The 113,671-nt window shown below is 33.2% G+C and overlaps 14 protein-coding genes, 1 long non-coding RNA gene and 1 pseudogene across 18 annotated transcripts; 9 read left to right on the top strand and 7 right to left on the bottom strand.

The window, feature by feature from the left end:
• The first annotated feature begins 270 nt into the window (after positions 1-270).
• LOC111024038 (ABC transporter B family member 2) lies at positions 271-9,785 on the top strand. Its single transcript, XM_022301616.2, has 12 exons — positions 271-678; positions 1,746-1,800; positions 1,885-2,060; positions 3,699-3,899; positions 4,604-4,863; positions 5,739-6,279; positions 6,570-6,946; positions 7,173-7,588; positions 7,684-7,925; positions 8,017-8,264; positions 8,381-8,793; positions 9,007-9,785. Exons 1-12 carry the CDS (start codon positions 334-336, stop codon positions 9,558-9,560), a joined length of 3,828 nt encoding a protein of 1,275 aa, XP_022157308.2. The 5' UTR covers positions 271-333; the 3' UTR covers positions 9,561-9,785.
• A 7,733-nt stretch (positions 9,786-17,518) lies between these two features.
• On the top strand, positions 17,519-21,995 carry LOC111004510 (transcription factor MYB41-like). Its single transcript, XM_022275560.2, has 3 exons — positions 17,519-18,075; positions 18,484-19,110; positions 19,411-21,995. Exons 1-3 carry the CDS (start codon positions 17,813-17,815, stop codon positions 19,421-19,423), a joined length of 903 nt encoding a protein of 300 aa, XP_022131252.1. The 5' UTR covers positions 17,519-17,812; the 3' UTR covers positions 19,424-21,995.
• LOC148211045 (uncharacterized) lies at positions 18,954-22,969 on the bottom strand. The gene is made up of 5 exons (XR_015791533.1): positions 22,950-22,969; positions 22,696-22,732; positions 22,490-22,592; positions 21,990-22,410; positions 18,954-19,092 (listed from the first exon to the last, which is right to left on the bottom strand). It is a non-coding gene; the product is annotated as an uncharacterized LOC148211045 (long non-coding RNA).
• Positions 22,970-23,500: 531 nt separating this feature from the next.
• LOC111004509 (inositol-tetrakisphosphate 1-kinase 1 pseudogene) lies at positions 23,501-25,040 on the bottom strand (annotated as a pseudogene).
• Positions 25,041-33,782: 8,742 nt separating this feature from the next.
• On the top strand, positions 33,783-36,498 carry LOC111026149 (SNARE associated Golgi protein family). The gene is made up of 4 exons (XM_022304167.2): positions 33,783-34,244; positions 35,249-35,519; positions 35,606-35,776; positions 36,027-36,498. The coding sequence occupies exons 1-4, from the start codon at positions 34,051-34,053 to the stop codon at positions 36,150-36,152; spliced, it is 762 nt and encodes a 253-aa protein (XP_022159859.1). The 5' UTR covers positions 33,783-34,050; the 3' UTR covers positions 36,153-36,498.
• A 1,572-nt stretch (positions 36,499-38,070) lies between these two features.
• Positions 38,071-39,541, bottom strand: LOC111023531 (uncharacterized). Its single transcript, XM_022300992.2, has 3 exons — positions 38,890-39,541; positions 38,621-38,793; positions 38,071-38,516 (listed from the first exon to the last, which is right to left on the bottom strand). Exons 1-3 carry the CDS (start codon positions 39,463-39,465, stop codon positions 38,384-38,386), a joined length of 882 nt encoding a protein of 293 aa, XP_022156684.1. The 5' UTR covers positions 39,466-39,541; the 3' UTR covers positions 38,071-38,383.
• Positions 39,542-41,472: 1,931 nt separating this feature from the next.
• On the bottom strand, positions 41,473-44,476 carry LOC111004507 (ER-based factor for assembly of V-ATPase). The gene is made up of 5 exons (XM_022275558.2): positions 44,065-44,476; positions 43,343-43,481; positions 42,733-42,818; positions 42,493-42,637; positions 41,473-41,757 (listed from the first exon to the last, which is right to left on the bottom strand). The coding sequence occupies exons 1-4, from the start codon at positions 44,329-44,331 to the stop codon at positions 42,509-42,511; spliced, it is 621 nt and encodes a 206-aa protein (XP_022131250.1). The 5' UTR covers positions 44,332-44,476; the 3' UTR covers positions 41,473-41,757; positions 42,493-42,508.
• A 1,118-nt stretch (positions 44,477-45,594) lies between these two features.
• Positions 45,595-47,996, top strand: LOC111004505 (dolichyl-diphosphooligosaccharide--protein glycosyltransferase subunit 4A). 3 transcript variants are annotated; one of them, XM_088125717.1, is made up of 3 exons: positions 45,595-45,756; positions 46,680-46,720; positions 47,674-47,996. In XM_088125717.1, exon 3 carries the CDS (start codon positions 47,674-47,676, stop codon positions 47,785-47,787), a length of 114 nt encoding a protein of 37 aa, XP_087981843.1. In that variant the 5' UTR covers positions 45,595-45,756; positions 46,680-46,720; the 3' UTR covers positions 47,788-47,996. The 3 variants fall into 3 exon arrangements, with proteins under 3 accessions (XP_087981843.1, XP_022131245.1, XP_087981844.1); XM_022275553.2 differs by lacking the exon at positions 46,680-46,720 and adding an exon at positions 45,861-45,941 and having other exon boundaries at positions 45,596-45,756; XM_088125718.1 differs by lacking the exon at positions 46,680-46,720 and having other exon boundaries at positions 45,748-45,756.
• Positions 47,997-48,841: 845 nt separating this feature from the next.
• On the top strand, positions 48,842-52,175 carry LOC111026094 (Zinc finger (CCCH-type) family protein). 2 transcript variants are annotated; one of them, XM_022304075.2, is made up of 3 exons: positions 48,842-49,732; positions 49,962-50,346; positions 51,543-52,175. In XM_022304075.2, the coding sequence occupies exons 1-3, from the start codon at positions 49,367-49,369 to the stop codon at positions 51,818-51,820; spliced, it is 1,029 nt and encodes a 342-aa protein (XP_022159767.1). In that variant the 5' UTR covers positions 48,842-49,366; the 3' UTR covers positions 51,821-52,175. The 2 variants fall into 2 exon arrangements, with proteins under 2 accessions (XP_022159767.1, XP_022159768.1); XM_022304076.2 differs by having other exon boundaries at positions 48,845-49,732; positions 49,965-50,346.
• A 1,323-nt stretch (positions 52,176-53,498) lies between these two features.
• On the top strand, positions 53,499-54,522 carry LOC148211044 (RING-H2 finger protein ATL29-like). The gene has a single exon (XM_088125848.1). The coding sequence runs from the start codon at positions 53,631-53,633 to the stop codon at positions 54,333-54,335; it is 705 nt and encodes a 234-aa protein (XP_087981974.1). The 5' UTR covers positions 53,499-53,630; the 3' UTR covers positions 54,336-54,522.
• Positions 54,523-58,900: 4,378 nt separating this feature from the next.
• Positions 58,901-61,284, top strand: BHLH071 (beta HLH protein 71). Its single transcript, XM_022304059.2, has 3 exons — positions 58,901-59,465; positions 60,365-60,781; positions 60,903-61,284. The coding sequence occupies exons 1-3, from the start codon at positions 59,091-59,093 to the stop codon at positions 61,002-61,004; spliced, it is 894 nt and encodes a 297-aa protein (XP_022159751.1). The 5' UTR covers positions 58,901-59,090; the 3' UTR covers positions 61,005-61,284.
• A 625-nt stretch (positions 61,285-61,909) lies between these two features.
• Positions 61,910-64,091, bottom strand: LOC111026146 (E3 ubiquitin-protein ligase Os04g0590900). Its single transcript, XM_088125708.1, has one exon. The coding sequence runs from the start codon at positions 63,308-63,310 to the stop codon at positions 62,210-62,212; it is 1,101 nt and encodes a 366-aa protein (XP_087981834.1). The 5' UTR covers positions 63,311-64,091; the 3' UTR covers positions 61,910-62,209.
• A 6,515-nt stretch (positions 64,092-70,606) lies between these two features.
• On the top strand, positions 70,607-72,608 carry TRN2 (Tetraspanin family protein). Its single transcript, XM_022303909.2, has 2 exons — positions 70,607-71,212; positions 72,162-72,608. Exons 1-2 carry the CDS (start codon positions 70,715-70,717, stop codon positions 72,480-72,482), a joined length of 819 nt encoding a protein of 272 aa, XP_022159601.1. The 5' UTR covers positions 70,607-70,714; the 3' UTR covers positions 72,483-72,608.
• Positions 72,609-76,758: 4,150 nt separating this feature from the next.
• Positions 76,759-78,735, bottom strand: LOC111026143 (protein RGF1 INDUCIBLE TRANSCRIPTION FACTOR 1). The gene is made up of 4 exons (XM_022304153.2): positions 78,455-78,735; positions 78,170-78,358; positions 77,657-77,872; positions 76,759-77,499 (listed from the first exon to the last, which is right to left on the bottom strand). Exons 1-4 carry the CDS (start codon positions 78,455-78,457, stop codon positions 77,260-77,262), a joined length of 648 nt encoding a protein of 215 aa, XP_022159845.2. The 5' UTR covers positions 78,458-78,735; the 3' UTR covers positions 76,759-77,259.
• An 11,846-nt stretch (positions 78,736-90,581) lies between these two features.
• LOC111023333 (glycine-rich protein) lies at positions 90,582-91,733 on the top strand. The gene has a single exon (XM_022300753.2). The coding sequence runs from the start codon at positions 90,612-90,614 to the stop codon at positions 91,542-91,544; it is 933 nt and encodes a 310-aa protein (XP_022156445.1). The 5' UTR covers positions 90,582-90,611; the 3' UTR covers positions 91,545-91,733.
• A 390-nt stretch (positions 91,734-92,123) lies between these two features.
• LOC111022652 (putative ADP-ribosylation factor GTPase-activating protein AGD8) lies at positions 92,124-94,766 on the bottom strand. The gene is made up of 6 exons (XM_022299839.2): positions 94,477-94,766; positions 94,257-94,375; positions 93,273-93,693; positions 92,779-93,198; positions 92,575-92,676; positions 92,124-92,500 (listed from the first exon to the last, which is right to left on the bottom strand). Exons 1-6 carry the CDS (start codon positions 94,543-94,545, stop codon positions 92,393-92,395), a joined length of 1,239 nt encoding a protein of 412 aa, XP_022155531.1. The 5' UTR covers positions 94,546-94,766; the 3' UTR covers positions 92,124-92,392.
• Between the last annotated feature and the right edge of the window lie 18,905 nt (positions 94,767-113,671).

Here is a 113,671-nt window from a genome sequence, read left to right as displayed (position 1 = left end):
TTGTCCTTTGAGAGATGAAATTAATCAATAGGTTTGAGTTTGATTCCTCAAGAAAAAGAAAAAATAAAGTGATATTTTATTTGGCTCAACTTTAATTGGGTTGGGTGGGATTGATTCGGGCAGCTGACATTTATAACAACGACCTGCCCATCACAAGACATTGGTGTGTAGAAAAATGAAGACTTCTTTTTTTTTTTTGGCATTTAACATAACCATCTAACTTCCCTCTCCCTATCCACCACCTCCCCCTTATATAATCACACTTTTCTTTTTCTCTCCCCTTCAACTCTCCTCACCCACTTTCCACAAATTTACTTTCCAGACCCTCAAAAAATGAGAAACCAAGGCTCTGTTTTTGGCAATGAGGCAGAGGATGATCATTTGAAGAACAAGAAGAAGAAGAATGTTAATAATGAAGAGGAAGAAGAAGAAGAGGAAGATGGTGAGAAGAAGAAGAAGAAGAAGAAGAAGAAGAAGGAGCAGCAAAATAAAGTTTCTTTTTTCAAACTGTTTTCTTTTGCTGATTTTTATGACTACTTACTCATGGGTGCTGGATCCATTGGAGCTTGCATCCATGGCGCCTCTGTTCCTGTCTTCTTCATCTACTTTGGAAAGCTCATTAATATCATTGGCATGGCTTACCTCTTCCCTGAGGAAGCTGCTCCCAAAGTTGCTAAGGTCATTTTCAAACTTCATTTTATCGTAATTTATCGGTTTTAAGTTTTTTTTTCTCCGTTCTTTGACATGATCAGAACTGGACATTAATTAATATTGATAATTACTCGTTGAAGCCGTATGAATTTCGTGGGGAGGGACAAAATTTTACGCTTTTAACATTTACTTTTGCATATAATTTTGGAGGAAAAGATCCTTAAAATCTCAAACTTTTTAAGCTACAAAGCGGGGTGAGATCGAGAAGGCTAGCTAACCCCCCTTTTTTTTTCTTTGGCTCTATTTTTGTCAGATCCGATGCTAATTTTCAAGTTCTCAAGTGAGGGAAGTCGTGTGAGTTAAATTTATCAACTTAGGCTTCGTTAGAAGACTTTGTTTTTCTCAACCGTGATTTTTCTTTTTACTGAATTGGAAATTGGTGGACTTTTCTTAAACCGACAAAGTTTGTCACCACTTTAGATATTTTAACAGATTGGCTTAGTACTTAGATTTTCCCGATAACATCATTTTCTAACGTTGGTAATATATAGCGGTAACCCTCTCTTCGGCGTCAAAAAAGTTTAAGAAATGATTTAAAATTCCATGATTTGAAATTCAATAAACGATTTTAATTTTCTTATCTTGCTTGGAACGAAAATGATGTGGAATGAATTAAATTAATTTTTTCTTTGTTTGATGTTGGCTAGAAATGAAAAGAAAATGAAAATTTTAATGAATTGGACTTTTAACCTAAACTTATTATTTAGAAATAAAATATTACACGGTTATTATAATTTACTTTGAAATTCTATGAAATCTTGCAAAATCCGACCATTTTGATCCGTAACATAAAAATAGGATTAGAAATCCTTCAAAATCATGCGGTGCCAAACAGTGGAATTCGTTTGAAATCTGTTGTGATTTTGAGGTACCAAAGAGGACAAAATATGATAATTTTTTGTTCGAGACCTCTTAGTATTTCTTATGATGTGGGAATTCGAATTAATTCTCGCTTACATCTATATATAGTCGTGGGGAGGGAAGAAGGGGCTATGCTAACATAATGTGTTTTTGTTGGTTTGTTTTGGTGGCAGTACTCGCTGGACTTTTTATATCTGAGTGTGGCAATACTATTTTCATCATGGGCAGGTAAGAAAAATTATGATATTGAATTGAACTGATTTAATTAAAATAAAAATTTTGTTATTAAAAAGAAAAATGGAAATTATGTAGAGGTGGCTTGTTGGATGCACAGTGGGGAGAGACAAGCAGCAAAAATGAGAATGGCATATTTGAGATCAATGTTGAATCAAGACATCAGCCTCTTTGACACTGAAGCTTCTACTGGTGAAGTCATTGCTGCCATCACCAGTGACATTGTTGTTGTTCAAGATGCCATTTCTGAAAAAGTATGAACAAAACAATCTCTCTTTCTCTCTTCTTTTTTTTTTCCTTTCATTTTTTTGAGTTAAAAGATGGCATGATGCGGGATGGGGTTCGAGTTTCTAGTCCTTAACTGATTTTAAGTTTGTCTGACTGTGAGACCGACTGGTCGAACAGAGACAAAAGTTGCCAAGAGATTTATAACGTTTTAACTAGTTGAGTTATATTTAGATAATTGTGTTTGTATTTTGTTTTTTGGTTTTGAAAATTAAACTTATTTATTCACATATTTTTTTTTTCTTTCTATGTAATGTTTTCATTTCTCTTCAAAATACATTTGAATTTCTAACCCAATTTAAAAAATAAAAACTAGGTTTTGAAATTTTTTTTTTTTCAATTTTCAAAATGTTTTGAGAAAGTAGAAATGAAAATAAAGAATACTTTTGTTTACAGTTTAATTTTCAAAAACAGAAAATTAAAACTTAAATGAAATGAAGCATTAATTTATTTGTTGTTTTCTGTTTTTTTTTTTAAAAGAAATTGAACAGCTTTATTTTTTAATTTTATCCTATATATTATATATTTAAAATATAGTGAGAAAGTCAGTATAGTTAAAAAAAAAAAAAAATCGAAAGGTCCGAACAAAAGTAAACTTTTTGTTCATAAAGACGAAATTCTACACCAACCTATAACTTTTCTTATTCCCCAAAAGAAAAAAATCCGAAATTTTGCTGTCTTTTGGATTAAATGAGATTTTGCTGCACCTATACTTCTATTAAACTGAATATATAAACAGAAATAAAAGAAATATAAAATAAAATTATTAGATGGAAATTAAAATTTTAATTTATTTTGAGAGGGAAGGGACGAACATTTATAAAAATTGAATGCAATTACAGATGGAGGGGGGCAGTATTTATAATTTGACATAAAAGAAAGTAGTGTTGAATCTGACATTTCCTTTTTATTATGCTTTGAGAAACCACTAAGGAATAAATGCAATGGTTGGGAACATTTAATATTTCGCCGCTGAGTTGTGTTGTGTTGGTAAGGCTACTTAATAGCCGTTTTCCATCTGGGTTTTATTTATCTCACTTCACAATAATTAAATTATGCAAAAAAAAAAAAAAAGTTCCATAAATTTTACTTTTTTACACCTATTTCTAATCTAAACCCCTTTTGAAAGAGTTGTTTTGCACCAATTTGACCAAAAAAGTTCAAGTTTTTTTAGTTACCCGCATGCAAATTTTTTTTTCTTCCCAATTTTACTTCCAAATTGATTTGTTCAGGAATCTTGTTCGCGCATTCATTTTTCTAAAATTATTGCTATAACTAACCCATTAATGCTGGGCCTTCATTGCTTATTATGTGCTTCCTCATCCTCCCCATCCCAACAGTCTATTTCATAAAGCCAACTTGGATTTTGGCGTGCAGAAAGTGGAGCTGACTGAGTCTAATGCTAGTTTTTTAATTGTTACTTTTCCATGACTCATATGTGAAAATTGGCATTGTTTTAGAGTGAATTCTTCATGAAATTAAAGAAGATAACGTATGGAATTGTTTTAATCTTGTTTCTCCATTTTTTTGGATCTTGTTCGATTGAGTTGCGGTTAAGATGTTTGATGAAATGCCTGAGAAGTTAAAGTTGGTGTGGGTGGGTGCAGGTAGGGAATTTCATGCACTATATAAGCCGGTTTATATCAGGGTTTATCATTGGATTTATGAGGGTATGGCAAATTAGTCTTGTCACGTTATCAATCGTCCCATTAATTGCACTTGCTGGTGGTCTCTATGCTTTTGTGACAATTGGTCTTATTGCCAAAGTTCGAAAATCCTATGTCAAGGCTGGTGAGATTGCTGAAGAGGTTAGCGTTTTCCCTTTTTATCTTTTTCATCTCATCGTTTTTTCTTAATTAATTGCACCCTTACCTATTCACTTAAGCTTTTGAATTTAGTGGTAACTTGACATGTAGCTTTTGAATTTAGTAGTAACTTGAAATGGTACCACAGTTGGAGTTCTTAAGTTCAAACTCCACAATGTATAGTTTCATTTCTGTTTCATGTTATATTCTATGGGCGAGTCTTGTGTTAATATCTGAATCACATCACGCATGGAGAATGTTGAGAATGTATATAAAAGCTTTGGGATTTACCACTAATTTATCACGTAGTAATAAGATGTTCATAATTGTCCTTTTCATATATCAATGAAAAGTTGTTTCTTGTTTAAAAAAAAATTCATAATTGAAGTCAACCACTTTTCATATGCAATCTAGCCTCTATTTTGGATAGCATGTTGGAGTCTAACTCATTTTGTAAATGTTGAGAATATATATAGAAAAGCGAATATATTAAACTTTTGAAGTCTAGTGATCGTTTAACCTGATATCAGAGTAAAAGGATTTGAGTTCAATCCCCATTGTGTTACTTCCAACCCAATTGATATTTTGAAACATGATTTTATATGTTTTATTTCAATCAGGAAAGTAAATGTATTATAACTGTCTTAAAAAAGTGGTTCTAATCTCTCCCTCCCTTCATCCTTTCCTTTCTGTTTTTGACCTCTCAGATTCTCGGAAATGTAAGAACAGTTCAAGCATTTTCTGGGGAAGAAAGGGCAGTTAATTTATACAAAGGGGCCCTCAAGAATACCTACAAGTATGGGAGAAAAGCAGGCCTGGCTAAGGGCCTGGGCTTGGGCTCTATGCATTGTGTCCTTTTCTTATCATGGGCTCTCCTTGTTTGGTTCACCAGCATTGTTGTTCACAAGAACATTGCCAATGGTGGAGACTCCTTCACCACAATGCTTAATGTTGTCATTTCTGGCCTGTAAGTCTTTCACCTGATCTTATTGTTTGCTTTCTCTGTTAATTACATTCCATTCCCATTATTGTGCAACACTTTATAGAATTTCCCCGCACATGAAGGAATGAATGCTCGAAGACAGTATGTTATCCGGGTCTATTTTATGTAATGTGGGCTGCTTAGTTTTTGTTTGAGATGTGACAATAATTAGTCAACATGATTAAACATTGGAGAACGGTATTCAAAATCTCCAAGGTCTTTAATTCCCTTGTGCAAAGTCAAGAATTTGATAGGAACTACATCGGGGTAGTTAGGAATATTATTAGGATAGTAAAGGCATATTAGTAATTAGCCAAAGAGTTGGTTCAAAATATAGGAAATAGAGGGGGTGAAGATAGGCAATACTCAATAGTTTAGTAGTTTAAGTTTGAATAAGAATACTCAAGAGTAGGAGGCTCCAAGTGCCCCGAATGGGAGGTTTTTGTATTCATTTACCCTTTTATCTTTCAATATGATTCTAGTTATTTGGTTTCTACCAAAATTGCCCACTAATGAAAGTGGTAAATTCATATGAGAAAGTACAACATATCAAGCTTTCCACGGTATTGTCATCATTTAGCTGATAATGTACATCAAGCTGACTAAATGAAATCTATAAATGACTTGGATTTGAATACCTTCAAATTTTAAACCACTTTTGTTGTAAAATATGGCTCGGTTTATCCACACAATTATTTTCCAAGACAACTCCTGGTGGGAGGTATCGATTCAATGAGTGTCATCTTAATTCTAATGTTCTGGTAATCCAAGCTTCCTGTTAATGGTCACATTGTCTCAGATCATTTCTTCTAATGTCTTTGTAATCCAAAGGTTCCTCATTAATGGTTAAATTACATCAGGTCGCTGGGGCAGGCTGCACCGGACATTTCTGCCTTTATTCGAGCAAAGGCAGCAGCCTATCCCATTTTTCAGATGATAGAGAGAAACACAGCCAGCAAAATCAGCTCCAAAACTGGCCAGAAACTAGACAAGCTTGATGGTCATATCCAATTCAAGGATGTTAATTTCAGCTACCCATCTCGTCCGGAAGTTATTATATTTAACAAGTTATCTCTTGACATTCCTGCTGGCAAGATTGTAGCTCTTGTGGGAGGGAGCGGGTCGGGAAAGAGCACAGTTATATCTTTGATCGAACGATTCTATGAACCACTTTCTGGAGAGATTCTATTAGATGGTAATAACATAAAGGAGCTGGACCTCAAGTGGCTTAGGCAGCAAATTGGTTTGGTCAATCAAGAGCCTGCCCTTTTTGCTACTACCATTAGGGAGAACATTCTATATGGAAAAGATGATGCTACCCTTGAAGACATCACACGGGCAGCGAAACTATCTGAGGCTTTATCATTTATAAATAACCTCCCTGAAAGATTTGAAACTCAGGTACTATTATCTATCTCTTCAAACGATAAAGTCATTGAATGATCCATCATGAAGGCAAAATTAACTTTCTTTTTAAGAATGGGTTCTCTAGGAAATTACTTAAATAGTTACTAAATAGTTACCATCAGTTCTGATGACTATGGCAACTGCTGAAGAATCCCTAGACTTTCTTTGTTTCTTTTGTTTGAGGGGAAAATCTTAGTAGTACTATAGCCATAGTAGAAAATAATAACAGTAGGGATAAAGGGAAATATGCCATCCAAATGGTGATATTAAATGTGTTGTTTTAGGTTGGTGAGAGAGGGGTCCAGTTATCTGGGGGACAAAAACAAAGGATTGCAATATCTCGTGCAATTGTTAAAAATCCATCAATCCTATTGTTGGATGAAGCAACAAGTGCACTCGATGCGGAATCTGAGAAGAGTGTTCAAGAAGCACTTGATCGTGTCATGGTTGGCCGAACGACTGTTGTGGTGGCTCATCGCCTATCTACCATAAGGAATGCAGATGTGATTGCTGTCGTTCAAGAGGGGAAGATAGTTGAAACTGGAAGCCACGATGAGCTCATTTCAAAGCCAGATAGTGTCTATGCATCACTTGTCCAGTTCCAAGAGTCAGCATCTCTGCAACGCCATCCCTCAATCGGACAGTTGGGTCGACCACCGAGGTATTTCATTCTCATTTTAGCTCACCATACAACTATAATATGCAAATTTAAGTTTATTTCTCCTTTTTACACGAACCGATGAGTTTTTCAAATGCTAGAACTGGTCAATAATAATAATATGCGTAAACACTGTTAGATGCTACATTATTTGAGTTGTGAGAGAAACATTTTGGTTAAAGAATCAGTTCACTTCTTGTTTAACTGTTCCTATTTGGCTAACTTGTAGTATAAAGTATTCCCGAGAATTATCTCGTACTACAACAAGCTTTGGTGCGAGCTTTCGCTCTGAAAAAGAATCTCTTGGACGGATTGGAGTCAATGGAATGGAAATTGAGAAATCAAAGCATGTTTCAGCAAGAAGACTTTACTCCATGGTTGGACCGGACTGGATGTATGGAGTCGTTGGCATCATTGGAGCATTTGTTACTGGATCCCAGATGCCCCTTTTTGCTCTTGGGGTCTCTCAAGCTCTTGTTGCTTTTTATATGGACTGGGATACAACTTGCCATGAGATAAAGAGAATAGCTTTGCTTTTCTGTCTTGGTGCGGTTTTAACCATCACCTTTCATGCTGTTGAGCATCTCTGCTTTGGAATTATGGGAGAGCGACTCACCCTTCGAGTTCGGGAAATGATGTTTCATGGTACATTGCAATCTGAGCACCTTTATGCCCTGTTTTTTTTCTTTTTTTTTTCATGACACTTTTTTTTTCTCTGAGCAACTTTTGCTTGATTGCAGCTCTTTTGAGAAACGAGATAGGATGGTTTGATGATATGAACAACACAAGTGCTATGCTTTCATCACGTCTAGAAACCGATGCAACTTTGTTACGAACTATAGTTGTTGATCGCTCTACCATTCTTCTGCAGAATTTAGCGATGGTCGTTACATCGTTCATCATTGCTTTCATATTAAATTGGAGAATCTCTCTAGTTGTCCTGGCCACTTATCCATTGATAATTAGTGGTCACATTAGCGAGGTTTACTATCAAAACTTCTCTAAGTTGCTTATTTTCTTTCCCGGAATCCAAACATTTTCTCACGAAAAATGCCTTTTCCATTGTGTTTTAGAAACTTTTTATGAAAGGCTACGGTGGAAACTTGAGCAAAGCATACCTGAAAGCCAACACGCTGGCAGGCGAGGCAGTTGGCAACATTAGAACTGTTGCTGCATTTTGTTCAGAGGAGAAGGTCCTTGATCTGTATGCTAAAGAGCTCGTTGAACCGTCGAAACGTTCGTTTAAACGCGGACAGATTGCTGGAATATTCTATGGTGTCTCCCAGTTCTTCATCTTTTCATCTTATGGCCTGGCCTTGTGGTATGTGATTTAAGAACCTACTCTACACTAGTGGTCACAAGTATTAGAATAGCACATAGAATGAATCAGAATTCATTTAACTGTTGTTTTGACTAACTTAAGCATACATTATGCAGGTACGGTTCGGTTTTGATGGGACAGGGGCTTGCTAGCTTCAAATCCATTATGAAATCGTTTATGGTTCTGATAGTAACTGCACTGGCAATGGGTGAGACTTTGGCACTGGCCCCTGACCTTTTGAAAGGAAACCAAATGGTGGCATCTGTGTTTGAGGTGATGGATCGACAGACAGAGGTGTCTGGTGATGTCGGTGAAGAGCCAAATGTTGTGGAGGGTACCATTGAGCTGAGGAGTGTTGAGTTCAGCTATCCCTCAAGACCAGATGTTTTGATCTTCAGAGACTTCAATCTTAAAGTGAGAGCAGGCAAGAGTATAGCCTTGGTTGGGCAAAGTGGTTCGGGTAAAAGCTCGGTCCTATCTCTTATACTGCGATTTTATGATCCAATAGCTGGGAAGGTGATGATCGATGGTAAGTTTTCTCGATGAAACAATCAGCTTGCTTCTGAAAATCTTAGTTGTGAATCTTGTTAGCTTAGAGAAACGAACAAGTTAGTTTTAGCAATTTACTTCTCAAGATTTTATCCGCATTTACAGCATTTTCTTTTGCATTTTCTAGCAAAACTGATATGTATAAGTATACCAAGTAAAATCTCGACCAACAAAGTTTCTTTATATCTTGCAGGAAAAGATATAAAGAAACTCAAGCTCAAATCTCTCAGGAAGCACATTGGCCTCGTCCAACAGGAACCAGCTCTTTTCGCCACATCGATTTACGAGAACATTCTCTACGGGAAAGAAGGAGCTTCAGAAGCGGAAGTATTCGAAGCAGCAAGGCTCGCCAATGCACACAACTTCATCAGCGCTCTCCCGGAAGGCTACTCGACCAAAGTAGGCGAAAGAGGGATCCAACTCTCGGGCGGGCAACGACAAAGGATAGCGATCGCCAGAGCAGTCCTGAAGAACCCGGAAATCCTACTACTTGACGAGGCCACGAGTGCTCTCGATGTTGAATCGGAACGCGTGGTTCAGCAAGCCTTAGACAGACTGATGAAGAACAGAACAACAGTGGTGGTGGCACACAGGCTTTCCACTATTAAAAATTGTGACCAAATCTCAGTGATCCAAAATGGAAAGATAGTGGAACAAGGGACTCATTCAAGCCTTTCTGAGAACAAGAATGGAGCTTATTACAAGTTAATCAACATCCAACAACAGCAACAAAACACACTCAAGTGAAGTGAAGCCATGGTGTTACATTACATAGGGACAAAGCCAACTCTTATATTAAAGATTTTCTATTGGGTGCTCTTAATATATATGTGTTCCCTCTCTGATTTTTCACCCTCATATTTATTTATTTATTGACATTTATGTAGCTTTTATGTAAATTTAAGTGGTTGTTTAACTCTCATAATAAAGGATAATACATAATAGAGAATGGGTTGAAACACCATACTTAAAGATTTGGTTTTCCATTTTTCTTTTGAATAATGCAAATGTTTAAATACTATTTTTGTTCTCTGGTTCATTTTAATCATGTAATTTCAAAATTTCTATTTTTATATTTTAAACTTTGGTTCATTCTGGTCTCTATCCCATCTGTTTTTGTCCCTGTATTCTTAAAAGGAGAAATTTTATTCTTTATTTGTAAAATTTTAACATAAATTTTATATATAATTGAAACACTCTAACTAAAATTTATGAATACATTTCAAAATTTTTGTCAACAAAGTATCATACTAAAATTGTGAGAACTAAAATGAATAAAAATTGATAAGAATAGACGTTTTAAAACTATAAACTACACGAACCAAAATAATATTTAAACTAAATGAAGATTGTCCAATTTTCTACGGGACCTTGTACTTTGGAAAGTTTGAATCATTACTTTACTTTTTGGTACGCTTTCAAAAGGCTTCATATTCTTTTCACATGGCCCTTTCTGCATATATTATTTCTTTTTGTTTAATATATTAATTTTGGGCTGTTTTGGACTATAATAGATAATGTAGGGTGGATTTTTTTTTTATTCTTTTCTAAGTGCAACCATTAATAACTTCATAATTAAGTTGGATTTTTTTTGGTTATTTGTTGATAAACGATAGAAATGTTTTATAAATTTTAGTGAACCATTGGGACACACCAATTAAACTATAAGAACTAAATTAAAAACTAAACTTAAAATATAGAAAAAAAAGTGAAATTTAATTTTTTAATTTTTTTTTGTGATATCCATTTTATTTGTAAATTATTTTTTATATATTTTGGTACTATATCATAACGATTTCGTTTTTTAATTTTATGTTTTCAAAATTTATGCTTGTTTGCTCACAATTTCTTTAGTCTGTTTTCACATTTAATTTTTAACTTAATTTAAAAAAAAAAGAAAAAGAAGAAAAGAAGAAAAGAAAAACTTTTTTAAAACAATTTTTTTATTTTTCAAAATTTACCTAGAATTTTGAAAGCCTTCTTAGAAATAGATAGCAAAATTGATGAAAGGTGGTAGTTTATAAACTTAATTTTTGAAAAATAAAAAATAAAAAATAAAATAATTTTAACAAATGGAGTGTATAAGAGTGAAGTTATACTACTTTTCAACTTTTCATCTTGCAATACAAAGAAACCTAAACTCTTAAGAACTATTATTTTATATAGCGATTTATGATTTATGATTATTATTATTTTATGCTATATTTGTTGCTTTTATAAAAATAATCATTAGTAAATACTTGAAAAATGATACAACTCATTTAAAAATTCCTTTAAAATTTATATAGTTAGATTTTATGATCTAGAATTTTCCACATTTTAACCGATAAACAAAAGACCCATTTAGAATGGCACCAATACCACAAACTAAAACATTGTTTAAAAAAAATTAATATTGTTTTGGTTCGTCAAATTTTGTCTTTGGTTCATTTTGGTCATGTTGTTTTAAAACGTCTATTTTGGTTTCTGTACTTTTAAAAATTGATCAATTTAATCTACATTTACAAAATTTTAACACAAATTTATACACAATGAAAACCCTTCAATACAATTTATGACTATATTTCAAAAAAATTGATGAGTAAAGTGTAAGGCTAAAATTATAATAGAAAGAAATTTAATAAAAATGAAAATGAAGGTTTTGAAAGTATATAAATTAAAATGAACAAAATTTAAAATAACAGAGACCAAGTAAAAAATAAAAATGGTATTTAAACCAAAAACCCGACATTAAAACTATAATTCATGTTTTAAAAGGAAATAGCTGATATTTTCATCTATATTTTTAAAAAGTGAATTTGAACCTAGCTCATAATCAAACTGAAAGATGAAAGGTTCGAACACTCGTATTATTGATCTAGAATAATACCTAAGCGTATGTGGCCTGTTTTTTTTAATAATATTTTTAATTAAACTTATTTTTAAAATAATGTTGATTGATTAGAAAAAATGCAACTTTGAAAATTTATTCCAAAAATATTGCTGTTGAAAAAAAAATGGGTTTAGTCGTCTCCAAAACCCCATTTTTTACGACAATAATATTTTTGGAATAAGTTTCCAAAATTGTATTTTTTCTATTTTTTCTAATAACTCAATATTATTTTAAAAATAAGTTAATTAAAAACAATATTAAAAAAAAATCCGTGTGGCCCTTTCACTTTTTTTTTTTTTTTGGTTCTTTTCATTTTTAATTTTACTCGGCCGACAGAAAGAGACAAAATTATAATAAGTCAAAATCAAGATAAAACAATCATTCAGTATTAGACTTTCCAAATAATTATATCTTACGGAAAAAACACGATCAACGACACGTAATTTCCGGGCATTTTCTTTTCTTTTATTTTTATTTTCTTAGAATATCGTTTTCCTTTTTTCCCCTCTCTCTTCAAACGCTTCGTTAAGAAGATAAATAAATAAAATATAGTTTTCTTCTCTAAACTTTATTCTTTTTTTTTTAAACAGAGATTTATTCTCATTATTAATTTACTACTTGAAGTGTAATCAATTTTATTATGATCTCTTTTTTTTTTCTTTTTAGTACAGCATGTGAGGATAGGTGATCGGACTCACAACTTCTTAACGTGAGATATATGTTAATAGGCTCGTTTTGACAATTTTATTATAATCTCTTCGGTTTCAAATTTAGTGTTTAAGATTAAAATATTTAATAAAAAAGTGGCATAATTTATTTTATTATTATAATTAAACATATAATTTGAGATGTTTAAAATAAGAAGTTGAAAAGCTTAAGAATGAAAAAAAAACAAATTCAGCGATTAAAACTGCATTTAAACTTTAGAAGAATGAGGAAAGTTAGTACTCTTTTATTTCTTAAAGATAAAACAGCTATCAAATTAGTACTAAAAATATTGTAAAATAAGGTATTCATATTTATCAAATTAGTGTAAGGGTGTCTCCGAAAATGGTGGAGAAATGAATGATTTTGAAAATTTTTTTTAAGTATAATTGATTTTTCAAAATCATCATCAAAATGTTACCTTAAAAATCAATTTAAAGTGATTTTAAACTTTTCTAAAATCAATTTTTTAATTTGTTAAATATAATTTATGGAAAGAGGAGTAATTTTGAAAAAAATGACAAGAGTGATTTTAGTCCCAAACACAATTAAAAATAAATAAATAAATTTAATCTGAACATATAGTTTAAAAACTAAGACATATATTACAGGATCCTAAAATTGTAAGGTTTTCTCCTTGTCTCCTGTGACATGAGAGCTTCCCCTCTCTCAAGTTCGTCTCAGTCTTCATGGCAAGCTTGAGTCTTTTCTTGCCCTTTTTTCTTTTCAAACATATGTCTTCATTTGGCATTCCTCTAATGGTTGCGGACGATTTGTTCCAAGAGTAGGAAAATTTCAATTAAGTTAACCATTAAAGAAGATAGAAGTTATTATTGCCATTGATGTTTCGACTATTGCTAGAACTAGAAAATGTCTTGGTGTACGCCTAGTAGGCAAGCTTCTCCTCTTTCCCAACGCTAGAAATATCTTCTTCTGTCTTCCTTCTAGAGAAAAGGATTGGTACTTTCTCTGAGATAGAATTTGTTGGGGCAGAAATTTGAGGTTTGTGTTTCAATTGATGGAACTAAAGTTAACTTCAATAATCTAATGGGGAGCCGTTGGATTGTTGGATTTCTGATACCATTGTGGCTAGGTGGGTCATACTATATAAAGGATTGCGAGGATGTTTATGACCGTCCTAAACCTTGGTTTTCTTATCAGAAAGACATCAGTCAGATAAATAGGATGACACAAGTTAGAATGGAAGAAGAGATGTATCAAGGGAAGGAAAACTTGCCGGAATCAGCAGCTAGAGTAGTAGTTCCGTCTTCGGATATGACAGTTGCGGTTTTTTCTCAGGGAGTAGACTTGGTGGCGGATTTTAGAGGTATTAATGTGCTAGCTTCAATCTATTTCGAGGGAGAAAATAATTCTGCTACTTCCTTACCTATCATGGTGGAGAGCGTAAGGCAACTGTGGGGGAAATTATTTCCCTTCCAATCCTGGATAGTGGTGCCATAAAAGACAAGCTAGATTCCTTCATTTAATTGAGGAAACTACCTTGATAACATTGAATAAGATTGAAGATGTCATGACTTTGGAAAGATGTTCTGTGGACTAAATTTTGTTCATAATATTTTATTGGCCAAGTGTGTTATTTCTATGGTTTATCTATTTAGATAGCTATTTTCCTTTGTGAATTCTGAATGTGTTGCGACCATTTTTTTTTAATGTAACTCTTAGGTTTATTTCTTATTAATTCACAGTTTTTCTTCCATAGAAATAAATAAATAAGACATGTATTACATTTAAAAAATAAAAGTCAAAGCAGATAGTTTTTAACTGTTACTAATTCCAAGAATTAACCCAATTTTCACTCTTTTCACACTAGTTGGCCGTTTGTCAAAGTTTTATAAATTTAATCAACCAAAATCCAAAGTCTAACAAGGAAGTCATGTAACTTGGGTAAAAATCCACCTAACAATTAATCTTCTCCATTAAAAAAAAAAAGAATAAATAAATTAATTAATATCTCCACTCTTTATTCATTTTAATTTGGCTAAGATTTACCAAATTCTCAATGGGTAATGGAATAAGATAGTCAAGGAAGGCATTGATGTAAGAAAGGTTGAAAAATTTTCTGTCATTTTTCTCACTGTCTCTATATGTGTTGCTTCCTTGCTTCAACCAAATCAGGTATATAAACAAATAAAAACTATATATTATAAAATAAAACAAACATTGGTGCTCACCCTCCATGACCTGCATACAAGAGCTTTAGCTAACTATCTATAAATTATTAAGTCAATACCAACTGAGATTATGTCAAAGATTTAAGGAGGTTTCCCAAACATATGCTATAATTTTATTAAGTAAATTTCTCTAGGCTTTACTATATACACACACAATTTTCTCTTTTTAATTTAGGGTAAAAAAAGTTATCTCTCAAAAATTATATCGCGTTTGCATGAAATTTAAAAAACATTAATTAAGATTATTTACTGTGTTAAAAGGCTAACTAAATAAGTTGGAAAGCTTAATTAAGCATAGAACGAAACCTAAATCTAACTAACTTTTAGGTTGAATCTAACTATTCAATATATATTCTAGAAGTTTTCAATCAGAAGAGAATTTGGAAGACACTTAAATATTTAGCTATTGGAATAATTTGACTTTGTATATGGTGTAAATTACAATAATTAACCTCGAAGAAGAAGAACATAATTGATTTGGGTGGTGTGTGATGGATAAAATGAGGCATATTTTTGGTTTGTTTTATTGTGTGTGATGGGCAGTTGGGAGTTTGAAATTGAAGTACAAATGGGTGTGCTTATAACTTCAATTCTACACAGTTTGGTAAGTGTTTGGTGTATAAGAGAGATTTAAATGACAAACTAAAGTTGACAAGTAATTATTAATGTGATATATATGGTCTAGGCATAGCCCTATCTGATATATATTGTGGACATATTTTCAACCACATTTTGAATAAAATTATAACTGTTTGAACAAGCAACCTTGAGAAGAAATTAAACTCATCAAACAGTTCCATTAGGGGTTTTTTAGGGCAGGTTAGAGGATGAATAATATACAATATAATGGATTTTAAAGTTGATTTTGGAATTTGGACATGGATTTTCTTTCTTGATGGCTTAATGAGGATAATCACAACATGACAAGCTTGATGACTTTTGCAATGAGGCATTTATGATATAACTTTTATGAAAAAAATAGATCAAATATTAACATTAACGGCATTGTTCTAACTAGTCAAGATATGTATTCTCGAGTGAAAGGTCGGGTGGTAGAATCTCCATTTCATATATTGTTAACTTAAAAAAAATAATCTCAAATGGGTGTTCATTGACGTTTTTAAAATTTAGCTAGCTTACCGTAATAATTTTCTTTTTTGTTAATTAGGTAATAAATTACCATTCAAAAATCAAAATAACTAGATTTTAGGAACTAAAAGAAAATGGAGACATTGGGTAACATTCTTTTTCCTTTGTTTTTAACTGAAAAGTTAAGTTTGTTTAGGGCTAAAAGATCACACGTTGAAAATATAAGAGAATTAACAAAGATTTTATAATAGGCATTGACTCCTTCTCTCATTGTCAATTAATGTTGAGATATCTCATTAATTAACATTCCCATTTCTAATTTTATTTGGTACATTTTACGACTATTTATATATACCTATTGTTTCTAATTTCTTAAAACCAAAAACAAAAGCATTACGAGCCCTAATTTAGGAAGAGGAATTGTCACTGTAGCATCAAGTGACATTCATTAATTCAAATCCTTTTTTTCCTAGAAAAAAAAGGAGTTAAATTTTTTAAAAAATAGAAATTAAAATAAAATTTTAATTAAATGGACCTTAAATAATCGAAATTCGATAGAAGAGGGCTAGTTTAAATAATTTGCATCCACTTTATAAAAATACTTATTTAAAAGATTGTCAAATCCTATTTGTTTTGTGTTCCTAAACCAGTCAAAATCTACTGTAGAAACATTGATGGTTAAAATAGCTGATTTCCTGTCCCAAAATCTGCCTACACAACCTTTTTTTTTTTCTCCTCGGTTAAATAAAAAAATCATTGCACATGTAGGTGTCCAAAAGTTATTGCTAAAATCTTTTTTATTTAATTTTTTTTAACAGTAGAGAAAGATGTTTATTGGGAATTAGAAATATATTTGGACTTTATTGTGACAAAAATAAATGATGTATAACATTTTTAAATTTCAAGTCATAATTTTAGAGAATTCATGCAAGTGAAGCATTATTTATATGTTTTTTTTTTCCTCTTTGATCAATAGTACATAATTTGAGAACTTTGTGCAATGATTCTTAATTAGATAGGAACTCAAATTAGGTAAAGTTTTGACAATAAATGATTTATTGCATAAATTTTGATTTTGTGACCTTTTTTGTTCTTACTTAAAATTAATTAACACATTTTAATGGTTAATTATACATATATGTAGGTTTCTTTCTCTAAAGAAATTCAATCATTTACACTCAAATATATTTAATACGGGTCGAATTATACGTTTATTTGAGTTGGTTTAGGGTTCAAACAATTAACATAGTTAAAATAATTGACCAAACAAACTAAACCCAAAACCGAACCTAAAATCCTAAAATCTAATGCTAATGCCACACATCCATTAGATTAACCTTTTATTCCATAATTTTGATTAGCTGTAAAATATCTGAAAACCGAACCCAAAATCCTAGAATCTATATTCCTTTGTCCACATCATATGCATTAAGCTATCTTCCTCCAAAAAGGGAAAAAAAAAACACTAAAGCCTTTATTCAACTTTTTTTTACCATATTTACAATTACATTTCCAAGTTTTTTATTCTTAGTGAAGATTCAAACCCTTCGATTTCTGGGTCGAAAATAGATATCTTAATCAGTTGAACCATGCTTCGTTTAACTATGTCTTGTCATTTTGACCTAATATTGAATTCTTATTTTATTTTTGCAATCAACCCTAATAACTATATTAGTTGATACGATTATTCAACACGGTATAATATATGTTATTGTCGTTCAAATACAATTGTTATTAGAACAAATAGCGAAAGTTCAAATGAACACACCATTGAAATTGAGGAAAGGGGAAAGGAAAATTGTTCATTATTGATGGAAAAAAAAAAACTACACCTAATCCACAACAATTTGGTGCCATTCGTTTGTTAGTGTGCTAAAATCTTCTGCAAAAAGAGAGAAAAAAAAAAAAAAGTTGGCATTTCATTTCCTTCCCCTTCCACTGCCGTGCATTTAGAAGGCAAACATATATTAAAACTTGAGTCTCTCCCACAGCCACCATGATCTCACCATTTTGACAAAAAAACCTCATCTTTTCCCATTTCCTCTATAAAACCAGCTCCAACTTCTCTCTCTCTCCTTCAAAACAGAAACCCAAAAATAAAATTCGTTGCTTTTCTTTGAATATTTGTTTTGTGAACTAAGATGGGTCGGTCCCCTTGCTGTGATGAAAATGGTGTGAAGAAAGGGCCATGGACGGCTGAGGAAGACGAGAAGTTGATTGATTACGTCGCTAACAACGGCCATGGAAGCTGGAGAGCTCTCCCCAAGCTTGCTGGGTTGAATAGGTGTGGCAAGAGTTGTAGGTTAAGATGGACTAACTATCTTAGACCCGATATTAAGAGAGGCAAATTCTCGCCTGAGGAAGAAGCCTCCATTATTAAACTTCATTCCTTTCTCGGGAACAGGTATGGGGAGGACTCCTTTCGTAAACATGTCTGTTTCTTGTTTTGTCAGAAGTACTTCTACTTTTAGTAGTTGTTGTGTTTGAAAAATTAGAATCAGAGGGAAAGAAAAGAAAGGAAATTTGATTTCATTGTTTGAAAATTGAAGTTTTCTTAGTGGATTCTTAGAAATGAATATAGAATTGAAATAATTTAGGGCAAATTTAATATTTTATTTATACTCTTTTGAAAATCAAGCACCACCGAGTAGTGGTTATCAATACAAATTGGAGAGGAAATTAATGGATAAAAAAGAGTTTGAATAGATGCCTCCATTATCCTACGTTAAATTATCCTTCAATATCTAAAATCAGTTTTAATTGAAAGGCTATAGTAAATGACAAGTTTAATCTTTTATTCATATTCTCGCAGGTGGTCGAGAATCGCGAGTCATCTTCCCGGAAGAACGGATAACGAAATCAAGAACTTTTGGAACACCCATTTGAGGAAGAAGCTTCTACAAATGGGAATTGATCCGAACACCCACAAGCCAAGAACAGACCTAAATCCATTTCTCAACATTTCTCAGTTGTTTAATGGGATAACAAGTCCTTTAAACAGCGATCACCTCAAGTTGCAAGCTGAGATAGCCAAGCTCCAATTACTGCAGAATCTGTGCCAACTTCTAAACACACCCACCATTATTCCTTATGTTGCAAACTCCGCCATGGATGGACTTCAAAACCCTAACCCTAACCCCAACCAGTTCCAAGCTGGGTTTTCGACCGGTTTCGTGTCGGTGCCAGGGTTCGAAGACGGGCGTAAGAATAAAGCGGAGTTGGAAGAAAGATGTGATTATGTTCAAGTTGAAGAAACTGAGAATTATTATCCAGTACTTCCACCATTGATTTCAGAGTCTCCAGGTTCAGCTTCAAATGTCAACCAAATTGAGAGTGAAATTTCAAACTCACCAGCTGCAGACTCTTCAATTTTTGATAGTTTGGAGTCTCTTATGAATGATGAGGAGGCAAATGGGTCCTACTGGAATGATATTCTACGGTGAGTTTTTGATATACTAAAAGTACAACTCTGGCTATCATCACTAAATTTTTAATCTTAACATATTCCTAATTAAGAATAACTTTTCATATTTAGGGTGGGTTTGAGAAAAGTTCTAGGGTATTTGTTTAATTTGATCAATTAAATTTTTATGAATTATTTGAAACCTAAACAATTTAACACAAGAATATAAAGCCATGACATAAGATCATAACAAACTCTCTTTATTGATTACAAGTCTTTCTCTCCCTCTCTCTATAGCTGCTAAATATAATATATTATTTCCTGTTATTTTTGCAGATCAACAATTTGATTTCTCACACAGCTTTCATGGAGAGACATTCATATATATAGATATACAAGTGCATCTCATGATTTTGATTGGAAGGGTCTTGTCTTTTGTTAGATAATATTGGGGAAAAGACTGTAGCGCTGTGGTCTTATTCTTTTTTTTTTTCTTTATTGTGTTCATAATTTCAGAGCTGAATCCATATGTTACATAAATATGTCCAAATTCAATGTTTAAACTTTAAAGTTTGGGGGTTACAGGGTATAGACTATTTAGTTGATTGCATTAAATCTTTTTCTTGTATTTTGTTTTGTACCATACCATCAATAATATAATAATACTTTGAGAATTTTCTTTTACTTTCCTTAGTCCAGTGATTTTTCCCATCAACCAAACAGAAAATAAGCAGCTGCATAAACGAATCATATGAAGACAGACAAGACAAATTAGTTTTTGTAACAACGACAGGAAATTTCCACTGAGATTACGTGTTGACCTTTGACTTTTGGATTGGAAGTCAAAGTTGGGATGGAAAATATAGTTAAGGAATTAGGAGATGATTATTATTAGTATAAATTAAAGAATGAAATTATGTGTGTTGAGGGCTTATTTGAGTAAATAAAATAATGAAAAGTCAATTAATTAGTTAGTAAAGTGTTGGGTCTATTAGGTATTAAAAAAAATGTTTGCGTTTAAGACAAGTAATTTGACACCTTTCTACATTCCAGAAGCCTCCCCTTACCAACTAACAGCTAACTTTGTGCAACTTTTTTTCTCTCTCAAAAACCAATTCATCGACAGTATCTTCTCTTCTTTCCCTGCCTAAGTTTTTAGACCATTTTTCTACAACATTACATCATAAATATCTAACGATAATTTAAACCTACAATCAAATAATGAAAAAAAGTACTGTTATCCTGATTCTCTTCTTCAATCAAAATATAAAAAAATTGAGTCATATTCCTCCAGTCAGAGTCTCCACAGGCCCCTCTCAGAGAGGTGTACCAATTGTTGATAGCAATAATGACACAGATATTATTGTACATGTCTCCTAAAGCTGCATATTTAATAGCAACCATCACTAATTTCTCCTTCATTTCTTTTTCTTTTTCTCTTGAAAGAGGATAAACATTATCAGGGATACAGTCTCCTGCTATAAGTTCTCTTATTTTTATTTTTAGACTGCCACAGCCCACAACCATGATGAAAATATGGTTTCAAAGTTGGGCCTGACCCAGCCCGATGTGGACCAGTGGCTCCAGGTGTCATTCTGCCAATAGACTTTAGCAGTTCAGAATTTTGATGTTTTCTTGGTTGTATTGTATGTATATTCTTAAATTTTGTTAACTTTCAATTTCTTTTTTATTACATATTACAATTACAAAGAAAAAGTGAGACCTTTTTTCTAGGTTGAGTTCAATTTACTTAAAATTGACATGTTGTTTGTGCTTGTACTACTTTGACGTGATAGTATTTATTCTAGTTCCTAATTGTATTTATTCTAGTTCCTAATTATTGATAAGGTATACTTGAGACTTATTTCCATAAATGAGTTATTATGTTGCATCTCGTTTATGAGGCATGCAATGTTTCTTTTATTGTTCGTCTACTTTGATTACATTGTTGACTTTCTTGTTGGTGTTTTTAACAGAGACTAATTTCCATAAATGAGTTATTATGTTGCGTCTCGTTTATGAGACATACAGTCTTTCTTTTATTGTTTTTTACTTTCTTGTTGGTGTTTTTAACATATTTTGATAGATCTCTTTGTTCCATCATCTTCCAATTGTGTCACACGAAAAAAAAGGTTCAAATAGATTATCAAACATAAATATTTCCCTATAATTTTATTTGAAAAGATTCCAAAACAACTATAACTTTTAATCTAATTAAAGTTGCTTATCGGCCATTATCATCGTGTTTCTTTTTTCTCCCAAATATTCTTAGCCAGCTCTACGTAATTTATGTCCATAAGTTTTTTGTCCTTCACCTCATCTTTATTAGTGATTGAAATGAAAATTTGAAAATCTGTTATTCTAGACAAGTAGAACATTACAGTAGACCAGACTTTTTCTACACCATCCTCCATTGCTGGAGGCTGGAAGAAGATTTCTTGACCTTCAAAAGAATCTATTCGATCTGCTTATTTGAAGAAGTGACTCTCTCCCTCCACCAATCTTATTTATTTCCAATGTGATGAATATATAGATCCCACTAATCCCCCATTTGGGTACCTAAAGTTCTTTTGGATACAGCAACTAAACAGATAACCATTGACTAATTCTCAGAGGAATAGCATCATGATAACTAAGATATGGTGCAGAATTTTAAAGGGTGCTCAACCAAAATTCTCCATTACCATTCTATATTCTTTTGGCAAGTTGTCTCGGAGAATATAGCTACCTTGTCTAAAACTATCCCCAAAGCTATCAATCTATGTTTCCAATTGCTAATCAAACTTACTGAATTAAGAATTTCATGATTATATCAGAATCAGAATTCAGTAAAAGCACAATTGTACAGTTTAGTTTTAACATATTCATGGTAAATTAGTAAAATCAGAAGCAAGAGGAGAATCAGAACAGGTTACCTGCCACAAGGGGAAACAGTAATTTATTCCTCAAAGAGGGCTTCCATAGATTTGACTATCTGAGGGGTAAAAGGACAGCTATCAATTCTAAAACTGTCCTTGAGTTCTGTTGTCTGCCGTCTGCCATCCGTTGTATCCTGCAGAGGTCGACAAGCTTATCCAGCCACTTCCTTGCCTCTGCCGTCTGCCATCCATTCTATTCTGCATCAACAACCTTATCCAGCCACTTCATTGGCGTAGGTTAATACAATTGAAATATGGAATATGGTTATAATATCAAACTTCAAAACGGGATATATACAAACTGGATTCTCCATGCCAAGATAGTCGAACTCTGGTGGGCAAATCACAGATCTGTTTCTGTTTGTCACCTTCATTGTTTGGACGTAGATGCATATCCACCATGTGCTCGATTATGATCCTGCATAAGAACATGCATAGAGAACAGCAATGTTTAAGTATTGCAGAAAGCATAGAACTTTTAAGATGATGAATCATACTCTTGTGTATTTCTGCAGAAGCCATTACCCCTCTGCTAGTGCTTGGATAGTTTGAGCCAACTTATGTATCAAAATTCAGATATGGGAGAAAGTCATGTAATATCTAGAGTGCAAAATCGTCTCATTAAGATTCGTTCTAAAACTTTAGTGTAACAAACACTGGTCAAATTTTTCCAGAATCCCAAGCATCCCCTAGTAACAGTCACCTGAAGGCAAGAAAATTATCTGCAGTGTTCCTACCATCTACAATACAAATTTTATCTCTCAGTACAGCTATTAGAAGAAAGTGATCACTTAAACAACAACATCATTCCAGTGTTCAAGCTTTTTGCATAGTTTAAAACAATCTTCAACCAAACATAAGACAAGTTTCATCATAACAGAACACTAGTCAAGGAATGAAACTAGATCTTTAATCTATGATCTGATAAAACGTGCAGTTAAGTTACAACAATAATACCTAAAGAAAAACAAAGAGCTGAAAGCGCATAAAATCAGAATAGGCCATTGTAAATGAAACAACCTACAAGGACCAAATGTCGAAGATTGCTATATTCGCCAGTAGAAGTGACCCAGTAAATTCATAATGTTAAAAGGAACTCCAATTCAACTCACCTGAAGTGAGATAATTAACAGCACCCAAAAACATAATAATTATCCCCACTAGTTAATATTACAGAGAGATTCCTATTTCATCACCAGATCTTTTCGTCCCGTCTTAGTTTTTCTTCCCAATGGGCAGTACCATACTCAGGGACCCAGCACTACAAAAAGCTCTTAAATTTTTTCTTTATAAGCAATCTATTTGATAATATAGGAAAACAAACCCCAAAATAGCATGAGAAAATTAAATATATATGTCATCCAAAAATGGTACATTTCATTGAAAAAAATTCTGACAGTCCAACTAAATAGAACCCTTTTCTCTCTTTGTTTTCAAGGGAACAGCCAAACTAAACTAACTTTAGCAGAGTACTTCAGACTTCAGAGATACAGAGAAGCAATTGAATGTAGAGTCAACAATTAATAATATTATAGCATGCGATTTCCTTTTTCGCAAATTTGAGGTAAAAAGAACAGAGGAACTGCCCAGTTTGTCCATCACCATATTAAGAGCTAGAGACTACAGCTCATTTTAGAACTTGAATACAAGCAGAACATCCTGCTATTGGCAAATTCAATTGGATTAAAGGTCTAAGTCAATGGAAAAATAAATGGAAATGCAGCTTTCAAGTATCGTTCAACCTCCTCCGTCCCCATTACTGATGCAAGTAAGCATCACAACCTTTCTAGAATCATTTTCACAAGTGTGGACTTGCCTTTTATCGAAGGCAGTCGGCCCTGAGCCATCGTGCTCGAACCAAGCTTTTACCACCTCTCTGTCTTTCCTCCACATTACGTCAGAGAGGAAATCCGTTAAAATCTTCTCGTACCCTGGCATTTTGGCGAACCCCGGAAAGTAATTGATATCAACTATGAGGTACCGATTCCCGTTTATTGAATCCCGAATCATATCGAAGTTGAAGAGATTAAGCTTCATCGCATGCCGTAATCCTCTGGCTATATCAGTGACGAAACTCAATGGTGGCATCTCAGTGTCGTCCAATTGCATCATCTGATAATACTTCTCGTCAACTCTCTCGTGGTTGGTCAAATTTGACACCTGAGAGAATGACTGCAGGCCCTCGACGCTCTCCAGTTTCTCCTCAGAAACGTCCGGAAGTGACTTCCTCTTTACGCATTTTACGTGCTCTCCGGCCACATAAACCTTGAATATAACCCCGCCGTGGTTCACAAATTCTTGCAATACAATAGGAGGCTTAAGCATGTTCAAGCCGTCGTGATTAAACACGAGCGCCATTTTATGCGATTTGGCACTGCCATCGGCGACCAAGGGCTTGGCAATGACCGGGAACTTCAAGGCCTCCCAAGCCTGCGGATCCGATAGAGTCTCCTTATCGTAAATCACAATCTGCTTAGGAATCCCAAACGACTCCTCGTGGTTTTCAACCTTCAGCTCCGATACCACCTGGAGCATGGAAATCCTGTTGTGAAGCCTCAGAATCGCGTCCGGTGAGTCCAAAATCACCGCACTAGGGTTCACAACCCTAAAATTCTCCAGTTGCCTCCTCCAATCTGCACCATACAGCTTGTGGATGACGCAATCGAAGGCTCCTTGATCAACAAGGGGCCGGTCCGTGTCGATCCGCACAAGATCGATACCTCGCGATTCCGCAAGCATCACCAGCGAGTCTCGTATGAAACTACGTCGCTTCTTCGGCGCAAGGGCATACCCGACGCAGAATCTCCGTTCGGCTTCCGCCATTGACGCCGAAAACACCACCGAGAACAATAAATACAAATGACAAAACGATCATAAGAAGAGGTGCAGAAAGCTAAGACCTAAAGAACAGTTCAATCATTTCCGTGCAGAATTTGATCAGCGTTTGGCTTCGATTTTACGAAACCGCGAAAGAGAGATTCAGATAAATTGCAAGAACCGAAACAGGGAGAGAGAGAAAGAGAGGAATTCGGGGAAGAAAGAGGAGAAGCGGGTGGGTATATATAGCCTGGATATGTGTGTGTAAAAAGAGAGTGGGGGATTATGATAAACTAACTAACCATAGTTAGTGGGGGTGAAAAGACATAGTGTACACGTGGCATATTCTTTTTGCGATATGCGGATTCGCGTCGCCAGATAACACTACGGCGACGGCGATGGTCAACCGATCTTCAAACTTCAAACCAGGAAATGGATTTTTATTTTTCATTATTCAATTTTCCTTTTAACTATTTCATTTCCCTCTTAAATTTGTAAGATTATTGTTATTTTCGTCCTAAACTTAAAATATATATATATATATTATTTGAGAAAGCTTTAGGAAAAAAAAAAATCCTTTGTCTGTTGACCTCTCAATAAATTTTGTGGCTTGGATACTTATTTGCATTAACTTATTAATATGAGCGCGTAAGAAGCAAGAGTTGATTTTCGTAAAAATAAGTAAATTTTGACAGATTTTTTTCTCTTTTTAATTACTATATATTTTTGTCAAATATTAATCGTAATTGACACATATCTCTCGTTGCAAGTTCGAAGCTCAACCTCCTACTAAAAATATTATTATATATTTTTTTTAATACAATAAATATGAAAATGAATGATTGACCCTCCAATATTTAGAAAATAAGTAAAGTGTCTTATTGAGCCCAGCTTAGCTCTTTTTAATTACTACGTGAATGCAGTGAACCAAAAATATTGAAAAAAAAATAAAAATGATTGTGTTTTTAAAGTTTGAGAAATTTATTTTTGGGAAGAATCATATTATGTTTTATATGCTTTTATTTCTTGGTTAACTTTTATCTTTTTTAAGACTTCGATGCAATGTGATTTACAATCCAACATTCACTTGCCCCGTGTAATTATCCTCCTTGTCCATACTCAACATAAACCAAAATTAACTTTAGTTTCCTTTGATTTGCTACTAACAATGCTGACCCGTACTAATTTTAAAATTTAAAAGAAAAAATGTTAAAAAAAAGCAATAAATCTTGATAAAGATCTTAAAACTATTTTTAGACAGTTAAAAAAGAAAAGTAAACACTTCGTCTTAATTTTACTCATAAATTGTAAAATGTCAATAAAAAGAAGTTAATATGAGAACATAAAATTCAAGTCGTTTATAAAATATAATATTAAAACGGCATATTACCCAAATAAGTCCTAAAACTATAATATATATAAAACATATATTTTAAATTATATGTGAAAATCTTAGTACTATGTGACATATATATATACATATGCTCTGAAGGTGGCAAATAGATCCGCCATGAGGAACACATTTTTTGGTTTCATTCTCACTTTACTTTTAGTTTTTGCCATATCTATCCCTTTGGTCTTTACTTTTCCAGTTTCTAAGTAATTCAATTCTTATGTCAAATTAGATCTATTATTATTTATGATAAGACAATCTAAAAACAATACAATGCAGTGCGAAATAGGTGGATTCTAGATATTAGTTCCTAATTTAGATTAGAGACAGGGATTAAGAAATTCTAATTGTTGGTTGTCAGTGATGAAGACGTGGATTCAAATTTATTTGAATTACAATATTAAAAGAAGTTGATAAAATTTTTAACTGGAATTAATATAAATTCTAGGAGATACGGTTCAGTTAATAAATAGTATGTCATTTTTACATTCTTTATGGGTAAATAAAGAAAGAATATTTGAAGCATTCTTTATATCTAGATGAATTATTCTCCTTTCTAGGTCTACTTTATCGGAAGGTTGGCCATACTTTTATTCTTACCATAAATTTAAAAAGTAAATTGTGCATAACTTTAAACTACAATACCAATAGAATATTTATTTTTAAATTATAAAGACACTTAGAAATAACCTAGACTCTATCCCAATTCATTTTGGAACATAAATATAATTAAATGGGTTCAACTACCATGTTAATTATATTTTGTTTTCCTAAGTTTTTTTCTTCTTTTGGAATTATAACATTTTTTCAAGATACATCCAATCAGCTCTAAATTTCTTCAAAAATAAAAAAATAAAAAAGCCCTAAATCTCTTCCTGCCTTTTGTTTTTGTTTTCTTTTTTGAAAGAGCCTATCCTTTTCCAATGAAAGGTGACCAAATATATCCAAATATACCTATACATACATACATATTTAGATTTTTATATATGTACAAACATACAAAATAAGAAACTAAAGAATGCGTTCAGAATGAGAAACCAGAAAAATGAATTTATTTCTCATTAATCAAAAAATATTTTCCATAGTGATATATATACCCATCTCCACATATACACATAAATGAGATATCACTTCACAACAAATTGATCCATCTTCCTAAATGCAATTAATGTGCTCTCTTAACAATACATATGTATATAATTTATTTTGGGCAGATGTACCTACATATATGTACGGTTGTCTTTTATGTTAGCATGTGCACTATAGTCGAGTTTTGCTTAAAATTTAGAACCTACACATCGGTTTAAGAAATACCAAAAACCAAAAACCGACATCAAAATCCTTTTTTCCTTTTTTGAAAAATACTGACAAAAATAGTTTAGAAACTTCAAAATTGAATGGATCAATTATTTTTCAATTTATATATTTAAAGTCAAATTATACTTAAAAAAAAAAGAACAATCAAATTAAGTCGAGTATAACTTAACTGATTAAGGTATCTGTCTCCAACCAAAATGTCATGAGTTCGAGTGATTCTGACTCCACATATTGTACTCAAAAGGAAAGAAAAAATAGATATTCAGATCAATCAAGCTAACTCATTTCAATCTAATTTTCTAATTCAGACCGATCAAGCTAACTTGTTTCCGTCTAATTTGATACTTGTTTTTTCTTGGCTTGCACCCTATTTTGGTGATGTTGATGTTCTTTTCATTTAATAAATTAAGAAAATATTGCATTTGGTTTTGGATAAATGTTATCCCTACGGAGAATATTGGAATATCCAATACAATAATTTGATGATTAGGCGAGAGTCGCAGACCAAACAACTTCATATATATTTGTTTAAATCTATCTTTAGTTTTAGATATATCAATTCAGGTATATCAATAGCATATCAAAATATGTATATATAGATATATCACTATTTGATTTTTAACTGGACTTTACTTCCACCTGCACAGGTGAAATTACTACATTTTATTATTTTTACAAAATTTAAAAGTGGTTTTTTTATTTGTAAATTCATATTATTAATCTAACTATTCATGAGAGAGAGAGAGAGAGGAGTGAGAAAGAAAAAATGAATGAGTTGACCTAATTTGTGATATGAATTTACATGGCCCACCTGAGTGCCACAGGAAGAGGGGATAAGGATTTATCATAAAGTCTCTTTTAAGGGGATTTATAAAAGAGTTAGTGGGCCTTATTCAATCTTTCAGATAAGATTCTTGTTGTTAATTAATTAATTAATGGATTCTATTCTCACGAGCCAACCCTAACATTTCATGTATTCAAAACTTTATTTTATACTTTAATTTGCTTCCCATGTATGCTCATTTGATCTTTTGATAGTTTGGTCGAATTCGAAATATGGAAATAAAAAACAATTTCAACTTTTTTTCCAATTTTATCTCCATTTAATTAGATTACAAGGGTCATGTTAGACAATTTTACATTTTAGATTTCGTTGTTTATGAGTTTTTCAATTTAGTTTAATTCTAACCCTTAATTTTAAGTTTTAAACATTTTTTAAATTTTAGTATTGCACTGTTGGTACGTGAATATTAAAATTTAATAATAGTAAAGTTACACGGCATAATATTGGTAAACTGATAAAAATTTAGAAGGGAAAAAAATATCATATAAGAGATTGAAGTTTTCTAATTCATATTCCATATTTTTAAGAAATTGGTAGACATTTTGAGTTATCTTCTCCCGATGATAGTTTTTTCTCTTCTAAATTTAACATTTATATAAGTTCATATATGATATATTCAACATTTTCCCATCTAAGGAATATATACGGAAGATGTGCGTGTCTTTTCAATTGCCTCGACTAATCATAGATTAGCTCAATTAATCATATGATCTAAAAATCAAATTGGAATCATTACACGATTGAAATAGGAAGGGACATTAACAAAGATGCGGTCTCTTTTTTACTATAAACAATTAATTTAAAGCAAGATGGAAAAAATGTTAGTCAATTTCAAATAAAAGTAAATGGGAGGAGTACTTGTCTTTCTAACATTTTTCCTCCTCTTTTTTCCATGTTAAAGTGACTAGAATCCCATGCTTTGAGTCTTCTTTTTTAACTTTCTTTTTTGTTGACCAATTGAAATAAAAGGTTTCTAAAGTTTGATTTCCAATTTCAAAACAATGTCACTAAAAAAGTATACTTTTTTCCCCCTTTTTTTTTTGGCTAATTTAAGGGATTTGTTTGAGGTATATATTTTTTTTCTTTAACCCATTGGATTCATGTTTTTTTTTTAAATCGACGCTTGTCTCTCACCTACCCCATATTAAGATGATTTATCGTTTTAGTTACATGTTTAAAATTTATCAAAAAAAAAAAAAAGTTACATGTTTTAAATATCATTCTCTTTCTTTACTTTTTTTTTTTTTGTCCATTTTTGGTTTTAATTATTAAATTTTTAAAATTTTAATTTTGGCCATTTGAGTCTTCCTATTTCAAAATATTACAAAATCCATTATGCATATATATCTTTTTAAGAATCATTATGCATAGTTATGATATCTATTTATCACTTTTACCATAGGGATAAATTTTGGAGTTTATTGAAAGTTGAAAGTTTTAAAACTTGAACATAACAAAAAGAACAAACCTTAAATTAGAACATCAAAATTAAAAATAGATACAAAGCTTCAAATTAAATTAAATGAGTGATATGCATTTAAATTATTAGAGAGGTCCCCAACTTGAACATATAAATTAAAATATATATTGCTAACTACTCTGTGAGATAGGAAATTCGAACTTTCATTCCTGCCATTTGTAATATCATTTTAAAAGGTATGTTTAATGAGTAGCAAAAATATTTAGCATATTTGAAACCTGACAATAATTTTTTGGTTTTTCAAATATAATAACAGTTTTTTAAATTAGATTTTTGTTTTCTTTGTTATTCTAACTTTGTTCTCGTTATTGATATATACTTAGTATATCAATTTAAATAATTGTATATAAAATATATCACCAACGTAATTGATATACTTAATATGAGGTAGATCAGTCACACTAAATATATAAATAATATACATCATATCATGTGTATCACTAATAAATCTTCACTTAAGTAACATTGTAGGTTTCTTATTGATATATCAAGTATATCACTAATATATTTCATTTTAAGTATATCATTGAATATAATTGATTGAGACATTAATAATCTCTCTCCCGAGCGACGAAGTTAAAACATTTGCCTCCACTTTGAACTAGAAAAAAATAACTATTATCAAATCAATAATCAATGATTTTTTTTCTTAATTATATTTATAATTACAATTACTTTTATGAAAATAAGGGTGAGCCTAGCAAACGAACTCAAATTTCTCTACAAGTGATTGAGGTTTCTCTCTTTTGATTTGGGCTGGCCCATTTTAGTAATACCAACTTAACTAGGCCCAATGGACCATCTTAACCACATACAACAAATTCGACCTGCCCTTTCCCAAATCCATTAGGATTTTTTTTTTTTTTTTTGGTAAGAAGAATTAATTCTTAGGATTGACGCTTCATTTCATATATATTTTTTTTAATACAAAAAATTAAAAGTAGCACATTATTACATCATTAATGCTGCTATTGGTATCGTTTGAATACTTTAAAATGCCCAAACATTAATGATTGCTGAATTGGAATCAATTTTATTATATTGGTCCACAGTACCAAAATAATTGGAAAAACTGCCCAAATCTTAGAAGATTTTCGAATGTAGACCACGTGGAAATGCCAACGAACTAATAATTTGTTTTATTGTATTTCCACTATTTATTTTTTTTTAAATCCATGTCCCTATTTGGCATCTCAAAGGGTATCTTCGCATTAGATTATACTTCATGTAAATTGGAGCATGGGAATAAATTTGGAGGAAAGGAATATGCTAAAGAATGTTTGTAAATACAACGTAAATGTCCACTCTTTTGGAAACCATTTTAAAAATATTTCTCTATTTTATACCATAGAAAATTATAAATTTTTTTAATACAGCAAATCGAAGATATGATGGTTGGAATCTCCAATGTTAAGGGAAAAAACATGTATCTATTACGACTGAGATATGTTCAGGTTGACTATAAAGTTTTATTCTTTAGTCCACCTAATCTGAATATAACTCAATTCATTAGTCAATTCAAATATAACTCAAGTGCATAAAATTACTTATTATCAACTCAATAGTCAATGTTTTATTTCCCCCAACCTCACCATTGTTGAACTCGAGGAAAAAAAAGAAAAACCCTCAATTTATCCTATTGGAATTTTTATTTTTTTTTTTGAGTTCAACGAATTGGGAGTAGGGGGATTTGAAGCTTCGACCTCAAGGGAAGTAGTAGGTGTTGCTGAATAATGCTCATGTTGACTATAAAAAAAATTCCTTTAAGGCGCCTAACTTGAATATAACTCAATTCATTAGCTAATCCAAACATAACTCAAGTGCATAAAAATATTTATATTACCCGCTCATTGAACTAAAAAAAAAAAACTTCGATTATCCACTATTTATTTATTTGAAAATTATTAAGTACAATAATTTATGGCAGTAAGTAAACTTTTATAATATAATATATATAGATGGGTATTAGATTTCATTTAATTGTCTACTTTATCATACCATTTGTATGTTAAATCACGACAAGTCAATTAATATTTATCAAATTTACATGTCTCATCACTAACTAAATAAAATCATGGTATTGCAAGATACAAAGGATAGAGAACAATTGGCCTCTCTTTATTTGTTGTAATTCCAAAGAAATATTTTATGTATTTTAAAAATTCAAAATTTTAGAATTAACTAAATAGGCACTAAGTATTTTAATAAAAAATTAGTACACCAAAATGGTTTGAAAGGACATTTTAAACCCATCATCTCGGCGGAAGAAAACAAGGAGAGGAGAAAGAGACAAAGGGCAAAGAAGACATTTCGGAACTTGGGAATAAATTCGCACATGGGAGGACCGACGTTGAGGGGAATGGAGTGGAATGATTTCGGGAAGGGTAATTTAGATATTTCATAGTGGCGCCGCAACCCACTGGCTCACGTGCTTATCGTGGCCGACGTGGCTTTGTCGTCTCTCTCTCTTCAAAGTACAAACGACTTTTGTTTCATTTGAAAGTTGGGACAGCACAAAGATTCACCCACTCCATTCCTCTATTTAATTATAAATCTCTCTCTTATAAAACTTTTGTTTAATACTCTTTTAATATCAACATAATTTTTTTATATATCTACTTAATCATATGTTAATATTTTATTTAAACACAATCACACTTATTCTTTATGTTTTAGAAATAATATACTATTATTTATATTTTAAAAGTCAATAGAAATATAACTCAACTGATCAAGACATAAAAGATGTTTTACGAAGTTTGAAGTTCAAATTCTCATACTACTTAGGGTTGATAACCACAAAAAATTAGGATATATTGTTCTAATAATTTAATTCTTAACAATATAACACTAAAAATAAAATAACTATTAAATGACAGATTTTTCATAAAAAAATTAATAATGGTTTTAGAAGTTTATTTGATAAGATATCACAAGATAAAGAATATTTGTATTTAACAATGTATAATTTAAAATTTTAAAAATAACAAATCAAAAATAAAAACAAGCGATCATTTTAAGTATTACACAAATTTTAATTAAAATAGGTACTTTTTAAACTTAACTTTTATTTTAAAATTTTAGTTAGCATTTGAAAGATTTTTTTAGGATAGATTGAATGATAAAAAAAATTGTGCACATATAAGCCAAACTAAAAAAAAAGGAAAAAACCGTTTGGGCGATATATTTTAATTAAAAATAAATTAGAAGTATTCTAGTACTTTTGATACTCAGGTAAAAAAATTTTATCAAATAAATCGTAACCATACCAAACAAGACTCATGGGTCCGGACTCAATGAGGTGAAACTAAGAGCCATCCAAAATATAAATGGAATAGTCACAACTTAATCAAATATAAGGTATAAGGCTTGATGGTGTCTGCATTACACACCAACTTAACCTACATCCACTCATAATCCACAATATACTTAAAGATAAAAGAGATTTAAGCACATGAGTGGGTAAACATGGTCTATGCAACCCTAGAATGATGACCCACATCATCCATTATTATACATAAGAGATTAAAAAGAGGCAAGTATCTTGTGTGAAAAATCATTAATATTATATATGTATGTGAACCATATTATAGCACCGACTAGTAACACATTAAAAACAAAACATTTATGTCAGATATTATGATTTTGTAATTTAAAAATGAGCTTTTTTTTTTCTTTTTCTGAATTCCAATATGTGTGGTTTCAAGCTTTTTGTTTTTGTTTTTCCTAAAAAGGGTGGTGTTGTGGAAAATGGAAATACAATTTGTGGAGTAGAGCCAACGGAAAATGATAGGACGGAGGAGGAACAAGAGAACAGCCATCAAAATTCAAAGGCCTTTATTCGATTCAAATTCAAAGATCCTTTTTTTATTTATTTATTTAATTAATTGAAAAATCATTGACCCCGTAGAGTTTACATATATAAAGGCTTCCAAATCATGCCAATCTCTCTGCGATTGCGTATTGAATCATAATCCAAACGCAGCGAATATTCTCCTCTCTCTCTCTCTTTCCCTCTCCGAGGAAGGAGTAACCCTAAAGAAAAGAAGATAATTGGGTGGTGATGAAGTTGTGAAATTGATTGATTCAATTTGTTTTCCTTCTCTCTCTCTCTCTCTCCTTTCCTCTGGGTGTGTTTGTTTCCCGAGAAAACACCGGACGGGAAAAGGGGTTATTTAGTTTCAAGGGAACGGGAAATCGGGGAGAAATGGAGAAGAGAGAGGAGATGAATGTGGCCGGGAAAGCGGGCAAGTTTCCATTGAGCTATTGGGAGGTGGGTGTGGTTAGCACCGTGGTGATTGGCTTCCTTTTCGGAATTCTCTGTGTTTACCTAACCATGCCCGATTCCGATTACAGCTTCCTCAAGCTTCCCCGTAACCTTCAAGATCTTCAAATCCTCAGGTATTTCTCTATCTAATTTGATCTCGTTATGCGAAAATTTAGATTGCACTTCGATGATGAATGTGGAAATTTAAATTGGGATGTTATTGTTTTTGTGATGTTGGTCTCTGGTTTAATTCTTTTCGCACATCGGCGCCACAATTTCCTCGCATCGGTTCCCGGAAGAACTTTACCGGCTGTTTTTTGAAATCTCTTTTGACCATAATCGCTAGATTGGAAGGATTTCCCGTAATTTGGGAAATTGGCTTTGATCGAATTCTTCTTCTTCGAGTAGGAGTGGAATGAATCGTCATCCCCTTCCCCCACATTGGTCTGGTTTATGTAATTTACGAAGCTTTCAATACCTCCATTTGCCACCCCCCTCGCCATAGTTCCTCAAGTTATTTCTGTGGATTGTTCTGGTCGTTAGCTAGGGCCATTCTCCTCTGCCCATGAATTCATTTGGATCCCCTTTTCCGATCTGGCCCACTCTTTGAAAAAAAATTAATGGTATTCCTATGTACTAAGATTTTCAAGTTTTGGTTTCAGCAAATGGGAGTTGCTAGCACTTTCTTGTATAGATGAGGGATAGTTTGCCTTTTAATTCTTATTACGAGTCCTCTGAATTAGACCTTCTTGTTCTATATCTAGAAGGAGTCAATGTGGTGGATATGCTTATGTGAGAGCATGATGCAGATTTTTTAGATGTTGTTTTATCATGATAAATACCACTACATTTTGCATTAATTTAGGTGTTTATCATAGGTTTGGGAAAATATTGCTTTACTGGGGTGAAATTTGAAATTTTCTCTTATCTTTTATCTTATACTGACTGTGGATGCCAGGAATCGGAATATAATTTCTGGGTATGGATTATTATTTGATAATTTATGAGCTAAATACTCGAGCAATCGACTTTGAATCGTTAATTTATTCGGATGATAATTGATAGATATTTTTATGTCTATTCATCATTGTTAGCAGTTTGTGGAATTTTGTTTAAAGTTCTCTCCTATTTCTTTTAGAGATCACCTTGAGGAATATACAAGCGACTACACTGCACAGGTCCTGGTGGGATACTGCGTCGTCTACATCTTTATGCAGACCTTCATGATTCCAGGAACTGTTTTCATGTCACTACTTGCCGGAGCTCTCTTCGGAGTCTTCAAGGGAGTTGCTCTCGTCGTGTTCACTGCTACAGCCGGAGCTTCCTCTTGCTATTTCCTGTCGAAGATGATCGGGAAACCCCTCGTCTTTACTCTGTGGCCTGACAAGGTGAAGTTCTTTCAAGATCAGGTAAGTTTCAAATCCCCATCTCTCCTTTGCAGATGATTCTATAAGGTTATGGATTTTGAATGGCTTGTATTTCCATGCACTCTCAGGTTTCTAGGAGAAGGGAAAGGCTGTTGAACTACATGCTTTTTCTAAGATTGACTCCGACCTTGCCGAACACATTCATCAATGTTGCTTCTCCAATTGTCGACGTGCCTTACCATATCTTCTTCCTCGGAACTGTTGTTGGTCTGATTCCAGCTGCATACGTTACTGTCAGGGTACTTACTTCTCCATTGCAGTTTTCTTGTCTTTTTACTGTTTCTAACTCGTTGTCGGAGATAACTAGTTTGATCAAGCAGCACGAGGGAGGGAAGGGGAACGGCACCTTAAACTTGTTATATAATTCGATAAAATTAAAAAATCCAGAGAATGGTTGAGCTGAGTGAAGAACCAATGCTGAATTAATTGTTCCTTACCAGCTTATATACGAATGCTGACACGACACTAACATCCCGAATTCTACAACAGGCCGGATTGGCGCTTGGAGAATTGCAGTCGGTCGGCGATCTTTACGACTTCAACTCAATTGCCACACTGTTTCTGATTGGAATTGTATCAGTTACCCCAACTTTTGTTGGCAAGGGAAAATCATAGCACATTCCATGGCCAGATTCTTGAGCTTGGATATTCGATTTCGTGGGAGCCGAAGTGGCAGCCCCATATTCCCTGTACAGCACAGAGTAATCCTGTGAGGAGCCATTGAAGGTGATTGTTTGCTGTTGGATATATGTGGAAGAGTGTGGTCTGATGGAGGGCTGGAGAAGAAAAAGAGGGAGAAGAAGAAGAGGGGTCAGAGTTAGAGGTGATGTGATTGTTAATTTCGATTTGATCGTCAGTAATTGTTGAGTCTGTTAATGGATATTGTTGTATTTGATTGACCAGAAAATCATGAAATGGAAGAAAGATGGTATTCATTTGTGGATACTGTATATTCTGGATATTTCAATGCACATTTTTGCTCATACCAGTTTACAGTACTGTTTTCCAATAATATTCAGATGAAACAGCCCTGCAATTGCTCCAATTTTCGAACCCATTGTATTTGAATACCGAGGAGGATTAAATACTATTTTAGTTGTTTTGAGCTTTTGATACCTGTAATTTTAACTTTAATATTCGTTTGGATCCGTGAGGTGTAAAACTTGTTTTTAAATTTTATAAATAAGGACCAAAATGATAATTTTTAAAAAGTATAGGAATCAAAATGATACTAAAAATTAAATTAGGAGAGGGAGATATATGATCTTATCTTTAACCAAATACGAAATAAGAGTTAAATTAAGGTTGCATGTACTAAACAAAAAAACAAAAAGAAGAAAGAAAGAAAAGAAAAGAAAGAATGCTTTTTGCAGTTTTTCTAAATTTTGATGAGATTTTAAAAAGTTGGCTTGAAGTGGTTGAACAAAAGACGACTAAAAGTGGCTTAAAGTGCTTCATGGCTCTTTCAAACACACTGGTTCTTCAAGTATGTATTAATCCTTTTTTTTTTATTTAAGAGAGAAAAAAATTGTAGTACTAAGGACGTGTGTTTGATAATGTTTTTTGTTTTTCAAACGATAGCATAAACTGTAACTTCTATCTCTCTCTGTTTTTTTTTTAATTTATAAACAATAAAATCAAATTTATTGTTTCTATTCTTGCTTCCCGCTTGTTTTCAAGCATAAATAAAAGCATTATAAATATAATATAAAAAATTGAATATTCAATTAACAAAAATATTTTTCATATAAAAATTTTATTTTTTTAATTTAAAATTTTAAATAACAAGAAATAAAAAGTAGTTAATAAACATATGTTATATTTCTTTTTCTAATAAAAAATAAAAAATAATCACTAAACATAGTTTTGTTTCTTTTTAAAAATAAAAACAAAAAAGGAATATTAACAAACTGACTCAATTAATAGCAGTGTCTTTTACATTTTGAATTTTGGATTAACAAAGTATATGCCATTAATATATGATACAAACACATGGGTTGAAAATTTTAATGGAAAAATTTACTCACTAGTTAAAAAAAAAAAAAGAGAGAGTAACATCATCAAAGTTAAGGGACTCATATATTCTCGAGATCAAATGTTCGACGTATAATATGAGGATTTTCAAAGAAATTCGTGAGCTAAGTTTATAGTGATGAATATTTATATATTTAAAAATAATGTTTATGTTTACGGATACCTTAGTTAAGGTCCATTTTTGGCCCTGATTCCTTCAGACATCAATCGAGACTATTATGTTTCCAAAACTTAAATCAATACTCTTTAAAAAAAAAAAAAACCATTTTTAGTACAAATTTTATATACAACAATCTTTCATAAGTAATATTTCAAAAATTTTACTATTAAAAAAATGAGAATAAAAATATCAAAGTACTAAAATGATGAATTTTAAAAAGTATATTTGATCAAATAGATGTTTGGAGGATAAAATGGACTCAATCCAAATATACTTAAATCTAAAATAATCAGTCCATCTGAATTAATTCTGATTAAAGTAGGCAACTTCGACCAAAAGTAGACTAAAGTTTCTCATATTTTTTCTTATTATCCGGACTCATTAGGAATTGATTTACAATGATAAGTTAGAAGCAAACATCGACAAACTAATTTACACTTTTACATAAGAAAACAAAAACAATATAAAAAGTACGTCTTAATTTAATATAAAATACTGACAGACCATGCTTTTGCTTAATCTTATCTCCTCTTTCGAATGCACATGCAGAAATCACGTGCCACTTTTTGTTAGTTCTCTTCTTATTTTGGTAAAATCGTGGATCGTGAAGACGATTTCGTACCATCGTTTCGTTTGCCGGCAGCTTGATCGACTAAAATGCCGCTACGAGAGCCGCCGGGGGTACCTCTGCCTTCTCTGCTGCTGCTGCTTCTTCTTCTTCCTCCTCCTCCTCCTCATCTGCTTCAACTTCCCATAAGAAATGGGCGTACGATCCCAACACCGAACTACGCAAGATAAATTGACAAATCAGATCGATTGAGAATTGTGGAAATGCTATAATTGATAATGGTTGAAATTATTAGGGCTAGATTGAGATATCGGGAATTACCAGTCGTCAGGGGAGGCGTAGACGGCGCGATCGAAGTAAGATTTAGCTCTTTGTTCGTCTCTTTGAGTCTCCCATACCAATTTTCCGTACAGAGACAACAATTCTCCGTCTCCTGGACTCGCCAATATTGCTCTGCCATAGAATTCCTCTGCTCGTACCGCATCGTTCTCCACCTTCATATGATCGATCAAACAAATTAAAGTGTTAGAGTCGCTACATCAAATCGAACGAGGCTTTCGTCAGATGATAATCTTCTAATTCCCAATTACCTCGTGCAAGAATTTGCCATAGTTTCTCAGTAAAAGAGAATCGCTAGGGTTCAATTTCAACATCTCTTCGTAGTACGCTCCGATCTTACTGCGGTCGCTACTTCCGCCGGAAAATGTATCCGTAACAATATTGCCGCCGCTACCGATTCCGGAACCGAAGAAACCGGCGTTCTTCATCGAAATAGCGCCTCCAGAGAAATCACCGGCATAATTAGAGATGTCAAATTCATCCTCGTCCTCCTGAATTATCCACTCCTCCGCAACAGCGTCTCGACTTTCGTTCAAAAACTCATCCTCGGGAATTCCGGAAGGGAAGGACCGAGATCCGACTCCACCCAGTTGATCATATCGATTCGAAATCTGGTGCAGCGATCGCGCGATGTCACTCTCCGATGAAGCCCTTCGAATACCGCTCGATTTCGCTCCCCTGCGGTGATTGATCTCAAAATGCAGGGAGATCTTCGGGGACGAAACGTAGCTCTTGTGAAATGGCCTGTAATTGGAGAAGGAGGGAGAAGGGGCTCCGGCCGGGGAGATGACCGGAACGGAACCGGTTCTGGCGAGAGCAGATTTCATAGCTGAAATTGCAAAGTCGGTGAATGGTAACAGAGTTTCCGAAGTGAGGTTCTCGTTGAGGAGTTTGAAGGAGTCGTGGGTGGATATATATAGGCGAGTGGCGACCGTTGGATGCGATGACGGGGTTGACTCGGGAACGTGGGAGATTGAGAGACGTGTGCGAGTGCACGTGAATGGCTAACGAATAGGCAACTCCGGAGGAGTCGGCTCTTCGTCTATTTTTTATTTATTTATTTTACTTTTGGGGGAATGGGCTCTTTTTCCACGTGTCACGAGAAGGGTGTGATGGGGCGAGATTGCAACGTGGGACGATTTTAGCACTCCAGTCCATTTAAGAGAAGTACGGGCAAATTTTTTGATTAATTTACACGTTTTTTCATTCAATTTCTCAACTATATAAATGAATAAATAAATCAACATTTCGAGAGTACATCTATATTTCAATAAATAAAATATCGCTTCTTTTTTGTTCTAATTTACATAAGATTAAATAGTATGATTCTTATTTCAAACAGGTATTAAATACATCAACTATTAGATAATTTGCATCTTGAAAATTATTTAGTATTGTATGCGATATCTGTGATTCCTATCAATCTTTAGTACAATATACAAATTAATGGGCTTGAATAAGTTAGCCTATATTATCAACTATTTCAATAAAAATGATACAACAATGTCTTGAATAAGCATGCACATAGTTTCTTGACACAGTATTTCGTAAAGAAAATGGATGTGGGACTATTAATTCAAGTTTCAAAAACTCAAATTTCCTTAGAGCTAAAGATAGCCATAGAATTGACATTAAAGGACTCTCCCTAAAGAAACCGGGGAATTTGAATCTTAATCAAAGATGATGAAATATTGTGCCTACACTGGGGTAAATATCTCATCTATTTACATATTTTGCATACACTGGGGTAAATACCTCATCTATTCACAAGAAATGTTATAATCTATAGAGCTTAATAAGCGGTAAGTGCTATTAGCACATTAAACTTTAAAAAAATGTTTAATAGATTTAAATTTTTTTAATGCGTTCAAAAGACCCCTACAACTTAAAAAGTGTTAAAACAGATCCTTTAACATTAAATTCCTTTACCTTTTCAATTTTGTGTTTAATAAATTCCTAATTTATGAATAATTTTTAAAATTCAAGGATCTCACACATAAAATTAAAAGTTCAAAAATCTATTAAACATGATGTTAAAAGTCGAGGAACCTATTGGAATTTACTAGATACATCAAGTTCAAAACCAAAATTATAATTTATTTAATTTTTATTTAATTTTGCATTTTTAGATTTTTTATTTGAACTTTAGATTAGCCTTTTTCGTTAAAGTGGACCAATTGAACAAGCTGTTTATAATGTTAGCGGTAGAGATTCAATAGAAATACGACTCCAACTTTCTTTTTCTAAATTTGGAGACAAAATCAACATAATAAAGAAATATATATAAAATTCATCCGCATTAAAAAAAAATTATTTATAAAGAAAAGATATCGTAAAAAAAGGAGTGTAACATTGTATAGTACTGGAATTTTTCATAGAGAGAGAAGGTTGATTACGAAAGCAAAGTGGTCACCTTCTGAAACCTGGGGATTGGGAAACATGTGCTCCCCACGGGAGGATTTGCGCATCAACTCCCACGTGTGAGCCTCTCACATGGGAATTCTCAAGTTCTGCCATTTGGCATACTCTACTTATTTTCTCCTTCATCGCATTATTCTATTTCTAAAGCAAACTTAACTTGGCACTGGCAGATTTCTTTTCTTAGATCATCAACTAATCATCACTAATTAATTACTCTATAGTGACGACTATAATGGTAGGTTCATGAATTTACATCTCAGGAATTAAGAATTCATATGGATTGATGAAATAGTAAAGTGGAAGTGAGATATTTTATTCATTGGCTACTTTATCCATTTCATAATTATATTGTATTCCTTGAACACTAATCTTTGCCATGACTTTAGCTATAAAGATTATAAGGTACGGCCAAATTAGTTTTCAAGTCTCGAATGGACGATTAATTATGAACAAGAAACATGTTTGATTCACAGAATGAACCACATAGCTAGTTACTTGTATCTGTTTCCTACTCATCTCTTGCCCCACCAAACATCTTGTAAATGTTAAGGGAATTTGATTCTACTATAAGGTACAAGATCCCTCATTCTATTATCAATGTTTAATCACTGACCTTTTCTTTTGCTTGTAGTTGTAATCACCTGCATACTCTTTGTATCTAATGTAGAATATTGTTTCCATTTTTCCATTTGCCCAACCTGTGGTGAAAAACACTGTTAGTTCTTTGATGTTGCTGCCATAGTTTCTTTCTGGGTAACTGGTAAGAGAAGTAAAACAGAGAAATCTCTAAACCGTCAAGTAATAGTTAATAGATTTCCAAACCATTTGCAGTTTTTCCTCCGAACTTTCTTTGCAGACTCACACTTACATAGGATAGGCAAGTTTGTATCCTCTTCTTTCCTACATATTCCACATCGCTAGAACGTGCTAATATACCATAAAAGATCATAAAATTTGAGGAGATAATATGATAAACTGTACATTTCTATAACCCAAAAACGTACAATAACACTCCTCAATCGAGGGAGAACCTGCTGGGACGGTGCCAGTTCTGTACAGTCCTTGCTCTTCGTTAAAATATTTATATTAAATTCTTTCTAAAAGAATGTTAAAATTCAAGGATTTAGTTGGAGGGTGTTGAATCGAAGGTGTGAATTGTGATCGTGTTCTTATTTCTGTGGTAGTAGGATGAAGAGATTGCAAGAAATCATTTCATCTGATGATAAATATAATGACTTCTCAATGCTCTTCTTTTACGGTAATGTTCTTCACCAGACAAACATGTCTATATACAAATAAATTACAAGAAGCGCGCTCACAAGGCCCTATTACATGCTTAGCATAAAAGCACAGGGCAAAATTTAACTCAATAGGTTATATTCAAATCCAGGCAAGAATGCCATGGTTCAATTTATGTTGAGATAAAGGCAAACCTTGAGAGAAGTAACGCTATTGACTCTTCTTTATCTTGGAATGGGAAGATGAAGACCGGTCATCATAATTGGACGATCTAATAATGAAAAGAAGTGTTTCTACGAGCATGCCAAAAACCAATCCAAGGATACCTCCAGCAACACTCTGAGAAACAAAATTAATGCTCAATAAGTGACAGTACTATGAGAACTAGACATTAACGATAATGCTTACAGGTTAAACAAATATCCAATAAATACCATGACTGGATCGCGTCTAAACAATGCTCGGAACAAAGCATAGCCGACCAGGTATCCAGTAAACATTATCAACACAACATGTAAACCTGCAATAAGCTCATGACTAGTTAAATATTGTAGCGCAGAATGCAACAGAAAATCAGAAAGAACAATATGATATGGCGGATTTTGAAGTTAAAGAAAGAAGTTCAGAATTACAAGTGTTCATGTAAAACATTCATGAGGAGTATCTAGTCAGGCAATCTTGTAATACTCATACAACAAATTAACAACAAATACCTTAATTGAGTTTTCATTGATGAGAAATCACTTTTTCTCATGCATAAAAGGAAAGGAATACTATGAAATCAGATAATGCCTACAGAACTTTTTGACATTATCTGTAGCGGTAAAAATCAGTTAGAAACTCTAGATTGAAAATTCTAGACTAGCACAGAGAATAACACTTCCTACCCATTTGAAACTTTAGGAGAAAAAGACCATACATTTATGAATATACAGCAGAACCAGCATAGAACTATTAAATAATTCAGCTGGAAAGCACCCATATTTACATGTTCCATCAAAGATATATCTCGGGAAGCATGAAATGACAAGGTCACATCCATACCGAATCCCAACTGATCCTTGTATGAAGAGAAAGGCTCATCAATTGTTTTCCTAGGTGCGATATCCTTCACCAGCTCCTGATAGGCCTTCCTCTCTGCTATATCCTCAAGCTTCTTCAGTCTAGCCTTTAACTCCTCGCTCTGTATGCATATATCAATAAGTTAAACAGCTCCACAATAAAATTTAGATTATACCAAAAGTTCTGAAGTCCGGAAGTTTTCACTTTACAGCATACGAAAATTCAATCTAGTCAATAGAACTGGGCCAAACTCAATTATTTTATATAACTTTCTGAAAATTTTATCATCTTTTACGATTTCTTGCCATCCAATGTTGTTCTGAGTTTAATCCGTATTCATCTCTAGTTCCTTGGAGTAGTTAATATACCTCCAATTTGAACAATGTTTAAGAACACACCGGAATAAAAACAAACATTTCATTCATTCCCTCACCACACCCGTCTCACTTGGAGCTAAGAGGTCTTCTAAAATAACCATTTCTGCACATTAAATACACCCCAATTTCCAGAAATTTCCAAAAACTTCCAACAATCCCTTCGCTAATGTGGATTTCCTTTCTCCAGTGTTGTCATCAAATCATCACCCCGACTGATAAGAAGATGATGTTTAGGCAAAAAGTAGAAAGCAATAACAGGCAGAATCCGCTAAGATATAGAGTTTCCATAGAACTAAATGTACAGGATCCAAATTAAACTACACACACCTTCTCCCTCGGTTTGGGGCTTGTAAAGACGAACTCCGATCCGGCTAAAAGACAGAGTAAGTCCGGCCGGGTGGAGGATTCCGAAGCAACCCAGATAGCTCTTAACGGCTTATATGGAACGTTATCTTGCGAAGAGAGATCGGAAGAAATCTGCCGGAGTTGCTCAGAAAGTCGCAAATCTTTGGACGCCGAGTTCAGAAATGAGCGAATCGCTTCGGTGTAAGATATCACGAGACCAGACGGATGTGTCCGGTCGTTGGTCATCATAGAAGAGGCTTCCGGGGTTCGAGAAGAGAGATATCCCAAGCAGCGAGAACTGTGGAAGACGATAACTCGAAGCAGCGACAATGGAGAGTTCAGCGTCTTGGTTAAATCAGGAAACCAATTTTTACCGCTAAATTTATGGGTATATATCCAATTAGCCCTAAATTTTCAATTCCATCTACATCTAAATTGTCAAAAAAAAAGTGTAAAAAAAAAATACTATAGAATTAAATTACTAAAAAGAGAGAAGCTCATAGACTTTTATAATTTTTGCTTCAATATAACTTCCACTCATTCCATGGAAGTCAAAACTTTACACAAAATTGCAAACTTCTGGATCTTTTCTCTGTTTTGTATCACATGAGAGCTCTCCTCTGTCTCTGGACATTTTCATCTCAGTCTCTATATATTTTCTCTACATTTTCTCTTCTAAAAAATCTGTCTTCTTTTGACCTTCCTTCAATGGCCGCACACGATATTTTCAAAGAGTGGAAAAATTTCGAGTTAACCACCAAACCTACTATTGTCATGGATGCTTCGACTATTACTGGAACTGGAAAATGTCTAGATATTTACCTAATAGGTAAGCTTCTTTTCTCTCCCAATGTTCACTTTGAACGTTAAAAATATCTTCTCATTTCTCCCTTCTCTTGGAGAAGATAAACGGATTGACACTTCCTCCGAGATAGAATTTGTTGGTGCGGGTACTTCGAGGGTCCGTGTCTCAATTAATATCCATAAACCTCTAAGTGGAGAACAAAAGTTAATCTCGATGGTCCAACGAGAACTACTAGATACCAACACACTATGAACGATTGATATATTTTTTTTAGATAAGAAACCTGTAACGATTGATAGATTTATGCTACCATTATAGTTAGGTAGGTCATACTACAAAAGATTGTGAGGATGTTTTTGACCATCCTAAACTTAGGGGCTTCGTTATCGACAAATTAGAATGGGAGAAGAGGTGTAATGAAGGCATGAAAATTCACCAGAATACCATCGTAGTAGTTCCATCTTAGGACATGACAGTAGTTTCCTGGGGAGCCACTTTTACTATAGATTTTAAAGATAATAATGGGCCAATCTCAAAGGAGGAAATTCTACTCAATCCTTAATCTGTGACGGCGGGGAATAAGACAACTGTGTGGAAGAAATATATTTATTTCTCTATAACAAAAAATGTAATTTTCCCTTTTACTTTAACATTGGTTGAGATATACAGTCATTCAGAATTATAAATAGCGCCCCAAAATATTTGATATTTAAAAAAAGGCCCCGAGAGCTTAATTTGAGCCCCTAATTAATTTTTACTGGTCCCTTTCTTCTTCCCGAAGTAGCTCCTGCCTCCCAGAGTCGCTGACCTGACCGCTCGACGCGACTAATTTTCATCTTCTTTCGAAGGCAACTGGACGACTAATCAGAGTAATTCACTTCTTGTTTCGTATTCTATTTTTATTTACATTTTTCTCACACCTCAATCTCGAGTCCATGGATTTTTATTGCGTAATTTTGCTGAAATCAATCAGATCTATGGAGCTCACGTAGTGATTCCCTTCAGAATTCAGAGACAAAACCCTAATTCTTGTGTCTGTCGGGTTTCTGTGGATGTAATTTTTTTTAATTATTATTTCCATCTTTTTTTTTTGGAATAATTTTCCCCTTTTCTGTAGCTGCTTAGACATGATTCCTAACTGATAACCGCTGACTGTTTAGCTACGATTGGAATATGACCATTCTTATATTTTCGATTGTTGCTTATTTTGATTATTTAAGGTCTAAGGGTTATTTTGATTGGCTTTTTAGTCAGCCAATTTGTGGTATTCCAATTTCAGAGACTTTCTGGAGAAATTTGATTCTGCACACAAAATGCCATTTTGATGTACATAGCAAAATGCGGTTAGAAAACCACAATGGGTAACTTAGGTTTATCGTATTGATGTCAATTTGAACACAGTAGATAAGGCCGCTCTTACCATCTTAAAGGTCGATAATTCGATTCCACCTTGTGGAACTCAGAAAAAAAAAAAGGTTTATGCCATTGACTCTCAACTTTGGTAGTATGGTTTGCTTTAAAGAGCTTGATGTTCTGAACGACTAATCAGATGGAACACAAACTTCGTGAAGTAGATCTGTTCCATCTTGGGTATGCCAAACATGAATTGTGTCCTTTTTAGTAAAATTATAACATGAAGTGAGCTTGTTGCTGGATTGACTGGATTTTGGTGTACTCTTCTTTGAAATTACTTCATTCTTTGACATGGGAACTCTGATTTCTCCTGCTGAAAAAGGGAATGCTTATTGCAATCTGCATCATGATGAAATCTATGGTTGTTCTTTCTTTGCAGAATCGGGAATATTTTTTTAGCATTTTCATAGTAGGTACAAGGTATAACATAGCTTGTCTTATGCATTTTAGATAAGATTTACCAATGTGTCAATAATATGCTGATATTATTAAGTTCTTACATTATTTCTACACAGTATTAACTCTAGAATGGTGGTGTAGATACTTGCTTTGCGCTGTCTAGTTCCTAGATATACCTTCAGAGAGGAGAGTGCCGTGGAAGAGACTGAGTGAGGGAAGTGAAAGGGTAAGGAACTCTAGAGGAGTAAAGAACAGCCAGTAACTTCATCTATACTAGATGTTTGACATTATTTAATATATAAAACACATGGATTTTGTTATAAAGATTTTGTATACATACCTGGTTTACGGGCCACTTGGAGATTTCAGTGAATCTGAGAACTGGCTCTTCTGGGTTTAGAGTCTTAATTGCCTATAATAGCGTTTGTAGAAGGGTAAAATGGGGGGCCAATGTAAATAGCAAAAGACTTAGAAGGAATGGGTTCAAATCATGTAGCCACCTACCTAGGATTTAATATTCGACGAGTTTCCTTGTCAACTAAATGTAGTAGGGTCAGACAGTTGGCCCGTGAATAGTCGAGGTGCATGCAAGCTGGTCCCGACACACGGATATCAAAAAAAAAAAAAAGAAGGTTAAAATGGGGGGTGGAACCAATTACTGAATTGAATGGGGAGGAAAAGAAACTTGGTGGAGATTATTTCTGCTGATATTATGTTATTGTTTGAGTGCCCTAGAGATAAGAGCACATTCCATGTGTTTATGAATTTATTTTATGCGCTTGTTGTAATATCTATCTACACAATTTTAAGATGTGAAATTGGTTAGAAATCTGCTAGTTTTGGCTACATGAGTTTTTCTTTTCTGTAATAGTGGAATGCTTATTATTTTATTTGTTGATATTGCCACTGTTCTATGTCAATCTGAATTCATATTTGATCCGACCTTTATTTGAAGCTGATATTCTTTGTTACAGATGTTTGACGATCAAGATCTCGGCTTCTTTGCAAATTTTCTCGGGATCTTTATATTTGTATTGGTAATAGCATATCACTATGTGATGGCTGATCCAAAATATGAGGGTAACTAAGCGATCTCCTCCAATTTTCTACAGCATGGAGGCAACTTCCAAAAACGGGCATATCTTTTTGGACCACCACTGTTGGTTTACATTATCTACTCTTCGTTTGGTACATTCTCAAGATCAAAATGTTACTGTCTTTCATAATGTAGAATGTGTTCTCAGACCGTGAGGACATTGTTGCCTTCACCAATGAAGCCTTATTTGATATTGCTAAATGCTCAACTCTTAAGTTAGTTCCAATTGTTGCTCTTTTTGAAACTTAAAGATGGTAAGCAAATATTTCTCAAATTCCAAAGAAAAAAAGTGTGCTTTTTTATTTTTGTTGTGTATTATCTTACAAACTTTTTATGATCAAACGAAAAAGAGATCGCCCATTCAATGGGAAACAGATATAAGGAAAGATATTCTTAGAAAGTGAAGTGGGTTTGTGGTTTGTTTGATACTCATTGGTTGCATGAAGTTGCATAAATCTAATTTCTACAAATTCATGAATAACACTTCCCCTGTATAAAATTATTTAGGCTTAACCCATTTTATTTAACATCAAATATGATTTTCTCTCAACATTTTGATATATTAATCTAATAGTTTGATATAGAAATTGTTAATCTATATATTCGGGGTCACATATGTAGTAAAATCATTAAAGCATCTTACATTTCTACGAGGAACAATCTTTATACTTAATATCTCATTATATCACTATTTAAAAAGATAACATAATTTCTTACGGGTCACATAAATATAGAAAATTTAAATCAGTATTCCAAACTTAAAACTTTTTAAAGTGCAATGGTTTGTGATTTTTGTTATAGAATAATGTAAGTTAAAATACAGTGATGTTATTTATAACTTAATATTTTGTAAATTATGAATCAATTTAATGATGTCTTTTTAAATCTATTTATAATTTTCAAAATTTGATGATTACAACAGAAAATGTTACTTTTCAATTAATTTGGAGAAGGTACAAAATTTTACTGGAAAAAAAAAAAGAAAAAAAAAAACAGAGAGAGAGACAAGCGAAGTAGTTTCATTTACAAAATTATCCCTCTGATTCCGCTCTGGATTTGGAAATCCAGCTCTTCCTCATCTTTCAAGTTATCTCATCATTTTTATCGCGGTCCAAATCTACCTCTACTCTTATCTATTTTCCTTTGATTTTTAAACCCACCGGCCTTGTTTTCCGCTCGTTTGTTCTTGTAATTTTCCTTTTTTTTTTTTTTTCCTTTCTTTTGTAATATTTATGATGGTCGTAGATCTGTGCGATCTTGGTAGTAACTTCATCTTTCAGTTCCGGTCTTCGATCTGTTGTACTTGCTATTTTCATTTTTGGAGGAAGTTCTTTCATCCTATAATGGGTAGTTTCTGAGCTCAAAACTCGTACAGAACTGGTGTTCTTTCGAGGTTGAAGAAACCCATTTTAAAGTCCTGAAAAGTTTTCCGAGCTGGAGAAACTTTAGCGTTTATATGGTTTGCTGACCATGTTTTTGCAATTAGGGTTTTGTGCGTGATAATTTGGTGATTTTGTAGTTCTCTGGAAGCACGAATTTGTTGATTTTCGTGGTGGGTGAACTTATTTGGTATGGATTATAGTGGGGGAAACGTAGTCCATGTGATCCCCGGGACGAGCACCGACAATTGGCCCGGCGAAGTTTGGGCAACCGAAGACGAATACAGAGCTTGGAACAATGGCGGTGATGGGGATACGCCTTCGAATTCGAGTTATGATCAAAGGCAATCCCAAAGCCGGTCCGGAAGCGAACCCCCGAACAAGAAATCGAGAAACTCGCAGGATGTTACGTCCTCGAATCGATCAAAAGCGATAGGGAAAATGTTCTTCAAGACCAAACTCTGCTGCAAATTCCGCGCTGGAACCTGCCCTTACATCACAAATTGCAATTTCGCTCATAGCATTGAGGAGCTCAGGCGGCCGCCACCGAATTGGCAGGTATTAGGATTAGTTCCTAGTTAATAGTTAATTTTAGTTATTACCTCTGTTCAATAGTTAGCTTGACTGCTGAAATGTCTAGTTGGATTGGTTAGTTCAGTTTGTTAGTTGGCTGAGAGTGTAACCATTCTAAATACTGCTATAGTCTATACTGCTGTTTATAATTCCGCTTGTCCTTGGAATTGGATGGATAGTATCACAAGTTCCTCATTGCATTAAGTCTTGGTAGCAGGAGATTGTGGCCGCCCATGAGGAAGAGAAGGCGGTATTGTTAGAGCCGAGGGAGGAATTTCAGATTCCTTCACTCGGGACTTCAAATTTTGGTTCCGAGTCGCAGAGGTCGTATAAAGGTCGACATTGCAAGAAGTTTTACACTGAGGAAGGCTGTCCGTATGGGGATAGCTGTACGTTTCTTCACGATGAGCAGTCAAAGAATCGAGAGAGTGTGGCAATAAGCTTGGGTCCTGGTGGGTACAGCGGCTGCGGCGGCGGCAGTTCAGGCAATGGATCCAACATCAAGCCTTCGAATTGGAAAACAAGGATTTGTAACAAGTGGGAGTTGACAGGATATTGCCCGTTTGGAAACAAATGCCATTTTGCTCATGGTGCTGCTGGTACGTTTCCTCATAGTTTCCATATTTTCCTGCTGTTAATAAAATGGTTGTATATGGGTCATTATAAAGGTCAGTGCTCCTATAAAAAAAGATTAGGAAGGATTATGTCTATCTAGTCTCTCAAAGATTGTTGGTGTCTTGGATGAAATCTGCATCAATTTCACCCCTTAGACCTTTTCTTCATGAAACCACCTCTTCTTGGATTGTCCGTATAGCTTCCATTATCTTTTCAATCACTTAGTCTGTCAGCACTCGGCACTCTAATGCCCAAGCCTGGATGAAGAGTAAAGTATTTCTAATTTCTTTAAAAAAATGTGCTCGTGCTCTTACCAGGCCCCATAAGATACCCCTGCTCAATCTGCTTGACCTCAGTTATGATTTAAAGGAAAATGGTTCCGTTTGTAGCTTAAGTTTGTTTCTGCAACACGTAAATGCCTTAGATCTTAAATCCCTTCCATTCACACTCCGTTTGTATTTGCCATGTATTATTCTGTGTTGTCCAATAATATAGGATTGTCTTTCAACTTTCAAGATTCCGAAACCAATGCACTGCAAAGATATATTTTTCAGAGTTACTGGAATAGATCATTCTTTGCTTAGGGTCTAGGACTCCTCAATCGCCTTTCTAAACTCACTCTCTTAACTGAAGGGGTCATTTGTATATTCTGTTGTTTAATTCTTCTACTACTATTGTGCCGAAGATTTTGCTCGTCATATAAAATGTGAAACTTATATGACTTTGGGGAATATGAGGAAATTTTTCAAAGAAACCATAATGCTATTGTTTATCAAATACGCTTGTCAGTGAATAACAAAAGGCTTACTTTTGCCTGGGAGTGTTTTGAGAAGGTATAGGATCTTAGAAATCTGGCACAGAGAGCATTATGTTGACAAAGTGTCTAAGTTCGGGACCAACTCGGTGACTAAATGCTGTGGCTACTCTAATTAACCCCTTGTTGTCATGTATTTTTAACTATGCTTTTAATCTTTCACTTTATTTTTCATGTTTAGTTTATTTGAGTCACCAGTACTTATCTGAGCTTTGATATAGGTTGAGTGAGTCGATTAGACCGGAAAATGTGAGAATAGTTTTGGGTCTTGTTGAACAAAACGAATGTTGAATGAGTTCTACATTGATTACATGGAAGATAGTTTTGGTGGTGCTTAGTTTTGATACTCTGAATTGACCACTACAGAATTGCACCGTTATGGTGGTGGGCTTATGGAGACGGAAGCTAGAGATTCTTCGTCTGCTCCTCCTGACCCAAAACAGGGAGTGTTGCCAAAAGCTCCGGGCGACACCGTGGTTGCTTCTGTTCCTTCAGTTCCTCATTCAGACGTTTATCATGTTGCAGTTCCATCACAAAGGTCAACCATTGTGATTCAAAGGGCAGGGCAGAGAACTCATCAGAAGTGGAAGGGTCCCGATAAAATCAGTAGGATATACGGTGACTGGATCGACGACAACGAGTAAGATGGTATCGACTGAGCAATTTCTGAACATGAATAACAAGAACTTAAAGTTCCATAGTTTTAACAGGCATCATGATGGACTTTGTCTCTCATGAGCATTTGGCAGATGAAGATTAATCTGTTCGTTGGGGTGGAGTTTTGGTTGGTTCATTTCTTATATCCATATCCAAACCCTCTTCATTTCAGATCTTTTATCTGTTAGTGTTGTTATTTCTGTAAGAAAAGAAAAATGTATGATTGTCCCCTTCCCAGATCATCATCATTGGATAATTCTTCTGTGTCTTCTGGGAAAGTTTTTAACCTTATTTGTAATGGGAATATGAGTCCTACAAATGAGGCAGCAATTTTTACACTGACATTGTGACTGCTGATGATCCTAGTGTAGTGTTGGTAGTTAAGTTAGACTGTTACAATTGCTCCTTTTTTGTATAATGTGTTGTAGCTCGCAATAGTTTCATAATGGTTACGGTTGTTATGTCTTCTCGAGGCTCGGGACGAGCATATGATAAAACTTTCTTTTTTTTTTCTTTTTAGTTTAATAAATGCAAAGTAGGAATCGAACATTCACCTTTACAAAAAGTTGGTAAAGGTTGTGGGTGTTTTATTTACCAAGTTATGCTTGGATTAGCGCATGTGATAAAGTTTTAGGTTACTTGTGAAATTGCATACTTTGTCTCTGGAAATACAACATATTTTGCATTTAAAATGGAGAGAATGATGTTAATTCAAGGATCCTCAGTGACTACTAAAAGCTCATAAGTTTTGAGTTATTCTTAGAACTATATTTTTTTTCAAATTAAATACAGTATTAAGATGTACTGAAAAGGATTACATGAGATTTTTAAACAAAGGTTTAACAGACAGAACCCAAAAAAATAGTTAAAAAAAAACAAAATAAATTAAGCAAGAAAATGGTTAATTAAATCAAAATGAAACCCTTTTTTTTAAATTAAGGAATATTACATATTGGATTCGAACCTACTATCCTTGGACAATTATAATCTGAGTTGGTAAATCAAAATAGAATTCAAACATTTGAGGTATAATTTTCATGATGCTAATTTTCTTAAAAAAAAATTAAGCTTAGAAACACTATTTCCACTCGTATGTTTTTTTGCCTCGTTATATAATTTGTTTTAAAGTGTTTTTAAAATTCAAGCCAAGCTTTAAAAAGTAAACCAAAAAATTTGGACAACAATTCATATATGTTAGTGTTACCAAAGAAATAGTAAGAAAAGAAGCATAATTTTTTAAAAATAATAAAAAAAAAGACTTATTCTTTTTAACATATTTGGATTAGACACATTACTGAAATAGTAGTCTGACACATAAAACCGAACTGAAAGTTGATTTAATTTATTGGGAATAGCACACCCAAGAATTTTAAGTTGGAGGAAGAGAAGCATAGTAGAAATAGAGAATGAGTTAATTTAATTTAGGTTTGCATGGCAGGTGTAATTCCCATTTGTATGAAACTCCACAAAAAGTGGAGAGACGAAGGGTGTTGTTTTTGGGTGTATGGGAGACGACAGAGAAGCAGAGCCACAAAGCATTCGTATGGGAGCGAGTCGTGATGAGATTATTCAAAACACCTTTCTGTCTCTGTCTCTGCTTCCACTGATCGTCGTCGTCGTTGTTGTTGTTGTGCCGGACCACCATTTTCTCCGGCCGGCCAATGTCTTCTTCCGATCTTCCCCGCCCGATCTTCACTCCCCAAGAAAACACCCCCCCCTCTCACCATCATCCTAACCCTAATCCTCCTCGTCTTCCTCTTCATCGGCTTCTTCTCCATCTACTTCTGCCGCTGCGTCATGGAGAGCATCCTCCACTCCCGCAACCTCCGCCGCAGCCCCTCCGGCAACCTCCTCGGCCCCTCCTCCTCCCCCCCCGCCGCCGCCGGCCTCGACCCCCTCCTCATCAAATCCTTCCCCACCTTCCCCTACTCCGGCATCAAAGACTTCCGCCAGGACAAATTCGGCCTCGAATGCGCCATCTGCCTCCTCGAATTCGAGGACCAGAGCTTCCTCCGCCTCCTCACCGCCTGCTGCCACGTCTTCCACCAGGAGTGCATCGACCTCTGGCTCCAATCCCACAAGACCTGCCCTGTTTGCCGCCGCAATCTCGACTCCTCCCCTCCCCAAAACTCCCCCAACCCCCGGAGCGACCACGAGTCGATTGAGGACGCCATTAGCATCGACATCGACCGCGACGACGACGACGACGACGAACCTCCGCCCCCGGATCCCAACGACAAAACAGAGGAGAGCGTCACGAAATTCTCCAGATCGCACTCCACAGGGCATTCCATTGTGAAGAAAAGCAGAGGCGAGGAGGCTGAGGCGGAGGCGGAGGACAGGCACACCTTGAGACTTCCGGAGCATATAAAGATTAAGATCATACGAGGCCATAACTGGACCGGCAGCTGCGTCACTTTCGAAGAGTTCTCGCGGAATCCCAGCACCGCCGGTGGCTTTTTGGAGGTCTCTGAATCTCATCACGCCAACCTCCATGATTAATCTTCCTTTTCTTTTTTTTTTTTCCATCTCTTCCAATTTTTGTACCCGTAACATAACAACTAGTTCTTTAGGTTCTCAGCTTAATCGTTTCGGATGTAATCATATTTCTTTTTTCCTTTATGGATCTTTGAGAAAGCTTTTTTTTGTTCCTCAGGAAAATAAGATGTTCTTGAATGCGTTTAACATACCATTCGTTAGTTTTCTTAGTTGGTCAATTGTGGGTTGGGATGGAGATTCAACTATAGATTTGATGGTGATAGGTGTTTTGTATCCTGATTTCCTCTTCCTTCCTTTGAAAATAAGAAGTTGATAGAATACTCGATGTTTGGAAGAAAAAAAGTTAGAAGAAGATAATAGTTTCTATTATAAGTTTCCTACTTCAATTTTAAAAATTTTGTCCTTAGTGTATCTAATCAGTTCATGTAACTTTTAATATAACGTTTAGTAAGTTTTTTTTTTCAGAAAAAAAAAATCAGAAGCCTATTGGATATAAATTTCACGAACTCCCAGCCTTTGAATTTTTATAAATTTTAAAGAATAATTTTTGATAAGTCAAAGATGCAGTGATTTTGAAAAAAGAAACATATACCTACAAATCAATGTAAAAACTTTTTAATTTGTCAAACATATCAATGATAAAGGAAGTAATTTTGATAATAAAAAAAAATTATTTTGTTAGGTTAAAATCACTCATAAACACATCTTGATACATAAAATAAAATATTCAAATAGAATCAGCACATTTTTAAAGTTGAATATTAAAAATTCTAATTTAAAAAATTAAAATAGTAATTTAATGTAATGTGAGAGAAGCCAAGTTGACGGATTAGTCCATAATATAGTTCAACCGTTGACATTTTACTTTTAGGTTCAATATCATATTTTCACATTTGTTGTATTGTACTTGAAGTAAAAATATAACATAATGGGAGAGAAATTTTGTTAGAGAGTATTAGGAACTTTTTTCAGAGTGAGAACGTGGAAGTAAGTTTTTTATTCTTTCTGGAGAGAAATGTGCTATTTTTTTTTTTTTTTTTTTTTTGCAAAAGAAAGAGGCATATTTTATAGAGCCAAGAGACATGCTTTAGAGAGAGAATGAGACATTTTCTGGATAGAGAAAGAGGAACTTTTTCAGAGAGAAAGTGGGAGCTTTTAGATAGGGAAAGTGGGAGTTATTGAGAGAGTAGTTGTTCTTATTAGAGAGAAAAGAAAGCGACAATTTTTTAGACTTAAGAATGTAGTATGAACAATATTTAGATCTTTTATCTATCGCGTTTCATTTATGCTAAAATACTAAAAAAAATTTGGATATTTTATTATTTCAATTTTACCCTAATGTAATGTATATATCTTTAATATATATTTAATGTATGTACTTCTGAATTTTGTATTCTTATGATATACCTCGTATGTATGTATGAGATGTTAAATGTTAAGTCCATTTTCTGAGTTTCTTTTAGATAATCTTCTCCACCTCTTCTTATTTTATAAAAAATTTGAATTTTTATTTTTAAAACTCTTGTTATTCCCCTTAACATATATCGTAGTTTTATCAATATGACAGATCAAATGTAAATAAAAAAGATAGATTGTAGCAGGTAAAAGTATATCATAACTATATCAGAACAAGAGAATCATATCAAAAGTATATCAATAACATACATGAAACATATATCAGTGGTACATTAGCATAAGAACAGCAACATGTTAAGTATGAGAGGGAACTTCAAATTCAAAAATTACTGAATCATTATTGTCTTAATAAATAAGGGTGGAAAAACGTGATATTATCCACAAATTGACAAACATAAGATTAAATATACAGTTTTCTTTTTAATATATAATCAAACTCCTTGTCATATCTTTTTGGACATGCATGGTTCAGATCAACCTTGTTTGAATTAATTTTGGTTTTGTTTCTCCTGGTTTGCATCATTTATTTCAACATGGAACAAAATTAATCGACATATTAGTAAATCAATGGTAAATCAAATGTAATATTTCATAAAACATATTAATAAGGTAAATCAATAGTAAACCAAAGGTTAATCAATAGTAAATGATTGGTAAATCAATGAGGTAGATCATGACATACATAGTGTAGGTATATAAGAGATATATTAAAATTAGATAATCATATTAAAAGTATATATGAGACGTATATCAATAATATATCAACGCACCGATATCATAGTTATACGAATATGCTAAATCAAAAAAAGTCAGATTAGCACATACATATTACAGATATACTAGAGTTATATCAAAATCAGATAACCATTTAAACTTTGTTTTCGACTTTAGAGTATATTTGCCACTTTATTATTTAGGCATTTGTTTTTTCTTTTAATATTTTTGCAATATTTACAAAACTTAAATGTTGAGGTTAAATGTACTATTTTCTTTAACTTTTTTTGGGTCATAATAGCAACTGTCCTAAAAATTTATACTTCTAAAAATTTTAGGGCCAATTGATAACTTGTTTCATTTTTTATGTTTGAAAATTATAAATATTTTTACTTATGTTTTGCTATCTACTTATTAAAAACGTTTTCAAAATCTAAATCAAAATTTGAAAATAAAAAAAAAAAAGTTGTTTTAAAAACTTATTATTATTATTAACTACTTTAACTAAGAATTGAAATGTATTTTTAAAAGTCAACAGGCTGTGAATAAACAAATAATATAACTTTAAAACAAAATTGTTATCCAACCAACGTTAGAATTTAACTTTTACAATTAGAACTTACATAATTATAACAATTGTTATAGTTAAAGTTTTTGTATAGAATTATCTCTTAAAATTCCGTAATGATCCTCAAAAAATGCATTACAACAGCAGAAATTCCTCGAAGCTGCGCCATATGAACTGAATGAATGCTGTTAGGCCCATTAATCCAAAGCCCAATCCAGTTGTAAACAAGGCTAAGGCAACCATTTTCCCAGATTTCTGGGCCTTAGATATTGAGGAACAAATCATACCCAAAAAAAAAAAAAAAGAAAAGAAAAGAAAGACAATATAGAGGCAAAATATGTCAGAATTCCATAGTTTCAAATTCATACAATTCTTGAAGAAAAAGAAAACATATGGAATAGAATTGGGAAATTTACAGAAAAATGTTGCAAATTTTAGAATGGAAACTGATGGTCCCATTTCCCATAACATGCAACATTGTTATTCCAACCACTTGTCAACTTCCTATTTTTATTACTTTTATTTTCATATTTTCTTCATCGCAAAATTACAAACTCAACAGCTCATTCTTCAATGTCTTATGTTATTAATTTTTGTTCCTATACCATTTTTCTTTTAAATACCACAGACAAAATTCTATATCCAACGCGACAATAAACAAAAAAATGAAATTTTTGAAAAAAGGAAAAAAGAAAAGAAAAGAAAAGAAAATAGTAATATTGTTTTTTTTTTCTGTATTGTACTTTTTCCGAAGCTGATGATCACATGGATTGGGCTGACACATTGGACCACGTTTCAACTTCAACTCTTCTCTTCTCAAGCAGATGATTCCATTTCTCTTCCCATTTTCTCTCTCTACCCAAAAATGGATTTCTCTTTCTCTTCCCTTTCCCTTGAATCTTTCTTTCATTTTCATTTTCATTCTCTGTGCTCCTCATTTAATGAAATACTGATGATATCTAATGCAAAATCAATGCTTTATTAGCTAGGATTTGCATTTGGGGTCGAATGAATTGTTACTATGATGCATATGAGTACGAAATTTCAAAACAAAATGTTACATGTATCTTAGACTTTAAATTAAAGAAGACATTATTATGTTATTGTTATGACTGCGACGCACATGTGTCATGATCAAGTGGCTCACGTAGGTCCTATATGATATAGTAGACAATCATCCGCCATATGCCCCGTTTAAGTTGGAATGAAGATTTGAGTATAGTATGATTGTCTTGTAAATTTGTGGGACGTATTTAAGATAATGAATTTCAATATTACTACACATGTTTCCACACTGATTAGTGTCCTTATACATGCACTATAAACTCTAAAGTCTTAAACACAACTTTCTTTTTAACTCTCATTCTTAAATTTTCAAGGTTGATATTCTCACGTCTAAGATGTTTATTTTCTAAGATATTTCTTATTTGGTAGGCTTGTATACAATGAAAAATCGTGATAAGTCACTCGATCACTCGCCAATCTAGTGAAATTCATGAAGTAGTTCATATTATTAACTTTTGAGCATACGTGCCTTTCAGGTATAAATATCCATGATGCGTCACTAATCGGCCCACATTTTTCATTTTTTTTTAACATCCAAAGCTAAACATTAATCTAAAAAATGAAATGGGATTGAAAATAGAAGAGTAGGGTTGAAGGGATTTAATTAAAACAGCTTTTGCTAATTAGTTGTCTCTATGGATTTTGGTCCCCACCATCTCTCCCCTCTGTCCAAACTGCTCCAAAATTTTGGCACTTTCTATGATGAAATCAGAGAGGAGAAAACTATATCGAGTATAAGAGAGTATCTTCTTTCTTTCTGCTTCCACTTTTTTTGATGACAGAAAATTTAAGCAAAAACAGACACAAAAAAAGAAAAAAAAAAGAAAAAAGAGAGAGAAATATAATATTTGGAGCAATCCAATCCTGCCCCTCTCACGTGCACCTTATATACCCTCTTCCTTTTACATTACCCTTTTAACAATTTTTACACTTCTCTCTCAATCAAAATCTTCCCCTCTCATACATCTCTTCCCTAATTTCCTTTGAGCAAAACTATGAGTCTTGATGCTCTTTCTAATTCCAATGACTTGTTCAACTTCATCATCTTCGACACCATCGCCGCAACGCCAAGCAACGACTCCCACCGCCACCCCGACTCGTCGGAGAACAGCTTGATCTTCTCCGACGAGCGTTTGAAACCCAATTACGCTGTGTCGAGAAATAAACACCGCTCCTCCGTCGACGCTGAAGGCAGTGGCATTCAACAAGGGAAGAAGAAGAGGAAGAGAAAGCCTAAAGTTTGTAAGAACAAAGAGGAGGCTGAAACACAGAGAATGACACACATTGCCGTTGAGAGGAACCGCCGTAAACAGATGAATGAGCATCTTGCTGTCTTACGTTCCCTCATGCCTGAATCCTATGTTCAAAGGGTTTGTTTGTTTTTTGTTTTATTTTTTTCTCCCTCTCTTTCTTTAAGCATGTTTCATTAATTAATTAATGCATCACGTAATTTGAATTAAAGTTCATCACTCAGCAAATTAGATAGAGAGTTCAAGTTTTTTGGTGAATCTCCATTATGTTGCCTAAAAATGGAATTCAATTATTGATTAAGCAATGCCACCTTCTTCCATCCTATTTGGGGGGTTCAATTATTCATTTTGTGTGAAAGTTTCAATTTTGTCTCCCTTTTTCAAGTCGACACAACACAATTACCAAACATAAGACCAAAAATTCAAAAAATTACTGTTAAAAGTTGACCTCTTCTCCTAACCCTATTGATTATTGCATGTTACATTATAAATTTTACTGAGAGATTAGGGGTAATTAATAAAAATAGTCACCTTGGTTGAAAAAAGGGAAAGAAAGCTAAGAATCAACAGAAAGTTTAGTGCTTGGAATTGACAGATTCATAGGAATCAGAGTTTGCAAGGTCCTAAAATCATGATAGTATCCAATGCTAGATGCCATTTTCAACTGCATATAGTTTATTTTTATTAATTCAATATTATTATTAAATTATAAGTTTATCTATTTATTGCTTGAATTTCAAAAAGTTTTTAAGATGTCTAAACTTTCCTAGTTGGGTTTATTTAGTCTTCCTACAAAATTTCTGATATAAGTATTTTTTAACTTTTAAAATTGTGTCTAATTAAGTCATTGATGTTAATTCGTTTAATGTACATTTTAGGACCATGTGAATTTTGAATAATACAAACTAATGACGAATTTGTCATACACACAACGAAAAATTTGATCCTTTATTAGAAACTACAAAAGTTTAGGGACTGATTAGACAGAATTTGTTGTGTTCATGATTCAACGTTTGAAGGGTGACCAAGCATCCATAGTGGGTGGTGCCGTTGAGTTTGTGAAGGAATTGGAGCATCTGTTGTCAACACTAGAAGCGAAGAAGCTGGAAAGTTTGGAGAAAGAAATGCAAGAAGAGAATGAAGATTCAGTGAGAAGGAAGTTGTTTTCATCAGTTTCTTCAGGCGCATCATTTTCACAGTTGTTGATGCATTCAACGGATCAAAACTCGAGCAAGTTCACATCGAAATCGAGGGCTTCTTCGGCTGAGATTGAAGTCACTTTGATTGAAACTCATGCAAACCTCAGAATTCTGTCCAGAAGAAGCCATAGACAGCTCTTGAAGCTCATTGCTGGCTTGCAGGCCCTTCGCCTCACCATTCTTCACCTCAATCTCACCCACTTCCACCCTTTGGTTCTTTACTCCATTAGTCTCAAGGTAAATTATTTCCATCAATTTCTTGCTGTCCACCACTAAGTTTTTTACGGGTTTTGTCTTTGAAAGAAATAAAAAATCTCTTTTCAATATTGAAGAAATGAATGAAACATTGGAAATGCAGGTGGAAGAAGGATGCCAATTGAGATCAGTAGATGACATAGCAGCAGCAGCACATCATATGGTAAGAATAATTGAGGAAGAAGAAGGTGTCCTCCTGTGTTAAAATGTAACCAAAAGAAACCATCTTCAGAAAGCTACAAGCTAATTTGAAATGGAGGAATCAGCCATTACAGTGCCATGTTCTCTCTCTCTCTCTCTGTATTTGCTTCTTTTGATGAAATTTGTAAATTAATGTGTTCATGTGAGGTGATCGATATTGTTTTGTAGCTATCAAGGGGTTTGTCTTGTATGCTTTTTAGTTTCTTCTTTTCTTGAGACCACGAAAAAGGAGAGAGGGACAGATGAGAAGAAAAAATTGTCCATGACATTGGTTTGGGTGTCCATTCTTCTTCCTCTCCATTTTCCTCAACTTTTCACCACTTACTTAGCTAAGGGATTTCTTTCTTTTTTCTCACCCAAAATCCCAAATTTTGAGTAAATTTCTTTTTGGCAAAGTAACAAGTCAATGCCCAAAATTAGGCAATTGAAAAATTGGTTTATTTACAAACAAATTTTGTGAAAGATCATAGAGATCCCATGCCATGAGGGGTATCTCCAGGGAAGAGATTAACAATGTTTTTTTTTCAAGATGATGATGAGAGCAATCTCTCTGATTCTGTGTCTGTTGTGATATAGAGTAGGGGTACTGTGTGAGACAATTATTGGGAAAATGAAGTGACATGCATACTTCTTAGTATTGAACAGAGAAAAAGCTGCACCAAAAAGGGTTTGTTTAAATTGTGGTATTCGATGCACATATTTGTTTTTTATCATTTCCAGTTTCATCTCATCATCATCCTTTCCGGTTCATGTTTGGTTTCTTTATACACACCATTCTGTGTTCTCATTAATTATCCTGTCCTCTTCTCTACCAATATTATCCCTTCACTCCTTTCAATACTACTGTTTCTCTTATCTTTCACCCAGGGAAAACCAACATGCCAACAGGGTAAAAATTTGAGAGAGAGAGAGAGAGAGAGAGAGAGAGATCTTTATAATCTTTATATAAGTAATGCAAATTGCAAAGGCAGTCAAATAATTGATGGAGGGAAAAAAATACTGGTGCTTCAGACATAATCGTGACAGTTGAATGATAAAGGAAAAGCCATGGATGATTTTCACTAAAACCCGTAACCAACCATAAAGGGAAATCATTGAAAGCAGCTAAACACAGCACATGGTGTGGTGGGTGTATGTTCATTTCATAAATCTGTGGTGGTTTTCTTTCTCATAAAAACTACAAATCTTCCTGATTCTCTGTAGTAGATTTCAGACAGGACCGATTCCTCTGTGTTCTCTTCCGTGCCTTGTGAGAGAAAATCTTCCACTTGAAAATGATCTCTTCATTGAAACAGGACTCATCACACAATGCAAGATTCTTTTCCTATGACTTGACTTGCTGTCTTCTCCCACTGAATGTTTGGATGATCCAACATCACCTGAGCTTCCTGATTCATCAATAGCTCCAAATCCATCTTCATTCAACTGTAGAATGTCGGCAATTATGGTGTGGTTTTGGCAGCAATGATCCATTGAAATGGACCTTCTAATTTGCTGCAATCTTCCATCTCTAAGCTCAATGACAGTATCTCTTTTCTCCAGATTTCCGAGGTCACTTAAAGCGCGAAATGAGTTCTTTGCACAATTATGGGCTTGCATTAGGTCATCATTCCCAAAACTTCTTCCAGAATCTTGTGAAACAGCATCATGGTCAGTTGTATGAGAAGTCTCTGGCATGGCCTCACTAGTTATGGGAACTGCTGTGCTTGGAGGCAGTTGAAATGGAGAAGAAGCACTGAAAGAGACGATATAAGCACGACATAGCGGGCAATTGGAGTGCGATTTGAACCATGTATCAATGCATTGAAGATGGAAAGCATGGCTGCATTTGGGCAACAGCCTAAGGCTCTCATCTTCTTGAAACTCACTCAGGCAAACAGCGCAGTCAGAGCCTTCAACCAACCCATCTCCTCTCTTGTACTTGCAAACCGTAATGGACTTGATCAATGCCTCATCCAAGCCAGTTGTCGCGATGTGCCACGGCTCGTGAAGAGTGGGGTTGTGATTGTCTTCAAATTCCTCATTCGGGTCATGATTTCCAGTCCTAGACAAGCGATTTGTGTTGCCACAATACTTTGAAATTATGGTGTAATAGCTTACAAGAAGGAAAGCACTTGCCAGAATTCCAATAATTGCAATGACAAGAGGAGAAAAATTTGGGCCTGAATCATCATCTGGAAACTCTAAGGGTGGTGGAGGTGAAAACATGATGTAACACCACTGAGGACAATATACACTACAGAAACCTTGAGAGCAATCTTTGTTGCTCATATATGGAATCCAAGTTTTAGGGCTGCCATAAGACCCCATCACTGTTCTAAGAGAATCAAGAGAAGATTAATATAATCAATACCCCAAATACCAGAAAAGAATCGTTTTTTCCTAGTCCCTTCCCACACAACAGGTGAGATTTCCAAAGAAACGGGTGATTTCTAGCTAATTGAACAAATCATACAGTAAACTGGATCACATACTTCCTTAGAAGTCAGAAATTGTTCGGTGCAGCATTTTTTCAAATACTTTGAGGACGGAAACAATACAAAAAGATGTTTTGGAGTAATATCGAATGAAAAAGAAAAGGGGGAAAAAAAACACAATATCACCTGAAAATCGCACCGCACCCCAATTGAAAGGCCTCAAACACTGATGGAAACAAATAAGCAGAGCACAAAATTAGCCACTTGAACTCCAAGATAGTGGGTAATGGAAAAATGTGCCTGAAGGAAGAAAGATGGGGGAAGTGGTAAAGAAGGCAATTAAAAGCAGAGAAGAGGAACTGGGGCTGGGGATGGGGAGAAGCAAGAAGGGATGTTAATGGGTAATGTTGATCAGTATCTCTCTTTTTCTTTTTCTTGTTCTTGTTCTTCATTTCATTATCTTTTCCTTTTTCTTCTGGCCCTGCTTTTGGGAAAAACAGTTTGTTGACTAAGGTGATGATGGTATTGCTGGTGGGGGGAATTTATTAAAGTAATCAATGCTTTTAGGTATGGTTGAAGCTCAGTTTCAGTTTCAGTGGAAGTGAGGACTTTTGGGCATGGGACTCCTCCAGCCTCCACCTTTTTAGACTGAACAAAGCATTCATAAATCAATACCCACCAAAAAAAAAAAAAAAGTATCGGCTAAGTTATTGCTCAGTAATTTTGGCCGTCAAAGTTGCTAAACCACACTATATCCAAAACGCCCAAAGATCGTGACACCATATAACTCCTATGAATGAAATCGATATTTTTTTGGTACAACATGTGAGGATGAACAATCGAAATCACAACCTCTTGATTGGAAATATATGTCAATTACTGCTAAACTATAATTTTCGCAATGAAATCGTTCTGTGCCCAATTTTTCTTCTATTTAACAAAATTGTTTTTAAATGGGACCTTAAAATCAAACTGATAACTCAACCTTTAATTTAAAGTTGAGAATGCAACCAAAGTCTCATGTCCTCAAGGTAAGAAGGAAAACATGGATATATACAATTGGAGGACAAACATCTCTGTTGATGCGTGAATTATGCCCTTTCAACTTCATTGTTGGAGGCATGGAAACTAAATCGCAGTGCAGAATCTCTCCTTATCTGGGGAGACTAATAGAAGTCCTGCTCCGCATCCCCGAAAATTTGATGATCCATCTACGTAAAGCGCCCAAGGTTGTTCTCCCTCAACTAGCTGTCTGTTGATGTTGCATATCTGAGGTTCCACTCATGTCAATTCGGCTATGAAGTCTGCCATGGTCTGTCCTTTAATGGTAGCTCTTGGCTTATAGTGAATGTCGTACTCACTGAGCTCCACAACCCATTTCATCAGTTGTCCTAAATTGTCTAGCCTCTGCAAAATTTGTCGTAAACGGAAAATTGGTGAGGACAGTTATCTCGTGGGCTTGGAAATATGGACGTAGTCTCCGAGCTGAAGTAACTAGGGCTAATGCCAACTTCTCAATTTGTGAGTATCTAAGCTCTGCGTCTACCATTGCTTTATTTTTGTAGTAAATTTGAAATTGTCGTCCATCTTCTTCTTTTATCAACGCGGAACTCACTGCAGTGTCGGATACGACTAAGTGGGGTTGTCCCTAGATATTGCTTTAGCTCTTTAAAGGCAGCTTCACACTCTTCTGTCCATTCAAATTGTTATTTCTTCCTTAGGATTTTGAAGAACGGCAAGCACTTGTCAGTTGAGCGGCTAACAAATCTGTTGAGTGTCGTTATCCTTCTGTTGAGTCCTTGTAGTTGCTTTAGGTTCTTGGGTGGATCCATATGCAAACGGCTTTAATTTTATCCGAGTTGGCTTCGATATAATTCTAGGAACTTGCCAGAGGTTACCTCGAATTTGCACTTAGTAGGATTCAGCTTCATCTTGTACTTTCTCAAAATGTCAAATGCCTCTGCCAAATCCTCCTCATGTCGCTTGTTTTTTTGACTCTCTACTAGCATATCATCCATGTAGACTTCCATATTTTTACCGATTAATGCTGCAAACATCCGCTTTACCATGCGTTGATATGTTCCACCTGCATTCTTCAATCCAAACGGCATCACCGTGTAGCAAAACAAACCTCGGCTTGTGACAAATGAGGTTTTCTCCTGATCCGGTAAATGCATATTGATTTTATTATACCCGGAGTAGGCGTCCATGAAGCTTAATCTTTGATGACCCGCAGTGGCATCGACAAGTTGGTCTATTCGCGATAAGGGGAAGGAATCCTTTGGACATGTCTTATTTAGGTCTGTGAAGTCGATGCACATTCTCCACCGTTTGACTTTTTTACTAGCACTACGTTGGATATCCACTAGGGTTGATGTACTTCACAAATGAAGCCTGCTTTCAGTAGCTCTTCCACTTGTTAAGCTACAATCTCATTCCTTTCTTGGTTGAATGCACGTCGCTTCTGCTTGACTGGCTTACTGCTCTCATTGACTTTGAGTCGGTGTACTATGATTCCTCGATCAATTCCTGGCATGTCCTCATGTGACCATGCGAACACGTCAGCATTGCTTCTAAGGAAGTTTATAAGACTTTCCCTTTCCTCATCCCCCAATCTGGTTCCGATGTTAACTCGTCGATCATCGGCTGTCAGAGGAACAGATTCTACCTCCTCAGTCGGTTCTCCCTTGTTGGGGATGGTCAGATCGAGTCGATACTAGGGCTCGGACTTGCCTCACCCGAGTGATCTGCCGGATTAAGTCGATGATCTGGGCTCGGACTTACTTTTCTCGAGTGTTCAATAGCTCCGGTCTGGACCTTCTTTTCAGAATGTTGTCAGCCTTCACCTAGGTTCGCGTCGCGTTGACCTGGACCTTCTTTTCAGAATGTTGTCAGCCTTCACCTAGGTTCGCGTCGCGTTGACCTGCTCCATTCTGCCATTTTCTAATCTGGGGTTTGTCTCGGTAGATCTAGGTCTCGACTTGACAGATCTGGGTTTCACCTCGGCAAATATGGTTTTCGTCTCGACACGACAAATATGCGTTTCGGCTGGACAAATCTGAGTTTCACCTTAGTAGATCTAGGTTTCGCCTCGGCAGTTCTGGGTTAAATTTGCTTGGACTGTGTCGTCCCCACAGATGGCGCCAAATGTTGATGCGTGAATATACCCTTCCGGTTCCCTTCGAGATTCGCACCAAACTTGATAAGAAGGGGACAAAGAACCTACAAAACCAATCAAACCTAAACCGATATAACTCCAGTCACACGGGATCCGATGCCTAAGTTAACAAGGAGAGTGGAAGGATCTAGAATTTGAGTCTCAAGAGTCGGCTCTCTTACCTTTAGGGTTCCGTCCATCTTATAGCAGTCCCATGTGAATCCTCCTAGATTTTAGACCCGTTGCGTGTGTAATTGCGAAACAGGAGGTATCGCGAAATGGTCGGGTGAGCCGTTACAGTTCTCGGCCGGGGGCCGAGAACCGAGGCGCTTGGTCGGCTAAGGTCGACCAGGGTTGGCCCAAGTTGTCGTTTTCCGGCTCTCACTTGGCCCGTGTGCTTCTTTCCCGGTCTAATCATTACTTTTGTTCCCTATAACGATCTCTATATTAGTATTAGGTATTCTTAGATGAAACTAAAGACAACTTCATTATTCCTCTAACGGAAAGTAAACAATATCGAACCATTGTAGAAATAGGGAGGTGTCGTTTAGCCTAACAAATAATCCATTAAACAACTTTGAATTTCTTGTTTCTTGTAAAGTTTACTAAAATCAACAGGTTGAAGGAGTAGAAAGATTGGGTAGACACGATATGGTATAACTTTCAAAGTTGTGAAACAAAATATTTCATTATAATAATGTGGAGAGAACCTTATGACTTAGCTGGAAAGAAAACTTTGATATAAAATTTGTGTGTTCCACAGTAACCAAAGGCCATTTTGTGGACCTTAGAAAATCTCCTTTCATGGTGGCGTTAGAGAGAGGAGAATATATTCACCCAATACACCAAGTGAGAGCAGCATCTTTTACTTCTCTACCAAGCTAAGATACCACAAATAATTTGATTTACATTGTAAACCTAATGTCTTGCAAAATAAAGTATATGTTATTTTAGAGATAATCACATGACAAATCACACTCGTATGATTGGTAACATCTTATAGTTAATAATCAACATATTTTGGAATGCTTTTCAGAGAGAGTTGAGAGTGGATTAAGTGTTAATTAGTAAAGTATTAAGGGAGAATATTTGGAGGGGTGTAGGGAAGGGAAAGTGGTTTAATTATGACCGTCAAAGCAAAGGAAGGAGTGTGAGTATTTTGGAGGGTCAAAAATTACTTTTTGACGAGAGAGAAAAGAAAAAAAAAAGAGTTTAAGGAGAATAAATGGGAGTTAATGGGGTGTTTAATTAATTAATTAGCTTATTCTTCAATTTTTTTCTCTTTGAATCTTGGACCATTTTCTAACCTTTTCTTTTTGACTTTTCGGACAGAGAGAGAGAGATTCTACTTGTATGATTCTTTGAGAGTGTCCATAATAAAGGAACATTTGATATACCAAAATGAATGGAGGGAAATGAGCATTCTAAGTTTTTTTTTTCATTTATTAATTTTTTGGTTTGTTCTTTTTCCCCATATCTCCTCATTTCAAGAGATAGGCTTTGATCAAAATCATTCATTATTCTAAGATTCACTTTTTTTTTTCATGGATTGAATTTTAGGTTGAATTAGAGTTTTTTTTAATCCAACACAATTATTTAAGTTGTAAATGTGTAGAATTGGACCTTAACTCAACTCAACTAATGAATTTTTTAGATTGAATTGCTTCGAGTTATTTGAGTATTTTATCCATAAGATGAAATTGTTAGTTAACAAATATCTATTTACTTATTTTCAAACATGGAATTAAAATTAGTATTTTATCAATAAAAAATCATCCTCCAAAGACTTAAAAAAAGATTTTCCTAACATTATTGGAGATGCCCAAAGAGGCACTTCACTAACAAAGCAAAAGCATGGAACCGGCTTTGTGGTATTACCTATCATCTCGTGTTAAAATCTTTGGAGGAGTTTAATATTAAATTTTTTTTAATGTTTTTCGAGTTCAAGTTTTGAAGCGGGCACGAGTGACCTTAGTTATAGAGGTAAGAAGTTAAAAAAAAAAAAAAACTATCAATTTCGAGTTATCGAAAAAAAAGACATTGTTGGAGAGGGAAAAAAAGTCTAACTTTGGAGGATGATTTACATTAGGAAGAGACATTTTTGTTTCAACTATTATTTATTTTTCTCATGCTAATATCATCTAAAAATGATCATTAAAAAATTATTTGTGAAGAAAAATTCTTAGGATGAACAAAGAAATGAATAAATATACACAAGTGACAACACCAAGACCTATGGAAATTTTATGTGGGAGGAGAGAAAAATTACTTATTTCTTTCCCTTTTTAAATAAATACATGTTAAAAGAACTCATGGGCCGATAGAATTAATAAGGAAAGTATTGTCTATGAATAATATAGTAGAGTAAGAGAACCTAAAACTATATTCTTAGGGTTAAAATATATATTTGGTATTTGAACTTTTATTAAATACACATTATTTTGAAAATGTAACAATTTAATCTTTAAATTTTCAAGAGTAATTATTTAGTCTATATACTCTAAAATGATGATTATTTTTTAAATTTTTGAATACAACATGCACGGCATTCTCCGATTTGACTGCAAACAAAAATCATTTTGTGTTGGGTGAAATTACTTAACGAAGAAGAAAAGTAGCTTTGGGCCTTAGTTGTTTTCTCGGCCCAATAACTGAAGTTTGCATATTTTTGTTATTTTGACTTGGGGCTCCGTTCTGTCGACAACGCGGCCGATGGTCTCTCAATCTGTGTCTCCCCTTACATTGGTTGGTACAATGGATTGAAGAATGAAGATCGTCAAATTTCTATCTCGTGCGAATCCAATCGGCGAGGATGGTATCGTACCGGCCGATTCGGGTCTCTAATATGAATATCGTAAGGTTGTTCGCCGGCTGATTCTACAGTATAAACCACAAGTGTTCGAGACAACACCCATTTTCCTATTTATAACCAAACTTCCCCATTTAACTTAATTTATGGTCAATTTTAAAGAAATAATACTTCTAATCTGCAACAATCAAATCTTATTCAACCTTATTTCATGTCATCAACATTGTAATCTTATTTCCTCACATGTTTATTATAATTACTTTACAACTTTTACTCTTTCTCACTCATCTATTAATTAGACTATCATGTCAATTTTTAATTATTTATTATTTATTAATATTAAAATAATTTTTGTAATTACCATCAACAATGTAGTAACAAATTAAATTAAAATTTATCATTGTTGCAATTAAGAAAAGATTAGCATCAATAATTAATATATTTGTAATTAGCTAGAAAGAATAAAATGATACATTAGTAATTGTTATATCTAATTTCAATTCTGATTTCGATTTCAAAAAATTTCTGGTAAATAACATTAATGAAATATTCTCGTTACGATTCTTAGCAAGTAAAAGGGAGCTTATTTTCTAAAAATTATTTGATGAGATCAAGTACAAGATTTCTTAACCAAATACTTTTAAATCGTTACTTTAATAAGAAGGAGTTGAAAGCATTTTAACCATACATATATATATACTAGTGTATTACCACGTGCAATGCACGTATAAATTTTTTTTAATTATAAGATAACTTAAATTTTATATAATTTCACGTAAAATATTTTAAGTATAATTATTTTAAAAAATAATTAAGATTAATTTTTATATATATTTATTATTATTGACAGCTAATTACTAATAATAAAATGTACTATTTATAATTATTTTTAAAATATATTATTTATAGTTAATTGTTAATGATATATTTTGTAAATAAATAAATTAAAAGTAAAGGAAAAAATTATATATTAATAAAAAAAGTAAATAGGTATTTTAATATTTTTATTTTTAAATTATTTCAACGGGTCCTTTATTTTATTTTTTTTAATATTTTGTTTGTTTATTAAATATTTGTTTAGGACTGACATTTTGTTGTATATGTTGAATTTTTTAACTAAAACTAAATTATTTTATTGATTTAATTTTATATTATAATTAAAATTATTAAAGAAAAATTCTTTAATTTTATATATATATCAAAACTTGTTTATTAGCTAGCATACACTAAGTCCCAGCTAGCAGTGGTAACAGAAGAGATAAAACAAAAAAGGTAAACATTTACCACTCCTCCATCTTCTTCTACACTCCCTCACCAAATCCAAACAAAATATGGCACTCAACAAAAACATAATCGGCGGCATAAACTTGGTGGCGATGCTTCTTTCGGTGCCCATCATCGGCGCCGGAATCTGGCTGGCGACCCAGCCGGACAACGCCTGCCTCCAGATTCTGCAATGGCCACTCATCATTTTTGGCGTGGCGGTGCTCCTGGTGGGCGTGGCGGGCTTCATAGGAGCCTTCTGCCGGATCACCTGGCTCCTCCTCCTCTACCTGGTCGCAATGCTCGTCCTCATACTGCTGCTCGGTTCCCTCGTGGGGTTCGTGTACATGGTCACCCTCAGAGGCTCCGGCCATCTCCAGCCCAATAGGGCTTACTTGGAGTATCACCTGGACGACTTCTCCGCCTTCCTCCGCCGCAGAGTTCAGAGCTCCTTCAAGTGGGACCTCATCCGAACCTGCTTGAGCTCCTCCACCATGTGTGCTGAGTTGAACCAGAGCTTCCGCATGGCTCAGGATTTTTTCAATGCCCCCATTACCCCTATGCAGGTATATCCAAAACCCAAATTTTTCTCTTCATCGTTTCTTCTAAATCCTCCCCAACATTATATTCTCTCTTCTCTGACCTTTTGGATTTGTGTCGGCTATCTGATCCTGTATACTTTACAAACTTCTAATGACTTGGTTCATTAACTTCTAATTTTATAATACGACGTTTATCTTAACATTTACCAACTATTTTAAAGATTAGCCACGAGTTGATTGCTAGGCTTGTGTTTATGTGTTAAGCATATATAGCGACTCAGGACAATGTAAAAGATAAAAGAAAAATAAATACTTAGGCTAAATAAATACTTAGCTTTTCTCACAGGTGAGTACCAAATTTGTTCTACCCATCATTAAACTTTTAAATAGAAATGCAAAAATAGTATTCTTTTAAAAACTAATTAATGGTTAAATTTTTAATGTGGAGAGGACAAAATTGGTTCTCATTCGTGGGAAGTAAAATAATTTTCAAAAGATACTTATATGCATGTTTGTTTTAGGTGTTTATCAATTCGTAGGTATTTTCCTACTTAACACCTATTTAATTATTCTCAATATCTATAGAAGTTCATCTCAAAATCAATTTACAATTAGAGTAGTAACCTATTATATAATCTTAACATGTCTAAAGATAGTGACAATTTTAGGCTTAGCAAGATGTTCGTTCTAGTTCATACCATCTTCATATTTATAGGATTTCATCTTAAAATCAATTGGTAATGAGAGGATCAGCAACTTATGTATATTATTTGAATGATAATAGTATATAGTCGATGCGAATTATATCTCTATGGATCATATAAGACTTTCAGGATGATTCTAAAAGCAAACCTATGAGGATTTATAATAAAAAATATATATATTTTCTCTCTGTTCTTTTATGCATCATCTTGTGAGCTCTCGATTTTTTTCTACCATGAATAAGTATCTAAATATTATTGTTATTTAACAGTCAGGATGCTGCAAGCCGCCGACGTTGTGCGGGTACACATTTGTGAACCCAACGTACTGGATAATGCCCATAAACAATGCGGCGGACATGGACTGCCTCAAATGGAACAACGACCAAACCCAGCTCTGCTACAGCTGCGACTCCTGCAAGGCCGGCCTACTCCAGAGCTTGAAGAATCAATGGAGGACGGCTGATATAGTGCTCCTCTTGGCCCTCGTCGCCCTCATTTCTGTCTACATAATTGCCTGCTGCGCCTTTAGGAATGCCAAAACTGAGACACTCTTTGACAAATACAAGCAAGGCCAACCCACCTATGTGTAGCTTTTTCTTTTCTTTTTGTGTGTTGGTTTTGTTTCAAACGCTTTAATTCATACCACAATGGGGATATTTCAAATGATGTTTGTTTGACAAGATTTGAAAATGGAATTAGAATGATCAAGGCCTCAACTTAAGTCTGTTGGTAGTTTTAATATCTTTGGATGCACGAGAGAGAAAATACGACAACATTGAAAGTAATTTAAAGATTTATTAAAGCTATTTGGGTATGAAAATTCGAATTTATTGGTGTGGGTTGTTTTGGGGAATTTATTGATTGAGGTTGAAATTTGGGGAAAGGAGGACATGATTTCAGGAAGTAGCACCGAAAGCTGATCATTGCTTTTGAAAAATGGTGACAATATTATGGAATCACAAGGTTACTTTTAGGAGCTCTGTAGGGTTTTATTGGGCTTTGTAATTTTTTGTCTCATTCCTACTATAACCATACACGTTCTTCCCACAATTATTAACGCTTCTCGTCAATTAATTAAAACCTGATCATGCTAATTACAAATTTACAATTACTAAAGCAAAGTTTGAATTTTTTTAATTAATTATATTCAAAATGGTCTTTATTATGTGATATACTACGTACGTGAAAGGATATAATTTAAAAGTTTGAATTGTAATATTTTAATGAAAAAAATTATAAATGCTAAAAAGAATAAGGAAGAGAAAGAAACGTTGGGTAAAGAAAGGGCAAAATTTAAAATATTTATATAATTAATTAGAGCCAGATATTAACTCATAAGTGGGTGGAGTCCGAAATTGGGCTCTTACCAATGGACCAAACTGAAAAGAGAATGTGAAGATGAGGTCCAGCATGGGCCCTGTTTCAGCCCATTTCAATGTGTTCTCTTAATGGATGCATGCCGTCTCGGGAAGAACTCATTAGTCATCAATTTTAACATCAGAAATTAATAAAGCGAAGGGAGAAATTTAGCCTACAGCTAAATAATGCTCAAACTAATAATTATAACAGGAACATGTTGACGAGTATGGCTTAACTAATTAAGATTTATCTTCGATCATAATAGTCATGAGTTTGAATTCCTGTCTCGACGCATTGTATTAAAAAAGATAGAAAATAATCCTCCGAACTGAACATTGTTCAATAATTAAAGTAAATATATTATATATCTGACTCTACATTTATTAAACCCGCAGGATTGATGGAGAAATGATGATGATTTGACATTCTGATGCATTGGGGATGGAAATTTGTAAGGGATTTGCATAAAAATGATATAAAATTGTGGAAATTTGACAATTTTAATAAATTGACGTATGGAACAGACGTGTCGTAATGTGCACCGTCTGTACCTTGAGATTCCGAATTTGATTGGTCTCTACACTGACTATACCACAATTTGATGTCTAAAATATCTTTCTAATTTTTGTTCTGTCTAATGTCTACGCACTCAGTTTAAACGTCCCACCAAAAATCCATGTACGTTACCCTTGCATCACTTGCATGCGAAATTAATTTTATTTTTTTTTTCTTCTTCCACCATATTAATTTGTAGAATAAATTACATTAATTTCTATGCTCCAATTGCGTTCGAATGGCGTGGCTGAATTTAAACTTCACAGATCGTTATTAATATCTTTTAATTAGTCCATTCGAAAATATTCATTGATTCTTCTCTATTTTTTACTTAAATCTCTAATCGCTAGTACAAATAGCTACCTAATCAACTTAATTAGAAAATATTGGTTCATTATCATGTAAATTATCATGTAAATAAAATTGTGTCTTGTATTCAATGATTTATAATATAAGTGAGCTAGCCTCATGAGTATTGTCAAAACTAAAAAGTGAAATGGACATTAATTGAAAGGAACCGTAGTTTCCATGCAATTCGCTACCATAAATGACACTTTCCACGTTATCCTGATCTTCAAGTGAGAGACCACGATTGTGCTGGAAGAAGTACAACAAAGGCTTTAGCTTTACGTACGTCACTCAATAAGTTTTTTTCTTCCCTCACTTTTTTAATTTGTATATTGACCCTTATGTAATAATTTAATGTCTTCCACTCTCCCCTTCTCTTTCCTTCCGTTCCTAATATTTTCTCTTTTTCTTGTTTTGGCTTCATTTACTCCCAAAATGGGCCCCTCATAGTTATCAAGTTAAATAAAAATGCTTCCAGTTCTTTCTCCGACCCTCGCAAATCGATTTCTCATCAAAATTCACCCTCAAACTTCCCCTTTAAATGAAGGGAGTGAGAGATTTTTCCTTGTTGTTTGAGCATACCTTGGGAGTACTGGTTGTTCTTACAAGGAAGGGAGTGAGAGATTATTCCTTGGAAACAAATTAAATGTGTGTACATACGTAGACATCAATTTCATGTTTATATATATGTATAAATTATGAGAGCAGGTAACATGTAGGTGACCAGAAACAAGACCGACCAATAAAAATATGCCAAATAATGAGTTGGGATGCTGAATAATTTGAAAGTGAAAGTGGTAGGGCCCGGCTTGGTGTGTGCATGATAGGTGCTGCTGCTGTCTGTTTTCTTTAATTTCATATAGTGAACCAAAGTTTTAGTAAACTCATGACATCATTGCTTAGGAAACTCAAATTTAAGGGAAGAAATAATTACATACAAATTAAAATGTAGGGTCTACATCTTCTTAATTCTAAACTCCAAACTCCTATATGTTCAAATTGGCCTATATATTAATTATTTAAACTTTATCATCATGTTTATTCAATCAATCAATTTAATTACTAATTCTTGAGGGGTCAAATGAAAAGGTGAGACTTTTTAAACTTCGGAGGTGTTAATCAAAATTTAATTAAGGGAAGCTTTCGGCTTTCAATTTGAGAGATGAAGAAATGAGAGGAAAAAGGCAAAGGCAAAGGGATGGTTGGAATTGTTCTAAATGTAAATGGGTTGAGTGGAAGGAGGACCAAGGAGGTGTTAAATCCCTACTTTTTTGGAATTCTATGTGCCTTTTCCAATTTTCCTATATTTCTAAATCTGATAAATGTAACTAAATACGAAACCCTCACTATAAATTATATCTTTATTTTGAATTGACACTTCCCATATCCTTGAAATCATATTTAACCACCTATTACTACAATTGGAATAAACGTCTTAAAGAAATTTGGAACAATGTTGAGCCAGAAGGTTAATGGTATAGATTAGATAGTAAATTCGATACTTCTACGATATTTCATAAGAAGAAAGAAAAATATTTTACATATTTGGAAAAAAAAAATGGTGTAAAGGGAATCTCCACGGTGGTGGTGGGCCCACACCACGCGGATAGGCGTAGGCGCATCATCCACCCAGTCATCCTCCACATCTGATTCTTACACGTGTAACACACAAACTGACACTCCTCAGAAACATTCAGCAAATTCCTAGAGCCTTCGTTGACACGTGTCCCCCTTTCTGTCCACTAAACGCCCCCCTCCCACCCCCACAACATCAACTAATCTTCTACGTGTCCACTCCTCTTGTTTGTTTTTTTTATTTTCCAACCCTAATTTTAATTAATGCGAAACTAGGGTATAACTTAAAAGCATACAATAGTAAAAGTAATAATAATCGACATTAAAAATGGAACACGTGGGAAGTCACGTGTAAAGGAAATGAACCACCACGTAAATGTCGTGAGCCTCGGCACGCATTATGAGGGTCGAATTTCAGTCAAAGATGAATCTTTTAACGCCAGATGGTAAAAAAAAAAAAACAAAAAGCAAAAAAGAAAAAACTAAAAAGGGTATTACCGACTTATCGTGTTGTGGTGGTGTGATTACGACACACCGTTCTCGCTACTTCCACCCGCACGCACACCTCATCGACATCCACTCTTGTCTTCTCAATCACCACTGAACGGCATCATCGGTATTGATCAACTGGGAGATAATCCCACCGTTGATCGAATGCCACGTGGTAAAACCAAAACCAAAATATTAAAAAACGAAAACGAAACCCCTTTTGGCTAAGGAACCGCCTTTTCCGAAACTCGGCACAGAAAACCAATATAAAAAACTCCTTTCTCTTTGTGGGCGGCTGACCTACTTTTACAATCTCGGGAATCCAGACGCCTACCTTTCCACCCACCTCTAATATTTCGACGCGTGGACATACGCACAATTCACCAACTAGAACCGAACCCACACGAACACCCCGCCCCTATAAACGGAAAATAATCGAATATATATATATTTTTTTTACCATTTCTCATCTTCCCTAGAATTATACTCAAATATACAAGGGCCAAGGGATACCGTATGATGTAAAAAATGAACACAATATATATAAATATATATATTTTTATTTCATTCCTTGTATAAACATTCCTAAAAGTACAACCAGAGAAAGAAAATATGAAAAAGAAAAAATAGGAAAAAGGAAACAATATTCACATCTATAGCCCAAAACTCACGTATAATTCATCACTTTCTAACAAGGCAGCGTCGTCATAATTTCCTTTTCCTTTGTATAGAACACTAGTCAAATTTATTTTTTTGCTCCCAAGTCCACCACCTTTGTCGTATTTCCACGGTCTCCCCAATTTTTTCATTTCCTTCTTCGTCTTCCCCGTTCTGTATTTACAGTAAAACTTGAAAGCTAAAGGTAAAGGTAAAGCTAAGCTCCTCCTTGTCACCAACCTCCAGTAAAAATGGTCTTCAGGGCATTGGGAGGAGAGGGGGGAGCATTCGAAGAGTACATTATCTTCATCTTCTGTATAAAATTAGGGAAGTATGGTATGGCGGTAATTAAGTAAAAAGTTTAGGGGGCTTGCTTTTGATTTTTCAATATTCGATGATGAGTCCTCCCATTGGGGCTCTGTGGGGAATTCCCTTTCTTCGCTTGGCCGTTCTGTAATTAACCAAAGTCGGGGGTGGCGTTGACGGCGTGAAGCTCTGCACCACTTTGTTCTTGTTGTTCTTATTCATCGATTTCCCTTGGCTGCTGCTGCTGTATGAAGAATCCTCCGAATCCGACCCCGTCATCCGCCGCTTCTTCACGAAATTCTTCGACGTTCCAACAATCTGAACAGGACCAAACAAAACCCCCAAATCAATTTCAACTCTCATCCAACATATTATACTAATGGGCATTAACTCAGGTGGGTATGAACTATGAAGAAGTACGAACCAAACAGAAACTGTACATTGAGGAAGGGATGAATGGATGAATTAGAATTACCTTGCAACCCAGAGAGCAGAAGCGGAAGGAATCGAGGAGGCTGCGCTCGCAGACCTCGCAGGTGTTGGTGACGCCTTTCCCGGGCCTCGGCTGCGGCCGCTCGTTCAAGAACACTACTCTGGCGCTGTTGATAATGTAGGTTTGAACGCCGGTGATGTCCAGAACCTTCTGAATCTCCGATACCCTAATGACGTCGTGGTACGACGACCTTCGAATCTGAAAACAATCGGAAAAAACAGAGCAAACCCATTAGCAACCTCGACGGCTGGAATAATGGGTTTGTGGGAATTGGATTGTATCGGAGAAACTACATTTGCTGAGCCCGAGAGAGTAACTCCTCGAGGCTAGAGGATTGGGAAATTGCAATGGATTTGAGTCGGGGAGAAAAGGGAAATTCCACGAGTTTTTTTTTCCCGGAAAGGGAAATTTACCAAAAAGGGGGGAAAGGGAGGATTGCGGAAAAGATTGAAAAAAAAACCCTAAAGACAGAGATATCGAATGGGGAAAACAAACCTGAATAGCGCGATGGTCTTTGTGATAAGCAAGACAGAGAGAACAGAGAGCGCCATTCATGCAATCCAAGCAATACATATTGCATTCGCTCTTGTGGGAATCGGCATGGAACTTGCATTGAACAAAGAAGCTTTCTCTGAGGAGAGGTTTCAGCCATGGCGGCCACCTATGGTCTTCTTCATCAGGACCCTACTCCCAAGAAGAAAAAACCCCATCAGAATACAATCCACCATTAAAACAAACAAAACCCAGATTGGGAAAACGAAAAAACAGAGAGAATGATACCATGATTCTTCTACTCTTGGGCTTGATTTCACGAACAGTGGCTTCCTGGTCCTCGATAGCCAGCTTGAATGACAAAGTGGAACAGTCCTTTGAAGAGGGAGAATGGATGTTGAAGTGCGTGTAGAGAGAAATAGAGAGAGAGAGAGAGAGAGGAAGAGGAGGAAGTCGTTCTTATCTGCAAAAAGTCTAAGCCGAAGCAAAAAGGTCCGAAGCCGAAGCAAAAGGGGAAGATGCGTTGGGCGCAAGGAACTCTTCTCCTTCTTTCCTTTATAAATTTCCCTTTCATTTTCCTTTGCTTCGGTCTCATCGCATATTCCAATTATTTTAATCAATCCCCCACCCCCGCTTTATTATTATTATTATTTGGGTATTACCACATAATTTCAACCACTGATTATTTTATTTTGCATCATTATTTCACTTTCAAAATCTCCCCCTTCAACTTCAAATTGTGTTTCTTTCTTTGCTTGCCTCGCCAGAACAATTTCCGGCGATCGGATTCTTCAACTTCTCCGGCCACCAAAAACTCCCACTCTCTCGAGTTGGGGAATCAGAAAAAAAAAAGAAAAAGAAAAAAAAGGTTAGGGGATAACCTAACATTTGGATGGACAAAACATCAATTTATGACGTGTTTCTCCATTTGTCTTTATGCATCAATTACTCTACCCTTTTTTCTTTCCAATCAAATTTTCCATATTTTATATAATTCTTTTATTTAGTACATTATACTAAATATAAAATCAATAATAAATGTGGTTGAGAATGAGATTAAAATTCTTATGTTAACTATATGAAGAAAAAGTCATAGATATATGAGTTAGAAATATTTTCATTAACATTGGACATTTTATTTGAAACTAAAAGTAGAATTATAAAGATTTATATTCAAAATAAACAATATTGATCTAAGAAATATGGAAAAGTTTAGTATTTCTAACAAATGTGTTATGATATAATGAATACGAGATTACCAATATAAATGAATATTCAAATAATTTGACTAATCAATACTTTAACTATTAGACCTGCAATCTATTGTTCTGTTCAATAATAAAAAAAAAAGTGAAAAATATTTTTGCCTCTTTAATTTCATATTTGATGTAATGCACAAAATACTAACCCAAGATGTTAGTTGTTTTGATGATTACTGCGGTTAGCTTCTTCTTATAGAATCGCTTTGGCAAGCATAACAAGTATTTTATTTTAGTTTTTAAAATTTGGTTAGAAATTTTAAATAATTTTAATAAATTAATTATTAAAATAAAAAATATAATTCTAGTCATATGTTATTATTGAAAGAGGGGATATTAGATATTATTCTCTCTCATATATTATTGATTCAAAGTTGCGGTCCTATTCAATATTATGACCTTATTTTGGGAAGCCATTTTTGGAAGTATATATTTGTTTTCATTCTTACAAATGAAAAAATATTGAATCTCTTTGGTCAAATAACCAACCAACAATTTCATTATCTAATTTTTAATTATATCATTCCCCATTAAATAATTAATAAAATAAAAAGCATTGCTACCTAATGCAATTTGATATGTGGAGGAAGATAGATTTCAGAAAGATTAGCTAGGTTGTTTGAGCTAGACAAACTTGTACCAAATTTTGATGAGTTTTTCCTTTAATATATGAGCTACACATCAGTATTCACTTCATCACCATTATCATAATCTTAAAACTATTTGTCATCTCTCACTTAATAATATAGAATTTGGTCCAACAAATACAATTGGAAAGTAGGATATTGTAATAGTGATCAACTAAAGTTTGAGAAAACTTGATTTATAATCTATATTTTAAAAAAATGTTTGTTTGATTACAAAAATGACCAATTCCACAAAGTTCAGATCATTTGGATGAAACCAACAAACGAGAGAACCCACACAGAGAGAGTATAAAGATCCCATGTTCAAGTTATTCTCGATCCGATTTATACCCAGTACGAGAATAGTCTCATGTACCTGACTAATGAGGCAGGACTCTTATCTATAGAGGTTGAACTTCCAACATTGGTTACGACAATCCCATAAATCACAACGCTTTAATGGAGAAACGGTTTGCAACAAACAATATAATAATCATTAGCTCGTCTCTTACGAGGGTGAGCTGTTGAGATCCTTATTGATTGGTTTGGGCTTTAAAAAGTTCCAAACGACCAAATGATAATAATATCGGCTCTACCTTTAAGAAGTAATTTCGAGCTGCCTATCAAAGATTTGGTCTCCAAAATTGGGTGATTAATATTACTTGTAACCTTCCAACCTAATAAAATATTAACACGTAGCTTATCCAAATTCTCTCTAATAATGTTAATTCATAAAAAGATGGATTTATTTTTTCTTTATTGAATTATGTCCCCAAATAATGGGGATTTGCTTTGGAGAACATAAATAATGGCTGATCGCTCTTTTGAAGGCATGTGAGATTGGGTATCTTGCAATCACAAGCCTTAGGATTAGGTAACAATGATTTAAAAAGTCATATGTGCATGTTTTTTAAAATAAAAAACGAAAAACAAAAATAAAAATGGTGAAACTTTAAAATTGAATTGACATTGGGCAGATGGAAGTGAAACAATTGGGCAAAGACATATTCAAGGAAGACAGACAGATGTTAGGAGTCAACTTATTTGAATGTTTGGTCTTGAAAACAATTCCATAATGTCCTTAAAAATTAGTACGTACGTGGGCATTTTGTTGAATTTTGGACCTTCTTTTTTCTGGACAATTTCCCCTACTTAACATCCACCCCAAAACCCTAGGTCACAAATGCTCCATTATTTTTTTCAAGAGATTTCTTAATGCAAAAGAATGTGATCATGAATTTATTAGATACTCATTCAATGACTATAAAAGTTGGATCGATCCTCCAACTTCAAAGATAGAAGTAAGGTGATTTAACAGTAAGTTAGGTTCTTATCGTCCCTCTTCTAAATTGCAAATATTTATATGCACAACTTAGGATGACTCAATCACTCCCTGAAGTTTAAGACTGAATTTTGATTTGTTTTTTCAACCATCAAAACTAAGAAAATACCAAATACTAATGCATATTTGGCTATAAACTAGAGTCTCAATAGTTTTTATGAAAAATAGTCTTACTTATTATTTGAATTGTTAGCAACCTGATGTTGCTATGGAGAAGAACATAAAGCTAAAAATGTTAAAAAAATTTAATTTTACAGTTGAATTTTTTTAGTACAATAATATGAGGATACATATATTTTTTTCTTAGTACAACATGTGAGGGCGGTGGGGATCGAACTCACAACCTCTTGGTTGGAGGCATATACCGATTACACTGAGCTATATTCACTTTGGTACAAGGATACATATTTTTAACCATGGAGTTGAGTCGAGTCATGTTTTAATTACAGATCAACCAATTGAAATGCTTCAACCTTTTCCCTATTTTTCACTACAATAGCATGTATTATATAATCAATTTTTGTTTCTATTCTTCAAAATTATAAATAGAAAGTATATATATACAACTTAACCAACATATCTTTAAACAAAGGGTGGCAGAATTAATTAACAGATGAATCCAGAGGATCCATGACATTAAACTTCTGAGTAATTACACAATTAATATAATTATTTTATCAGACAATTAATGCTGTCGCATTGAATTAGTACAACATTTTAATTAATTATAAATATTTGTGATTCCTTTTCTTTTTTCTTTGTTTGGATGTAAATTGTAATACAGCAATGGAATCTTTCTGAATATAACAAAAGTCGAATTTCAAATACCATCTCAACTTTATACTTTTAAACAAATCAACTTTACACTACCAATCAATTTAAAGTTTAAAATTTCACATGAAATTATGACATCGCCATTGCGACTGATTTAGCATGAAACCTAATCCATACATTAGTTATAAACATCCACCCCCTATTTTAGAGGGAAAAAAAACAATTTTTTTTTTGGCAAAGGAAAAAAAATTCTATTTTTTACAAAACTAGTTATAACTATCTACCAAAAAAAAACTATATATGAGCACTTTTAATTCGCTTTCACATCTCGTAACTTTATTATATCTCATTAATGACATTGCATTTTTATTGTGTTTAAATATAATATCTTTTATATATATATATATATTTATTTATTTATTTGGCATGCTTTGTCCATAAAAATTATTCAAAGTCTTGCATTTTATTTCTTTATTGATCCTGGTTGTACTAATTAAATACATTGTATTATATTTTGATTTGATAGTATTTGCCAAAATTTAATTTAACGTATCAAATTAATAGGATTTTTAATATATTTATATTAGGTAGATTAATCAAATATGTGAATTTCATAACTTTTATTTGTTGCACTCTTAAGTTTTGTTGCTTTTGTTTTCCTCTCCTTTTTCACTAAAGAGGCAGGATTTGAAAGGAGCCTGCTTCAGAAAAAGAAACAAATAATAATTAAAAAAGAGATTTGAAAGGAGTGAAAGAGTGGATTAAGAAATAATTTGAGTATAAACCATGGAAACATTCCTGGGCAAACAATCATACCACAACTATAAAAGAAAAAGAAAAAGAAAAAAAGAAAAAATCATTCTCTACCAACACAATAATTACCTTGTTGATAACAAATTAATTATTGTCTTAAAAGAGCACTATTTACTAAGTAAGCATTATTGTTTTCATTCTTTAACTCCATTAAAATTAAAGGTCGGTTTAGTATATTTTTAAAATAATAAAAAACTATTTTTATTTTTCAATATATAGTTACATAATAAATTTTTTTTTGAAAACATCACACAAAATGATTAACCCTCTAAAAATTGCTCAGCTATTGTAATTGCAACATTTCTTTGTCCAAAATAGTACATTAATTTTACCTAAAATACAAATATTTTGAAGCACAAATTCTTAACTTGTAGCTTTCACTCAAATTGAGGCATCTCATTTATGGATAACAATTCTAAAATATGTCATTTTTGTCTCTATAAATAAAATTATCCTGTTTCATAATTGCATTATTTTCTAAAAAGACAGTCACTAAATTTAATCATAAAAGATATATATTGACACCACCGAATAAAATTATAACATTATTCGTCCTTTGAAAATATACCTACTCTAAAATTTAATTCAAGTGCCAATAAAATACGTAAAAAAACAAAAATTGTTGGTTTTGATCAGCTCAGGCCCAGCCTTTCCAGTTTAGAATAGATTTTAAGAGAGAGAAGACTTTGACTTAGTCATTGAAAAGAATTTTATTATTTTCTGAATTTCTGAAAATGTGTTAAGTGAAAAAAAAAAAAGAAGAAAAAAAAATGAAATGAAGAAATAAGCAAAATTAATTTTACGACGGTGCGTTTTGGGCTCTTGTTGTGTTACTTTAGGAGTCAACGGTGAGCTCATTGAACACGCCACACGCACACCAAGCATGACTAATGGCGTTTGTTGGTACGTGTTTCACACGTGTGGGCCTTCCTTTTAACTTCTTTGGGCCCCATATGTGGGCCTAGCCTCAGACACGACGCCCTCCTTGGGCCCCACGACCGATTAAACGCCGGCCCAAGGCCCATAGTGGCATCACCTGTAAATAACTTCTCTTTCTCACTCCTTTTTTCTTCTTCGATCACTTGATGACTTTGCATTGACGTGGATCTTCCACAAATCAATCATTATTGCCCCCACCATTATTATTTATCGCTTCTTTCTTTACGTGCTCATGATGAAAACTCTCGTTCGAAAATTACTTTTTTCTTTTAAAGCGCTCATAATTTTTTATTTTTTATTTTTACTTTTCTAATAACAATAGTATGCAATGATTAATAATGATCTTCCTCTTAATGGTAATTAAAATTTTGCATTTTTAGAAAATTAAGGATTTCTATTTCGAATATATTCATCGATATTTTTTATGAATTTATTGAAAACATTCCTAATGAAGATTTCAGAAAAACTACTCCCCAAAATCAAGCTCAAAACTCAAAGATAGTTTTTTTTTTTTTTTTTTTTGCAATAAAGGAATAATGCTTTCAATAAATATGCGGTGTATATATAATGCTGAAAAGTAGAATTAGATACTCAATAATAGGCAGCTGACTATTGAATGAGAACATATTGAAGTATTTATTCTTATATTTTCTTCATCATCATCATTTACATGCATATTTATCACAAAAAAAGCAAAAAAAAAAAATCATAATCACAGTCACATGAATATTATACCATTTAAGTATTCAGCAACTATTTCGAATTTCTACATTAAATTATGTGTCACTTTATAAAACTATTATTAAATGAAAAATAATAATAATAATAATAGAGAGAAATGGAGAAATTAAGGAGGGCCAAAGAAGTTGCCAAGTAAGTGGCTAGACTTCGTGGCCACCAGCGACAAAAAAAGTTGACCCAAATTTCTTTGTCCCATATTCTATAATCACTTTCATTATCAAAAATAATAAAGTATATGGAGCTTTCTCATTTTAATTGGCCTATTTTTAATTTTTTTTTTCTTCCCTTCATGAATAACTTAGATTTGTATGGTGGATGGGTAGATGATTGAGAGAGAGATTTTTCTCTTCTTTTTTTTGGACAACTAAAAAATCACATAAGTCATATCATTATCTTTGGCCAATCCAATTCTTGATAATGTTACTTTGGTCTTCTAATTTTAGGATATATCTAATTAGTTGTACTTATTTATTCCCTAAGGGATAAGGATAGCTACATTCCATCTCTCCATAATTATTGGACTTCTAAATTTTTGCATAAAAATCTAAGCTTTGTTGTTTTTACTATTCAAAGTTGTTGGGCAGAGTGCCATGCTTCATTGCAACTAAAAACTCATATGAATTAAATGCTTCTTGAAAGGCAAGTTTCATACGATGAGGAGGATTCAATTGGTAAAAATCAACGGTTTAAAGTATATTTATTTTCAGTTAGAATCTAATCTTCACCAATCACTTTTACCTAAAAGAAAAAAATGATCCTACTATTTGCATGGGACTCTCCTTATATTTAGGAAGAAAATCTAGAATTTCATCAATCCAAAGAGACATCTGCTTTAAGGATATACAGTCTTCCAAAATAGTGATCATTGCCAACACAGAAGCTATTTGATCCATGTGAGCTCCTATTGTCTTGGAGCTTGTCCCATGGACCTCAAATCTATTGGTTTGATCCAATAGCTCGTGTCCCCACCATTGCCTTGTAATGTTTGGCTTATATATGCTAGTTCTTGTTCGAGGCTTTGACTCTTGGATCATCTCTGAGCATAGAGGCACAAGATGCGAGCCAACGTTTTGAATTTTTCTATTGTTCACTGGTTGACTATAACTTTTTCCTGCCCATCATAGTATCACTACAGAATTGATATATCTGCATGAGTCATAATTAGATGGAAAAAAAAAAAAGACTCATAAAAAGGCAACGATATAAAGGTAGCCAAATGAAAAAGCTAGAGAGACAGCACAACATCGACGAATCACATATGTTTTTGGCAATCTTCCTTTTGGTGGGTTGGGTTGAATTCAAACAAATATTTTTCTACTTCCAACTTTTTTTTAACGTTTAAAAAATGTGTATGCTTTACTAATGATTGTAAAGAAAAAGCAAGATTCTACATACAAATTAATTTAATTTTATAATTATTGTATTTCAGCATTATTTATTACAAAGATGAAGATGCATGATGTGCTTTCTTTTCTTTTCTGGCAATCATATAACTGGACCTTTCTTTTTATCGGAGGACAGCTTCTAATATTCCATTCCATGATTACCTAATTATAATAATACCGTATATTTAGAATTAATTTATTATTATTTCTTAATTAAATACCCCCAGGCCCCAACAACTACAGAAAAGAAAGAAAAATGGAAATAGAACATAAAGTAGTTCTCAAGTGCTGTCTTTATTGTGTTGCATAATTTTCTGAAGAGAATGGGCCCAAATATTCACCAATGTAAACCGAAAGCCCATATAGGTACAGGTTTGGGCTCCAATAATATGGGCCGAAAGAGAACCCAACCGAGTGAGTTTCGGCCCAATTAGTTGTAAGGTTACGAATTAGGAAGCTTAGAAGTAGAAATTTGTAGGGATTTTGCGATGGCAAACGTAAGAGAAGACGGAGAGACGAAACGACACCTGATCTTAATTTTTTTTTTAATTATTTATACATTATAATACAGTATATAATATCATCAGATTTAAAAATTTCAATTCTTCAATCATGATTTAGTCATGGTATTTAGGTTAAATTTGGGCTAGTAAATTTTGAAAATATTGTTAATGTAGGAGGTTTTTTTTTTTTTTTGGCAATATAAGCTGTACTGTATATATAGTACATAACAAGAAATATATATATTTAAACTTTTGTTCTATTTATAAAATGATATATTATCCTTTTATATATATATATATATATATATATATATTTATTTATTTATTTATTTATTTATTTATTTTATTTATATATGTAAAATGACTATAAGTTGTTCCGTATTCATATTAGATCCACATATAAATATTTAATATTTACATCATTGCATAAGTTATAAGGCATTCATTTTTTTTCCTTTCTCCAACATAAAAAATTAAGAAATTATCTAAAAGTTGTTTTCAAAACACAAACTCCTATTTTTTAATTAAATTTTCACGAATAAGAAGTGTTAAGGATCCCGCCTTAAAAATATAAGAAACCTAACAATAATTTATATTAATATAGGTAAGCTACTCCTCCCGTCACCAATTGATTTTGGTAAGGAACTTATAAATATTAATAGGATAGTGAGTATTTATCATTAACAAACTATAAAATTTTTGAAATAATCTTTTAAATGCTTGTTTCAAGAAAAGCAATCGTATTAACTTTTACATAACCTATCAAGCACATTTGAAAATCAGAAGTAAAATTGGAAAGATAATAATTAATCCCATGGAAAAGTAAAACTCACAAAAATAAAAAGAAGGGAGAAACTAAAATGAGCAAAATTATATAAATTATAGTGTAGTATTTATATTGAATGTAGACGTCAGTATGATGTGAAAAGAAAATAAAAGAAAAGAAAAAGAAAAGAAGATCCACTGAACAAACAACACCATATGTGCGCATACATCCCATCAATTATCACCATAATACCTTACACAACATCCCAACTAAAAAAAATACTTCACTCTCTTTTGAGACCATTCTTTTTCTAACCACAATAAAATATTTCAAATTAAACCGCAGAAATATAAAAACATTTTTTTTAAATAGTGAGTTGTCAATTTTTATCAGTGGTCAAAACAAGATTTAATTCAAATTTATGAGGAGCCAAATATGTTTAGCGACTAAAACATCTAAATAATAGTTAGATGTTTGTCGGTAGTTGTCCTTATCTTTTGCTGGCAACCATTAAATCTTTTTATAAATATAAAAGAGGAATGTGAAAAAGAAAAGATTTATGTTTTTTTGTTAAATAATAAAATGCTGACAAAGTTTGGTGGAAATCAAGAGGATGGGTGTTAATGGATAAGCACTTAAATGTAGTTCAAAACATCCATTTGGATCTACTTAGTCCTTGTATAATTTTAAAGCCTTTAATAGTTTCTTACACTTTGAAGGCTGTGTACCTATCTAATGGGGGATAAACTTTGGCTCATGGTTAGTAAAAAGCAATCTTACAATCATTACATATTTGACAATTAAGAGAGAGAAATGCAAACATAAAAATATCTTTAAAAAAAATTAGTTTTCAAATATTTATGGTAGTAAAGACAAAGTTATTCTTTACTGGTGAGGAGCCAAACTTTATCCTCTGATCATTACATGTTAAAAGGAAAATACTTGGCTCCTTCAACGTAGGTAAGGGACAACCATTGTCCTCACCACAGTTAAATATGTTAATATTTGGTCCTCGTCGTTAAGGAACAAAGTATTTTCTTTTACTAAATTTGATGTTGTCTAATAGGGTTTACGTTGTTGACTGTATAAATTTAATGTTGTTTTTTTATGGCACACTGATTATATTATTAAAAGATTATTGCATGGCGGTTGCTTTTGGACAAGTATGTAATTGTTATATTAATGGAGTTCATATAGGGCAAATTTATTTGAACACATTTTCAAATACGGAAACTAAATAGACATAGAAATAGATTTTAAAGTTTCAAAAGTATATGAACTAAATAAACAGTCTCAGACCAAACTGATAATTTAACCATAATCATATTCAAGAATTCTATTTGTGACATATGAATTATTGGGAATGAATTCAAACCACGTAATGTAGGTGGGCCTAGATACTAAGGTGGGCAGCTCTCAATTTAATGGAGTAATTTTGTTGAAATATATTTAAGGAAAAATAGTCGAATGTTTTTTCTATTGTATTATATTATTTGTGTTTTATTGTGTGCATGTGAGTACCCACTAATATGTATATAATATTTGTTTCCACCAATGTGTTTCTTTTCAAAGGTGGTGACTGCTGGCTCTCACTTTTGGTTCAGTGGATACCTAATCAATGTATGTTTTTCAACCTTCTTCTAAATTTTGGTATTAAACAAAAGATATGATTAAATACTTTACCTCTCTTTTAACTATAAAGAAATACAATAGTCCACACTTTCACACATTATATTGTAATTAATCATTCTCCACAATCGTCTACAAGAATAATATAACCATAGTCTATTCGAAATCATTGCTACTCAAAATACAATATTTACGAATAAATCTCTGTTTGCATGCAATATGGATAAAATCAATTAACGGTAGGAAATTAATTAATTTGTTGTTAAAAGGCGTGGTTTATGAAGGATGAACTTAGTTTCTCTTTTTAATTTTTTTTTATATTACAATAATATGTAGGGGTGAAGTTTAAACTCAAATTTAGACATATTGATATATCCTCGTAATAGAGGAAAACATGACAGGATTCGGTAACTATAACTCTTTTTTTCTATCTTTTTCTTTTTATTAAAAAAAAATAATAGAAACATGTTTGATAATCTCTTCAGCCTCAATGGTGTTCGTTATACCGCACTCAATCAGAATCTTTGGTTCATATTTTTCTCACATGTTCTTTGACATCTTGGCTTTCGCATAGATTCGTGTATATTTTTGTCCTAGAATTTTCTTTACCTCAAAAAATGATGCTCTTATATCAAGGAATGACTAGCTATATGATTGCAGCCCCAAAAATTTAAAGTTCATTGCATTGTAGCTACCATTTGAAATCTTTGGCTTGAAAGGAATAGACGAACTTTACAGGATGCAATTGTTGTTCGTTCTCTAAAATTTTAAAACCAAAAGGAATTAAATTTTTATATTTTGAAAATATAGCGAGTGAGAATAAAAAACAAGAAATCAAATAATTTTCTTCCTTCCCAAATTTGTATACAACTTTAAAAATATTTTTTTAAAGTGAGAATGAGAAATAAGGAACTATTACCCAACTTTATGCTTCTTAAACACTGAAAATATAAAACAAGAAATGATATAGTCGAAGACTTTTATTTTGTATTTAATTAGGGTCAATGGACGCTACTCAATTAATCACCTCAAACATAAAAATCGAATTTTTTTTTAGTACAACATGTGGAGGGTGAGGGATCGAATTCACAACTTCGTGGTTGGAGGTATATGTCAATTACTGTTGAGCTACGCTCACTTTAACAAACATAAAAAACGAGATTGAAAGATGGGAATTACAAGACTATTTTGATGTTGATAAAAAAACGTGATAAAAATCAATTTTATTTTTTTTAGTACAACAATTTAGAGATATAGGAACCGAACCTCAAGAGAAGGAGTAGATGCCAATTACTGCTGAACTATATTGACATTAGTGTGATAAATATTAATTGAATTGCAGTAGTAGGTATATTGACATTAGTGTGATAAATATTAATTGAATTGCAGTAGTAGGTGGGAGTGAAGAGGAAGAAGAGAGTGGAGGACAGCATAAACACACTGATTTTGCAATATGGAGTGAGTGAATAAGGGTAAGGCCTATATGAGAATTGTCCAAATCTTGTGTGCATAAATTTAGATTTTGGGCCACACCCCACTCCCCCACTTTCTCTCTTTTGCATGTGCCTCAACCACTCTGTGTAGTGTACACAAGTTGCGCTTTTGGGCCCTCATCTCCTTATATATACCTCTCCACTCCCTCCCTTTTCACTTCAACCGATAAACAAAATGGCTTCTCAAAAACTTCCCTCTCTTGTGTTCTTTCTCTTATTAGGCATTGGGGTTTCTTCTGCAGCAAGAGCTCTGTTGAATTATGGCGGAGGTGAACAACCTGGCTATGTTCCTCCCTTTGGTTATGGTGTAGGCCATGGTGGAGGCGGCGGCAGCGGTGGCGGATACGGTGCTCTTGGCGGTTACGGAGGTGGTGGAGGCTACGGAGGTGGTGGTGGTGGCAGCTACGGTTCCGTAGGAGAATATGGCGCTGGAGGGTATGGAGGTGGAGGCGGAAGTGGAGGCGGTGAAGGTTATGGTCCGGCTGGTGGACGTGGTGCCGGATACGGAGGTGGTGGAGGAAGTGGTGGAGGAGCCGGTTATGGTCCGGGTGGTGGATATGGAGGAGGTGGTGGAAATGGCGGCGGAGCCGGTTATGGTGGTGCTGGTGGTGCTGGATATGGAGGGGGTGGAGGAAGTGGTGGCGGAGCCGCCTATGGTGGTCCCGGTGCTGGATATGGAGGTGGCGGTGGAAGTGGCGGCGGGGCCGGCTATGGTGGCCCTGGTGCTGGATATGGAGGTGGCGGTGGAAATGGCGGCGGGGCCGGCTATGGTGGTGCCAGTGGTGCTGGATATGGAGGTGGTGGTGGAAGCGGTGGCGGAGTCGGCTATGGCGGTCCTGGTGGTGCTGGGTATGGAGGGGGTGGTGGAAGTGGTGGTGGTGGAGGAGCAGGATATGGTCCCGGAGGAGAGCACGGCGGTGGTTATGGGAGCGGAGCGGGCGGTGGACACGGCGGAGGAGGAAGCAGTGGTGGAGGAGGGTCGGGATATGGAGGAGGAGGTGCCACCGCGCATGGCGGAGCATACGGTGGTGGTCATGAAGGAGGTAGTGGATATGGTGGAGGTGGTGGCAGCGGAGAGGGCAGTGGCCACGGTGGATATGCTCCTTGATAAACAATTTCTCGTCTGGCAATTGCTCATTATCCAAATATATGTTATTTACCATGATAATAAGAAGCTAAAAAAGTCAAATATATTGTAAGACATTTTATCCTTCTTTCCCTAAACTATTCATAAGAGGATATACATGCCAAAGATTGGGGAAAGAAGATGATTTATAATATATATATATTGTAAGAAGATGGGAGCTGTTCTACTTTCTTAATTAATATTTCTTGAATTATATAAGTAATCGATTCTCTTATTCTGGACAAATCAATTTGCATGCATGCACGTCTTCAACAACTTCCTTTATATATATATATCTCTTTTCTTTTAGTTTGATCCAACGCCTCTTCTTCGCCCTTTTGGGCTTCACACGATTCTTGAACCACATCGCTCATAATGCTTGATTGATGGATGTGGATGGATTTTCGTGGATTAATTGACTACATCTGCGTGCGGAGTATATATATACATTGTTTTGTTTATGAGATTTTCAGAATTCATTTATTTTAACTGTTTTTTGTTTTAGCAAACTAAATCGTAAACCGACTTAACGGACGGGAGAGGGTTGAGAGAGGGAGAGAGTTGTGTTACAAGATGTTGAAACGATCTTATTTGTGTTTCAGAAAACAAAAAAATAATAACAATAGATTTGTGATGCACAATTCTTTACAATCAATCACTAGGTGAAAAAAAATTTAAAATAAAAATAAAAAATACAAGTGGTAATTCAAAAAAAAAAAAAGAAGAAGAAGAAGAAGAAGTAAGCAACAATATATAAAGCTGTTGTTCTTCTGGCAAAACAATAGTATTGTAATTTGCAAATGTGCATTCAACAGTTGTTGTTGGAATAATCAAAGAATTCTGTCTTGAATATCAGTAATCAACGTGGAGGCCAATGAGCTCAGCTTCCTCCCCGTCTCCCCCGCAATGTTCTTCAGCGAAGATATATCTTGCTGGGCCTGCAAACAAATTCAAAATTCAAAATCAAACCCAGGCCCATAATGATTACCCCTCTTGCATCTTCAGTTCTCACCTGGAAAGAAATCCTGTTGATGAGATCTGTTGCAGCAAGATCCAGAGTCGAATCATCTCCTCCCTGTCCAAACAGATCCGCACTCGATATCGCCGATGAACCCTTCAAAAATTCGAAATCCCCATTCTTGTCAATTCAATTGTTTGAACTTTGGACAATTTAAATCAGACCCAACAGAATTTACAAACGAAGCGACGGTCTTACAGAGAACTTGTGCAACGAAGCCTTGGCATCGGAGTCGGCAGATTTTTGCAGGTCACCCCCGAAGAATTGGGCAGAGGAAATGGATTTGGCGTTGGAGAATTTCCTCCTCGCCTCCTCAGTTTCCTCCATCTGGAACTTGGCGGAGCTCGACTTCTTCGGATTCGGGTTCGGGTTCGGGTTCCCACTCTCCATCCCGAATCCGAATTCAGTGAAGAAGGAAGAAGATTTGGGTGGAGCCACATGCCCCAACACAGGCGAAGACCCAGTAGAAGAATTCACCTCCGAGTTAGATTGCGCATTCTCCAAATACTCAAACCGACAACCAAACGGGGAAGCACTCGCCGGTCCACCGTAGGCCGTCGACGTCGAAACCGGCGTCGCTGGCTCCTCCGGTTTCTGGTCGTACACATTCTCACTCGGCTGCACCATTATTCACATTATTACAATCGCAACACATGAAGGGGAATTTAAATCAATTGAAAAATGAGAGTGACCTTGGTGGTAATTTTTCTTGCGCCAAGTCCGCCGGTCCTGCCCGCTGGCTTTTTGGCAGCAATGGGTTTCTTGATGGAGACTACAGAAACAGAGATTTGAGGGGCTTCTTGTTTCTTAGAAGGGTTATCGGTTCTGATGTGGGGGAGGCCATTGCCATTGCCATTGCCATTGATGGGTTTTGAAGAAACGGGTAAATTAGAGGGGAGGCCGGATTCTTCTTCTTCTGCCATGCTTTTAGTTTTAGCAACCTCTTTGGACAGAATTTGCTTGTACAACTCTGCAGCTCTGGAAGTGTATTTGGCTTCGATTTTGCCGCCGTCTGTCCAGCCGTGCTGCTTGAAGAAGGCCTGGGCACGGCTGTTTCCGCCGAAGCTCATCGTTTTCAGCTGCTCCGGTGACCATGAGTCCAAATTTGTAGACCTACTCAACAGTTTTCAAACATGCCTCGTAAATTACTAATTAATGAACTTACTAATTTTCTCCCTTTCCTCCAATGCCATTGTTGGGACTACCCGATTTTGTTTCGTGTTTTCTTTTCCTATTTGTTCAGATTAATTTATACAATAAAAATTTTATTAAATTTAATATAGGCGATCAAATTATGAATTTAGCCTTGAAATTGTTGTACTTAATTTTTAAACTATAAAACATCCCATTACACTTGCACCACTAAAATTTTAATTGTTATTTTATGTAATCATTTCTTTCCTACCACACATAATTAGCTAAGAATTTTAAAAATTCAGAACGTAAATGATAACTTAAATTTAGAATAAAAGAGCACAGCAATAAATGAATCCGTTCTAGATATTATCAAAATGTAAGTTCATGGAAAATACAATTAGAAATTACGGAAACCAAAATGTAAGTTCAAAGATGAGCTTAAATCAGGAACGCCTAAAACAATTTCAGATCCATGAGATTTGACACAATGTGGATGCAGATCGAAGTTGAAATGTTGAAATTAGAAGGTAGATTCTCACCGGACGAAGCTTATATGGACACCGAGACTCCGATGAACGGCGGAGCAATCGATGCAGAGGAAGATCCCGAACGTAACCGACGCCCAAGTAGGGTTCCTCGCATTACAATCGAAACAGATCTGAACAGAACAACAAAACCAAAACAATTTGAATTCATCTCAACTCGTTCTCCAATATTTTCCAACAACAAATAATTCTAAATCCCTAATTTAACTTTCACCTTGTTCTCCGACTTCGCCTTGAGCTTCCTGAATACCGCGTTCTTGTCGCTGAAGCTATCACACGCCATTGAGGAAAAACAGAGAGAAGAAACAGAGAAATTAACAATGAATTAGCAGATCCCCAAATCGAAGAAAAGGAATGTAACACTGAAATTGGCTGTGCTGGGGAAGATGAAGATAGGGTTAACAAAAGAGGGAGGAGAGAGGAAGAGAGATGGAACCGAAACCACTAATTGATTTGGGATCTTACGGTTTCTTCTTCTGCCATAGACGAAGACGAACACACAGCTTTTATTAGTATACTAATGGCGGTACCGTACGTTCTCAATTCTTAATCCCCTGACTAAACTACCCTACCTGATTGTCGAAGCGCTCGCCTTGATCCCGGGGCTTTTACGTAATCTCGTACGTAGTTCATTTGTAACCATCTTCGTCTGCTAAATTTCTGTTCACGCCGATGAATAAAATTGGTAACTTTTTTAACTCTTTTTTCAAAAAGATTTAAAAAAAAAAAAAAGTCAGTTTACAGTAACCGTTAGGTCAAGTTGAAGTCGATCTACGGTTGACCTTGTAGTCCCAGACCAGACGTTCCCTTTCTTTTAGTTTATCAGTTTGGTTTAAAACTTTAAATTAATATTTAAGTAATGCTTTTTAACGACATTTTATAATTTTAGTTTTTTTCCTTCAATTTAAAAACGAATGTATAATTCTGATACGAATTTTCATATTAGAAACTATATATTTGACTTGTGCTTTTCTAGGATTTTCATCTTTTAAAAAAAAAATTAATCTCAAGATTTCCCTTAATTATTACTATTTTATTTAATTGAATTTGTTTTTTGTTTCACACTTAATATCAAATTCTTCCTTTCCTAATCAAAATTCTTTTTCCAACTTAATTTTTTCCCCACGTCACCTTTTTTTTTTTTTTACAATGATAAATGTATACTCATGACCATTATATAATAATATATACTCAAATATTATGTTATATAATAGATACTTTGAAGTATATGAGGCATATATCCAAAATCTAATATATATTAACTTCATACTTTGACATATACCCAACGTACGGTCCACAAAAAAAAATTAAATACAAAAATTTTGATATAATTATAAAAACATATACTCAACATATCCATATATTGAAATATATACCCAATATATATTTATTTTTTCCTTTAGATCATATATTCCAAAAACCATTATATAATAATATTTTTAATAATCTTCTCATATACAATATATTAAACATATACTCATTCAAAAGTTATATAATACATACTTTTGTTTTTTTCAACCTCTTCCAAAAGATTATATAATATCTTATATATACTAAACCATTAAATTATATAATATATATTCCAACAACTATAATATAATACAATTTTTTATTTTAATCTTCAAATACACACCTCCCAGAGAAAAAAAAAACTAATTCTCTTCCTATTTCTCTTCCACTCTAAATAGTCACCTCATCTTTCTCCGATGATGTCTAGCGGCAACTAGTGCGAACAACGCCCCGCAAATTATTGGGTTTGGTATCCTGAACTCGTGAATTTGTAATTTGTAAACATTTTATTTATTATTAATAAAAATCATTTTTATTATTTCTTTGCATTACTCTATTTTAATAAACTAAGATCCAAGGTTATTTAATGTAACTTGAACAATATATATTTTATATATAGTGTATATTTAATATATAGTGCATATATTTGATATACAATAAGTGGATGATGTTCCAATAATAACCTAAATGGTCTATAGTACATGGATAAGGTTGGGTACCTTATTCTGGTAACACTATGGATACGACCCGTTTTGTAATAGTTACAAAAGACTTTATCCAAGTCGTTCATGTAGAGACATGCGAGTGGCGGTATCCTATACAATAAGTTTGTATAAGACCATACCACGAAATAATGAATTATTGGTTATAACATCGTTAATTAATAGATTGTTATCTCATAGGATGACCATGTAACTCGATCTTAATCCTAAGCGAGTTATGGACTCTTGCCTATAAGGGATCGTCCTTTCATTTGTATGGGTGAGAGTGACCCAAGTTGCCGACTCAATAATCCTGCCATTTTGGGGACGAGACAGAGTGGGGAGCTGGAAACATAACTACGCAATATGGAATTTACTCCTTCCCGACTTTAGGGAAGTAGATAAGTGTTCCCTTACATGCTGATTCAAGGACTTGCACAATGGGCCCCACCCTCTCACTAGTCCAAGAGGGACTTCCGATATTATTGGTCAGACCATAACATTGTTGTTCATTAGAGGAGCAGTGATATTTAAGGAGCAAGATGTAACTCATGGGTAAAACAATAATTTGACCCAATTAGAGTTACAAGCACTCGTGAATGATTGACTTGTCGTTATTGGTCGTACATATATCCGTGGACACAAAAATATTATGCAGTGAGAAGAGTGCAACTGCGAGTCTTTAGTAGAGTGACCCGTCGTTAACGAATGTTGATTAACTCGATTAATGAATTTGACTGATTAATCTCACATCATTAGAGCTTCTGATCTGTAGGTCAATTAGGACCCCTTGCTAGCTCACAACGGGTAAAACAAAGATCCAGAATTATGAAATAATTTGAAATGTTCAAATTATATAAGGGAATATATATAATGTATATATGCATTATATAAATATATGTTAATTTTTTATAAATATTCAGAATTAATATTATGTATTATGAGAGTGTGGCTAATATTATGGATGAGAAAAGTCCCTATGCGAATTCAAAAAAGAAAGATATCATCTCCTAGATTTAGGAGAAGATATTATATATCAAAAGAAAAAGATATCTTGATGGTCTTAGGATTTTTCCTCTATAAATATATACTAAAAAGATCTCTCAATCCCTTACAATTGGATCTCACAATTTGGATTCGTTGTCTCATTGGGTTTACACGAAGAAGAGTTTTCAATGGTAAAATCCAAAATTCTTCCCTGTTTTATATTTTTTCTATGTTTTGAATTTTCGAAAGAAATTCAAGCACGCGTTCTACTGCTTCCGCTCCGGAATTCACATCTCTTCACAAATTGCATGACCACCCGAGCTATGTAACGACTTTATAAACACCCACAACATTGTCTGACGTTCCTCCACGAGTAGACTCACAAGATCTCCCTCACTGGCGACCACCTAGAGCAAAACAACCCACATCCGACACCAAGGCCCGATCTCCGATGCCCAGATCTACAACATGCTGACAAGCTTGACTGCAACTCCGACCCGCGATGGCTAACAACGAGAATGACTACTCCCTTGGTAATTTGTGACGACGTAAAACAAGAGAAAGAGATTTTATGGAAAAAAAAAATAATCATTACACAACGAGACAAATGAGAAGAGCATTGCATGTCTGATTGGTGATACAAGATTAAAAAAAAAAAAAAAAAAAAAAAAAAAACCAAGGAAAATCTAGGGTACGTAGGGATGCTCATGGGAGGAGGAAGGCTTCCCCGCCCCCCATTTAATTCTTCATCGCAAATTTCACGTGGATTAGGTGGGGAATCCTTGCAGGGAATTTGTGGGAATCGGATTCCCGAGTGGAATTTTTCCCCATTTTTTTATTTTTCAATAGATTTTTTTATTAAAGAAATTTTTATTTAATTGTTTAATTTCTAACGTCTAATTCTCTCAAATATATATATTAGGTGGGTGGGTAGAAAATAATAGATGATCTTTTTAGTACATGTATATATAAAGATGATGATATAATTATTTTAGTGTGTATCTATATACATAAATATTTTAAAAATAACGTGGGACGAGAAGGGGAACGGGGATGGGACGGGGAATGTTCCCTATTCCATCCCATTTAGGTGGTGGGAAAAATTTACGTCGATCCCGTGGTAAAAATGAAACTCCCTAATCATATGTGAATTTGCCAACATACGTTAAAGATAGTGGAGATTTGATGCCTCGAATGTGAGTTTGAAAATTCGGCTCCTAACTTTTAGGGATTTGATTGTGGGTGTGATTTGGATGGAGTTTTGATGGGAAATCATAAATTTAGAGTTTTTTCTATTTTTGATTGTGTATTTATTTGCTTGTTAAATATATATTTCAATTGACAACTTAGTAATCTTTTTATGGTTCCATACTAAATGGACTCATTTTTAAATAAAAATATAAATTGTTAATACTTGAGCTATTTTTATAATTAGAATCTCCAAATGAACTAGTCGAACTAGTCGTGTCCTTATCCTTAATTCCTACTTAAAAAATAGGGGCAACTAGAGAAATGACTATATTTAATAGTTTGATTTTGAAAATGGCCAAAATAATTAGATATCACGAAAATGGCTAAAAGACAGTTAGAGTTGAACTACGAGATTTTATGTGGATAAATTTACCCTCCAGTCAAAATAGGTAAATTTATCTTGTTAAAATTAGATTGTCAGGTAGTTTAGTTTGTAAAAAAAAATTTAAATAAATTTCCAATCTTAAATGTCAAATTTCAATAAATTTAAACACATACATCAATTCTGATGTTTCAATAAATATCATTAGTACCTGGAACTTGTCAATTCTGATCTTTTTTAGCTCAACGTAACCATTTTATTGTTAAACATTTAAAATTTATTGTAAAAAAATCAAGAACATCCAATTAGATTCCCGTAGAACTAATTGATACTCATTAGAAATATAATATGTGGTACTAATTCATATTTTAACAATATTAGGAATACGCATTCTTATTTGTTGGTTGTATCGGACGAATTTTTTTTTGGACTTGATTCAATGGTTGAATCTTGTGGAATTTTCTTTTTTCGTTAATAATCTAATTTTCTAAGAACTGGGTTTGCTGCAATAGAAAGATTCTTTCGAGTAATGTTTCAGTAACTCGATGACTAATTCTCATATACCAAGAATTAAAATGCAACTTCTTAGAATGTAATAATCGTGGCATATTAGTGATGAATGTTGATGGACAAGGATAACCCAGTCAAAATGGTCATCTACTCTATAGAATCCTATATCTACCCCGTTGTATTGACGTCTCTTGCTTATTTTGTGAGATAACCTCTAGTAGCCATATATTTACACATCCATCGTATCTCCCCTTAGGTAAATATTAATATATGTTTCCTTGATTGCTAATATGCATTTTTGATTTTGTTGGTTTTTATTACCTTTTTGCCATATTTTATGCATTGATCTTTGTTCCGATGCAGTGATAAAGAAAGATTATGTGATGCAAAATATGGTTATTTTCTGCAGATAGTTTTCAATCTATTTTCGGCGTCTGAACTTTCACTACCCCTGTAGATGGTGTTATATATAGGGTTAGTATCTACAACTACGCATTAGTCGTTGCACCTGACATCCGCCAACAGGGATATGGCACACGCCACGTCCCTATCTACTAACAGCCTCATAATTATCGACTTGCCAACACCATTTGTGAAAAGTGGAAGACGTGTAATTTTTTTTCCTTCTGGAAAATGAAGATCACTAGAGATACATTCACGGAGTTGTTGTAAGGTAGAATCGAATGAAATTGAGACGTGCTCGGTAATGAACCCTTGATAATTGTTGTGCTCCTCCCAACTAAAACCGTGGCTAACAATGATCGCATAATATTCCCGCATTGATTGATTTAATTCATGAAAAAATGTAAAAATGAAATGGGTGGGGATTAATGATACCTTGTGTAAGAATATTAAAGAAACACTGTATTTAAGGTTGCTGATTACAGTAGAATGTTCAAACCAATTAGTTAGGTTTGTTTAAAAAAATTAAACACATTTTAAATTTTGTGGAAAGATTTTAGGAATTATATAGATTTTGTAGTTAAAGGTCGTTTCAATATTAACTATGATATATAGATTTTGTAGTTAAGGTAGTTTCAATATTAAGTCTATAACATTGCTTAGTTAGGGACAGATTTAAGGGAACGTGGGAGGCCTAAAACGTGGATGGGTAAAATGGAGAAAGATTACAAGGACAATATAGACATGAAATGTGTGGAGGGATAAATAAGGAATTATATACCTCCCAGATTAGAAAAACTTTAGCCGATTTTTCTTAACCATACGTGTAGCAAGGATTTCCCTAAAAAATAAAGTAGAAGCAAGCAGCCCGCCTCCAGAAAGTTGGGCCCGAATGTGTCTGGGTATCCGGGCCAGAGTTTTGTTTGGGCCGCGAGAGGCCCAAAACAAAGCACGAAACTTTAGCCTCGGATGGTCATCATGGAAAGGAAATAAAATAAGAGAATAAAAAGTCCATGTTTTTTTTGGGGGGGTTTTCACATTTATAGGGTAAATTAAATTAAGAGAAATAATTAGGTAATTGATTTAGAAGTTGACTATTGGGACTCCACTTTTGAAATGATTGAAAAGCAGGAGATTCGTTTCCATGATTTTTTGTTAGGTAAAGCTAATTTCAATAATTTAGATTAAGGAAGAAAACAAAATCAGGGATTATATGGGTATATCTGGATTATGACCAATGATCTGACGTGGATAATGAGACTTTTTTTTTCATTTTATTTTTGCAAAAGTTTATAGCTGAATATGTCTTATAGTTATGGGAAAATGACTTTGTATCTTATCCTATTAGCTCTGCGGGCAGCGGTCCACAACAGTATTATCAGAGGAGTGCGAATTAAAATACTTTGTTTCCAAATCATAAACGACAAAATTAAAAAATAAAAATAAAAAGGAGAAGAAAAGGCCAAAATGTATTTCAAAAATATTTCTAATATAGAAAATCAATGTGTGGTCTCTTCAAGACGACAAAAGTGACAACACCCAATTTATTATTTTTCCAAAAATGAATATTTCCTTATGTTTTTTAAGTCCTTAAGATTTCAGACAGTATAATCAAATTAGAAGATTTATTTAGATGTAGATTTTTCTTAAAATTTTGTTTGGTAAAATTAACCTCTTTGGTGCCTTTATTTATTTTTACAACGCTTCCTGTTCATCTTCAAATTCTGATCTTAAATAAATATGAGATAATAGACCTTTATAAAAGAAACAAAAATGGTTGATATTTTTTATTTAAATAATAAAATGTGGCCTATGTGATAAGTTTGGAGTTATCTCTCAAGGAAATCTTTCCAATTTTAAGATAAACAAACATCTGAATAGATATTCTAATTTTGATTGGAGGTTAAAGAGAACTCTGCCATTTCTCCAACATTTATTTGTTTTAAAATAAACCCCAAGTTTGATATCTCTAATATTTTTTAAATAAGTTTTAAATATTGTAATATTTTAAAAAAAAAAATCTAATGTACGGATATAATGGTAAATTAAAGCCAGCCAGCCAGGTGGCCCTATTCTCTTCTCTCCTCCTCTCTCTCTATATTTGTGACACGTGTCCATCACCTTCTTTTTCAATGAATAGGTGCAATGTTTTGTGTTTGTCATTAAATAGGCTTTTTTTTTTCGAAAGAGTCATTAAATATTTTGATATCTGTAAGACAAGGAATGGAATTGTGACAAATAATTTGCAATGTCCCGTATCACCCAAACATCTTTGTGAATTGTAACTTCTCATGGATTTGTTTGTTGTGGAAAAAATATGCATACATATTAAAGTTTGTCCATGTGTCATTTATAAATCTAAAATATCATCTCCTTTTTTTTTTTGGAAAAACAAAATAATTTTGGAGGTGTATCAATTTGTAGTCTAAACCTTCAATTTTATCAATATATTGTTTTTTTACGTTTATGTTAAGTTTTGTTAATTCACCTATTAATTTTGACCAGAAAAAAAAGTAAGGTAAAATCTCCAAAATCTCTTCCATCTTAAAAAGAAAAGAAAAGAAAACCTATGGCTATCACTTTTAATCCCTGAGTTGATAGATTTCTATTTAGTCATTGAGTTTTAAAAAATGACAGTTTAGTCTCCTATTTGTAGAAAATAATTCTAAAACGTCCCTGGAATTAAAACTTCCGTTAGTCTTGACTTGATGAGTTGGATATTCTTTTAATTTTATATTACGTTTTAACATTTATGTTATTTTTTTTTAATTTTTAATTTTCTGTTATTTTTTATTTTATTTTTCTCCCTCTCTCTTCCCCTCTTTTCCCTCTTCTATCTCTTCCCTCCTCCTCCCACTTTAATCCGACCCACCATCATCATCTACGGCCTCCAACCAACGCCACCGCTTCTCCCGCCGCTTCAGCGCCGTCGTTCGTCAATAGCCACCATTCGCGAACCTCACAGCCGCCTAATGAGAAACCACGCGCCGCCGCACGTGGATCGCCCACCCGAACCGCCCAGCCACCGGATCGGAAAACCCAGCGTCGGCCAGACCGAATCTCGTCTCCAGATCTGTTCATTCGTGGATCTGTTCGGGCGCTGGCGGATCTGTTGGTGTTCAGATTTGCTCGTGGCTTCCTATTCGTGTTCGGTTCTAGTACTAGATTCAATGCTGCCGCGGCGGAGGAAGCGAGTGGCGTTGGTCGGAGGCCGGAGATGATGATGGTGGGTCAAAAATCAGAATAAGGTGGGAGGAGGAGGGAACAGAGGTTCGAGAGGAGGGGAAGAGAGAAGAGAGAGAGGAGGGAAAGAGGGGAGGAGAGAGAGAAAAAGAAAATTAAAAAAATAATACACAAATTTTAAAAGTAATATAAAATTATATAAATATCCAACTCATCGAGCCAACACCTCGAAGCTCTGTTACTAATGGAAAAGGACCCTTTTAGAACTATTTTTAAAAAATTGGGGACTAAACTATCACTTTTTGAAATTTAAGAATTAAATAGAAACCTGTCTCTAAATTCAAGAACGAAAAACTCCGTACTAATTTATGTTTTCTAATTAATTGAAGGCACACAAGAATACGTTTTTAAAGATTTAAAAAAAAAAACTTATTAGAAAACTAACTTGCAATACTTAATCAAGTTTAAGATAAAGATGGTAAGATCTTTTCCAGTTTTGAGGTAAAAATTATGCGAACATAAAGATAGCTCAATGGTTAAAGTATCATCGACCAAATTTTTTGAGTCACGTGCCAACTAAAAAAAGATGTACGGTTACAATTATATGAAATTGAAGGGTTTTTGAGTAAAAGTGGATGCATGTTAGAAAAAGATAATTTTTTTTTTGTACAAGAGTGATTGGACCTTAAAGATTTTATTTCATCATATTATTTGATATTTTTAAATTAGACTAAATTATAATATTCATATGTGTATGATTTTATTTATTTCTATTAGATAAAAGATCATGCATTTTGACATCTCTACGTTTATTACTATGTTTGATGCATTAAAGTAAACAATAGCAAGCAAATTCAAAGTTTAAAATGTAGGAAACGTTTTGGGATGATTATAAGTCAAATATGGGAGCCAGTACTACTTTTTGTTTTATTTTTAAACAATGCTTTCAAATTTTTGTTTTAATTATTGGTTTTTAGTGTGGAATTATTGGCAAATCCACAGTCTCAAGAGATTTGTTGGAGTAAGGTTGTTATTGTTCATGATAAAGAAAATATTACTATTAGATTATACCAACCAATAAGTATAAAACAGTTATTTGTTAATATTAGAAATCAATATATTATACAAAATGAAGGTTATTAATATCAGAGAGGATATCATTTTGAATTGAGATATTTAATTTTAATTTCATCCAAGTTAAAAGTTAAACGAGTGCAAAAATAATATTTTTCTTAAAATATAATCTAAAAGCCAAGAAGTCATAAAATCAGACCATAAAAAAAAACAGTCAAATCCAATCACAAAATCGTTGGGTCGAGTTTAGGATTAAAGAAAAAAGTGTTTAATTAGATTATCAAAATTGAATTTTAAATTTTTAAATTTTAAAAACACTAAAAATACCTATTCACTATTTCATTAGAGTTCAACAAAAGTGGGGTTGAAGCATAGATATCAAAAATTCAATCCTTAAAAGGGTAAAAGTCACTTAATAATATAATTATTAAGTTGGCATAATATATTTATTCTAAAGATATTTCAAGTACAAATAAGATATGCTTTCAAAAGTTATTTCAAATTCATTCTTAATATCTCAGCCACAAAATCTTTTTTTTTATTTGAATTTCAACTTTTTCACCTAAGACACCTTTTTTTTTTTCGCCAGACCTTTACTTACCATTTTCGGGGGAACCATGAAAAATACATAACATTAACTAAGTAAGGTGGGCGAGTGTGCATGGCTTTTGTCTCAATGTCTCGTGGCATAGCGATGACATATATACGTCAATCAGTGATCATTCACGTTTTAAATTGTTACAAGAATCATTAATGTGCCCTATGAGAGTAAAATATGAGCATCCTACAACTTGCCCTTTCTCATTACACACCTTACAAATTAGATCCTGAAAAAAATCATCTTGATGGAGACATCTTTGGCTCGTAAACTTTAATAAGTCTGGTCTACAATATTGGATTTTTCATGCAGACTTCGATTTAAGAATTGTGATTTATATGCATAAGTTAATATGTTGTATAAGAGGGAGATTTTATAAGTTTTAGTTGAGTCCAAGTAGCCTAAATTTATGTAAATGTGAAACTAGCCAACATGACCAAGTTAGTAAAAACATTACTAATTATTCAAATATTGAAGGTTGGAATAAAGAAAAAACTAAATCCATATAATAAATTGCTACCGTTAAAATTTATTTGGAAAAGATGGAAAAATAAGAGTTTGTTTGGTATGCAATCTCAATTATGTTTTTTTAGTTTCGATTCACTCAATCAAATGGATTCATCTATTTATTTTAATTTGAAACTTTAAAAGGCAGAGTTACACTAGAACTGATAAAATTTTGATAAACATCCTAGTCCATGTGATTTTAAAGTCATTTTATTTTATTTTATTTTTTTGTTAATATTAAAATGTGTAAATTATATAATATTATAAAATAATAATTCTACCACATTTATAACAAAAATGTGAATAAATTAATTAGTGAATACAACTCTATTTTTAACTAAATATTTTAGTTTCATATTTCTAATCACCCACCAAAGGCACCATAAATTTTTAAAACTTTTTTGGAGATATTTTTGTAAAATAAAATGAAAATCACTAGTTGTAGGCATGTGACTAATAAAGAATATATACAGATCTGCAGTGGGGTCAGGGGAAATTGGATCTTTTTTTTTATTTTATTTTTTTAACGAATAAAATTTATCAATTTGGTCCAAATAAAAGTTTTTATTTTTCTTTTGAAAAGGGAAAATAGAAAGAAATAAATGAAAGAAAGAAAGAAAAAGTAATTGAGGGTAATGAGGGTGAGAATGAATGTGGCCAAGAAGAGGCCCATCAATCATGGCCCACAAATGAACGGCTCTGATTCGTGGAGGAGGAAAGGGACACGTCATATAGTTTATGTATCATTTCCTTGCTTCCGTCCAAAGCTTTCAATTTGTGTCTTTATTCATTCTCCAACCCGACACCCACACCACACCCTTTCACTAAATTTTCCTTAAATTACAATTTTAGCCCTGGCCCACTTTGAGTGAAGAACTCAGTCATCGAATCTTGAGATGGTCTGAATCGTTGTTTCTATTTAATTTCAATTTTAATTTTGTTAATTTCTTAAAGTGTTTTCTAATGTTACTAAATGTTGACAGGTTTTTTATGTGATGGGTTTTGTTTCAACATCGTAGAGAGGTGATGAGTTGTTTAAGAAAATCGTTACATATAATTTAGAAAATTTAAGGATGAGTGAGACCAAACACGAACCATATGAACTAAAATGATAGTTTAATATTCCATTCACCTTTTTTTTCCTTTCACCGTATATTCACATTTCTAGGGGCTTTTTTTTCATTAAGTTCGATTAGATTTTAATCATTTACTAAAAAGATAAAAGTGTTGATGCTGACCATCCACCTTCTAAAATTTGAAAATGTTGTACTTTTTATAAATAAAATAATAATAATAATACAACATTGATAGAAATTTAATTTTATAAGGTTAAAAAACTACATTTTATCTCTATATTTTTATTAAAGTAAAGATCTCATTCTTGATTGTTTTTTTTTTTAACATAACAATTTGGTCCTTTACTCTCAAATTAGTAACAATTTAGCACCACCATTAAATATTATATTAGAATTTAATAGAAATTCGATGTGACTACCAACTAGGATCCAATATATACAAATTAAAGGATCCTGGGTGTAAAAATTCTAGATGGATTCAAACTTGAACAATTATGGCTAGTTCTTACTTTCATTAAATCTTATTTTGCAAAGTAAATCTTGGTCTACCAACGACGGACGGCTGAACTGTAAGTAGTCTAACAATGAAAGGTTTGATTGCACATTGAAAGATTAATGGAAACTTCTTCTTCATCGTTTGAGGTGATTCCGAAACAATACTACATCATGTTAGATGGCTAAACCAAGGAGAGGAACATCATCTTTAAAGCTAGGGACCAAATTGTTACTAATTTTAAAATACAAGAACTAAATTATTACTTTTAAAAGTTTATGCTTAATATTGTTTTATGTTAGAGTATATTTTAGGGTATATAAAAGACCACTAAGGATCCATCGAGTAACGTTGCTTATCCTTGTTTTTTTTTCTATTTCTTGTTTCTTGTTATTTCTTGTTTTTTTTTTAAATAGAAACATATTTGATAATCATTTGTTAATTTTATTCTCTGAAATTTTAAAGTAAAAATATTAAAATTTTATATGAAAATTTAATAATTATGCATTTTATATAAGTTAAGAATATAAAATATTGTTTTTATTGAGTGCTTATGCTTCTCAAAATTGAAAACAATGAAATAAAACTTAATTAATTTAGAGAGAATGAATTGAAATTCAATAATAGCTCAAACACTCACTATTATTTAAAAAAACAAAAATATTTAATCATAATCTACCTTAAAAAAAATTGACGAGGTAAAAGTGTTAAAAATTCTTCATATGATTATGTTGATTCAGATGTAAAATTAATAATTTTTTGCGGTAATTAGCATATATCTCCAATCACAAGGTTGTGAGTTCGAACCCCCTCCCCAACATGTTATACCAAAAAAAAGTTTTTGATTGGGTCCACTTGAGCAAGAGGTGAACTCTAGAAGTACTGTTAATTGAAGAATTAAAATGTATCAATTGTTTTTGTTTTATTTTATAATTCGTTCTGCAAAACTTTTTTTCCTTTAATTTTTCCTTTGTTTTGAATAGTAAAAAACAAAAAAAAATATTTTTCTCTCTAAAATTTTCATATTTTGATTATTTGTCTCTCCCTCCAAAATTTTTATCCCTATGTATTGTTATTGTTTATTTTTTTATAACAGTTCTATTTCTCTTTCTAAAAATTTAATATTTTTCGGATATTTTTTCTCACTAAAATTTCATCTTTTATAACTTTTCTTTATCTTCCTAATCTATTTTTGCTTTGAAAATTATATCTTCTTTTGTCGTCCAATTTTCTTTAACTGTTACTCTTATTTCTCTTTGTATTTATTTATTTTCTCTAAAAATTATATTTTGAATATTGTTTTTATCTCTATATTTTTTCCACTATAATTTTTCTCCTTATTTCTAATTTCTTTTTTTCTTTAACATATATTTTCCTCCCAACTTTACTTTTTTTCTCTATTTTTTTTCTCTTTAACTTTTATTTCACTACTTTTGTTTCTAAATCTTTTTATTTATGTCTGTAAATTTATCTTCAAAAAGTTTTATTAGATCTCTACTTGTATTTTCATGTCTCTATATCAGGATGACAAAAATTTACACAAGGTGGGGCCGCACCTCAAATATAAAAAATGCATGTTCTGACCCCATTCTAAATTCTACAATTATTTATAATTAATTATAAAACCAGTAATTTTTTTCTCGATAACATCTCTCGGACGGAAGAATGAGGTGAAGACAGGGACTAAAAACTTTTTACGAACACGAGAATGGGGGAGAGCATCCTCACTCCCACCTATACCATTGTCATCTCTACTCTAAGTACTCTCTTATTTTCAATTTTCTAACTTTTAAAAGACAGAAAAGTAAAAATTGTTACTGGTTTTCTGTTTTCTAAAAACAAAATAGAAAAAATGATTATCAAAAGTTTTTTGTTTTTGTTTTTTTCTTAAATAGAAAAACCAAAAACTAAAAACAGAAAAATCAAAACTAAAAATAGAAAAACAGAAAACAAAAAGAAGAAATAGAAATAAAAAAAAACCAATAGCATATTGCCTTCACAAGTTATCTTTGTTTTCAGATTGGTTCTCATTGCTTAGCCTAATGGTGAGAATTAATTAGAATATAAGCAAGGTGCCTTGTTAATAGAATATCAGTCACTAAAATGTAATGATTTGAATACGTCACTTTACTATCATGATGCAACAATAATATTTCAAATTATTTTATTTAAAAAAAGTAAAATATTGTATAATAATACTAATAATAATATTATTATTAATATTATTATACAATATATCTACGACAAAAACGTTGTGAATTCGATCATTTATCTCACATTTCGTACTAAAATAAGTAATAATAATAAACCATTGAATTCAACTATAATCGAAAGATTTTGAATTCCAATGTTAGAAAATATGTTAATATATATCTTAATTCATTGACCTATATTACGGTTGTTCGTAACAAACCAATTAAAGTAATATAGATTAATAATAAAAGAAAAAACTTTAACATTAAACTTAAGCTAGCATAGTTAATTGACATATATTTCCAATCAAGAGATTGTGGTTTGATTCCACTTCCACGTGTTCAAGATGGAAAAGAAAAACATTGAAGCAAATGCATTAAATAATAGATTACTTAAAAGAGCGACGGAGATTTAATAATATAGGTAGAAACCACCTTGAGTTGAGACATCTACATTAAATGTAAATAAATAAATTATTTAAGAAAAAAGAAACTAATAGTAGATGTGTACCATTTAAATTTGATACTCTCCGGGCTATTTTCTGCCATACATTAAAAATAATAATAATAAACTTTAATAAAAAATAAATAAATGAGAAGAAGAAAAAAAAATCATTGCACATCTTCTTGTCCTCAAGTTGCAATTATAACTTTCATATCATTTTCTTGCATGCTAAAGTGCATCAGTTACGGTTATTAAAGTTTCTATTTTAGAATAAAATAATAATTCTTATATATTAATTGGATTTTTTTTGCCTTACTTAATATACATGTTTTCATAACAATTTTAAATATATATTTAGAAAAGGGGGCCATTATATGATAATAATCAATATCGTGTAACCAAAGTCTAAGGTTATAATCCATTTTCATTAATCAAGTGATTTTTAAAATTTAGAAAATAAAAAATAAATTATAAGCTATATACTTAAAAAAAAATAACAAGTTTCTAAATTTTCAATGATTTTTGTATTTAATTCCTATATTAAGAAATATAGTAAACATTTAAATTTTTAGTTTTATGTCTAGTAGGTTGATGTTATTAATTTTGTTAGTTTAAGATTTACACCATACCAAACATCTAAATCTACCAACTTGAACTTATGTCAACTGGTTAAAGAACATATACTCAAAAAAAAAAAAAAAATTAAAGCGCCTACTTTTCAACGAAAAGATCGTGAGTCGAATCATCTCCTATACATGTCGTTATATTAAAAAAAAAAACCTAAATCTGATTGAATAAACACATCAAGTAGTTCTTAAATAATACAATCAATATCTCATATCGACGTTAAACAGATCGAGTTAATATAATATTAAAGCATTGTGTTAAAGTACAACAATAGATATAATCTTAAAAGTTGTAAAGTCATTAGACAAATTTCAATCATAAAAGTTAAATAGACATTTATAAATTGAGAGACAATTTATAATTCTATTTTTTTAGTTCATAGCTTATTTAGAAACTATATATTTATAGAAGCTAAATAGACATCGAAAACTATGAAAGATAATACTCACTTTTTTTAATATAACATAAGCGAAAATTAAAATTCACGATCTATAAATTGAAGTGAAATATTAAAATTAACGATAAAGATTTGGTCTTATAAAAAAAAAAAAGGAAAAAACAAAAAGAAAAAACGATGACGTGGTTAAGCGAAACCCTAGCGGCATGAAAAACGTGTGACAGCCGGTACAAAATATTAAATAAATAGATAAAATAATGCATTATTATTTTAAAAGAAAAGGACGGATTGGCTTTTTTGGCTGCACTCGATGCCCATGACACGTCATCTTCATCTCTTCTCCCATCGAACGACTCACGGTCCCACTCCCACTTACAATTACTTAAATAAAATAAATTACAACTTTCCAAAAATAATATTTTTGCTTATTAGTCCTTCATTTCTACAGTTATTTTTTTCATTAGCTACATCTACAAAAACAAATAGTGGACGGGATTTTTTTTTCAAATTAAATTAATGATGTACATGGTCTAAAAATTATTTTATATAACAGTGATGGTCATATATTCTAAACTTTATAATCTTTCGAATCATTTTTAGGATATAATTTAAAATAGTATTTCCTTTCCAGTTCTATTATTGATGAGAAATTTCACTGAATATTAAAAGTTTTATATCAACTTTCATTTTTTTTCAAATATAACATGTGTCGGAGTTTTCTTATTATATTTTGTAATATATTGAAATTTGAGTTTTTTATACTTTTTTTTTTTAATTTCAAACTTGCTACTCTATTTGAATTTGAATATTTATTTTATGTCATTTTTGTAAATGCCTCTTTGAAATATCTTAATGGTAGAATAAATAAAAGTTTATACAATTGTTACAGTAGAATTTTGATTAGATTGAGAATGTAAACTCCAAATAATAATAATAATAATAATTGATTGAGAAATTATTTTTTAATATTATATCATAAATAAATGAGTGGGAATTTTAACAAAAAGAAGTACAATACATATAAAATGAGGTATAAATACATAATTAATTAAGCTAAGTTTGCAAATATGTAAGAGAACATGAGCTTTAGCAATATTTTTTTACAAATTTAGCAACTCTATTTTTATCATAGATCTCTTATACTTATTTTATTTTGGACTTTTAATTTTAAAAATGTTTACTTATGTTTCTGATTCAAACTTATTTTAGTACTGTAATATAAATATAAGGTAAAAATCCAACAATATAACCTATTAAAAAAAGTTATTACATTATTCAGGTTTATTATTTTTAATATGGCTTCTTTTTTTGTCCATATTACACGTGATTAATGGAATCTTAAGCGTGTAAAGTTATAATGCTTGATTAACTTTTTAATTAAAAAAATATCATATGTAATTTATTTCAATAGATATGAGCTAGTTTTTAGCTTCAAGAAATATTGATTTAAAATTTGAGATATTGGTATATCTTTCTCCATAGTATTTTAATGGTAGAAATTATTCGAGTCAGTTAACCCCAAATTGATCTCGAGAGTGCAAGAAAAAGAAAAAAGAAAAAAGAAAAAGGTAGAATAGTGTTGGAATTCAATACAAAAACTAAATTTCATGTTAAAAAAAAAATATGGAAAAGATTGGCTTGTAAAGGACAAAGGTGACCTTTTAGGTTAAACAAGGAACAAAGAAAAAATTGAGTGAAAAAAAGGGCTTACCCAAAATAGTAAACATGATCAACTCCAATTGGGTCACTTTTTTAGAAGTCAATACCCAAAGAAATTGTTATTTTGAAATTAATTTATAAATACTTTAGGTCTCTAACACAATAAATAGTTATGCAATGAAATAGATATTGTTGGGTTTGTAAGATGTACAAACAAAATCTCATATGGATTAAAGAATGGAATGATCCATGGTATACAAGAGAGGACAATTATCTCAATTGTTATGAGATCTTTTTAAGCAATGTCCTGAGGACTATGTTTAAAGTAAATCAGAGTATCAATTTTTTTTATTAAGGATATCATTTTCCTTAACATATATTACATTACAAGATATTTAATTTATAATTCTTCAACATTATTTAGTAGAACAATTATAACAAAGTTTGCTCAGGATATATATATATATATATATAATAGAATTAATAATATAGATTTTAAATATGTCGAAAACTTTTATACTTCTATAATAATAATATATCGTGTGATTTTTGAAATGCGGTATTAATTTAGTATAAATTTTACTTTATAATATTGTGGATTGCTTGACTTTTCAATAACATCATAAAATATAACAATATTATTTATCCCTCTTTTTAAAGCCTAGGCCTAATGCAATCTTCTAGTATCCTAAAATAGATTTATATCATTAATAATTGCATCATAAAATATTGATGTATAGATTTTATCCCCCACTAAAATGTGACTTTATGATTAGAAATCAATAGAAATTTTCATACTATCTCTATAGTATAGCTTGTATCTACCTTAAAAGTTCTTTAAATTAGTATAATTTACGTACATGTAGGTATCTTAATCGTATCTTAATCATTTGAGTTACGTTCGATTTGGTCTTAAATTACTCACTTGATTAATTATAATTAGTTCATCAATTCATACATTACGTGCATGAAAGCGTGAAACGTTTGTGGTGGACCGGTTGTGAAGATAAGATTGGTGGATCAGTAAACAAAACTTTGGGGCAAATATTAGATTTTAAGTATAAGGTGGGAAGCTGTGCAAATAGTATAAAGTAGAAAAAATTGGCACTTTCGTAAAAACCAAAATAATAATAATAATAATAGAAATAATATTGGGGTGGGTTTTATCACATGGCACAAGTGGGAAAACAAACGTGCCCTAGCATGGAATAGTTGTTTTCATCCCCTAAGCGCGAACCCACCAAAAAACGTGACTCCTTAATTAACTAATTAATCATGAATACAAATATTAAGAAACTTTTAAAAATTTATCCTCATCCTAACTTCTTCTTTTTAATTAAAATTTAAATGATAATTTCTATCGACCGTCAAACTTAACAAAATAGTAGGGATTTGCACTAAAATGAGTCAAATCACATAAGTGATCCATCAGATATCATCTTACAGTGTCCACAAGAGAATTAACCATAAAAATACTTTTAATTTTTAGATAAAATATAGTCCTTATAAAATGCAATATAAACTCATGGTGTTTAATCAATGTGACTTGGCATACCTTTTAATTATTCAAATAAAATAATGCATTATTGAGTTCATTTTGGACATATCGACAAATCACGTTAAATTTTTTGTTATAGTTTATAAATGATAAAGATATTTGGTATTGAAAGTTTATGAATCTTTTACTTACATTTT

The sequence above is a fragment of the Momordica charantia genome (genome assembly GCF_013281855.1).
Source record: "Momordica charantia cultivar OHB3-1 chromosome 6 unlocalized genomic scaffold, Mcharantia_2.0 BLBB01000006.1, whole genome shotgun sequence".
Lineage (NCBI taxonomy): Eukaryota > Viridiplantae > Streptophyta > Magnoliopsida > Cucurbitales > Cucurbitaceae > Momordica > Momordica charantia.
Note: the sequence above shows the minus strand (reverse complement) of the source record. Positions and strands in the feature narration are given on the sequence as shown.

Excerpts from the sequence above, each read along its gene's own strand:
- LOC111024038 (XM_022301616.2), top strand. The coding sequence starts at position 334 with ATGAGAAACCAAGGCTCTGTTTTTGGCAATGAGGCAGAGGATGATCAT. Across the intron at positions 1,801-1,884 it reads ACTATTTTCATCATGGGCAG|AGGTGGCTTGTTGGATGCAC; the intron begins GTAAGAAAAATT and ends GAAATTATGTAG. Across the intron at positions 6,280-6,569 it reads CTGAAAGATTTGAAACTCAG|GTTGGTGAGAGAGGGGTCCA; the intron begins GTACTATTATCT and ends GTGTTGTTTTAG.
- LOC111004510 (XM_022275560.2), top strand. The coding sequence starts at position 17,813 with ATGGGTCGGTCCCCTTGCTGTGATGAAAATGGTGTGAAGAAAGGGCCA. Across the intron at positions 18,076-18,483 it reads CATTCCTTTCTCGGGAACAG|GTGGTCGAGAATCGCGAGTC; the intron begins GTATGGGGAGGA and ends ATATTCTCGCAG.
- LOC111026149 (XM_022304167.2), top strand. The coding sequence starts at position 34,051 with ATGGAGAAGAGAGAGGAGATGAATGTGGCCGGGAAAGCGGGCAAGTTT. Across the intron at positions 35,520-35,605 it reads TGAAGTTCTTTCAAGATCAG|GTTTCTAGGAGAAGGGAAAG; the intron begins GTAAGTTTCAAA and ends ATGCACTCTCAG. Across the intron at positions 35,777-36,026 it reads CTGCATACGTTACTGTCAGG|GCCGGATTGGCGCTTGGAGA; the intron begins GTACTTACTTCT and ends ATTCTACAACAG.
- LOC111023531 (XM_022300992.2), bottom strand. The coding sequence starts at position 39,465 with ATGAAATCTGCTCTCGCCAGAACCGGTTCCGTTCCGGTCATCTCCCCG. Across the intron at positions 38,794-38,889 it reads ATGGCAAATTCTTGCACGAG|GTGGAGAACGATGCGGTACG; the intron begins GTAATTGGGAAT and ends GATCATATGAAG. Across the intron at positions 38,517-38,620 it reads TACGCCTCCCCTGACGACTG|TTCGGTGTTGGGATCGTACG; the intron begins GTAATTCCCGAT and ends TATCTTGCGTAG.
- LOC111004507 (XM_022275558.2), bottom strand. The coding sequence starts at position 44,331 with ATGATGACCAACGACCGGACACATCCGTCTGGTCTCGTGATATCTTAC. Across the intron at positions 43,482-44,064 it reads GCCCCAAACCGAGGGAGAAG|AGCGAGGAGTTAAAGGCTAG; the intron begins GTGTGTGTAGTT and ends ATATGCATACAG. Across the intron at positions 42,819-43,342 it reads CAAGGATCAGTTGGGATTCG|GTTTACATGTTGTGTTGATA; the intron begins GTATGGATGTGA and ends AGCTTATTGCAG.
- LOC111004505 (XM_088125717.1), top strand. The coding sequence starts at position 47,674 with ATGTTTGACGATCAAGATCTCGGCTTCTTTGCAAATTTTCTCGGGATC.
- LOC111026094 (XM_022304075.2), top strand. The coding sequence starts at position 49,367 with ATGGATTATAGTGGGGGAAACGTAGTCCATGTGATCCCCGGGACGAGC. Across the intron at positions 49,733-49,961 it reads GGCCGCCACCGAATTGGCAG|CAGGAGATTGTGGCCGCCCA; the intron begins GTATTAGGATTA and ends AAGTCTTGGTAG. Across the intron at positions 50,347-51,542 it reads TTTTGCTCATGGTGCTGCTG|AATTGCACCGTTATGGTGGT; the intron begins GTACGTTTCCTC and ends TGACCACTACAG.
- LOC148211044 (XM_088125848.1), top strand. The coding sequence starts at position 53,631 with ATGGAGAGCATCCTCCACTCCCGCAACCTCCGCCGCAGCCCCTCCGGC.
- BHLH071 (XM_022304059.2), top strand. The coding sequence starts at position 59,091 with ATGAGTCTTGATGCTCTTTCTAATTCCAATGACTTGTTCAACTTCATC. Across the intron at positions 59,466-60,364 it reads CTGAATCCTATGTTCAAAGG|GGTGACCAAGCATCCATAGT; the intron begins GTTTGTTTGTTT and ends CAACGTTTGAAG. Across the intron at positions 60,782-60,902 it reads TTTACTCCATTAGTCTCAAG|GTGGAAGAAGGATGCCAATT; the intron begins GTAAATTATTTC and ends TTGGAAATGCAG.
- LOC111026146 (XM_088125708.1), bottom strand. The coding sequence starts at position 63,310 with ATGGGGTCTTATGGCAGCCCTAAAACTTGGATTCCATATATGAGCAAC.
- TRN2 (XM_022303909.2), top strand. The coding sequence starts at position 70,715 with ATGGCACTCAACAAAAACATAATCGGCGGCATAAACTTGGTGGCGATG. Across the intron at positions 71,213-72,161 it reads CCCCCATTACCCCTATGCAG|TCAGGATGCTGCAAGCCGCC; the intron begins GTATATCCAAAA and ends GTTATTTAACAG.
- LOC111026143 (XM_022304153.2), bottom strand. Across the intron at positions 77,873-78,169 it reads AAGACCATCGCGCTATTCAG|ATTCGAAGGTCGTCGTACCA; the intron begins GTTTGTTTTCCC and ends GATTGTTTTCAG. Across the intron at positions 77,500-77,656 it reads TCTGCTCTCTGGGTTGCAAG|ATTGTTGGAACGTCGAAGAA; the intron begins GTAATTCTAATT and ends GGTCCTGTTCAG.
- LOC111023333 (XM_022300753.2), top strand. The coding sequence starts at position 90,612 with ATGGCTTCTCAAAAACTTCCCTCTCTTGTGTTCTTTCTCTTATTAGGC.
- LOC111022652 (XM_022299839.2), bottom strand. The coding sequence starts at position 94,545 with ATGGCGTGTGATAGCTTCAGCGACAAGAACGCGGTATTCAGGAAGCTC. Across the intron at positions 94,376-94,476 it reads AGGCGAAGTCGGAGAACAAG|ATCTGTTTCGATTGTAATGC; the intron begins GTGAAAGTTAAA and ends TGTTCTGTTCAG. Across the intron at positions 93,199-93,272 it reads CAAGAAAAATTACCACCAAG|CCGAGTGAGAATGTGTACGA; the intron begins GTCACTCTCATT and ends ATAATGGTGCAG.